The following is a 112,393-nucleotide window of genomic DNA, read 5'->3' as shown; positions in this document are numbered from 1 at the left end:
AGAGCACACCGTACACGAGCCCATTAAATTGCAATCCTGCAGGCATTTTTAAGGGGTTCCTGTCCTTTTTAAAATTCAGTTATGTATTTATTCTTTCTGTTTCTATTTTGTTTTCAAACCAGGGCAGGCAGGCCTCCAACTTATCCGGAACCGGCTGACATATTGTCACTGTTTAGAAAAGCGTATGAAATTATTTGCTCAAATGCCGGTTAAATGGTGATAATCTCTTGTTGCTCTCCTCTGCATATTCACATTCATTCTTGACCACCCCTGCCCCCCCCCGCCCCATAGTTAAATCTAGAAATCTTTGGCCTTTTCCATAATGTGAAGTGAACCAGTTGCTGTGCATGTTGATAGATTTGAGGTGACAGCAGGGATTGGTTTAGAGGTTTCTGATGTCACGGCGTTCCGTAAAGCAGGGACTGACAGCAGTTGTTTTTGGCTATTATCACATTTGATAACCCTTTTAGAATAGGTACAATCGCATCCATGGTGGCAGGGCCCCCCTCTGCTGATGCAACTCTGCAAGAAAACCGCCAAGTCCAGTCAGAGAACGTGTGGACACCAAATGTCACTCATCAGCAACTTGACACACTGAAACAACGTTGTCATGCCTCTTTCTCACAAATATCTACTTGCCGCTGAATCGTAAGACAAGAGGAGAAAGAGAGGGTGATAGGAAAAATCTGATCACAGGATTATTGTTATTATTATTTATTTGATATATTTGAATACCGCCCTCAGGGCAGTTCACAACATAAAATTCCAATATAAAAACCACAAAATACTTAGTAAAAATAACAACAAACCAATAATCCCCCCTCTCACAGTACATTTAGAAGGGCATTGGATGTCAATCATCTAGAGGCTGGGTTGTAGAGGAATGTTTACGCCTGGTGCCTAAAGGTCTATCATGAAGGCGTCAGCTGAACCTCCCTGGGGAGAGCATTCCACAAATGAGGAGCCACTGCAGAAAAGGCCCATTCTCGTGTTGCCACCCTCCGGACCTCTCATGGAGGCGGCTGCTTGGCAATTTGATGCTTTATACAATGGTGGCTGGTACCCACGGGCTGGGTACCAGCCACCATTGCATAAAGCAGGTGCTGGAGGAGACTCTTGAGAGTCCCATGGACTGCAAGAAGATCAAACCTATCTATTCTTAAGGAAATCAGCCCTGAGTGCTCAGTGGAAGGACAAATCGTGAAGCTTAGGCTCCAATACTTTGGCTACCTCATGAGAAGAGAAGACTCCCTGGAAAAGACCCTGATGTTGGGAAAGATGGAGGGCACAAGGAGAAGGGGACAACAGAGGATGAGATGGTTGGACAGTGTTCTCGAAGCTACAAACATGAGTTTGACCAAACTGTGGGAGGCAGTGGAAGACAGGAGTGCCTGGCATGCTCTGGTCCATGGGGTCACAAAGAGTTGGACACGACTAAACAACTGGTTGCTGGTAGGGCAGAAGGGAGACCAACAGTAGGGGGAGCCAGCGCCAATGAAAGACAGTTCTGTCCCCATCCTCTTCCCTGCTGAGTTCTAAGAGGGCAAAACAGACCAAGGAAAAGGAAGTGAATGGCCAAGAACACGCCCTGGACATGTAGTATATATGAAGGCAGGCAGATGGGGGCTGGCTGAGTCAGTGGGGCAGTGCCCCATTTGCCCTAATGTGCCAGCTTCCACTGCCTATTCCACTTGTTAAAGAGGTGCCACTGCAGCAATTCTCTGCAGAAAGCAGCAGGATTGGACCATGCCTATTTCTTTAGTGAGAAGAGCATACAGCTTCATGTAGAACATGGCTGGTAAGGAGCCTACAAAGCCATGCGTTCTGATGCTCTGTTCAGCTTCTCCTGTTACCAGACAGGCTAGAAATGTGACCTTTTACAGAGAAACTTTACAATTTCCTCGATTTTATCGAGGGCGACTTGTATCTGAATGGATCACAAGGGTCGAATGCCGGCACAATGCTCCGTTTCCTCCTCGATGCGATGTCTGTGTGGCACGGCGGCGGCAGAAGACAGGGAAGAGAAATCGACTTCGGCTGGGGAGGCTGGCCCGGCAGAGGAACAACTCAGCGCCGCAAAGATGCCTCTCGGTTTACCGCGCCAGCTTTGCCGGCATCCGAGGAGGCCTTTTGTTCTGGCGCTGGGCGGGAAAGGGGACGATGCCGGGCATGCCGCGCGGGGGGGAAATCGGAGAATACCGTCGCTGCGCAAGGAGGAGGTTCCCGCTTTCCCTCGCGCGCAGCTGAAGGGCGCCCCCCAACCCCCAGCTCTCCACGCGGCGCGCTCCCGACTCCTTCCCAGGCCCCGCGTCCGCTTGGCGCAGCGCACGGAACCGCAGCGGGGAAGAAGGGAAGGAAGGAGAGGCGGAGCCGGAGCGGGTGACATCACGACGCGCCCCCCTCTTTAGGAGCCCGCCTCCCCCCCCCCCAAGTTGTGAGGCGGGCGGACGGGGGGGTGTTAATGAAAACGTCTCCTCTACTCCGCCTCCTTCCCGGCGCGCTCTCGCTCGCCCGCCCTGCACTGCCCGGCCAAGGAGTTGGTTGCGCCGCGCGCGCGCGCCTTCCAAGCTGTGGCGCCACCTCTCCGCCCGCGCGTACATACAGACACGCTCGCTCGCGCGCGCGCGCGCAGGTGTTGCCCTCTCCAGTCTCCGAGCTCTTTTGCGCGCTCTCTTTCCTTCCCCTCGCTCGCTGGCCGCGCTCCCCTCTCTTCCCTCCCGCCCGGGAAGCCGGAGGACGGGCTCCTTCTCGGAGGAGGGGCCGGGGAGGAGGAGGAGGAGGGAGCAGCCAGGAGGAGAAGAGGAGGGAGGTTCCCCGTTAGCAACAGCGCCGCCGAAGCCTCCCCCCCTCAGCCAGCGCCGCCTTCCCACGTGAAGAGCCGGGAAAGGCCAAGCAGCGAACGGCAGCAGCGCCCCGCCAGCCGGCCAGCCTGCCTGCTCCCGCTCCCTCCGGCTTGTGGAAGAAGACGAGAGCCGCGGCCCAGCCGCCGCAGACCCGCTCGCCGCCTCATCGCCGCCACCGCCTCCTCCTCTGCCTGCTCCCCTCCTGGCATTACAGACCCTTCCTTGGCAACCCTTTTCGGCGCCCTGCTCTCGCCTTCCCTTTACGCGCAGCTCTCCCCCCCCCCATCCCTCATGTGACCTTTCGCTAGATTTCCCCCCCCCCTTTGCAATTGTGTGCACCCCCCTTTCTTCCCCACCCCAGTGCAAGACCTCCCTCTCTCCCCCCCCAGCCTTGCATCCCCCCCTCCCCGTTTCAGCGCAGGCTTTCGCCCCCCCCTCTCCATCTCTTGCAATTGCTCCTGCTCCATCCTCCCACGCCTTCCCGCTCCCACCCTCCCCCCGCATCTCCCGGCAACGGGATACTCCGATCCACTTTCCCCTCTCATTAAGAGGATCGCCTCTCCTTTCACTCCGTCCCCTCCGTTTCGGCTCTCTTTTCCCTTTTCTCCTCCTCCTCCTCTCGCTCCATAGTTCAGGCTCTCACTTTGATTCTCTCTCCTGCCTTCCCCCACTTGTTCTTCGGAGCCTCCCTCCATCTCTCCCCCCCTCCACCTGCTTCTCCCCTCTGCTCCGACCCCTCTTATTTCACAACAATATTTGGGGTGGTGGTGGTGGTTCTGCCTCGGCTTGGAGAGCCGGGGAGGGGGGCGCCTGGCTGTAACCCCCTCCCCATGCCTCTGACGCCCGCCCGCCTGCCTGCCGGTGTTGGATGCTCCAAGGAGGAAGCGGGGAGGCCTCCCGGCTCTTTCTTCTGGGGGGTGCGCGGGGGGGCCGAGATGATGACTTGATGCTTGGCTTTGCCATGGATGGGATGACATGCTTCATGGTTGCCTTGGTCACGCTGCTGCTCTCTTGCCCGGGTCCACCTTGGTGCGTTGCCCGCCGCCTGGTGCTTCCGACGGGTCTCCCGGTTCTGCTGCCTCTGCTGCTGTCTCTGCCGGCCTCTCTGGCCTCCCCGGTAGCAGGTAAGGGGATGTGGGGCGGCTGGCTTCAGTCCTGGGCGGATGCTACCTGGCATCTAGGTGCTACTCTCAGGCTTCTTTTGTTGGGACCCTGGAGGCCAAGATAAGCTTCCCTCTGGCAACCTCTTGCAAATTCTCCTGTTTTGCGTTGCCAGGATATGTTGCAGTTGGCCACTTTTTTAAGCATCAACCCTCTCTGTCTCTTCTTGTAGTTGTAATTGTGTTTTCCCCCCTTCAGTAAAAGTGTCCCCCCACTCCACTTTAGTGGTGTTTCGGGGAATAGCCAGTGTAATGTTAAAAGATGTGAAGACAATGAAACCTGAACAGCTTCTTTTCTTGTGCTGTGTGTGTGTGCTTTATGCACCACATAAAAAGGGAATGTGTCATTTTGGGCACAGTCTGTGCACAGAGATATTTTTCTGGATGTTTTTATCATTGAGCATATACAAGTAAGCCAGAGCAATCTTTTATTGTTATTTAATGAAAGACACTCCTAATAAGAAACTCTTTTTTTTTTTTTAGGGTTACATAACTGAACACCCCCCCCCAGCAATAAATAAATAAAAAGGTAGCAGATGGGTCTATTGGAATTGAATTAAAATATAAGAATTGTGCTCCACTGTAACTTGAAATGGGTTTGGAAATTGGGTATCCAGTCCTCTATGACGTCATCTGAAAGCTGATGTACAGCTGAAGCCCATTTGAGATTTGCTTATTTCTGGGGAATGGTGGAGTATTGTTTTTTTTTTAATGAATGCTTTGGCACTTTTGAAGGTTTTAGTATTAGCTTGTAGTAGCATTTCTAGAATTCCAGATATATTCACTGGGAGCTCAGTGTGGAACCGCAGAGTTTGGAAATGAGGAAGTTAATCCAGTATACAACTTTGTAAGACTAAACACTGCTCACTTCAGAAAAAATAAACACCACGTAATGGGTCTGGTTTTTCGATTGAAACAATAACTATTGTGCTTTGTTAGTATTTTTTCAGTACTTTAAAATTGCAGAGACCATTTTCATCTGATAATAGAAAAATATACAGAATTATAATGCAGTTGCTAAATTGCAGCAAATGGTTTCCGTATGCAGACATCCACTTGTAGAAGAACTCCCCCTTTCTCCTATTTGCTCTTTCTAAGAAAAGGCAAATGTTATCCTAAAGTTCACAAACCATAGTTGAGAGAGCAGTCACCACCTGCTAGTGTATGCTTTTGTTGAAATCAAGTTTATCTCTTTCTCATCAAAGATATTAATAAAATAGTACATCATAAATTTTTTTTCAGCAGCCATCCAGAGAAATAACTGGAAAGAGTAATTTTACCATTGACAAAAGCGTAATTTCTTATTAATAGCCAAGCAGTATTCAATATTTTTCATTTTGATCATCTTTTCCTGTCTTAGGCTGCAGCCCTAACTTCAGTTACTGGGGAGTAAGCCTCACTGAATTGAATATGATTTACTTCTGAATGGATGTAGTTAGAATTGTGCTGCTACTTCCTTAGCATTTGCATTTTATCCATGGAAGCTAACCAAAAGAATGACAGTAAGGGAAGGGACCATTCCATTAATCTTACTGGCCATTGAACTGGGTCAAACACAAGGTGAAAATCAGAGGTAATTTTGACAGATTTAGCATGTGCACTAAATAAAAGATACAACCGTGTATGGAGATATTGGAGTTAATGGTTTTCAAGCACACAAGTGAGATGTTCAACATCGAAGGTGTCATTGGAAATATACTGTTCATTAGGAGGACACAGCTGACTTTTCCTATTTCATTAACATCAACTGGAAAGTATGACAATGGGCATATTCATGATTGTGGCACGGCTCTTGTTGCTAACCTTGTCCAGGCAGATGATACGGTGAAAAGCTCAATGAATTTTTTTTAAAAATGAAGTAGCCTCTCCAAAGTCATAATGAGGTTTTTAAAATGTAATTTTGGTTTCTTGGTCTTTAAAACATAATGTCTGTGTTAAAAACTTCCCTCAGATACAAGCAAAGCATAAGAATTTCTCAGCAAAGGATACTCTGACCTCTGAATTGTAGATAATCTATCTGTACTCTTATTCTTGGAAAGTGTTGAGTCCCTTCAGCTTGCTATACTGTTTATCTCTGAGCGCAATTCAAAATGCAATTTTCGACCCTTAGGTTTTGACCTAAGCAGCTCGGGCTTAGGGTATCTGAAGGACCTCTTAATTGTATACTCTGCCATTTAATATTTTAAAAGGAAACTGTGCACTGTATGCTACCACTAATAGAACTTGGTAGATATATGGGTTCAGGCCTTCTCTACGGTTGACTGTAAGCCAGGGATGAGGAACCATTCGCACTCCCACATTTTGTTGGTTTCTGTCTCCCTCGACCAGTACAACCTGTGTCAGCGATGATGGAGGTTGCAGTCCAACAACATCTGAAGGGGCATAGGCCCCTTGCTTTAGGTTTTGCCTCTCTTCCCTAAGAGGTGCAGTTGTCCTCTTCACAGAGAACAATAATTTTAAACAATGAAACATCATAAATTTATGTAAGAAATACACACACCATACAGGCCAAGAGCAGATAACCAAAAGCAAGTGAGCTGGTGATGCAAGAGCCTGCCAATGCTTGAGCGAACAAGGATGTATTCCGTTGAATGCTTTGTATAAGGAGGAAAGCTGAGGATCACCCCTCTTCAGCAGGTTGTTTTCTGATATTTAATTCCTGAAGTTTGTATGCTGAAGACAATTGACCTCCTCACGTGTTCTTCCAGGCCAGGGATGAGTGAACATGCGGGGCTACCCTGTGGTTTGACCCCAGCTCTCATCACCATGACTGTTGGCCATGCTGGTTGCGTTTGATGGGCATTGTAGTCCAAAGCATCTGGAGGTCACCAGGTTGGGGATGGTAGCTCTAGGCACTAGGCTGGGGGAAATTGGGATGGGTTGGGGCTATTGGGGAGGGAAAAGGATTGGCAAGGATAATGGGTCTTGGGCTTCTCTTCTAGCTTTGAGGGTTGTAGGGATTTGGGCTGTACCATTTATAGAGAGAATGGAAATGTATCCAAACCTTTTTGAAAGACAGTGTCGAGGCCAAATGCAATTGGAGAGTATGGCAATATTTAAAAAAATATTTTTAATTTTAATGTGTGTTAACCATTGCATACATATTACTGTTTCATAAGGTGGAAATAGTTCTTATTTCTTGCATAGAAAAGATGGGTGGTGTTCCTTTTTTAAGGCTTGCTAGGTAATTTATGTTTTTCAGAGTTTGCCATGCATTGCTTTTGCAAGCCATCCCTCTTCTCCTATGCATCCAAGAAGTTCCAGCTTCCTTTGTCAGCTCCGTCTATTCTTCCTGATTCTCTTTTAGTCTCCTTTACCAGAACGCCTGTCTCCTTTCTTCTTGATATATCAAAATTTACTTCTCCACAGACAGTGTTCCTGCTGCTGTGCAAAGTCTGTTCCCTGTGCTTGTGCTGTCTCTCCTGTCTGCAGTGAAGACAGGTGTGGGAACAGTGGAGCTAGAGAGCTGGTGATTTGTGGGCAGCAAGGCTGGATGCACATGGGAAGCTGATATGATTACCCCTACCGCCACGAAAGCAGTGGGTTGTATCCCTCTAAGTTATCCTCTGAGTAGACCCATTAAAATTAAAGGAGCATAAGAACTGGTGGTGCATCTCTTAGTAGCTGCTTGAGCGTTGATATGAAGAAAACAAGAACTCCCAACTGTTGAAGACTGTGAAATAAAGGAGAATTGTATAGATGGTTAAACTAACTAGTATACTAATGAAAAAATTCCTTCCAGTAGCACCTTAGAGACCAACTAAGTTTGTTATTGGTATGAGCTTTCGTGTGCATATACACTGAAACAGAAGTCACCAGACCCTTATACGGTATATAGGTGAGAGGGTGGGGAGGGGTATTACTCAGAAGGGTGGTGGGAATGGGTGATTGGCTGATAGGTGTGGTAAACCTGTTGACAACTGTTACGACGGCAGTTGGTCTTACAGGAAAAAGCAAGGGGTGAGATGGCTAAAAATAGTTTTATCATGTATAATGAGATAAGAATTCAATGTCTCTATTCAGACCAGGTCTCTCCCTGGTTTTAAGTTTGGTAATAAGTTGCAATTTAGCAACTTCTCTTTCCAGTCTTATTTCTGAAATTCTTTTGTCATAAGACAGCTACTTTGAGATCTTGTATAGAATGTCCTGGGAGACTGAAGTGTTCTCCTACTGGCTTCTCTGTCTTGTGATTCCTTATGTCAGATTTATGTCCATTTATCCTTTGGCGTAGGGTTTGGCCTGTTTGTCCAATGTAGAGAGCTGAAGGGCACTGCTGGCATTTGATGGCATACACAATGTTAAAAGATGAGCAATTAAATAGTCCTGAGATGGTATGCTTGATGTTGTTGGGGCCAGTAATGGTGTTGTCTGGGTGTATGTGGCAGCAAAGTTGGCATCTGAGTTTATTGCAGGCTCTGGTACCAGTGTCCATGTTAACTCTGGTTGTTGTATTATTGTGGACGAGGAGTTGTTTAAGGTTGGGTGGCTGTCTGTAGGCAATGAAAGGTCTTCTTCCCAGAGCTTGAGAAAGAGAACTGTCATTGTCTAGGAGAGGTTGTAGATCTCTGATGATGTGTTGAACTGTTTTAACTTGGGAGCTGTATGTGATTAGTAGTGGTGTTCTGTTATTTTCTTTTTGGGGTCTGTCTTGCAGCAAATTCTCTCTGGGTATCAGTCTGGCTCTGTTGCTTAACTTCATCAGGCGGATATTTTAGTTCTGAAAAGGTTTGCTGTATATCTCTTAGGTGAGATTCTCTGTCTGTAGAGTTGGAACAGATGCGGCTGTAACGTAGGGCCTGGCTATATACAATGGATTGTTTGGGATGGTAGCTAGAAGCATGTGGATATGTTTGTCGGTCAGTTGGTTTACGGTATAAGGTGGTGTCTATACGCCCATCCTGTATTTTTATAGTAGTGTCCCCAAAAAATGTATTTCTTGCCTAGATTAACAATGAAACAATCTATGCAAGAAATACATTTTTTGGACACTACTATAAAAATACAGGATGGGTGTATAGACACCACCTTATACCGTAAACCAACTGACCGACAAACATATCTACATGGCATAAAAATGATTGATTTAGCTTCTCCCCTAGTTGCTTTTCTTTGTTATGTGGTATGCTTAGAGAGAGCTATATCCCAGTCCTTACCAAACCAATAACCAACTGAGGAAGGTGAGCAAGATTTCCATTGACTGGCTATTGATATTCTTGCCACAACTAGTCATAGAAAGACCAGGGTGTTCGGAGATACTCTGGTGTCTGTATTGCTTTCTGTCGAAAGCAAGGCCAAGAATGGATCTGGTGTTACTGATTGATCTATGATTTGAGAGATAATGGTAAGAGCCTTTATCCAAAAGCTCTATAAAACTTCTTTGATGTATTGGATGAATATTGATGATGATACAAAAGAAAAAAGGAGGAGGAAAAAAAGTAAGGAACATAAGATTGTCATAGCTATTAATTTTAATGGGTCCATACTGAGCAGCAGTGTTAGATACAGCCCAGTGTGTGCAGATGTTGTGGTGTAGTGGTTAAGAGCGATAGACTCGTAATCTGGTGAACCGGGTTCGCGTCTCCGCTCCTCCACCTGCAGCTGCTGGGTGACCTTGGGCCAGTCACACTTCTCTGAAGCCTCTCAGTTTCATTCACCTCACAGAGTGCTTGTTGTGGGGGAGGAAGGGAAAGGAGAATGTTAGCTGCTTTGAGACTCCTTCGGGTAGTGATAAAGTGAGATATCAAATCCAAACTCCTCCTCTTCTTCTACTGTAACTTTAGGATGGTAGTCTAACTCAAGAAGATAGCAGGCAGGAAGATTTGAGGCACCCATTGCGTTACGTACAATTGCAGCTCCTTCTGGGTAGTAATTCATCTTTAAGTACCCTGGCCAAGAGGCAATCCAAATGAACATGCAGCAAGAAATCTGAGATACTTGGGAGCCTGCTGTAGTCTCTCTGATGGGGTGCGTGAGTGTATGCTAATTTTCCAAATATTTTTATTTTCTGTTAACCTAAAGCGAAGAAAAGGTTAAATATTGGGACCCCAAATAATTACTCATTAGGTTGGTTTCACAACTAAAAATAACTAGATAGGTCATCTCTGCCTAGGCCCTTCCTCCTTATATTCCACCATGGTAACTTTTTCTGGCTTGCTTGCTCTTCCCAGTTAAGACTGAAATCTTGAAGCCAAGGATATACTGTCTTCTTTGTGGTCCTCTACTATTTCCACATTGCAAACGGACTCCTGTTTATCCACACTTGTGATTTATCTGTATATTTGGGATGTTTGCAAGGTTGTTCAGGAGAAAAAACACCAGTTCACAGAAATAAGTATTTTTAGTACATTAGCTGTGGCTGTGTTGTTGTTTTTGTCCACTGAGGACGATTCTTGACTTTCATGACTTTTATGTTTTTGCTTGGTCTTTTTCATTTTATTTTAACATGCTGGTGAGATTTGTTTCTTCTGCTGTGTAATTATAAATCTGGCAGTGAGGAAAAGCTCGTTGTCGTACTTTCCTGTTCAGTATGATGCCATTTAAAGAGCTGTCTTGTCTTGTATTCATTCCTGTTATGACATTGTTATATTTCATGCCTTGTTTCCAAAACATGTTTAAGGTATTTTGCCTGAGCTGCTTCACTGCTTATCACATTGATGAAACTGGCAATTTCTATATAAGCTACTTGCTTATTTCATTGCCTCATTTAACCAGTAACAAAGTCATAGTCTACTTTAAAATGCTGTACTGTGTTACGATTAGCAAAACTAACGGCTTTTATATTAGATTGAATCGTCCTTTCACCTATCTCAAGAGTTACCTCATATCTACCAATCCTAGAATAATTATTGTGTTATATAGAATAAAATTGTCAGCTTATACCAGTTAGTGATAAAGTTTCCAGATTTGTAAAACATTTTTGTTTTCTGAGTAGGCATGTAAACTAATTGATTGCCACTAGAATGAAAGTATACCTAGTAGGGCTTTTACTTGTATTTACGGTTTAGTGTCACTCCATGATACAGAAATAAAACACCTGTACTGTTGGGTTCACATTCTATATTCATAATAATCCCAATAACATTTGATTTAAAAATTGAGGTTTTTTTGTCTCTAGTTTGTTCACTTTACATATAAAAGCAAGCATTAACTCGCTGACCATGGGACCTTTAGCATAAGACCATGATTTTAATTCATATAATCCTGTTCTAAAACAGCTGCATTTCTGGGCTGAATTCAAGGTGCTCTTGCTAGTTTTTAAAGCCCTAAATGACTTAGGTCCCAAATATCTTCTTCCCTACAGTTCATCTTTGGTGTTGGGATCAGAATGGGCCTTCTTGGTAGTTCTGCTGCCCTCAGAAGTTCAGAGGTGGTCAAGAGTGGCAGCCCAGGAGACGACATTCTCTGTGTCAGCCCCTAAGTTATGGAATTCCTTTCCCACAAAGATGTATTCAATACCCTCACTATGTAGTTCTCAGCAGATGCTGAAGATGCAACTCTTTAGCCTGGTGTTTTACACCTGAGATGTGTGTTTCCAGGATTCAACCTATTCCCATGACTGTAAATTTGTTTTAACTGTTTTTAGTACCGAATCTGAAATGCTTGTAACACACCCTGAAACCTGCTAATGGGGTAATAATAATACTTAATGCTTAATAATGTATAATTTTATTTGTATGCCACCTTTCCATAGTTCAAACCATGCTCATGGTGGCTTACAACATGAAAAAATGCACAGTTCCAACATAACAAAAGTAGTCATAATAAATAAGACATTAAAAATATACAACCAAATTTCCACAAAAATCATAAGATGTAAAAGATACAAAAAACCTAAAATCAATAATAGCAAAAACAACTCCCAACAATGCTCCCCTCCACAAACAGTATCCCAGCGCAGTAGTCTGTTCACCTCTTGTAGCTGGAGTCAGTCAAGGCACCACTCTCCCAGGCTAGGTGGAAAAAGGTATGCAAGGCAGGGAGCAGGTCTTCCAGGACTCTCAGCCAAGATAGTAATATTAATAGTAATACTTACAGTATTCACACACATGTGCTTCCTTCCTACAGTCCCAATTTCTTAACTCTCTGGTTTGGTCTAACCACAGTTTGCTGTTACATCTGAACTGTGCATAGTTACTCTTCATCCTGGAACTGGAAATCCATTTCAATTGCAGGTTCCAGTTCCATTTCAGACAAGCCATTGTTTGCAGGATTTGGATGTAACAGCAAACAACGATTTGATCAAATGAGGGTTTTTAGGTGGGGAATTAGTGTTTCCCTCAAGCCTGAATGGCAGGCATGAATGGCAAAACTATTGTTGTTGTTGTTTAGTCGTTTAGTCGTGTCCGACTCTTCGTGACCCCATGGACCAGAGCACGCCAAGCACTTCTGTCTTCCACTGCCTCCCGCAGTTTGGTCAAACTCATGCTGGTAGCTTCAAGAACACTATCCAACCATCTTGTCCTCTGTCGTCCCTTTCTCCTTGTGCCCTCCATCTTTCCCAACGTCAGGGTCTTTTCCAGGGAGTCTTCTCTTCGCATGAGGTGGCCAAAGTATTGGAGCCTCAGCTTCAGGATCTGTCCTTCCATAATTTGGCTTGATTCACATGTAATGGCAATGGTTCAATTATCGGTATGTTTTACTCAGAATAAACCCATTGAACTCAATGAACCTAATTTAGTCACATATATTAATGCAAATGAGTCTACTCTGAGTAAAATCTAGTTGAACACTACTCTGTATGCGATAGTCTTAGATTCAGTTTAAATAGATTGTGAATATAGACTTGGATATTTAGTTTTTGCATTCAGATATCGTTTTAAACCAGATAATGTTTAATGATTCTTCAAAGAACCGAGATCTGTCTTTCTTTCTTTTATTTTTTAAAACTGGTTTAGTTCAGGTTTTTATATTTGGGGGGAAAAACCCAGTGATTTTTGTATACCTTCAGTTTACAAGTTATAACATATAACAAATTCACACTGGTCCTGAATCAAGGATCATTTGGTATGCATTTACTTAACTTGGAAAATTTATCATCTTTTTTTTTTCCAATTCACAAGAATTCTCAAAGTGGGGAACGATATTTTTTTTAAAAAAACACACACCTTAAAACACAATGTAAAAGCTACAGTAGCATGGGATCTACTAAATATATAAATTAACCCAAAGGAAGGTTATTAATCGTACAGGACAAATGATGAAATAACAGATTGCCAAGAGTGGTTGTTGTTTTTAATTGTTTTGTACAGGGCTAAATTTCCCATTAATCTCTAGTTACGAGTGAATTTATGTATCATTTTTTAGAAGTGGGATAATAACTGCTCTTTTCTGTTTCTTCAAAGATGGATTATTTTACTACTTTACGCCCACCAACCCCATCTATATGCAGCTCTGTGTAGCTTTAATTTTGCTAACAGCAATAATGGCTTAAAGTTCAGTCTTCACTTCATGTGTTCATTCATATAATTAGTGATGTCTATTCCATGCCATTTAAAGGAAAAAGGTTTAGGCTGTGCTATGAAGTGATATGGAAAATGGTGTCATCAGTAAAACTGTGTCCTCTGGAAGGAGGAAACCCATGTTGCCAGTCTGGGCTCCTTTGGGCGTATGGGTGGGAAACAGATTCAATAAAAAAGAAAGAAAAAGAAAATGTATACTTTGGAAGTGCAGTTTTGAGGCATATGTATTGATTTTAAAACAAACCTCCTTACCTCTCTCGCCCTGACCTAGCCACTGTGATCCATGCGACGGTCACCTCCAGACTGGATTATTGTAACTCGCTCTACGTGGGGCTGCCCTTGAGACTGACCCAGAAACTCCAGCGGGTGCAGAATGCTGCAGCGAGACTCCTTACGGGGTCTTCGCTGCGAGACCACATTCATCCGGTGCTATACCAGCTGCACTGGCTCCCGGTGGAGTACAGGATCAGGTTTAAGGTGCTGGTTTTAACCTTTAAAGCCCTATACGGCCTAGGACCCTCGTACCTACGGGACCGCCTCTCCTGGTATGCCCCACAGAGAAACTTACGGTCTTCGAATAAAAACATCTTGAAGGTCCCAGGCCACAGAGAAGTTAGGCTGGCCTCAACTAGAGCCAGGGCTTTTTCGGCTGTGGCTCCGATCTGGTGGAACACTCTGTCACAAGAGACCAGGGCCCTGCGGGACTTGACATCTTTCCGCAGGGCCTGCAAGACAGAGCTGTTCCACCAGGCCTTTTGCCAGGGCACAGCCTGACTCCCTCCCTCGGCAATCTTCGCGGAGCTCTGGCCCAATAGTTGCCAGTGGCTTGAATTAATTAATTTTATAACGAATGATTTTAGACTGTTGTTTATGCTGTACTTTTGTACTGTTTTATTGTTGTTAGCCGCCCTGAGCCCGGCTTCGGCTGGGGAGGGCGGGATATAAATAAAATTTATTATTATTATTATTATTATTCCTGCTGGGTAATCAGATTTTGCAAAATGAGTCTATAGTGAAGATTTCCCTTTCTCCTTTACCCTTTGCCCAAGTAAGAACTTCACTGAACATTGAATGGCTGAAATGCTCCTTTCAAACAGTGCTTTGAAAACACTTTACTAAGTAGAAAGCAGCAGTGCTCTCTACAAACTATTGTATAGTATTTGTAATTTTTGCCTGAAGAGAGACTAAATTCCTATAGTAGCTTTTCCAGTGACTGCTCCCAAATTGTGTAATTCTCTTCCATGGGAAGCTAGGTTCTTTCTGCTTTCCTTTTGCAGGTAGGCAAATACTTTTTTTTTATTCCAACAGGCCTTTGGCCACTGATTGACTATTGTGGCATTCTTCTTCTGGTCCACTGTCCCCCTGGTCCTTTAAAATGGTTTTAAGAATTTTTAGTGCTGTTAATTTTACTTACTTATTTAATCAGTTTTTAAATTATTGTGTTTTTTAAGCTGCATTTGTTTTTCTTTACACGTTGGGTCACCTGCACTGTGAGGAAGGTAGGCAATACAGGTGGGGACCATTTTGCACAGGGGTTCCAGTTCCTGCTGGAGCATGTATAAGCATTCTATGCCCCATTATTCCCCACCCCTGTTGCCCTCCATTCCGCCTCTGTTCTGCTGTCTTCTGGGTCCAAAAGGACCCGCACGTCAGCCATCACATCAGTTGGACATGCCTAACATGGTCGCCACCTGTATAGCTTTTTAAATATGGGGGAGGGGGCTATTAGTTTGTTTTTTTTGTTTTATTATGTATTTCGTATTCTCATTTTGTATTTTCCTACTGTGATCTTTGGATTAAGGGTTGTATGCAAATTTAATAAATAATAAGGAAAGGAAAACACAGTATGGCTGAGCAGTAGACAGGACCGTTCAGCACAAGATACCAGGGCAAAATTGCAGAATTTTGTTTGTCACCTTAAAGGATGACCAGGCCCTCTTGTGTGTTTCATCCTACCTTCTCCTCTTTTTAGGTTGTTGCTAGGCTTTACTTGGCTGTCAAGAGTGTCTGGAGTTGCTGACCTCAACAAGACATTATATTTATGGGCCACTTTCATTAGTGGAAAGAAATAGAGGGCTGATCAACAACAGCAGCGATCCTTCCCCATCACCCCCGGCATTGTCTTGCATTCTCCACAGAGCCTAAAGCAGAACACCCATAATTTTTCTCTTGACGCACATGGACACAAAAAGCACTGCTGCACCAGCCTACAAAACAAGATTTATAAGTGACAGTTGGCTGTTTGCTGATAAGGCGGCTCATGGGAGGTTTATATTTTAGCCTGGGTTTTCAAATTGTGGTGGTTCATGTTGCATGCAGGTCGATAACACACAGCAAGCTATATATATATATTTTAAAAGTCCCTGGAACCTCTTTTTCTTACACTGAAATTGCAGATGGACTGTAGTGCACCTTGCGTGTTAAAAATTCTAGTCCGTAATAATGTTTCATTCTTTGTGGGGTTCAGTAGGAATAGTAGGGGACCCCAGCATGTGACTGAAGCCCGATCCCCACATCACATTTTTTTATGGTATACAGATGTGGGGATTTACTTGCACATGTGCCAAAGCAGTCTAGCTTGTGGAACAGTAACCCATACACCTGAGAATTTAGGACATTAGCTTAGTACATGAATGCCTGACTTAGTGTTAGAAACTCAGATATGTAAGCTAGAGGGCAAATGGCTCCTTAAACCAAGCTTATCATCACCAAAATGGAATGTCTAGTTGCCATTTGGGGGCAATCCAGCTCTAAAGTTTTTCAAATGATGGACTGACTATGATTGATTCTCAGTTAAACTCCTGGCTAGTTCAGATGACAACCCTGAGCCTAGGTTAAGAAGAAAAGTCACTTGATCCAGGGACAGTACACATATACATTGGCCTATCCAACATATTTTTCTTAACGGTGATTGACTGACTGTTCCTGCTCAGGCTTCTCAGAAAAAGCATTTTGGTTCCAGAAATTCGTTCTGATTGTGCAGATAAAACATAACTGGTAGAATTCTGCAGGATATTTTTCCAAAACCAATGATTCCCAGGCATGCGCCTCCAGATGGTGGAGATATCAGGTGCCATTCTGGTGCCCAGATATCTTCACAGGTCGAAAGCTAGGTGCAAAATGCGCCTGGCGCATGGCTAATTTTGAACACTGGCTTGACTGCCTGCAAAATGTGTGTCCTTGCTATGCTACATGATATTTCCCTGCCCCTTCATAGGAGGCTATTTACAGGTGACTTCCTCACCTTCACACATAGCCAATTTGAGTTGCTTCTAAGAGGATCAGTCAGAGTTGCAAAATTCCTATGGGTGGAAAAGAAGGCAAATTCTCAAGGCCTGAAAACCATGTTGGGCTGCCCGAAGAACTAACACCCAGAGAGATGTACAGTACTTTCTTGAATGTGATTTCAGGAAAGCACTGTTTTGGCTTTTCTAAACAAGAGGGCATCATTCACAGACACAGCTGACTATGTTGGGAATGCTTTTTGCCTCAGAGCTTATATGCTGCTGCATAGAGACTTGGGACCAGCTGTGAAATATTTCTGAATAAAAGCAAACTATCCATCAAGGATTTCTTTAAGTCTTCTGTTGCAGCGGACTGTGTCTAAAATAAACTGTATACAACAAGATTCGGGTATCATATGCACACAGAGCCCCTCAGCTGTCAAGAAGACGGTTTGTATCTGTTACATTATGTATATAGCGTATCCCTAGAGTAAGATTGCTTCTTAATTTAGTGGCTGCTGTGTGCCACGGAAAAGCATTAAAGGACACAAGATATACACCATATTCTGGAATCTAGCATCTTTACAAATTCCAGACTCTGTTCGTACAGATTCATCGTGGAAGGCATCCTTTCCCTGTCCAGAAAATCCAGTTCATGAAATGTGCTGTATTAATACTGTATTATTCTGCCTATCATGTTGGGTAGGTTATTAATATTTTAATTTTGGCATCTTTTGGAGCATGGACACCACCTCTTTCCTCCCTCCCCTTCCAGTTATGCAACAAAGCAACAGCTGCCAAGTTTTGAGCCATGGGGAAATCTTAGAAATTTAGGACAGAGAGAAGAGAGACTTGCTTAAATGTGCTGCAGCAAAAATCACAGCTTTGCCTGGTCGGGGCAAAAAGATGCACATTCACAACTGCACCCTCAGTTGAAGTGAATTGAGTGCACCCAGTTATCCCATGGCTTCATTTCCATGGTGTGGCACATCCATGGTTTGGAACATGGAGTTTTGGTGAAGAGGATGCTCTCAGAAGCCTATTCCCGATTAGCAGAGTATTTCTCGACCCCTCATTGCTTGCCATACTTTTCCAAAGGTTTGCAAATTATTGTTGTGTTGCCCTTCACCAGCAGGTCCCAAGGCAGGTTGCAACAATGTAAAATTGAGAGTTAAAACCAGAGTGCAGTCACCGGAATAGGGTTTGCCCTGAAAACACACATCTCAAGGGCCAAAGGTCAGGGTAAAGAGATGTGTCTTCAGCATCCACCAAAAGTTTTACGGGTTAAGAAGCTGGACACAACTCTGTGGGGAAGGAATTCCACAGCTTAGGGGCTACCACAGATAAGGCCCTCTCTTGGGCCATGCCACACCCCAAACTTCTGAGGGAGGTGGAGCTACCAAGAAGGCCCCCCCCCCCCGCTGCTTTTAGCATCCAGGGGGATCTTTAGATGGTCTTTCAGCTATGTGGGGCCTAAGTCGTTTAAGGCTTTAAACACCAATGCGAGCGACTTGAATTGGGCCTAGAAATGAACTGGCAGCCAATTAACCGTGGTTAAGATTTGTATTGAGGTAGGCATAATGTTGCACCGTGGCTATTTCCCCCCCAAAAGAGAAAGGGGCATTCATGCAGAGAAGGAATGAGGTGCTGTTAGGAGACCCCTGTTTCTCTCACAGTTGTAGTTGTCCAAGCGGATTTACAATCAATCCCTCTTCCCAGGGATCTCTTGGGATTTGTAGCTGGGGGTGAGCAGGGAGAAGTAAGGGTTGCCTAACAACTCTTGACACCCCTTGACAAACCACAGCTCCCAGAATCCTTTTGGGGGAGCCATGACTGTTTATCGGTGGCATCCTAGAGCTTTCAGATCTACAGTGTGGCTGTAGCCAAAGCTAGTCTAATTTTGTATGTTGGATACTACCTTGCTGTATTTCTTATGAAGAGCATGGTCTGTAAATTAGATGATAGATAGATAGATAGATAGATAGATAGATAGATAGATAGATTCTTCCTCAGTCCCCTTGACTTTTAGAGAACTGTGCTCTTGCTCCCGTCTCTGCAACCACTGTGTATTTATACATAAAAAAGCAAGGTCTGACAAAAGAAGTTGCCATCCACCAGAGGATAGTTAATTTGTCTCTACAGCTTGTCATCCCTTTTGTTCGTCTCTTGCACTGCAGACTCCTGTGCTGAAAATCCTGTTGGCGTGTGAAGGCATGGTGCCTTGGGCTATTTTCCAACTATAGTTCTTACTGGTGACGTGGTATCTATATCTTTTTTTTTTTCTATCTGGCGATAGGGCACAGTACTTTATAGAGAATAAATACATAAATAAAAAATAAAAACCACTGAATTGATCTGGATTTTGGTGGTGGCTGGAGATCAGCCCTTAAATTGCGTTAATTGCTTTCCAGGCAATTAATGTCACCATTGATAGATGCTGAGAAGACCGAACAGATTGCAGACCGCAGAATACTCTGCAGCCTTCAAAAACCTGCCTTAATGTCATATGCTTGATCTCCAGCGTTTATTACACAGGAGGTACATGTGGCGCCGATTGAAGGGATCACAGTGTGAGAAAATCTGCATTCCTGTGGTGCCTGGTGACTCATATTATGCAAATTGTAACTGTAAATTTGCCCACCAATAACGATAAACATTTTGCACATCTTTGTATTCACTGAAAATTTAACTTCTGGATATTATTTTTTTCCAGAGATTCAAAACTCAGTATGTGTTAACAAAGTTATTAGAATGCCTTCTTTTGTGTTTTGCTGTCAGCGCTTTCAGCCGATTGCATCCTATTGTACTCGTGCCTAGTGTTTGTGCACATTCATTATACACCAGTTATTGGTATGTGAAGTAAGAAAATTGGTATTGTATCTGTTAAATAGGGACAATTTAATGCTGTGCATCCTAGAACTAAAATGCCTATGGAATATTTCACAGTTTTCTTTTCAGTACTGCAAAAACAATTTTCCATCTCTCATATATATGAAATGTGTGCTAAATAAGTTTTTGGATTACAGAAATTTTGGATGGCAAACATGGACCTTTTAATAAAAATTACTTGCCGGTCTCTTTGTAGCCAGAGCAGCAAGGAAAATTCCTCCTGGCTCAGGCGAAATTAATTCAAATAGGACCATACTGGCCTCCCATTTTTCCTTGGCTGATGAAAACGTCCCGACACCCTCCATGGAAATTACCTAGTAAAAGGAACTTATTGAAGGAGGTTCCCATTCATCATTTTGACACCCCACTGCCTGGGAATTACCAGCCAAGTTAACTGGCCCCATGGATATTCATAAGCTTTTGTTGATCTTAACACTAAATGAGTTGTCTAGCTTTGCAGCCCTACATGAAGCAGGCTTGTTATTGCTGAGAGGGACACTTTTTTCCACTTGGCAAAAGAGTGGAATTTTTATTAGTTAGACATATTCCGGATAATATTTTCTTTACTGTCAAATTAAGTCTTCAGAGTTGCAGTGACAGCACTAAGAAGTATCAGCGCTTCCTGTGAAGTATTTTTCTTGGCACCATTGTGTTGTGCTGTGGGCACTCTGAAGTCCTGCACTTCTGCACCCTGACACCCCCAACCGAACTTATTAATTGCTCATATCATGGTGCATTTTTCTGCCTTGAAGTGAAAAGCTTTGTGATGGAAGTATCGCAAGTGAGTATCTGTGCCACAGCTGACAAGAAAAGCAATGGGATTAGCTTCCCCCTTTTTAATAACAACTAAGAGTCCTGTGGCATCTTAAAAGACTAAGAAATTTATTATGCCCTAGGCAGAGTCATGGGTTCAAAAGATTCCTGCATTGCAGGGGGTTGGACTAGATAACCCTTGTGGTCCCTTCCAACTCTACAATTCTATGATTCTATGAACTTTTGTGGGCTGCAGTCCATATCAGCTTATGCAGGGATCAGCAAACTTTTTCAGCAGGGGGCCGGCCCACTGTCCCTCAGACCTTGGGGGGGGGGGCGAACTATAAATTTTTTTTGGGGGGGATGAACAAATTCCTATGCCCCACAAATAACCCAGAGGTGCATTTTAAATTAAAGGGCACATTCTACTCATGTAAAAACACGCTGATTCCCAGACCGTCCATGGGCCGGATTTAGAAGGTGATTGGGCCAGATCCAGCCCCCGGGCCTTAGTTTGCCTACCCATGAACTAATGCATGCTTCAGATAAAATGGACTGCATACAGGCCACACCATCTGATGTGCGCATTGAATGAGGCGGTCTGCAGTCCACAAAAGTTACAGACCACAATAAATTTCTTAAACATTAAGATGTTGCAAAACTTTTTGTTTTTTGCTGCAATAGACTAAGGTTAGTTCTACTGTTAGGCAGAGAGAGGCAACCACCTCAGATGGCAGTTTTGGCAGGGCCAGCATTCCCCTGAACTGGCCTCTTCCCTTTAGGTGCTGTGGAAGATGCTGCCCGTTGCCAGTGCTGGAAGAAACTGTCAGTTTCATCAGCTTCTGTTTGTGAAATGAGAGGCATCATCTTGTCCTTTCTGTTGGGCAGCAAATGTCTTGAACTGTCCCTCGCAGCTACCCATCTGGAAGTTAAATTTTTTATGCACCCAGAATAAACTCAATAAGACAGCACAGAAAAGAGAGGTGGTGAAAGATATTTGGGTCTGCAGCATTTTCTGTCACCTACAGTGTGGAAAACTATATTGTGGGCCACCTAAAAAATGGGTGTCTGGCACCTGGATTCATGCACAGGGCACGAGCTAGTTTCCTTTCCTCACTTGTGGGCTGCTACGGACTTGGCTATTTCTCCTCTGACTCCTACTTCCTCAGCCCAAATTGTATCCAATAGTATTTTCAAGAGGCATTACTCAGAGCTGTAAGGTGATGGTTCCATATAGGCTTGAGCACTGCCTGGAAGGTGATAAAAAGAGAGAAGAGAACAGGAACTGACCTCTCCCAAGGCAGACTCAGGTGCTCCTCCCTTCCAAGTGGAGCTTAGTAAATCTCTCTGGCTGCTAGGTTTGGCCAACATCTTTTTGGATGACAGCATGTGTGTGGAGAAACCAAGCTCCATGTCCTATTCCCCATATCTGGCCCAGTGTCTGGAGGAGCGCAAGTCCATGTAGCCCCTCCTCACTCATTCACACATGCAGCATCCCAGTACATATGCATGAAGATGAAATATGGCAAACGTCATTTGCATGCATGCACTGCTGTGCACAAGTTGAATATTTCCTCATAAATTCAGGAAACCAATCTGGTGCTTCTCACCTTTGTGTCTCAAACTGCACCTGCAGAGGTTGCATCCATAGTTTACAGCCAGTCTGTTGCCCCAGACAGCAGTTCAGGTCAGCCGCCTCTCCTGTTAGACATTGAGGAGAGAGGGAGAGTTAGGTGTGACCTTCTAAGGTGGTTCTCTGCAGGACACCATAGCGCAGTTCTCATTGCACCGAAGAGTGGCTCCCCATTCCCCACAATGGACAAGGCCCCATAGGTAGGAGTAGTGCCACTTCAACGCAGTACCCCCTACACCTAACCTTTGGAGCTGGTCCAGAAGGATGCCGTGGTCAGCAGGATAAAAAGTAGCATCAAGGTCAAGGAGAACCAGCAGAGTTGTACTGCCCCCTCTTTCTCTTCTTACAAAGTGCATCAACCAGTGTGACCAAGGCTGTTTCAGTTCCAAACCTGGCTTGAAGCTAGAATGGATAACCTGTTTCTTCCATGCCTGCCTGCTGTTGAACTTCTTCTTGAGCACCTTTACCTCAAGGGAATATTTGTGACTGGGTGGTAGTTATTCAACACTTCCAGGTCCAGGGAGTTCCTCTGAAGGGAAGGCAATGTCACCACCTCCTTTAGGGCTGGCAGGGCCTGCCTCTCCCACAACGAGGCAATATCCACTTCATGGACCCCTTCTAATGTAGATATCTTCACTAAGGTTTTTTTTTTTTGGGGGGGGGGGCAAAAAAGCTAGAACACACACACACACACACACACACACACACACACAGAGTTTTCCAGAAGTGCAGAATCAGTTTTGCTGATGTTAACATCTTTGAAAAATATGCCATCAGCCTTTTGGCTCCTGGACTTACCTGGCTTTCAGCATCTCTGCTTGTCTTTTTAGAAATTTCCCGGGGACTCTGAGCCCTTGTTTCAATATTCAAGCACAGCCATTCTCTGAGATCCTTTGTACCTAAAGATGATGAACCCTTCAGGGCACCTGTGATAGCAGCCTATCACATTGATCAGTGTGATTTGCTTTTCTCCTTTTCATATTAATCTGGTACATTTTAAAACACAAGCCTCTAAGGCTGGTGAAAAGCTTGAGATCATAGATAGGTTCCTGCATGTCAGGATATAGGGAGATTTCTTTTTCTTGCTTTGGTTTTTGCCTGAGGTAATCTCTTTGCTATTCCTCAACAGAATAAAATACATTTGATCTTGCAGCACTAAGATGGGATACTTCTGTAGGTGGTAAATCACTTAAAGATCAAGCATGGCTGTTTTGCTTAATTTAAATTTCTCGAGAAAGCTGTTAGCTGCTCATGGCACTAGTTGCTGGCCAAGTTCTTTTGGATTCAAAGTCGTTGGCAATATGTGAAACGCTTTTATTTCCTTGCAGCGTTTGCAGTTTGCTGATGCTGCTATCTAGACCCAGTTCAAAGGACTTTGCATTCCCCTGCAAAGGATTAACTGGCTTTGATTCTGGCATATATGTGACCCTCAGTTCCAATATTTTGCCAAACCATCATTCGATGCTGTATGAGTGAGCCTTGTTCTCCCATTCGCTTTCCTCCTTGCACACTGGTTTCCCCTGAGCAAACCACAGCTTGCTACTGAGGGCACCCTATGGGCTGGCAATAAATGGAAAGTGATGGGGCAGTCAGTGGAAGGGAGAGGAGGATGCAAAGCCCCATACCACAGCTTGGGATTGCATCTGAACTAACCCATTGCCCTCCATCCCATGTGCCCCATTGCTATATCTAAAAGTGACGTAGAAAATGGCCTTAAGTACACCATGACAAGTTAGACTCCGAGGAACACAGACATTCTTGGGTTCTTCCCTTGCAATTGCAGCATTTTCGTTTCTTGAAGAAAGTCACTAAAAACAGGGTTAAGCTTGGTTCACACAGTCATTCCCAGCTTTTAAACTATATGGTTTATAAAGCCAGTAATGAATGTTGGGGCCAAACATTCCTCAGATTCTGGCTTATCATCCTGATTTATTAACTGACTAAGCCAGAGTTCACTGATTTAGATATAATCGGGAACCTGGGCTTAATACAAGCTGAGAATGAAGCACGGTAGCTGCTGCATGAGAGCTTGCAGGATCAGAGTGGGATAAGAGAGGAGAGCACAGATGACTCACTGAGGTGGGAAAGAGAGTTTGAACAAGGTGGTTTCCCTCTGTTTTGTTTAATTATCTTGATGGCTGTTGTCAAGTAATTGAATTCATTGGGTATGTCTTTGCCTTCCATTTATGTACCAGCTAAGACAGTATTCAGTTGCTGACAAGAACCCATCCCACTTGGATCAAGAAGAGTAAACGAGAAACCAACAAACCCAGCATAGTGACAACCTTAGTCCTCTCATTTAGTCATTTAGTCTTCAGTTTCAGCAGCAAAAGGTTTCCAGATACTTGAAGAATAAGTCTGGATTACTTCATGGTGCTGGCTAACAGCCATTTGTTAAAACAGGCAGCATGAATTTGTATAATCTTTGCTGTGCTTTCCAAGGTGCCTCAGAGTAATTAATTCCCCTGGTTAATTCTGCAATATATGATGCCCCGTCATGAGTGGAGTCAATCTTGTGAGGTTTGCAGCTATACCTTCTTTTGCCTCCTGGTGCAAGAACACTCCCAATTCTTTCCTTTGAAGTTGGGTCACCAGATGCCATGGTGATATCCATAGCTGTCAACTTTTCTCTTTTCTTGCGAGGAATCCTATTCGGAATAAGGGAATTTCCCTTGAAAAAAGGGAAACGTTGACAGCTATGGTGATATCAGGTGATTGACAGGGGAATAACACCCCCCCACTTGTCAAAGTGGCTCACAGGGGGTGGGGGAGGTCAGGATTTGACTTGCTGGCTGGATCCTATTCCCTACCCCAAGTTAAATAAAGGTAAAGGGACCCCTGACCATTAGGTCCAGTCATGACTGACTCTGGGGTTGGGGCGCTCATCTCGCTTCATTGGCCGAGGGAGCCGGTGTACAGCTTCCGGGTCATGTGGCCAGCATGACTAAGCCGCTTCTGGCGAACCGGAGCAGCGTGCGGAAACGCCGTTTACCTTCCCGCCGGAGCAGTGCCTATTTATCTACTTGCACTTTGTTGTGCTTTCAAACTGCTAGGTTGGCAGGAGCAGGGACCGAGCAACGGGTTAAATAGTAACTTACTAATAAAATTACTGTGATGTACTGTATATGGGCTCACTATTGGTGATTTTTTTTTTTTTTTTTTGGAAGCTATAGCTTCCCTTTCCTCAACCTGGTGCCCTCCAATTGATCTGCCTGGATGGAAGAAAGACCATCTGGGAATCTGGTGTATGTCAGCTTGAGTTCTGTTGTGAAGGAAAGGCAGGATATAGATGAAATAAATATGGCACACGCCTGTGTTAATGTAAGCACGGCGGAAAGGAATCCTTGAAGACTCTGCCTTCCGTTGTTGGACAATAGCTGTCTTTCTGCGATTTTGATTCAGAAACAGTGATGAGAAATGGAAAAGGTTCTTGAGCTTTTTGAATGTGTCCTCCAGTCAACTTCAAGGAGTCCCTTCAGGAATTAATTTTGCATTGTAAAAATGCAGCTTGGGCCTGACGTTATGTCACTTTATAACTGAATCATCTGCCTAGATTTAACTTTCTTATTTTTAGTTCGCAGCTTGTGTGTTGATACTTTTTATTTTATGGACTCTTTTTATTTTATTTTATAAAGAAGTGATTCAGAAAAAGGACTTTTTGAGGCTCCTCTAAGAAAAGATGTCCGTTAAGCCAATTTCCTTTTGTATGGAGTAAAATCTCAAGCAGATGTTTTAGGATTTTATGGAAGTTTCATGAGGAAAGGCAGAATTTTCTCTGAGTGATTTAGAACAAAGCATTATTCTCCCCTTGATTAGTTGACTGAGCCAGCATGTTTTTTATCTAGTAACTCTGTAAAGGTATGAAATAGGCACCTGCTATTTTCTGGTCATCGGTGTCTTAAAGGCATAGCTAGGATGATATGCTAATTTAGAGATGCTCTTTAGAGAGCTATCCTAAGGATGTGTCTCAGTTTAGGTTGACAAGATTTTCTTGAGGTCTAGTACAGAGTTTTCTCACATCTGTGTATCCATCCGTCTATCAATCAATTATTGAGAGGTCTGTATGTGGAGAGTTCAGATTTTAGTATCCTGGCTGTAGTTTTTAAATACTTCAGGCAGTTGCACTAATTTATGCTAATAAAATTATCTTTCTGTTTGTATATAGTTGCTTACAAAACAAATGGGGAAAAAGAAACCTTGTCAGCTCACATTAACAAGAAAGATAACCACCAATTCCCCCCCTCCTGTCTCTTTCACACACTGTTGACTCAAGTTAAGCTTGTGGCTTACTAAGACCCCTAGATTCTTTTCACATTTACTGCTGGCAAGACAGTTATCCCCCATCTTATATTTGTGCAGCTGGTTCTTCCTGCCTAAGTGTAGAACCTTACATTTGTCCCTACTGAAATTCATTTTGTTAGTTTGGGCCCAGTTCTCCAATCTGTTATGGTCATCTTGAATCCCAATTCTGTCTTCAGCTGCATTGGCTACCGTCCTAGTTTGGTATCATCTTCAGATTAGATGAGCATCCCCTCAATACCTTCATCCAAGCTGTTTATAAAGATGTTGCAAAACAATGGGCCCAGGACAGAACCCCCACTGGCCAGTTTTCCCCAGGGTGACAAGGAACCTTTAGTGCTGCTCTTAACCATTAAGGGGTCTTTTATCTTTACCTTTTACATCACCAGCATCTATTTGAACTAGCCAGTTTCTTTCCATAAAGGCCCTGTGGAGTCCATTATACCTGGAACATCAATTTTTGTTGAACCTGTCTCAGTAATGCTTCTTTAGATTTAAAATTTAGCAGAATTGTTATTATTTCATTTTTCTTTCATCACAACCTTGTGATGAAGGTTAGGCAGTTTTGCTTTATGTGTAAATATGTATATTCCAGAGTTAGTGTGCTATAATGGCTTTAAGTGTTTGGAGAACATTTTTTCAAGACCTCTGGTAATATTTGGTTCTGTTATGCTGTTTTTCCAGTAGTCATGGCCTGATTTTGGTACATCAACAACAGAACGTCAGCTGGCATCTTCTGTCCATTTCAATGCTATTTTTGCCTGTCTTTTGCCATTTTCCAGGTCTTTAGGCGGTGCCAGTCACTGCGGTGCCTTGCATGGTTACGTAAACCCAGAGCTTCCTGTTTTGTTCTCTTTTAATATAAAGCAAAGCTTTGCACTCTGGCACCAAACTGCATTGTTCCTGCTTCCTTCCAGTTCATCTGTTTAAGGGGAGGAAGGCAAGATGTGATACAATGGCTCTGATTCCGTTGATCTGCCCTCTATATGCTGCAATCCACAAGCCACTTAAAGAGGGCACACTTGCATTTTAGCTAACTTCTCTCCCCCCCGCCCCCATTTCCATACTAGTTCGGTGCAGAGATAGAGAGCTAATATTTCGATATTATGGTGTTTTGTTTCAGCCAGTGCTTTTTTTCTGGGGGTACGCATACCCCTAAGCATTTTGTGGATCTACGTTTGGTCTCATTGAGGGGCAGTATTTCAGTATGAGTAGGAAAATGAGAGTACCCCTAAACTTTAATTTAGGAAAAAAACCACTGGCTTAAGTGATAGGTAGCCCATGCAGTGCCTTCCAGATGTGGTCAGACTCCAGCTCCCATCATCCCTGAACACTGACCATGCTGGGTGGGGCTGGTGGGGGTTGGGAGTCTGGCAACATCTGGAAGGCACCTCATTGACCAGCCATGGCTTATCCTTCTCCAGGCGTTTTGCTTTGTCTTCTTACGTTTAACAGTTTATTTCATAGAAGACACATCACTTTTAACAGGAAGGCTTTATATTCTTAGGGTTGGAATACAATGAAAGGTAACATACCTACATTTCAGCTTTCTCTTTTTTTTCAACCTAAGGGCCACATTCTGTCATGGGCAAACATCTGGGGGCCAGAAGGCAAAGGCTCTGGCTCCACGCAGAGGTTTTTGCATTCACAGACATTTGTCCATCTGCCATACAGATAAGTGAGATGAGTCATCTCTGCCCAAGGACAATCCAGCCAAACAAAAGCAATTGAGTTGGGATCAAAGCAGGGTCTGTAAGGGATGTGGACTCTAGGGAGACTTGTACGGGCCAGATTTTTTTAAAAAAATATAGTTTTATTGATTTCCAATACACAACAGTTGCAACAAAGGGAAAAGATACAGAAACAAAATCCCCTCCCCACTACAAGACAGATCAGTCTAGTTAAGTTTGCCCAAGTCCAATCTGTGATTTCTGTGGTTGCTGTTCTTCAGGGTTATCAGTAAATACTTTTTATAAAAGGACGCCATATTTCAACGAAATCATCTGCATCATTTGTATTATTCAATGCATGTAATCTCTTGGTTATTTTTTCTGATTCAGCCATTGACCCTGCATTGTGTTTCCAATGAGAAATACAGTGGTACCTCGGGTTACAGACGCTTCAGGTTACAGACTCCGCTAACCCAGAAATAGTACCTCGGGTTAAGAACTTTACCTCAGGATGAGAACAGAAATTGTGCGGCAGCAACGCAGCAGCAGCAGCAGGAGGCCCCATTAGCTAAAGTGGCGCCTCAGGTTAAGAACAGTTTCAGGTTAAGAACAGACCTCCAGAATGAATTAAGTTCTTAACCTGAGGTACCATTGTACAAGGGCCAGACTGAGAGAGCGGGGGGGGGGGGGGCTGCATTTGGTCTGTCCCAGCACCCACCTCGAGGTTCCCCACCCGTTGCTCTAGTGCAGGGCTTTCCCAACTTTTCATGTTGATGGCACACTTTTTAGACGTGCATCATTTCGTGATGCAGTAATTCAGTTTTCCTAGAAAACCGGAGGTTAAACTAACCCCTTTCCAGCCCTGGGAGGACCGCAAGGGAGCGTTCGCATGACACACCTACACACTGCAGCTGACACACTAACGTGTCACATGACACACAGTTTGGAAAGCTCTGCTCTAGTGCATAACTTTGCAGACATGGAAAGATGTGGCAGATGGTCTCAGCCACTCGCTTTTGTTATTTCTGGCGGCAAAAGGTTTGTTGTAGAGAGGTGTGACTTTATAGATCCTCAGATACCTTCAGTTTTAATTTACGTGAGGAAAGTTAATCATTGCAGGATGGTGTGCATAAGATTAAAATCTGCACCCAGACATTTCAGATTCTGTGCTAAGAAAAGAGAAATTTGCTAGCACATGCTCTGTCTTCTGAGATGTCAGCAGGCATTGCCCACACACTGTCAAACATAACTTCAAAATTATAAGGGCTAAATCCTCCCCACCCATTAAAGCAAAAGCTGAACTTGCTAGCTAAACTTTTTTGCACCCAGTAGCACCTTATGTACTTTTTTACTGGCTCCTGCATATTACAGCTTTAGTGATCAGTTTTGATTGCGTAGAGGATGGCTGGGAAGAACTTAATGCCATAATTCAAGTCTTACAGATAAAATTGTTTATACTTGCCAGCTTGCAGACCATTTCCCCCCAGCCTGCCCACTCATGTGTTTATAGGACAACTTCAGCAGCAGGACTGGACAGCTACTTATCCAGAAGTAATTGTTGTTTGCTCCAGACATGTGGCTGACTGCCAGGCTGCAATAATGGAATACAAAACCCTTGCGTTGCTCATTTGTGCCATCTGGAATATTCATGATGCCTGCCTCATTTCCATTGGAGAGATTCTGTGTTGACCCTGTTGGGAAACACTTGCCACAACTGTGTCTGACCAAAAAATGAAAATAAAAAGACTATTATATGTTTGGGGAACTTTATCCAAGTCTTGTGTTGCAGAGGACTTTGCCACCTTGCTTTACCTGTAAAGTATATCTGTCAGTTCAGCAATATGCTTATTGTTTTTCCAAGGCTGCCTTAACCATATTGCGTTTCTTGTCTTGGGGCTTGGAATTATTTTTTATTTATTTAAAAGAAGCAAATCAAAACCACAGCACGATTTAACCATGATCAAGCAGATTTTTTAAGCCCCATTAATTTTAAAAGTGTTAAAACTCTGTGCTGAAGCCTCTAACTTTGAAATCTGTGGGAGTCAGAAATATGTAACTTTGGCTTACCATTTACTTCAGACTTTCCCAGCCTTCTTTTACTAGCAAACCAGAGGTTGAACTAACCCCTTTCCAGCCCCAGGAGCTGTGCGGGGAGCATTTGCACGGCACACCTACACGCTATAGCCAACACCAATGTGTCGCAACACACAGTTTGGAAAGCTCTGGTTTACATCATCACATGGGGTTGATAGGAGCTGAAGTCCCAAGTTTCTGGAGCACACCAGGTTGGGGAAGACTAATATTCTTTCTCCCGACACCTGGCTTACTGTAGTTTTGACAGAAACCAACACTTCATGCTGTTATGTTGTGGTCACATATTATGTGTATTAATGGCCAGTGCCGTTTTTCTAAAAAAACACATTTTGGGGTACTCTCATTTTTCTATTCCTATTGAAATACTGCCCTCAATAAGGCCAAACTTAGATTCACAAAATGTTTAGGGGTATGTGTCCCCCCCAGAAAAGAAACACTGCTAATGGCTGTAAAATGTCAGGCAATTGGGCTTGTGGTAGGTGAAACCAGAGGAAGCCCCCTTATATAGATCCAGACCACAAAGTAATGTTGCTTAGTATTGTGTGCCTCAAGGGGTGATGAACCTTTTTCGCCCTGAGAGCTGCGCTTCCCTGTAAGGCACCTTCCGGGGTCACCTGCCAGAGGTGCTTGAGGCCTGAGGCAAAAGTGGGCGGAGCAAGATGCAACACCTCCCTTTGTACTGTAGGCTACATTCCAGCCACGTAAAGCTAGAGGTTCACCTATTCAAGTGCACGTCCCAGTCAGGGAAAAGAGCTCAGGAGGGAACAGAGCAGGTTCAATGAGGGGCGTGGCCTATGGAGAGGGGTGTGGCCTAGGAAGAGTACTGAGGGAGTGGTTAGAGAGGCATGGGCCTGAGGTTCCTCACAACCAGGCATACACTTGACAGGCACCAGCTCTCCAGGATCTCAAACAGAAGGTTTCTGATTGGTGCTACTGGGGATTAAATCTGGGTCCATTTACATGGCAATGCAGCTGCTCTGCCACTGAGCTTATGGCCCTTCCTGAACTGATAAATTATCAACACTTTTGGGTTTTGAGTTCTCAAAGCATTACACTGCTTGTAAGTGGGTTTTTTCCCCCAGAGGTCTCTGAACATGTACAATGCAGGACCCATAATTTCTTTTCTTTTTTAAAAAAGGGCTGCTTTTTCATTTAACAACAGTTTTCTTGTTGTAAATTTGGTTGCTGCCCTGTAGGGCAAGCTTTGGCTCCATGCTGAGACGTTTTGACATCCTCTCCACTATAAGCGTGAAGATTTTTTTCTACCTAGTGGTTCAGCTGGAAAGCGCTTTGTTAGTTCAGAAAGGTCCAGGTCATTGTGAAGGGTCATGTGTCTGCTTATTCTTGTAATACATAACAGCCCTACAAATTGCTTTGTGACCTGAAGTGCAAGCTAAAAATTTAAAACTGAACCATAATACTTCTTGCTCACATGTTGCTAGTGACACTTTAATACTGAAAAGGGAAGATTTTTATTGGCCTCATGGATAACCAGTAAAATCATTCCATGACTTCACTTCACATTTTTGTGGTCATTCTAGTTTATTTTTGGTTCAACCTGCCAGAAATTCCATCAACACACAAGTTGCATTAAAATAAAATAAAAAGTTGTAACTACAGAAATCTGTTAATCTGTTATCTTTAGATTTTAAAAGTTTAACCTTAGGTGATACATCACTTTTTCTTTCAAAGCCTCTGCATTTAGTATGATTTTTAACCTAGCTGTTTTCTTTTATTTCCAGTTATTTAAAACTATTTTTGAATCAGTGAGGTTTATACACTGCTTAAGATGCTGCAGTTTGGCTTGTAAAGCCCACAAAGGATTGCATAATCTTTGCTAAGATGATAATATGGTTTGAATTAGTGTTGTATAAATTAGCTTCCTTTGTAGTTCTAAAGGAAAAAAATAAAAAAAATGATGTTATGAATTTGCTTAAGTTGCTTTCTATTTATTATTGGGATTTTTTTTAAAAAAGATATTCCAGTGCCTTTAGACATAGAATCATAGAATTGTAGAGTTGGAAGGAACCACGAGGGTCATCTAGTCTGACTCCCTGCAAATGCAGGAATATTTTGCCCTGTGTGGGGCTTGAACCCACAACCTTGAGATTAAGTGTCTCATGCTCTACTGAGCTACTCTCACTCCCAGACACTGTACTCCTCTCAGTTATGTGACTTTGATAACTTTAGCAACTTTCCTGGCAGACGACATCAAACATCTACACCACAAAACTAACATTTGCCTTTCTCAAACTTGGACTGTGATTCATGGCTTCGTCTTCAGAAGAGAAGCTCACTTTGGCTTCATCTATTGGCCAAAAGACTAAGGATCACTGGTAAGCTGAACCCTCTTCCTCCCAGGAAGAACCTCATGGCAAGAGAAAACCAGCCTGGCTCCATCTGCTATCCAGAGAAGAAGCTTGATTCTGTGCTCCCACCTCCACACCAGAAATAACAGTCTGCCACAAAAGGTGTTCTGACTCCACCCGTAAGCCAAAGGACCAAGAATAGCTTGGGGTGTGTGAATTTCTGGCAGTGTAGGAGAAGCAAGTTCCCTGAAGCTGCTCCTTCTCTGGCTGCAATATAAAAGCTATTGAAGATTTGAAACAACAATAACATGGAAGATGGGACTGCCTCTTCCCACCCTTTAGAAGACCCCCCCCCCCAAAAAAAACACACACTTTAAAACAGCAATGGTGTTGGTATGGGTTATGTGTGTGTGATTTAATCAGAGGCAAAATACTGGAACGTTGTAATATGTCTTAGACCTGCTGCAATGGTTAGTTCCTAAGCTTTCTTCTTCCAAGGCTGTGATTTCACTTTTTGTCCTTCTTTAATAGCTGGTTGACTGTAATAAACATTTGCTTGAACAGAGCAGTGGTGCCGGGGAAAGGGGTTGTTCATCCTTCCCTCGCCCAGCGTTGTTCTCCCATTGTAAAAATCTCTGCTAGGAACCTGCTCTTGACTCCTACCTGGGTAAATACAGAGGCATCTATAATATGCCTGCATATCTTACCCCTGCAACCCACTCTTACTTGCTGGCCAGTAGCAGTTTTGGGAGGGCATTAATTGTTGCAGGAGGAAATTAAATAATCCTCCCTACTTCAATCAAAAGCCCATCCCCCTGACTTAGTGGCTGCTTTCAAGCTTTAAAAAGGTAAAGGGACCCCTGACCATTAGGTCCAGTCGTGACCGACTCTGGGGTTGCGGCGCTCATCTCGCTTTATTGGCTGAGGGAGCCGGCGTACAGCTTCCGGGTCATGTGGCCAGCATGACTAAGCCGCTTCTGGCGAACCAGAGCAGCACACGGAAACACTGTTTACCTTCCCTCTGCAGCGGCACCTATTTATCTACTTGCACTTTAATGTGCTTTCGAACTTCTAGGTTGGCAGGAGCAAGGACCAAGCAACGGGAGCTCACCCCGTCGTGGGGGATTCGAACCACCGACCTTCTGATTGGCAAGTCCTAGGCTCTATGGTTTAGCCCATAGCGCCACCCGCGTCCCTTCAAGCTTTAAAACACCCCAAAAAAACATTGGGGGAGCCATTCACAGATCTCCTGCGTTACATCTGTTAACAACCCTGAAACCCTAATTCAGGGATAGTCAGTATGGTGCTCTCTAGACGTTCTGGATTACAATTCCTGCAGTTAGTGATGCTGGCTGGGGTGAATGGAAGCTGTCGCCCAAAATGTCTGAAGGTACAACATTGGCTCTCCCTGCTGTAATAGTAGGTCGTGTGTACTTGGCAACAAATTCCACCGTATTCAAAGGGGCTTATAGCTTGTAAGGGGTCTAAGGCTGATGGACGGTACCAGTTTCTGGGGGATATGAGAGTGGAGAGTGTTGCTGCAATCACTTCCTGCCTGTAGGCTTGCAATCTAGTTGGCTACTCTGGGAACAAGACTAGATGGGGCTTTGTTCTGATCCAACAGGATCTTAACCTCCCTCTTTTTCTTTGCACTTCTAAAATGCTTCTGTTTCTCAGGGTTGCATCCTCTGGAGCTTTCCAGCCACATGTTCTTGGTCCTTCTCATAGCGTATTCGTTATATCTCTTCTGGCAAAACTAGGACACCCGCAGTTTTCAAGTTAGGGGTAGTTGTAAGCAATGCACTGTTAAGAATTTACCAAGGAAAATCCTCCTGTGTTTAAATGATAACACAACAACAGAAGGAATTCAGCGGAGACCAACAATTCTCTTTGGGAACCATGCAAGGTAGTTTTTACTGCTGTGGGAAGATGTTTGAGGGGAGATGGGTTAACATGATTAGAGCAACGGTTGGTGCTCACTGTTCATCTCTCGTTGCCCTCAAAAGACCACCCCTTTTTCTTTTCCCAGCGGCTACTGGTGCGATTTATTGATTGTCCAGAATTTGGCATGAAGACTGAATTCTTAGGAACTAGTATTTAAATTTCTTCAAAGAGTGCCATTATCTGCATGCATAAAGCATTAAAACTACTTCACAGAGTTTGTGGTGAGGATAAAATGGGGAAAGAGGCTTGTGGGATCAAAGGGGGCAGGGTGGAGAGCCACGTAGGCTGCCTTAGGGGTAAAGTAGGATATATATGTAACAGTCTCCAGCCCAGTTGTATAGTCACTTTAAGATGCTGTAGAGGTGGGTACCAGCCTATTCCCTAGCTTGGAAAACACCCACCACACCCACCCATCTAGAATTAATCCAGCGCTGAGCACCAAGAAGGAGTTTTTGAGAGATACTACAGACAGACCTTTGACCTTTGAGTTAAGGATGGGGAACCTGTAGCCTTCCAGATTTTGTTTGACTCCAACTCCCATCATCCCTTGGCCACTGGTTGTGCTGGCTTTGGCTCATGAGATTTGGAGTTCCAGCAACTTTTGAAGGACTACAGGTTCCCCACCCTTGGTTTAAGATACAGTCCTTTTCTCCATGCTGTGAGAAGGCAGTTTATTTTTAGGAAAGTTAAAAGCTACAGATCTGTTGACTGAAAAGGAAAGCTAATGAAAAAAGTAAACATGCTCTTCTAAATGCCAAGAAAGTTAGCAAAAGTGCACCTGACTGTTGAAACACCCCTGCCCTTTTAAAGAGGAGACTTCTTGACATGGCTGCTTCAGCTTTCTATGTAGTGGTCTAAATTTGCCTTTTCCTTTAACCCAGCTTAAGTTTGTCCATGCTGCCAGGTGTGTCTGCTCATACTGCTGCGCATTTTTGCTCACATGAGTTCCCTGCCACCACATGTGAGCTACTGTATACATGTATTTCCTGTGCTCATCCTTGAGCCCATTGCTACACATTCAGTGTGTCTGTCCAAGCTACGGTCTCCTGGAAATTAAAGAAGCGAAGTAATTGTGTATATCTGTTTCTTCAACCTTTTGGGCAATTTGGGTAAGGAGAACAGATCTCAGCGATTTGCAGATCATCAAGTTACCCGATTCCGTGGAACCATTTTAGCAGCAGTTACCCTATGGGGAAGTGGGGAAGCAAACACGTTGTATAAATGAGACAAAACGCTGTTGGTGCTTATACAACACATTCTGTGGCCATAGAAGAAACTGTTGCACCCTACGCAAAACTTTACCGACCTGGTTCCTTTCAGATACTTTGAGCAACAACTCAAGGGCTGAGGCTCTTGGGAGTTGTAGTTCAAACATCTGGAGGGCACCAGGTTGTCAAAGGCTGCCCTGCACAGTTCTTCATCCTCTCCTTTCATGAGTGATTAAACCAAGACCACCTGGAGCTGACTTTGGGGCAGCGGAAAAAGAAAATATTTCATCTTTCGTATTTTTATTCCGTTGTCCTCTAAGAATCTAAAAGTGGTCGTAAATAGTTATTTCATTTATTTGTCTAAAAATGACTATTAGTAGGGGGAAGGATTATACAGAAAAGCAAGGTTCCTAATTCAGTTTTGACCAGAAAATAGAATTATTTTGAATTCCAAAATCTGCTACCCAAGCTTCCGCTGCACAATCAAGTGATATAAAGCAAGTCAAGCCCCCACTTCCTTGGCTTTTTAAAGATTTCTTAACAGCTGGCTGGTTAAAAGTGTTATAAACCACTTCCTACTGGTGTGTTCATGACTTTTTATGAAAAAAAAGTTGGCACATATTTTTAGTTACGTTTGTTCTGCTTTGCTTATTTGTTTTGATGTTTATTGCCCTGAGCTCTTTTTGAGGAAGGGGGAATCTATAAATATTCTAAATAAAAATAAATTAAATATAGCCTGACAATTTTTTTAAAAAACTAGTAGCACTTTTTAAAAAAACAGTCTACACAAACTGGTCACTAGCAGTTAAAGATGGAGCGATCTAAACTGCGTGAGGCAAGGTGTTCCATAGCACTGGTGCAGCTATGGAAAAGATTCCTCTCTCCCAACCAGTCATGCTTCTGCTATACGTGGGACACAGAATCTAAATGAACGGGGGGCTGTATTGGGAAGAGGCAATAGAAACTGTATTGTGTGTATGTGCACGCCTACTCTTTGCTTCCATATGGCCTTGCACACTTGTTATGTGTTAGTCCTTAATTCAAGCTAACAGCATTTGTAGTGGCAGTAACCCATGATCCTAGCCCTCATAGCAGTGGCCCTCATAGCAGTGGCTCAGCAGACACTAAGAGCTACTGCTATTGTAGAGACAAGTGGGAGGTAGGAGACCAAGCACCATGGCCAGCACCCGAGGTGGCGGAAAGCCTTAAGCAACAAGGCAAGAACCCCACTACTCCAAGGTCACCAGGCACACACTATCACTGTCCTTTTCTATCCTCCCATGCAAAAACGGCACACGTGCAAAACAGTATAAGACCTGATTTTTTTACAACTAGATTTGCCTTTTTGCAGTCTCCTAGTAAGTATTGCTTGGTAAAAGATATTAAATAAGGGGTGGGAGGCTTTTTGTTTTCCCATAGGCAACTTTGGCTGCCAATAAGCACAGTCCATTCTAGCATTTTGTTCTTAATTATGAGAATTTGGTAGCTTGGCTGAGTGTGCATTCCAAAAATGTCATTGAATTTATTACGGGGTGGTTTTATGTTTTAGGCCCTTCAAAAAAAAAAAAAAAAGGACATTATTTTTGCGATAAAATAGCAGTTTGAGGCATAATATAGGGTTCATTGAAATTATCATTTCTGCAGTTGTAGATTGCAAATTTAAAACAAGGTTCTTCTCTGAAGTCTTACAAGGCATTTCTCTGCTGGTGACAGCCTTTGTGGCTCGGGATACAAAATGAAGCAATTTTGGTTGCATATAATATAGACCATTTAGTGGCCCTTTTCATTTGATATTCTAGCCTATTCACTTACTATCATCATCTCAAGTCCATTTTAAGGGATACTGTGTTGATAATATGGTGCATTCTTTTCTGTGAATTACATCATACTGTGTGTTCATTTCCATGAGTAATTCTGATCGGTGGATTTCCCCTATGTGTAAGAGGCAGAGTTAATTTCCTGGATGGTAATTTTCTTTACGGGTTCAGTGACCTCTTGCATAGGGGAATGAATTTTCCTTGTTCTCTAGTCACTGATGTGGATAGGCTGGAGCATGGGCAACATCCAGTGCTGTGTGAGTGTGCATCAACTTCTTTTACACCTAACTTTCTGTAGCCTTCTAATTTGCTCCAGAGGGTCTCCCGGCCCTCTGGAGCAGGTTTGGAGAGTCGCTGGGGAAGCCCAGCCAGATGGGCGGGGTATAAATAATAAATTATTATTATTATTATTATTATTATTATTATTATTATGTGGGGGCTGCAGAGAGAAAATCCATTCTTCTGCCAATGGTTCCTACTTGTGGACGGACGCAGGTAGATTTCACTCAAAACCTCCAAGGGCTTTGCTTTTCATTTTTGCGGTGGCCCTAAAACCTATGTTCGTATCTCGAAGCACTGCGCTAGGTCTGTGGTTACATCAGCTGCCTTTGCCAGAGATGTTCCTGTTACCGGCATCTGCCACATGGCCTGTGGCTTCCAAGATCTGATGTGAAATGAGCTTTGGAAGAGCTATCTTGCACGATCTCTTCATTTGATAGTCCTCTGTTTCCTCATTTGGGTAACTGAGCTCACTCGGCTCCCATGTGGAGGACTGCACAGAATCTGCAAAGAAGAAAACACAGTAGCTCACCAGTAACTTCTGCTCATTGAGTGAGCCTTCTGTGCAGCCCTCCCTCCTGTCTGCTGTTCCCTCATTAGGAGACTCCCCAGAGAGTCATGACCGCAATTTTAAGGGTATTTAGGTCATGCTCTCTATGACAGTCACTGGCTAGAACTGAGCAAATACGCACCAGGTCTGTCTTTGCTCCCCACGTAAGGAACACAACTGTGTGTGGTTAGATGAGGACAATGCCTCAGTTCTTCTGGAGCTGCCTCATAAGTCCTACCTGCAGTCTTCCCAGGTGCATTCCTTTCCATGGTACAGTAAAGAAGAGTAGATAAGAAATCATGTTTTTTTCCTGAATGCAAGGAGCAACAACTGGGTTATGCTAAACTCATTCGGTCAATCAATATTGCATATTGTCCTCAGAGGAATGTGCATATTGTTCATGCCTCATGGAAGAGTATGCTAAGTTTTCTGCCAAGAAAATACTCTTTCTGATTTGAGTCTCTCCTGTTCTGAATAATTTTTTGATTACATTGTATTTCAGACTCTCAGAAATGGGATGCTTTGGGGCATATAGGCAAATATACTACCTGTGCCATTATCATTTATACCCCTGGTGTAATCCTTGGACTTTGTGTGCTAATATAATGCCCTGAGCTTGGCACCTGAAACTTGAAGGCATGTTACACCAGCATTGTAGTGGGTACGTTTACTGAGTGGGCCATTTAGGTTGCTAGTGTTCCAAGGGTCGATCTTGCGCATGTGTAATGCTCTCAACGGCCTTTGACACCATTGACCATGACATCCTTCTGGACCGTCTAGAGGAGTTGGGAGCTGGGGGCACTGTTATGCAGTGGTTCTGCTCCTTTCTACTGGGCCTTGTCCAGAAAGTGGTGTTGGGGGATGAGTGTTCAGACCTTTGGGCTCTCACGTGTGGGGTGAGAACATCTATATGAAGCCGCTTGGAGAGATCATCAGAGAGTTTGGGCTGGGTGCTCACCAGTATGTGGATGAAACCCAGCTCTACCTCTCCTTCATATCAGAACCAGTGAAGGCAGTGAAGGTCCTGTGTGAGTGTCTGGAGGCGGTTGGAGGATGCATGGCGGCTAGCAGATTGAGGTTGAATCCTGACAAGACAGAAGTACTGTTTTGGAGGATGGGGGCAGGCAGGTGTTGAAGACTCCCAGGTCCTGAACGGGGTAACTGTGCCCCTGAAGAACCAGGTGCACAGCCTGGGAGTCATTTTGAACTCACAGCTGTGCATGGAAGCGCAGGTCAATTCTTTACCTCAGGTAACTGGTTACAGAATTGCATCCATGGTCTCGATTCGACCCAATGAACCAGGATGTGCTTTGGAGGGGAGGGGGAGTTATAAGCTGAAAATTATCTGGGGCGTAGACGATTTGCACTCTGTAGTGTTGGTGGTTCCCCCCCCTTAATTAAAGAAGACAGATGATAGCAGGGCAACATTGCAAATGAAAAAAGTTACCATTGCACTGAATGCACAAATGCCATCAAAACAAAATAATCTGGCACTCCAGGGGAAGCAGCCTTGTTGACAGGCAACATTCAGTAGTTTGGGTTCATTTACTTGGAAGAATACATGAGGTAGCTGTATTATAATTAATGAGATTGCTAGTAACAATTTATGATTCCAATTTATGTAACTGGCCTTTTAGGGAATGCTTGAATCCTGGCACTTGAGGCTCCATTTTTTTAAGTCTCTTGTTTAACTTTTTTTTAAGCTTGTTGAATTGGCAGGATGCATTGGAAACGGAAGCTTTTTTAGCTGTTAATCTTTCTAAAAACAACAACAACAAAAACGGTGAAGTTTTTAACCACCCATATGTAAGATTCTTAGTAAGTTTTCAAAAATGGATACAGCCATTCTGTATGTATAGATGATACTGATATATCAAATGTCCAATAAAAATTGAGTAAGAGGGTTTTCTCCTGCAAATGAAATTACCTCATGCAACACTTTCAAGTGTTTCACATACTAATCCTTGCAACAACCCTGCAAAGATGTCTTCAAATTTGGGGGCGGGGGGCTTTTGGCATGTGTCCCTCACTTTACTTTGTATTATAAATTGTGGTGAAGCAAATGGCAGTCTTTGTTGGTTGTCTCATCCCATAAGACAAAACCTTATTAATTTATTCTTGTGTTTTGTCTGGATTTCTTAATCCCCAGCTCACATTCCTGTTTAAGCAGATTGTGGTCTCGTTGGCCGCACCCCCCAGTATAATGTCTCTCCAGGACATTCTGTGGCTAAAAGCAGTGATTTAAATCAACACTGCGTGTCTGGGGGATGCTACTTAATTTCCCCACAATTCCACAGAGAGATGCAATGTCAGAGGCATTGTGTGGGAAACTTACACAGCAGCACCAAACCCCCTCAAAGCACTTCTGCCAGCAACACCAGACCCCTTTTTAAATTTCCTGCAAAATTTCCCGGGGTTAAGCTATGCCAGGGAGCATTGTGGGAAATGCAAATGTCAGCACCCAGACTCGGTAGGTCAGTTTTATTATTCCCATATTTCAGATAGGACTTAGACTGAATAGAGAATTAGCTTTAGGAACACCTACAGAACTCACAGGAGAGATTAAAATGAAGGGAATTCCTGGTTTGTAGCTTGGTCTCTAAACCATTATTAACTCTTCGAACCTGATTTGTTTTTGAAGAGCACGTAACTGGAAGGACAGCACTGTGAGTAAATAAAGAGGGGCAACAAAATCTACTGTATGAAGGGGGTGACATTTGGCAATTTCTAGGAACCTTTCATTTTTTGCTTGTGATTTATACTGAATTCTTATTGCCCACCTTCAGAAACTGGAAGATAAAACATATTTACCCCTTTTACCTGGAGACCACATTTGATTTAAGTGGAAATTCCAAGAAATTGTAGTTTAGGCTTTTAGCCTTATAATTGTCTGTTGTTGGGTGATAATTGGGTGATAATTGGTGATTTATTTATTTTTATGCCCCAACTTTTTTTTCTTTTAAGCTTTAAATCCCTCTTCCCCTTCCCTTGATAGTTCTTGGTTTGCACAAAGACATGCACAGTAAGAAAAGAAAATAATTAGTGAAGGGCTGGTGGGTTTGTAATCATTAATGTATTTTCTGTTCAAACCTGTCTAATTCCTTTGCGTTAAAGAATGCTTAACTGTGTATCTAAAACCAATATCTGCCCTGGACTGCATCTATATTCACATCCTGTAATTATTTCAGAAGTAGTTAGTATTCAACACATATATATTGAGAAGCCTTATATAATTTCAAAGTCCGCACTTTCAGCATTTTTTATTATTCATTGGCCCAGTTAAAGGAGCTGCCTTACTTATACTGTGTTTCTTCTTGGTGATCAGCACAACTGCTTGGAAACTCTGTCAGGTTTTTAGTTTTTGTTATCTCACTGGTTTTTAGAAACTGAGCTAGCTCTGACCAAATATTTTGAGAATGTTCCTGGGCTGCACTAGATAACAGTTATGTTAATCAGACAAGTTACAATGGTAGTTCTTTTTAAAAGGTGACCCAAAGGCTGAGGAATTTAATCAATATTCTCCCGGCTTGGTGGTGACTGACTTACAACACAGAAGTCAAAAATGAGAGATAACGGAGTTATTTGCCTCTGTCCTACTCGGCTTTTATTTATTTGTTATTAATATAAAGTTATACCCCACCTTTCTCTGCAAAGCAGGCTCAAGGTGAATTACATTTGACAATTTATATTTGACAATTTAATATATCATCATTCCTCGCTAATGAATTCACATGAAAGCAAATACACATTTATATCTTAGATGTGTGGGTTGTTGTTTTCTTCTTCACTGTTTCTGTTTCTAACTGGGATGTGGTTTGTTTGAGTTGCTAAAAAAACCACAACGGTTCTACAACACAACGGCAGAACTATTCAAAATCCAAAGCAGTACCAGCATAATACAATAAAAAGAGGAGGCAAGAGCAGGTTCCAGGGTCTTTAAACACTACAGTGCCCCCCACCCCTTAACTAAAGAATGTCTGCTGGGACAAAACAGCTTTTAATGCCCTCTTAAAAGCTGACAATGAAGGGATCAGAGGCGCTGGCCCAGGGAGGTCATTCCCATCCTTCCACATCCTGGATGCCATTATGGAAAATGACCTTTCTCTTGTCTCTATCAGCCATAACCACCACTGGTGAGAAAGCAAGTGCAGCCTCAAAAGAGAAGAGGACTTTAGGTTTAACATGTTTAGCTTTAAAATATTTTAAATCTTTCTGCTTGTTTTTTTGGCATCGCTATTTAACACCAAAATTGAAGACTGACCATCCAGCTTCCTTAAACACTGTGGCCTTATATGCACAAGCAGGCTATTACATGGTGTTTCTGCTGCTTGTAGATTTCAGTTTTCTCCACACAGGGAGAAATGTTAAAAGGTTTCCATGGTGTGTTCCCTTTGAGTTCGCCTGGCCTCAATATTCCAAGGTTTATGGTGGTTAATTCTGTTACATGCTTGATGAGCTAAATGGACAGCCAAAGACAGTCTTTCCCAATTGTATAATTCCAGCCAAAGCAAGTAGCTTAGGCTAGGCTTGCACTGACTTCAGGTGTTAAATAATAATGACTTAACAACCATCTTCACGTGAAATATTTAAAAGCAAACCTCTCTCAGCTGCTGTTGGAGGGTGTTCCCCATTATTTAGATGGGTCAAGAGCATGTTAATCTTATTGTACTGCCTAGCTTGACAAAGCCTTTTCCTTTCTTTTTGCTCATGTGTAATTCTTTAATGAGATGAACTGATTTTACAGATGGGGAAATGGAAAGTGCTCAAAGCACAAGACTTGCCTGTGTGTTGCTTATGACTAAGCAGCTTAGTCATAGCTTTTAAGTTGGAAGTAAAATAACTTTGCCAAATAATCCGTTGGTCAGAGGTCACCCTTTTTGTACTGTTTTGCTGGGATCAACTTACTGTTTCACATGTTTGGAGACGGCCGGCTGTTTTTCCTAGTCATAGCGCACACTGCTGGTTTAAGAATCAGGTTTGCTGCGTTTCCCCAAGGGTTCCTGCAGAGAATCACTTACACATTTGGCAACTCATGGCCAAGCTAGACAAGCTAGGACTAATGAGACTAGTAGTCAGAAACATAAGGAGAACACCACCCTACTAGTGACATAGCATGGGTTGCCAGTGTCCAGGGCTACGCAGAGGGGGTGGGGGGAAGGAGGGGAACAGACAGAGTATCCATGTACATTCAACTACCCAATGGCACATTCCACATCACCCAGAAAATTGCATCTGCAAAGATGAGTCGAGTCTGGAGAGGTCACTTCCTGATTCACATGGAGAAGCCGTTTTCAACGGAGCCCAGCGATGGAAGCACGCAGCTGTATTGAGGCAGCACCGAGGGTTGAAATTTTGCGCCCGTAACAATTTTGCACCCTGGGCAACCGCCCCTGTGACCCTCCCCATGCTACACCACTGCACCCTACCATAGGAAATCATGGCTAAAGCACTTCTAGAATAAAATGTTATGTAGCTGTTCAGCGCTGCAGCCTTTTTACACTGTCTTTGAAGCAATCACTCATTGGCTCTGTAGAGGGAAGAACCCTGTCACAACAATATTCTTGTTAAAAACTAGACGGCTTGCACTCTGGTAGTAAGTGCATTGCGTTGCACTTGACCCAGTGATATGTAATTGGAGCTTTCCCCAAAGCCGTCTATACGCTGGGAAATGGATACTTGGTTTGAATCAGATGAGTGGGGGCAGGGGGAGAATATTGTTTGTGTGTGTGTGAGAGAGAGAGAGAGAGAGAGACAGACAGACCCAGGCTGAGGAAGCAGTGCTAAGCATTTATTTCCTCCAGAATTAATCTGGGGAAGCCCTAATTATTCCTTCGCCTTGCTGCCTGCATTCTGAGCACTGGTGTGCAAGCTTGAGCGGCCACAGCATAAGATATTATGCATGAAAACCGTGACTACTTTCAGACATCTATGTCATAACGAATGCCAGTAACTGAAGTCTGTTGTCTGGATAAAGGCAGTTGAATCAGGACTTGAAACAAACTTCAAGCACTGGGAATTTATGGGGCAGTGCGGAGGGGAAGGGAGGCTTAAGGCAGAAATGCATTGTAAGTCATGAACCATTCTGAAAAACAGGGATTTGCCAGCCCTGTGATGTCATCACTTGGCTTCAGACTCGACTGAGCATGCTCAAATGTTGTGAACCCTGTGAGAGTGTGGCACTGTTGATTAGCCCTTGATGCCGTGGGTACAGATGGAGAGGCCAATTAAGACTGAAGGCAGGCAATTGATTTTTAAAGAGTTTAAAGTGTTTTGAGAGAGGCGCCATTTCCCATGGTGCATGCAGACATTCCTGTTGACCCACTGTCACCTCTTGTCAAATTTGAAGGCTTTTGAAATGGCACAAAAACTCTTTGAAACTTGCTTTACCAGAGTACAACTGTAGTATCTATGTACACATTGTGCTCTTGGTGAAAACCTCCTTTGGACCTGTGAAAAAACCATAATGTCTGTCTCTAGTGATGGGCAAATTCTCCAAGTCTCTCCTCAGTTTGGCGCTTCTTGTTTCTTGCTTACCACGGTTGGGGAAAAGCCTTGAAATTTCCTGAGGTAAACCAAGCACTCAGAAGGTTTTGCCCCATCACCCTTCCACCAACCCCAAAGCTCCTTCTGCTACCCCCCAGGGCTGAGAATACTCCCTTATCTTCCTTCCCCCCTTACCATTTTCGGCAATTAGATGAGAACAGCAGCAGGGCATTCCCTCCTTCCCTTCTGCTCTCTGATTGCTTACAATAACTTGGGTGTGGAGGTCTCTGGGTGGGGTAGCTTATTCTAGAGCAATTGTGAGTTCTTCAGAGAGGAAGTTTGAAAACCGGAAATCATAGAATTGTAGAGTTGGAAGGTACCGTACTTCAGGGGGTCATCTAGTCCAACTAAATCATACATGACAGATGGCCATCCAACCTGCTTAGAAGGAGTGTCTACCACCTCTTGTAGAAGTCTGTTCTACTGTCGAACAGCTCTTACAGTCAGAAAGTTCTTCCTGATGTTTAGTTGGAATCTCCTTTCCATTGGTTTGGGTCCTAGCCTCCGGAGTGGGAGAAAACAAGCTTGCTCCATTTAATGGCCCTTTAGATATGTGAAGATGGCCATCATATCTTCTCTCAGTCTCCTCTTTACAAGGCTAAACAACTTGCTCACCCGCCTCTGCACACATTCCAGCTTTTTAGTATCCTCCTTAAATTGTGGAGCCCAGAACTGGACACAGTACTGCAGGTGAGCAAGGCAGAATAGAGTGGGACTATTACTTCCCTTGATCAGGATACAGCCGTACCTTGGTTCTTGAACAGAATGCGTTCTGGGCGTCTCTGTTCAGCTCCCGGAACTGTTCGAAAACCAAGGCGTGGCTTCCAATTGGCTGCAGGAGCGTCCTGCAGCCAATCGGAAGCTGCGGAAGCTGTGATGGGTGTTCGGCTTCTGAAAATTGTTCAAAAACCGGAACACTCACTCCTGGGTTTCGATCATCCAGGAGCCGATTTGTTCGGGAGCCAAGGCATTTGAAATCCAAGGTATGACTGTATATTAAAGAATTAAGCCTTTATAAAGCATTCTTTAAAAAAACCCACATACTCATTTTACAGTTGTGAAACACTGCAACTGAGACCTCTTCTCTACATAGACCTCTTGGTTAGGAATATCTGTCATAATCAGTCTGTATCTACAGCATATTCACACGAAACACCAGTTGCTTCAGGCCATGGCAAGAGAAAGCCAAACAGATTAGAAAAGTACATCAGGGTAGTTTAAAAGCTTCTTTTTAATAAGCATCAAAATTTTGCCTGCTCTTTTTTTTTCAGTGGAGTGTGGCTTGGTTCGGTTGAATTGATTTAATGTTTCCAGACTCTCTTAATGTAGTCTAGTTAGTACACAACCAACTTAGCTGCAGAATAACTCCCAAGTATTTTTTTTTTTAAAAGGGGGGATTTCTGCCGCTGAAAAATAACTGTTCTCCTTCAACTTTACTTTTCCTACCCACGCTCTGCAAGTTGAAATCCGCTGCATTTCTACGTGTATCGGAGCACACAGTATGCCAGGCGGCTGAGGCTGTGTCCTCATGGTGAACAAAGCCATAAATTGAACCATCTGTGAAGTGAAAGCTCCACAGTCTTTACTAATACCGAAGCATTATTGTGAAATCATAAAACTAGTTGTGTGGGTAGAAAGAAAAAGGCAGGCCGCTCTTTCCTCTTGGTTTTCGGTTGCCAGGAAATGATGTGATGCTCTGAGCAAATTCTGTGAAGGGTCTCCCAGGAGTCAAAGCCACAAACAGTACTTGCTCTATTTATTAGAAATTGGATACTAGTAAATAAAAGCCTGCCACAGTCTTCAGTCTAAGAACGTAAAATTCATACCGCCTGCTGTGGGTGAGTGGGTGGGATTTTTCCCTCCACCCCCACTGTTTGGTTTATGCCTTCCAAAAGAGAGAGGATTTTAACGTATAATTCAATCCTGGTTTTGTAATGACAAGCCCCTGATGGCAATATTTTAAGGCTGACCTTCAGCTGTGGAGGGGAATATCCTGGTAGCAATTTTGCATTTTCTGGACTCTTTCCTCAGAAACATATACAGGCCACTTTCTCTTCAGCTGTTTCTTTCTGGGGTAGAAAATGAACACTAAGCTGTAGCTATTGCCAAATATGGCAAACGGCTTGTAACCTATTCTGAAACGGGTGTTTTTTTAATGTACAGGATATAGAGGAGAAACTCTTTTATCTAAATATCCTAGTGGTTGGATCAGTATCAAGAAAAGACATGGTTAAAAACCATTGGAGACTATCAACCCAGCAGAGGACCCATATGCTGGTAAAAATTCCTTTCTTGGACTTCAGGACAGTTGAGTCCACCGCTGTTGGACTCCCCTCAACATTACACAGACCTGAGGGGATCATCCATTTACCAGTTTGAGAAAGAAGCTAGTGAGATTTCCTGTTCCTTTCCTCCTTTCAGGGACCTTTCCCAGTAGGAAATGGGAACTTGCCTCTGGGTTTTATTGGCAAGTTCCAATCTCCCGTGGTGAGGGTGAGATGGAAGGAACAATTTGCTTATGCTCTAATCTCTCTTTTGGAGCCTCGGTTTGGTTGGTAGGAGGACAAGCAATTTGGGAGGATGGAGAAAGGGACCTGCAGTTGGGTGGTGGTGGCGGTCTATGGGCATCATGTGCAGAGAGCCCACAAAAACCAGAGCCCTGCTTAGGGGCCAGTTCACACATACACAAACACACAAATAGCTCCCAGCTCTATCTAGGAATGTAGTGTCTGGAAGAAGCGTACATTGTGATAATGTGATCACAGAAATTGTTGCCTGTTGTATCTCTCTGGTGACTTCATTTGCATGTTAAATGTTGGTCCGTGTTAATGAATACCCGATAATTTTGGGGAAAGTGCATAATTAATTAGAAATACTATTTACAAGGAGCTAAATAAATTCCAACTGAGTTACATGAGGGATGGTGGATCACAAGGCTAAAGGGAGATTGTGTGTTATGAGCCTACTTAGAGCTTTGTGATTTAATGTCAGAACTATTTGGGTTATTAAAAACTTCACCCGACAGATCTTTGTGCAGCTAAATATTAATGACCAATCAATGTTATGCCCTGTAAGTAAATTATGAATGACTTAAAAGCATACTGCAGAACTGGATGAATAGATAGACATTTTTATGAATGAGTTTTCAAAGGACTTTGGCAAAAAGGAAGAACTTGGCTGCTCTGGGGCAATGTTGCAATCAATCACAATGACTGCTTAATTGAACTACCCATTGAATCAGTATTGTCTCGAGATTATGTCTAAGTGTACATTATAATGCTCAACCGTGTATTGATAGATGTTCAGGTAACCATCCATGCAGACAGCATCAGGTTGTCTTTGTGAATGTATGGCCAGAAATTTAACTTACAATAAAATCTGTAGTGACAAAAGAATGCTGTGATCTGGAAACATTTTCTAAAGTATTTGGGTTGTTAGTCCTTTTTAGAGTAGAACCATTGAAATTAATTAATTGATTGAATGAATGAGTCATAGCCATTAATTTTAATGAATCTACTCTAAGTAGGACTAATATTGGATACAACCCTTTGATAATTAAATATATCTGTGCAAAAGGAAAATCATATTATTTTTGTTATACCCTTGTTGCCATTTCATTATGTTCCCTCAGTTTTACAGTATTGTTGTTCTTGCCACAATCACCATCACCTGTCATAAGTTTAGATTGTGAATTTTTGGAGGCAGGGACTGTTTTTCCATTTTTGTTTCTTTAAAGTGCCATGTGCACTGAGGGTGCTGTATAAATAATAACTTTATCTAAATACAGTACAATCACAGTCACAAAAGGAGGGATGAGGTGATACTGTATCCTATTGTTCTTCCCATCCACTTTTTAAATAAATTGAATAGTACAGACAGCTCAGTTCTCATAGAATCATAGAATCATAGAGTTGGAAGAGACCACAAGGGCCATCAAGTCCAACCCCCTGCCAAGCAGGAAACACCATCAGAGCACTCCTGACATATGGTTGTCAAGCCTCTAAGGAATTGATTGTGAATTTCAAAAATGTGGAGAGCTAAGGGAACTGAAATTAACAGATATTTCTATTCCTAATTATAGCACAAACTTTTCTGAACCAGACTCCCAATTCAGTGGACCTGTGGTTTTTTTTTTTAATGTTGAGCATTTATTACTTATTTTAAGGGGGCGGGGGCGGGTAGTTACCTTCGCCTATGATAGCTCTCAGTGCTACTAACAATGATAATTAGCTTGCAAAATACTTGCTTTTCGTATGACAACTTTTTAATAACTTACCTAAACTGAAATGTTTTAAAGTGCAATGAATTTGTAATAGCTTTTCCAGCTAAGTGACAATTACATGGATCTTCCTTAACCAACATGAAAATTCTTAGATTGATAAATGAAATTATTCTCTTGTTATAGCACTGACATTTTAAATTGAATACTCTTCTCTCTTCGCTCGTGTTAAGCATGCTTATGTATTACTGCAAATAACCACAGACAGTGCCATTCATTGAGTTAAAAAATTGGATTTGTTTTCCTCTGGCAACTTGGAGCAATTTGGTTCCTGTTAATAGTGAAACAGATAAAACATGGGATCGGGGAAGGGGAAGCTGACTTTTGATGAAGTGTTGCAACATCTGATTAGTCTTGAGACTATTAAGAAGTCCTCTTCAAATGATTGGGGACATAGCAGAGAATGGAATTAAGACACAAGGAATGGAAAACAAAACGTTCCTCAGGTTAGCTGGGTTTAATGTTGATGTTATTGTCTGTGGCTTTGTAATCTACTGATCACTTAGAATTGATCCTCTTTTACCCACCCAGTTCTTCTCAAAATTCCTACCACGAGGCAATCGTTTCTACAATGAATTATCTTCCGAGGTACCTCTGTACTTTGGCCCTCGACTAACCACATATCTTGGTTGGCTATCCTCTTGAACAAGAAGGAATGTCTGAGGCCTCCCAGTCCTAGTTAAGAATCACTGTAGGCATAATGTCTTCTTGAGCTCTGGCATAGTCCTGTGTCTTTGACACTGACTTCTGGCTTGCAGCTTGGTCTTGCCTCCTGGGTTCTGACTTGCTCTTTGGTCCTGACAACAGACTGGTCCCACAGCTTCTTGCTCACCTCAAATTACCAGCTCAGGGCCCACCCATGATAGCTGATTGGTTGTAGGGTCACCCAGTGAGCTGTATGGATGTGCATCATTTTTTGAACCCAAGCCTAGCAGCATGCAAGCCAGTCTGATGTAATGAATACCTAGTCCTGGGTTCAAAATTCGCACAGATTTATCAGAATTATTGATGTATTTGGGGGTTGGAAATTGAGAAAAAATACGGTACTGTGGGAAATCCAGTATAATTGTCTCTACAGTGTGGGTGGTTTTTTTGTTTTTAGAGTTGATGGGGTGGTGATTTGTGCATGCCTTTCTCCTTCTTTCTTCACGGTCAAGCTTGCAACAGAAATGGAATAAATAGCCGTGTCAGGAACATAACTCTACTGGATCCTGGTTTGTTTGTTTTTTTGGCAATCAATAGATGGACAGAGTTTCTAAGAATTTTCTTTCCATGCTGATGGAAACCTTTTAGCGCAGAATGTCCATTAAGGGTAACCGCAGAACTTGAATGTGTAAAAACGCAAAAAATTAATAGTCTGGGACACATTATGGCAGGAGTGCCAAATTACCCACTCTTCCACCATTCATCATCTTTTTTTAATGGATGTGTTTATCAGGGCATCATGGGAGATTCAGCCTCTGCGGAGCTGAAGCATTACTGCTAAATGGATGTGAGGCTCCAACCCCTTTAATGGCTTGAAAGCAACCTGCCTTAGGAAAACTGGCATGGGGTGGGGCGAGGTGGGGAGATATATGAGGTATCTACTATTTTTCTGGGAAGCATTTGGATCATCCCCACAGTGTGCAAAGCCGATTGTAAGTTAGCCGAAGAATGTATGGTTGAAATAATCACATCAGGTTGTACGCAACGTAGCTCTAGAGAGAGAAAGTTCTATCAGTGCAAGGACTTTTGTTTGTGTGGCTGAATGTTTTCCTCTTCCCCTTCCCCTATACCACCCCAAAATTTGTTCTGGTGGGTCTCCCCCTACTGGCCCTGGGACCCACCTTTGAATAAAAAAGTTGGCGACAACAAGAGTTAAAAACAAAACTATTACATTTTCTACAGAGAGAGTTTGAAAGCCAGGGTACCACCTCAGAAAAGGTCCTGTTTCCACTCACCTCCCTTCTGATGGCAGGTGCACCTGATGAAGAACCTGTGAGGGATATGTTACTATAAGACAGGTTCATGTGAAAGGAGGTGGTCTCTTAAGTAATCAAGTTCTAAGGCAGTATCAGCACTTTAAATTCTGGTAGGAAATAGAACAGGAGAGGGTCGAGGTAGAAGGCTTTAGGTTCAATCCTTGGCAACTCCAGTTAGAAGGATCTAACATCTGGTGATGTCAAAGACCTCTGCCTGAGACCTGAGAGAGCGGCTGCCTATCAGACAATTCAAGGCTAGGTGTAAAAATCACCTGAAGTATTACAGTGCCTATGCTGATTCTTTTATAACTGTATAATCAACCTTTTTCCTTGAAGAATGCCCCATATCTTCAGATTCGGCATTGGTTTAGTCCTTTAGCAAATCGGTGTATGGGAATGGGAAATGGATGCATTTAATTGCTTCCACAGCTCTCCCAGCCATTTATTTTACTCTAATTGGGAAAAGTCTTGGGAAGGAGGAAGGGTCACTGCTTTGCATTTGTCGAAGGAGAATAATTTTCCAATATAGCAGAGTTCTATTACATGCCAGGTAAATAATTGAAATGTTGCTGCAGGAAACCCTAAACCCCAAGGTCATATTGGAGATGGTAGAAGCAATGCAGTGTAAAGGATAGGCTGCAACCAGTAAAAGGGAGCATTTCTGAAAGCATCAAAGAGTGCATATAGTTGAAAGCATTCACATGATACCCTGCCCATCCCCTTTCTCATCACTGGGATGAATAAGAGGCTATTATATTTCACATGCCTAATAGCCATCTGTCATAACAAGAACATGTTCCCCAAGGCTAACAAGGAGAAGAGTGCAACCTCTTCACTGCTCCTGGCTCTAAAGCATCTCTCTGCTGAGGCCTCATTAGCATTCTTCTCCACAAAAAAATGAGGTTGCCTGATCTATTCCCAGCAATTTTCTCTTGTCACTCTTCTTTTCATGCAAAGCCAGGTTCAGGTGGGGCAGAAAGCTTCACTTTCTCTGCTTGTTAAACTCTTCAGCACTGGCAAGCACCCATTTTACAGCTTTGTCCATTATAAAATTTCAACCCACACCTATTGAAAAATTACCTGGAAAAGCTAGCTTCTCAAAATATATTCTTTCTTTTTTCCTTTTTACATAAAAAGAAAGCAGTGTTTTCTTTGGCAGCTACTGTATGAAAGAAAGGGGAATATGGAGTTCTGAGGACCGATTTCATTACCCAAGTACAGGGTGCAAACTCTGTTAAAGAGTCCGGAGTTCAGCCTTCTTATGCAAGTGATGCAACTAGCCCAGTGTGTTGAAGCATCAGATGAGAGATCAATGCGCGTGGGTTGTTTGCAAGTAGAACACTCTGACAGCAGTGATCAAGCCTGCTTTTTAATGCATTAGGCCAAATTTAGGCCAAATAAGAAGCTTCTGCTCCAGGCAAATGTCTTTTCCTGGAAAATGATAAGAAAAGAAAAACAGCATTTCCTTTTGCATGTCACTTTTAGCATAAAGGGAACAAGGGAAACTGACAGGTTGATTAAAATTAGATGTCATGACCTTTTTGAACAAACTCTATGCACTTTTTAACATTAAAACCTGTTTCATTCCTTACGAAGCTGTTTGTGACCTAAAGGTACACACTTAACTTCAGCATCTCATTCTCATCAGTTGCTTCCTCATTCTAGCAGCATCCCAAATAGCATTTAAGGGACAAACCAGATGTTATATTAGTCATGCCTTTGCCCTGGTTCACATGATTTTGTAAAAACAAAGATTCAGGATTGAGGATACTATGAGTCAAATTTAGACCAGTTTGTGTTTTTTTTTAATCCGTACATTGGTTGTGTGCATGCTTTTATGTTGTGAAGAAGGCAGGCATTTCCTTTGAAGTGGACATCCTTTAAACCCTCACTAATATCTGAATTAAATTTGTTTATATTCATATGCAGTGCTGTGCAGGTTGGGGTATAAATCTAATAATAAATAAATTGTTCACCTAGAAGTAGGCCACACTGCTTATTTTCAAACAAGTGCATAAAGGATTTCAGCTTGAACAATCCTTGAAGCTCTAGGATGCCGATTTTACTTTTCTTTTACAAGATCCTGACATTTAATGTCTAGGGAGACTGGATAATTGGTACCAAAAACTGTGTTGACTTGAACAATTTGAAGAGCAGTGAAAGGTGATGGTGGTGGTTGTTTCTTTTGCCTGTGTCACAATAGTTAAGGCTTTATGTCAGCAAAAAGCTTCCCTGTGGATAACTAGGTTACTAGGATATAAGGGGAAATTCTATTTTAATTAGCCCAGTAGGTTGTTCAGAAGAGAGTTTTGCTGCTCTCTTGCTTTCGTATATTGGAGTTCAGTCAGCTGCATCCATTCTCTACTCAAGTCTTATCAGGGCTGAGCGATGGTCAGCAGTTTGAAATGACCAGGAGACAGGAGTTGTTCCAAGAGATCGGAATCAGGGGGTTAAAGCTCCAAGTCAGGAGAGCAAGTGAGGGCTAAAGGACAAACCAGGACACTGACCAAGCCAAAGGTCAGGACCGAAGAACAACCAAAAGATACCAGAATAACATACAGTTTGGGAAGGTCTTGTTGCTTGGATAAGCCTGAAAAAGGAAGCCCATGTGCTCCTGCCTGTCTAGAAGAGTCCAGTGATCAGCCTGGATAAATGGGGTCTTGTACTCTAGGCCAGGGGCTAGGGGACCTGTGGCCCTTCTGAAGCTATTTGGCTCCAACTACCATCCCCAGCCAGCATGGCCTTCGGTCAGGGATAATGGGAGTTGTAGTCAAACAACATCTGAAGGACCACAGGTTCCCTACCTCTGGCCTATGTAGATGCTGCAACCTGAAATTCAGTGGCTCACCAATTCAGTGCTTTGTTCTAGGGAACCCAAGATACAGTCAGACCACGAACCTAAAATGGGCGTGCATCAACTTCATTTATAGTCAGAATACCTAACCAAAAAAAGAATGTTTATCTTGAAAGTTTAGTCCAAACGGGAAGACTAGCTTTATCCCAGAGAATTGCCTGAAAGCACTCTTGCTTGGGGTGAGTCCAGGGGTGTGGAACCTGTGGCTCTTTAGCCACATCATGGCCACTTCTCAGAAATGATGGGAGATGGAATCTGACAATAACTTGAGAGCTACAAGTTCCCCATCCTTGATATATAAGGGCCTACGTTGTTTTAAGTAATTAGCAAGGTGATCAAATCAATAGAGTTTTTGAAATGAATGTTTGTGAGTACTGTTGGCTTATTTCTGCTGCCACACATGGCTCCTGTGTTACCATATATAGCTAAATGCCAAAAAGCAAAAATGCCCCAAGTAAAAGCTACAATTTTGAAGTATGAAATGCAGTTCTTTACAACAGTTGAGTATGTACTACGCAGTTGCTTTCTGTTTTCCTAGCTTTATGAGTTGCCTTTTCATAAATGTGAAGTGTTCTTGCATTCATGTCCTCCAGCACTTGGAATACTTTGGCCTTTGAATAAATGATTGTTGACTAGTGTTCACATCTGGACTGTGGCAAAGTCTACTAAGGAGATATAAAATCTTATGGCAATCTGATCTACTTGCTGCTAGGCTGAGTCTTCAGTAAAATATATGGGTAAGGCTAAAAAGGGAAAGCATTCACAATACAGTTTACAGAAATAAAAAGTTTTAAAGCACTTTAAAACACAACCCACGGATAAGTGTATTACGGTCAAACACTCCACCCTTTCTTAATAAAAAAATAAATGTTATGTCTCTGGGAATGTCCTCTGCACTGATTTTTGCATTTTGACATTTCAGTGTATTACCGTAATAGTAATTTTGCTTAACATGAATAACTTACCTTTGCCTTTCAATTTTTTTTAATAGATGACATATATTTGGAACAGCAGAATATTTCTTCTCTTTTGCCGAGTCAAAGCACCATGGGCAGTATGACTCACGAAGCCTTAACAAAAAGCACAACGGATCCCAAGGCAAATAGTGTGTTTCCTGAGGGGTTGTTGTCACCTGTTACCTCTCCTGAGGTGACCTCATCGGACCAAGAAGGAACAAGCAGAGTCTCAGCTGGACAAAATGTACCACTGTTGGATACTTCGGTAACAAGCAACGAAGCCGTCTTAAGTAATGATAGATTGATCAGCTCCTTTCCAAATGCACAACAAACCCCTTCATTGAAATCTTTTACAGAGGACTATCATTCAGGTTCCTTCCCAGTGAAAGCAACAAAAGAATCCTTGCAAACTTTGCTGTTAGCGCCTTCATTGCCTGCCATCTCCTCGCTGGACTACCTGGAAACACTGCAAACAACATTGCAAAGGGCTGCCTCTGTCCCCCACCTTCCTCTGCCCTCTTCAAGGCCTTTTGACATGGCAGATGTAACTCTGACTCCTAGCAGAGACTTGCTGATGTCCTCTACGTACTTAAGTTCTGTTGCATCTGAGGCAGTGGATGCAACAGTTGGAAAAGGAGGAGAGAGTTTGCTGTTTTCTGCGCAATCCTCAGCATCTTTGCTTTCGGATACTACTGCGAAAGGGTCTTCCTTATTCCTGAGACAGCTCGGTGAGGTTGCCCAAATTATGCCAGACGTTTTGACAAGTACTGACACACACATGGAAGCTCGCTATAGTATTAATAGCAGTAGTGTCACAGGAACTCTAAGAAGCTCGTCTGTCCTGAATGTTTTGAATGAAATTCCTATTTTGTTAACTAACACAGGGACTGATACTTTTTCAGCTCTGCTTCCTTTCGTTTCTCCCCCTGCTTCCCCAGCTACACTTTTGACTGCCTCCAGTAGTTCTTTTAATGAGGAATTGTTTACACACGAGCTTTCCTTTCAATTATCCAGAAGTACAGCATCAGTTTTGCCTGACGGTTCAGAGAAACAAACTCAAGCTGAGTTCTTCAGTGACGTTGCAAGCCCAGTGCCTTCCACTAGACCATACGCTTCATGTTCTTACTGTGACTTCACCTCAGTTCTCTCAGAGCCAGTCTTTTCAGTGGCACCTTCAGAAAATGATGTGGGCTCAGGTGATTATGTTGAGACACCGTCATTCACGGCCTCTGAGGTAAACGGTGTTGCGCCACTTACATCTGTAGTTAGTGACTTTTATGACCTGCAAGAGCCTCCTCCTGAAGTCTTCGATACTACTTTCCCCTCAAGACCTGTTGTTTCATTCTCTTCAAGGTTTACAGAAATCTCCATGTCAAGTGCTGTGGACATTAGCCTTAAAAACATAATATTTACATCAGTTTTCCCTTCCTATGGCCGGTCTTCTGAAATAACATCACTGGAGAGTGTTCCTGTCAGCTTTCCCTACTCTGTAACTGAAATGGTTATGTCTAGTGCTGTAGAACTATCCTCTCTCCTTGCCACGGTTCCCCTTGAATCTGCCTTCACCGAAAATGTGAACACACCATCCATGACAATCAGGAACTCAAGTCTGGAAATATCCGAATTAATGCCATCAGAATCTACCGTTTTCCTTAGCAAAACACTCGTGGGTTTTCCCACAGAAGAGCCTGTTGTAAATAGATCAGACATTCCATCCAGCCTTCCATCAACACCTTTTCCCTCTGAGCCAAATGGCTTCTCACATTTGTCATCTGCTAGAGCCACATCATTCTTGATAATGCCAAGTGATTTGACAACATCTTTACCTCATGTTTCGCCGACATTCCTTCCGTCATCTGTGTTTCTCGACAGTTCTTCTAGCTGGGGTTCAGCTGAGCTCCCAGCTGTTGACATCACAAGCATAGAGGTATCCCAGACTTCTTCATGGCAAACTTCATTTTTTAATTTGAACTCATCTTCCGTTTCAGTCACACATAGTTCTACAACTGTGCCATCATCAAGTCTCTATATGAGCTCTAGGTTACTGGAACCAACATCAATCTTAGTGATGGAATCTGAATTTTATTTTACCTCACCTTCCACACAAGCTACCTCTCAGTTTGAGTCATCACCCATAGCTATTGATGCAACCGTCCCTACACTGGTGCTTCCCACCTCTGTCCCAGAGCCTGTTTTCACCAGCAATATATTGGAGGATGAAACGCATGCGACCTCGTGGTTCACCTCATTGCAGGCAACCCCCATCTTGACATCCTCATCCCTTTTATCTACTATTACCACAACTACTGTTGAGGATGCTGGTGCTACTGCTAACCTCTCCTCGGTTTCCTCATTTACTGAGGGAACTGAGACCACAATGTTTTTTAGATCTACCCCTTATATGCCACCATTGGCTACGGATGTGAGCAGTACCGCTTCTGCTACTGAATCAGTGGCCATGGTGTCTTCATCTGCATCTACAGTGACGCCTCCATCTGTGATGACCCCTGTTGAATCTGGACCTCCAACAAGAACTACTAGTGTAACTGAGTTTACCAGCATGACAATCTCTACTGCCACCACCTTTAGCAGCACAATAGGCCTTTTGACAACTACCAGCAGTACACCAAGCTCATCTACAGCACCTACCACTTCTGCACTGGTCACGACTCCAGAAGTTGCAGTGGCAACCATTCCAGCTACCATTCCAGCAACCAGACAGCCCTACGTTTGTGACATCACGGTCCCTGATAAATATATAGTGAAAGCCGGTAAGACTTCCCACCCCACCCAGATCTGTTGTTGTTCTTGTGTTATTAAAAGTTGCTCCTTAAAATCCACAAATTCATGCCATTTTGCTCAAGGAAAGTGAACTACTGGTGTCCTTCCAGGTTGCAAATGTCATATACTGTTTATTGTGCACAGCAGTACTAATATTATTCATTTAAAATATTTCATATGCTGCCTTTCAGTACAATTCTTTACTGAATACTAAAGTTTTCTGTCTCAGGCCAGGAGTGGTGCAAATAGGTAGACTGTAGTAGCCTTCCAGATGTTGCTGGACTATACAATGGTACCTTGGGTTAAGAACTTAATTCATTCCAGAGGTCCGTTCTTAACCTGAAATGGTTCTTAACCTGAGGCGCGCTTTCGCTAATGGGGTCTCCTGCTGCCACTGCACCGCTGGCGTGCGATTTCTGTTCTTATCCTGGGGCAAAGTTCTTAACCTAGAGCAACCACTTCCTGGTAAGCGGAGTTTGTAACCTAAAACGTCTGTAACCCGAGGTACCACTGTAACTCCCATCATCCTTAACCGCTGCCTCCAAGGATCTTGGGAACTTTGTTCAGGGTGCTGAGAGTTGTTGAGAGACTGCCTAATCCCCTCACAGAGCTGCAATTCCCAGAGTGGGTTAAAAATCAATTCCTCTTTTCAGGGGACAATGGGAATTGAAGCTCTACAAGGCAAAAGGGGTCTAACAACACTCAGCACCCTTAACAAACTACAGTTCCCAGGATTCTTGGTGGGAATCCATGATTGTTTGAAGTGGTACGATACTGCTTCAAATGTATAGTGCAGACAGAGCCTGTGACTGGGTAGCTGTCCTTCATTGTTCCCTATATTTCTGATGCTCAGGCACTGAGGAGCTTTGTTTATATAGCCAAAATGGCACCACCTGAACACAGCAGGGAATTACTGGCATGCTTGGGAGAATCCCCAGGTTTGCAGAAGTAAAAAAACCATTCAAGGAAAAAAATATTGAGGGTGGGTGGGCAGAACACCAAAAATGATTTAGTCAGGACTGGGCATGCTCAGTGGACATTTTGTTGCAGTACCGCTTGATAATCGCAAGGTTAGCTGCCCGGAAGGCCAAATAGTGAGGGATTCCCTTAAAAGCCTTCTTAGAGGCTGCAGCTGGTGTCTGCTTCCTGGGAAACCCAGAAGCATGTTATGTGAGCACATCAGGTAGATTGCTGAAGACAATGCAATGTTTTTGCCTAACAGTGCTGCATAGTTCTTGAAACTGCATCCTCATCTTGTGCCTAGGAATGTGTGAAAACCACAATTTTAAAAACTTTTTTTAAAATAAAAAAACAGGTCTTATTTACGCTTATTTATGCTTCTTATTTATGCAGGATTGGTGGGCTGCTATGTTTCAAAATACCTATTAGCGTTTTTGACTGAAAATGAAATATGGATAAGGGTGGAAACTCCAGCTCCTTGTAGTTCTCTGCAATCACTTTTTAAAGATCTGTATGAGCATGGTTTAAACAAATAATATATATATATTCATTGATTCAAATTTCTAGTTCTAGCTCGGAAACCTATAGTAGAAAACATCAGCGAATCCATCAAAGAAATCCTGAGAGCTGAATTTAGGAGGCTTGTTGAACTGGAGGTAAGCAATATCAAACGCACAGTGTGCTGCGTGGCTGCTATTAATAATTTGTTTAATTATTCAGATAATTTGTTTCATTGTACAGCATCACAGGAATACTTGAGAGATATGGGTGTAACTGGATATATCGTCCACTTAACTGGTATCTTGTTCCTCAGCGATAGTGCTGTTGCATTTTTCTGCGGTGCCAGTGTAATGCTGTGGTTGTGATGGATTGATATAATAATTGGCATGCACCATCCTCATTTGCCAGTCCACGAAGTCCCAGGACAAGGCCTTCAATCCATTTGTCTCACTGGGTCACGATATTATGAATATGCTGCTTTTTAAAGTATGAGCAATTTCCCATTCATTTACAATGTAAACTGTGGTTCTTTGGAGAATGATCCACAGAACCTTCCAAACTCTGGTTTATCTCTTGGCAATCCCTTATAATGCTAAAAAAGAGAGGACTTATTTCTGTGCACTTAGTCCTGTTTCTGTTGCGATTGGACGATGCCATTGCATGTTCGCCATCTTGGGAGGGCAGCTTTATTTCCGAACTGCAACATTAATGTCTGGGGTGTTCTCACTTCCCTCAAGAAAAAAGACCCGTGGTTTGTGATGGAATACTGCCAAGGTTGCTATCTTGAAATTGACTGCTGTGCAGCTTAATAACCTACACTAATGAATTGTTGTCAGAGATCTTGGAAATGCATTCCCTAGTGTGAAACTTGCTCCCTGCTAACAGATTTGACTTTACTGTAAGGCTCTGCACATAAACAGGTTTATGAACAGGGAAACCACAGGTAAATAATGTGCGTTCCAGGTTTTGCTTTCCTTACATCTTGCATTTACTGCTCACAGATGTTTCATTTTTATGATGTGTTGTGCAGGGGGTAGTTCTCTTAAATGCAACACCGTGGCAAAGTACACTTCAGAAAACTGAGGTGTGTGGTTGTAATTTAACATTCATGGCTCAACACCAGTATGAGAGATGATGATGATGATGATGATAATGTAAAGGGATAACGCTTTCATTGCAACATCTTCTGGCAGCGAAAGGGGGTTCACACCTTTTAGCCCTACAAAGGTCTTAATTATGACTATGACCAAGCTTGGATTGAGTTTGCACAAAGAGAGATGTCAACATTAATAATAATAATAATAATAATAATAATAATAATAATAATAATTTTTTTATACCCCGCCCATCTGACTGGGCTTCCCCAGCCACTCTGGGCGGCTTCCAACAAAATATTAAAATACCGTAATACATCAAACATTAAAAGCTTCCCTAAACAGGGCTGCCTTCAGATGTATTCTAAAAGTCTGGTAGTTGTTCTCTTTGACATCTGGTGGGAGGGCGTTCCACAGGGAGGGCGCCACTACTGAGAAGGCCCTCTGCCTGGTTCCCTGTAACTTGGCTTCTCGTAGTGAGGGAACCACCAGAAGGCCCTCAGCACTGGACCTCAGTGTCCGGACTGAACGATGGGGGTGGAGACGCTCCTTCAGGTATACTGGACCGAGATTATTCCTTTGCAAGTTGTGGGTTGTCACCTATTCTTAGACATGCTTTGCCGTAGCACCACCCCAGGAAATGCTATAGTCATGTTAGTTGGGTGGATTTCATGTAGTTGTGTGTTTAGGAACGTAATGGGCTGCCTTATACTGAATCAGACCATTGGTCAGCACTCAGTATTGTCTCTGCTGATGGGCCGCCCCTCTTTCCAGGTTTTTAGATCAGAGTCTTTTCCAACCCCACCTGGATCTACCAGAAATTGAACCAGGGACCTTTTGCATGTAAAGCATGTGCTCTATCATTAAATATTTTTGGGGGGTGGTAGATTGTCATAGAACTGTGGGGACTGGGTTAGATGCTGCCAAGGAGGGGGTAGAAATTAAAGAAATGGAATTACAAGGAGGCTTCAGCCCTTGAATCTGTAACTGATTCCGTTCCTTTATCACAGTGCCAAAATACTATGGTCCCATTGCACTCAGGTTCTGTTGAAATCAATATGAAAATTAGTTCTGACTTCAGTCCCATTTATTGCAGCAGGATTTAAGTGCAACTGACTTGATTTTGATTCAGCCCTGTACCCCTGCTGTGTAACCTCGTCAGTGCTGAACAGCACACCCACCCCTATACAATCCTTCTGTTTTGCAATAAATAATGCTCCTTCTGGGGTTTTTGGAATTCTCATTTCCCCCTCTTTCTTTTTAATAGGTTTATAGATTTTCTCCCAAATTCTCGTTTCTGGTGACCTCAGGTCCTTTTGTTTACACGGCAATTGCTGTCATCAATGCTCTTGTGGACAGCAGCCTTCTACGCGGGCAGGTACCTCTCATCTCATCGCTACAACCTTCTTTCCCTGTTCCAGACCGCAAGTTCCAGGTGCAGACTGGTAAGCCGAGCTGTATAACCCTTGTGTTTTTGCACTGTGCACAAGAAGCCAACCTTAAATCTAGTAACACAAATACTTGTTTTCTACTCCTAGTGCTTCAGTTTGTGCCTCAAAGTGTTGACGTTAGGTTCTGTAACTTCAGCCAGCACATTGAAAAAGGGCTGACGATTGCATTTGGGGAGGTGAGAAAACATCACCAGGGTATTTCCAACTTCAGTGTCCAGGTAAGATGATGACAGTGTTGTTGGTTGTTATTATTGCAGTTATTCCCAGCAGATGAATGGTTGTTCTAAGGCCATTCATGACAGAACCGAGACTTGAGTTGGTGCCTTTCTGATTTCACACATCAGGTTTTTAGCCATTGCACTAAACTAGCATACAGAATATTTAGACAAAGTAGATACTTTATAAATCTGCCTAGACAGTAAGAAAAGAAAATTCTGAATATCGCTTTTGGAACAATCACTATGCTAGAATCCAGAAGTATATCAAGCAGCTATAGGTATGATGTGTCAGAGTAACCCTGTCTCAGTCAGACAGAAAATTCCATTAACTTTTGTTTAACTTATGTCCTTTGTGACTGTTGTATTTTTAGAATGGTGGATCAGAGAAAGAGGAGCAGGGCTAATTTTTTTTTTGCTTTGCTCTTACCTGGTCTTTTCAGATACTGAATATAACCCTGGGTAAATCTAGAGCAGTGTTTCGGCAGGGCCCTGTGCAAATTGTGTTTGCCATCCAAGAGAAACACAGATTCTTGAACGGGTCCGAAGTCAGTGAGCAGCTAAGGAACCTCTCTGTGGTGGAGTTCAGTTTCTACATGGGCTTCCCCGTGCAACAGATTGCAGAACGTGAGTATTCACGTAAAACAGCAAAATCTTGTTTTCCTGTTGACCCTTATTGCTTATTTCTTTAACATGTCTATTATGATTATGATTAGTATTATGATTATTATTAGTATTATTATCATCATCATCCCATCTTTTTGCTAAAAAGTCTTCAGCATTAAAATGGTTTTTTCTTTAAAAAATTACAGTCCCTTACTCTCCAGCGTCATGGTTCCCATAAGGACCATGTCCAATAAGGAGGCATTATCTTCCAATCAGTCCCTCCCCCTTAGCTTACAGGATTAAACTGATGAAAATTCTGATTGCACAATTCTGATATGGCAGAATTGCACAAGATCTTTAATAGTTAAACTGGGGCTGCTTAGTGCTCTGAGTCTGTCCGTGTGTGTGTGCGTGTGTGCGTGTGTGCGTGTGCTGATCTTTCTAGTAAATTAAGCATCAGAAATATTGGGGGAGAAAAGAGGTGGCAAGGGGCTTCCTGCTGGAGGAGACTCTTGAGGAGGATTGGGAAGAAAACAGCAATAAGAGGCTCCTTTCCTTTGCTCTATTACCAACAAGATTTTGAGGTGTTTTCAGCTGAAGCTGAAGGTCACTTGAAGGAGGCTTGGTGAGAGGAATTGTCTTAATTTGCAGAAAGCCTGGCACACACGTACGCCCCCCCCCACTCTGACCTCCACTCAGCGCACTAAGCAATGCACATGACTTGTGCAAATCTGCTCATGTGAGAAGTAAATGGAAGTAGGAAGGACACTCCTTGAAAAGTCACCACACACGTCACATCAACTAAAACAACAACAACGCACTAAGGAGCTTCCAGTGCCAGTTGTGACTGCAGATGTATTAAAGGTTATTTTTTTCTTAGTGGATTTTCTCTCAGTAAGGGGAAATCAGGGTTGAACTAATTAAAAGTGTGAGCTGGTATTTTGTTTGACTTCAAACTTTGTGTGGATGTTGAGCAAAAAAAAAAAAGTCTGCAAATGAGTAGCCCTGAGCCCACAGTAAACTGCCGCTTGGAAGTGCTCAGGGATTCAGCCTTCTGGGTGCTATTAAACTCTTTAAAAAAAACAGCAGGAGAAAAAGCAGCCGTGGGGCTTCCACAATCGGGTCTAGTTTGCCTGTAAATTCACCGAGACTCCACAGTCTTAAAGTGTGCTGGGGCCCTGCTCTGGGGAATAGAACAGTGAGGTTTCATTTCGGAAGGAAAGGAATAAAGAGTAAATTATTCCACTGTAGAAATTTACGGTTAGAAGCAGAAGCAGCTTTCGTTTTATGCAAAGAAAAACATAAGATTTGTTGTTGCTGCTGCTTTTCTATTGCCTTGAGATACCTTATTCCCGAAGGTGGTGCTCTAGGGTTGCCACTGTGTATATCCAAGCAGGAGGCTTCACTACTTTGCAAATAAAATAACAAGCTTTCTAATTTTGTGCTTTAGCTTCCTTCCCCTCCTCCCATTATGCAAGCATATAATAGCTCTGTGGGAATTTAATTAATTTAGTTTAATGGTCAGAATGTAGAGCTGGCAGTGATTATTATCTTGGCCAATTGACTTTCCCCAGGACCTTGGCCAATTTATTTGACTGTCTCAGTATGAATTATAAAATAGCCCCTTGATTCCAGTCTGTTAGATTTCTGGGTCTTTTTAATACATGTTTCCTCACCCATTCCCCTTGTTTCCCCCCTCTTCCCCTCCAGCTGTTTATTACCCTCAGTTGAACACAACTCACTTAATGAAATCTTCCTGGGTAAGAACAGGTAAGTACAACTGTAAGACGAAATAGCTTCAACTGATAACCTCTGTTTGGCATCCATCTGTCTCGGGAGACAACGGAGGCGCATGCCATCTGGAGGTGAAGTCAAACTGTTGGAAGGTCTTAGCCAGATAAGATAAAGAACCCATCATTAAAGTTCCTTTAAATTTTAAAAATGGTGGCTGCGGTTTTGCATGGCAAGGAGCAGATTAACCCCCATCCTCACAAAGCGCCCTCAAAAGGGGCCCCCCCAAAGGCCTCGCCCCATGGGGAACTTAACCAGAGTGAGCAGAGTCAGCGCAGGTGGTTCCTGTGGCCCTGGGGGTGACCAGGAAGGGCATCTGAGAACCAGCCATTGATGAGAACTGAAGCCATTGATGTGAAGAACTCCAGTCTAAGGCAGAAAGGTTTGGGCTTAGAGACACTGACAGCGCAGAAAGGTGCTTAGAGACACTGACAGCGCAGAGATCTGCTGGGGGGTGGGGGTGGGGTCTTCTCCCTCTACTAGTCCTCTGAGGAGACCCTAGTTTCCAAGATACAAGAATATGACTTGCCATTCTTCTCTTTGTATATTTAGTTTGCCTGTAACTGTTTCTTTGGTTGCCTTGTCAGAGGCCAGGTTATTTTCAAAGGAACACAAAGACAGAGGGTATTCTTTCGGAGTGAGTAAAAAAGATCAAGTGTGACTAAAGAAGAAGAAATTTTGATAACCAGATTCCAGATTATATGTAAATGATACACATCACAGAACATCAGTTAGCAATGATGCCCTAAGGCTTCCCAACACCCCAAGGATATCAGATCCTTGCTTTACCACGGTGTTCCGTTAACTAGAAATTGCCTATGATGTGAAGCTTGATGTTCACTGCCATTATTCCTGTATATTTATTTTCTCTCTGAATGTTTATTTCAATGTAGTTGTCCTTGGTGTCGTCAACCAGAAAATTCAAGAGGAAGTTTTCCAGGCTGAGATGGAGCGGAAGTTAGCCCAGTTGTTAAGTGAGGCCTTGGGCAGAGGGCGGATATGGAAAAGGGCGACTTTTGCTGGGAACAACGTTGTGCAGGTATTAAAGTTAATTGAAATGGAAGCCTAACATGGGGGAGAAAGCATAAATCATACAGGAGTTGTTGATCTGAACACCACAAACAACCCTTGGAATTACATTTTATTGGCGCTTCTATCTTTTAATTCGTTGAGGCTTAAAGCGGAGTTTCGTTCCTCACTTTGTCTTGTGTAAGCAGAATTTTAATTAATTGGACTGAGTGGGGGTTTTGCTTACTCCCTTTCTTTCACTCTTGCTTCAAATAGATGACATTTTGCCACTTTTCTTCTCCTTCCTCTCCTGTTCTCCATCAGTCTCCAACTCCTCCTCATTCTCCAAACATAGAAAATATCAGGGGTTGTTTTCTTCCTAACACATGGCAAGCTGAAGCCAGAAAACATTGCCCTGTTAATGTTTCCTTGAATGGTGAAACAGATGGTCACGAATTGGTATGTAACTTAACAGAATACTTCAGAGAGATGCCAGATTCTTCAGAAGTTTAAACTTCTTTCTCCTCCTCCTCCCTTTTCGCAATAGTCTGTGTAATTTGGCTGCGAGGTATTTCATATATTAGTGGGAAATGTAAGAAGGCATCGCTTTCTGTTCTGCCCTCTGTTTGTCACATGGAGCCCTGTTTCTGTACTGCTGCATTTCATCTTCTGCCAATAGCTACATTATCTCAATTGCCTGCTGCGGTGAAATCAAGTAACTTGCATAGGTAGTTGCAGAAATTGTGTGAATGATGTTGTCATTGTGTTACTCCCTTCCAGTCATTTCAAAGGAAACACAAAGCCGATAGTGGGCCAGGGGAAACCTAATCAATTTCATATTGTTTGCGGATGGAAAGCTGCAATAACTGCAAATGCTGCTTATATTCATTGGATTGATTTCCATTCCTGACATTGGGCAGATAAGCAAACATTGGCAGTTTCTCCTCCCCTTTCCATTTTGGTTGACATTCTCCAGCATCCTTAGATATAAGTAGGACTAGCAAATTGGTGACCTTTTATTCAGTGGATGATGAAACAGAGGCACAGAGTTGTTCTGCTTAGGGCTGGAAAAAGTTCATAGGTTTCGGCTTCAGGTTATTAGGACCTCTGTTAAAATCAAATAAATAAGATTTCCCACCCAACCTCCACTAACTTGCTAGGCGTGCTGCCTACACTCTGGGCCTGTTACCTTCAGCCACATTTTCTAGCTGGTACGGGCAACTCCCCGTTTGCATGGGGGTTACATTCCAGGTCATGCGTGTGTCAGTGGTTGCAGATAATCCCGTTCCTCCTCCTGTTCCTCCTCCGCCCCCTTCTGGGCTTGAAAGTGGCGGACGTGTGGGAGAGGCTATACATCAATAGGACGTGTGCAAAATGGTCGCCGTCTGTATTTTAATTATTTTTGCTCTGGGGTATTTAATTTTTTTCCTTACACAGCTGTGGCATCAGCGTGCACAGTGCCTTACAGTGTTAAATCGACATCAGTAGACCTTTTCCTAAGGAATTTATAATCCAAAACAGACAATGGGTAGTGGAGGGAGAGAGATGGGAGAGGTAGGGATAAGTTTGTGCACAGGTGCAGTTAACGCTCTTAAAGCTTTTGTCACATGCTCCTCTGCACAGGAGCAATATCTGAATACAAACCACATTTAAAACATGGGAAAGTTTTTGTTTGGAGGAAGAGCAGCAGAGATAGGCAATTAAAATTCCTATCTGCAAATGCATGTCCATTAGGATGACCAGTAGTGGACTCTTTAGACTGCAGCTTTGGGCCCCAAATCATTCTTCATATGCCTAACCCTTTTTTGTAAGAGGCTGGAATTCTTAAATTATTGCTTTTGAAAGGTGTTTCCACACTGATGAGACTGGTGAGTTTTAAATCTATTCTGACTTTTAACCATTATTAATTTCTTGGTGTCTTTATTGGCTTGCTGTTCACAGTTTTGTTTTGAGATTTGGTGATATGTTCCCTCAAGTGCTGAAGTTACATTAGAAATTTGTGTGAGTCACCCTGAACATTTTATGGAAAGGTAGCAATAAATAAATGGCTGCTGTTCTAATCCCAGTTTTGAGATTTATCATTCTGCTGCTGTGTTATGTGCTATATATTAATTGAGTAATGTGTTCTGGTTTGGCTGTGATGCTAAACCATAGTTTAGTGTTACAGAACATGATGTAAGCGGACCATAAAACTGCTAGCTCATTTGCAAAGCTAAGCAGGATCTGGTATGGTTTCAAATTGGAGGGGAGACTGTATGTTGAGATTCCTGCATTACAGGGGTTTGGACTAGATGACCCTTGGGGTCCCTTCCAACTCTATAATTCTGTGTTTCTAAACCTGTTCATGCCTTGTGCTTGAGTGCTCACCCACACTGCCTCCAGAACAACTGTGAGGAAGAAACTGGAAGCATCCGTTTCTAGGTTGAAACAAACCAGTTTGTCATTGCACCTAAACCAGGAACTGCTTGTACTTTAAATTATAGTTTACTGAAACCAGGGTCAGAAAACACCATTTTATCTTGGCTTGTTTCATTAAAACATAGTTTAAACTTACCGGTTTGGCTCTGTTCAGATATAACAACAATTAGTTTAGCCTGTTTTGGTCATGTAGTGGGGTATAGATATGAAAATTAATAAATTGGAGGGTGGATCTGTTCTATACCCTATGCTAGCAACCTGGAGGGAATGTACTACTACTAGTAAAATGACAAGAGAATCTTTTATATCTATATACCTGTCTGAAGCACTCAAATATATTTTTCATGGCAATATTCATAGACCTAAATGTGCAGTGATGATAACCAGAAACGACAGAGCTGTCACAAACTATATATAATAGTACCCTAGCTATCTTCACTTAAATGTACAAATGTACTTTCCTTCATCCTCAATTACATTTTAGGGTTTGAGCTTCAGTTGGTACGGGGAAGAGAGTTTGGCACGGTGGAGAGGAAATCAGATAATAAATAGCTACCCCAAATGTATTTCCGAAGAAGCATAATTTCTAGAATTTAGAATCCTATTGCTTTTTATTGTTAGAGCCTGTTACACAAAGTTTGTGGAGCTGATATTTACAGCAAAGCCCAGAAGCACTGCTAGAACTAAAGGTTTGTCAGTGATCCCACTGTAAATTTGACATTTCGAGAAATGTTACCAGTGCCGTAAATAACATTGCTAACCGAAAATAATTTCATAGACAACATGCTTTCTTCTTGTGCTTAGATCTTGATAGCAGAATAGCTAGCTTTGTTGAAAAGGCATATCAAAAATAATTTTCTACTGAAATTAACATAGAACTGTCCTTGTGCTATGTAATGCCACACAGGTTCATACAGCTTTGAACCATTGATAACACTTTGCTCAGTTTCCTCCCTCCCTCCCCCCCCCCCCATTTATGAGATTACATGATGTGTCTGGTGAAATGGTCTCCGGCCCATGCAAGTTTATGGCACAATAAATTTGTCATTCTATAAGGTGCCTTTGGAACCTTCAGTGCTTTTGCAGTAATTGTTATATCTCATTCATAACCAGTCCACTAAAACTTATACCATACTGCATTTGTTAATATTATACAGTGGTACCTCAGGTTACACATGCTTCAGGTTACATACGCTTCAGGTTACAGACTCCGCTAACCCAGAAATAGTGCTTCAGGATGAGAACAGAAATCGTGGTCCGGCGGCGCGGCATCTGCAGGAGGCCCCATTAGCTAAAGTGGTGCTTCAGGTTAAGAACAGTTTCAGGTTAAGTACGGACCTCCGGAACAAATTAAGTACTTAACCTGAGGTACCACTGTATCCAGTTGTGATTTTTACTTAGTGGGAAGGGTTTTCCCAGCACAAAAGTACAAATATTGGCACCCAAATTTTGCTGCTTATCCCCTGTCCCCCATTGCAACCCTGTGTTATAATTCATTCTGTTTCAGAGGGTACCTCATACTAAGAAACAGCGTTTTTTTTGGAGGGGGGGAAGGGGACTTAAATAAATGGGGAGGGAGTCAGAGAGAAGTTGTGTCCCAACTTGTTCAAGTGGAAACACATACCACAAAGGCACCGTTGGATACAGCCTCTAGACTTTGTTGTTTTTCCCATACGGCAACATCTTTTGTCAGGTTTTTGATACAGAATTTTCCCCTATCTTGTCTGCTTCTGAACAAAACCCACCCATTTAAATGCCCAGTATCTTAATGTCTTTTTTAGATTTAATTTTACAAAAGCAGAAGCAATGGAAAGTCTTATCCGCAATTTTATATGGGCATTTCTTAAGAAATATATTGAAAGTTGATGTCGTTGCACACACAGGCTTTGGATTAATCATGACCCTAACTCTGCATCAAAGTTGTGTCTTATAACGCAGCCAGGTATAGAGCTTTAAAATGAGTAAATCTTGATATAGAATTTAAGCTATATATGCCATTTTATGATAAATACAGGACATTTCCAAGGCCCATTGGCATCAGAGGCGAATGTTGTGATCCAAAGAAACTGGTAGGCAGCTTCCAGAAAAGGCAAACAAAGATTGAAACGGCCAGAGGCAGACAATATGGTCTGGCTGTAAAGAGGAACTATAACACTCAAGGCAATTTACAGTTTAGAATGAGGCTTTGCAATTGGAAATACAGTCGTAACTCTAGTTGCGGACACGATCTGTTCTGGGGTGTCGTTTGCACCCCAAAAAGTCTGCAACTAGAGCAGCGCTTCTGTGCAAGCGCAGAGCACAATAGAGCGCTTCTGCGCATACGCAAAGCGGCAGAATGCTTCTGTGCACGCACGTGCAGCGAAACCCGCATTCGCAAGCCGAAAATACACAACATGAACCTAACACAACATGAGGTATGACTGTACCAAAATACAAAAGCAGTGGGTTGGGGAGAATAAGCAGATCAGGTACCGACACTTTCTTACTCTTATATCAGTACTCTGTGTAGTAATGTCAGTCATGTGATGTGTGTGTTGATGTGCCATTTCAGATCGTGAACGTGTCACGCATAGAGGAAGCCGACAGCCCAGTTATGCTGGTGTATTTTGTGGAGGACCAAGATGGAGAAAGGCTCGGTGCTGTGAAGACATCTGACCTGATTAACAGAGTCGATATTCAGAGGGCTGCCATCATTCTAGGATACCGCATTCAAGGCCCAGTGGCCCAGCGTGAGTCTTCCTAAGAAACACAGTGATAAGTGATCCGTTCAGCATTTTTCAAAGAAGCTGGGGTTGACACACACAACCATTTGTCACCCCTTGTCACCATGCCAGGGGTGGGAGGAGCCTGAGACTCTTTGTGGTCCGTTCTTGCCCCACTAAACTAAGTGCAATATCTGAACGGTTGCCTTCATTCCCCTCTTATGCTACTTAATTTGGGTTTGCTTATGGAGACTGGAAAGGATGCGGGTGGCGCTGTGGTCTAAACCACTGAGCCTCTTGGGCTTGCTGATCAGAAGATCGGCGGTTCAAATTGCCATGATGGGGTGAGCTCCCATTGCTCCATCCTAGCTCCTGCCAACCTAGCAGTTCAAAAGCACGCAAAATGTGCAAGTAGATAAATAGGTACCGCTCTGGCGTTTGTGTGCTCGGCTCTGGTTTTGGTGTCCTGGTTTTGCGCCAGAAGTGGCTTAGTCATGCTGGCCACATGACCCGGAAAAACTGTCTGCGGACAAACGTCGGCTCCCTTGGCCTGTAAAGCGAGATGAGCACCACAACCCCAGAGTAATCTGAGACTGGACTTAACATCCAGGAGTCCTTTACCTTTACCTTTTACGGAGACTGGAATTATGGTAACATAAAGCAAGGTATCTCATTGGTTGTATGTAAAATCTGCCATCACAACAAAAAAGAGGGAACTGCTTTAGGGGGACGCAGGAATAAGATATGAATGCCCCTTGAAGAAATTATAACAGACATGACTTCAGGCAAAATTAGTTGGGGAAACATATATTACAACTTATTTCCCTTGATTTTCAAACATTATTCATAGGACTGAAGCTTTTCTACATATCAGTCAGTCTATCTTACGTATATAAGCTGTGTGTCATGATTAATTAGTGATTCCAGTTAATATCAGAAAGAGGAGAGCGTATACAACAGTGTGAAGCTGAGCTGTCCTCACATTAAAAATAGCTTTAAACAGCAGGGATATGTAAACTACATTGGAGGATTCAGTACCCCTAAGGCTCACAAGGCTTAATTATGTGTGGGTTTGGTTATGTAACATCTTCACAGAAAATGCATTTCCCTTTTTTGGTTCGCTTATTTATTTTTTTCCTTATGCGTCCTGCTTTTCTTTCAAGAAAGTTCCATTGGGAACTGTGCTTTTTCCTGCAGGGCAAGCAGCATTGGGAGAAGGTTTATTTTTTATTTTATTTACTGATTACAGTTGTATTCTGCCCTTCCTCCAGGGACCTCCATGGTGGAATACGTGGTTTTCCCTCTCTCATCTTATCACAGCAACCCTGTAGATTAAGCTAAGAAATAGTGAGTGGCCTGTTATCATTAGTGAGCTTCATAGCTGAAGTTGAAGCCCTGCGAGGGAAGCCCCGCACAAGAGCACATCAGAGCAATCCATTCTTCAAGTAACCCAACGCACAAACTACTGTGGCAAGGCTTTCCCGGTCCAGGAATGGCCATAGCTTTCAAAGCAGCCACAGTTGGTAAAAAGCACTTCTAGCCATTGAGTTGTAGGCCTTATTCCCAGATATAGGAACCACTTACCCACAGCCTCAGAATTCATCCTCAGATTATTGGCCCCCATCACGCCTTCCAGAGAGGTTGGGATATTAGAGAGGCAGTATTATATTTGTATCTCTGACAAGTAATGCCTGCACAAATTATAAGGATTTGTGGATATTTACAAGTGGCTTTATTTCCCTTCACAGGCAGTAGAATATTTTTGTTTTGTTTGAATGAAAATAGATTATAGTTTAAATATGTATAAATACAACAATTTTATTATATAAAACTGTGAAGGATTTGTCTTGCTCCGCATCCTACATTTGTAAGAGTAGCTATAGGGAAGACGACTAAGCCTTTAAGCTTGTTATTAAGCTGTTTATTAATATATATTGATACCTTATTCAGAGTTCTAGAAGAGGTTGCGATTGCATTGACTTACAGAAGAAGCTTGATTTAATTTTATTGTATTCTTGTAATCATATTATTTGCTGTTCAAATAAATATCCCTTTCAGTAAATTCTTAAAGATGATAAGAGCTTAAATAATCAAGAAAGCATGTCAACATGCAGCCCAGAAGACAGTTTCTCTAGACTAGCTGCATTGAAATCCTCCAGCAGCGGCCATTGACGCCTGTGAAAATTCTCAACGCCCTAAAGGCATGGACCTCTCCAGTCACATACACACACCACATTGAACAACATCTGTCCATTGGGCCATCCAATCACATTGCTAAAACTCTTCTCTCTCCTCTGCTGCTGGTGTTTCCCTTCCCTCCTTGTCTTTTTCAATGTAGCACTCAGCCATCTCTGACCCATTAATAGCTGTGTGCCTGTTGTTTTCTCTTGCCCCATTACTTGTGAATAGAGAAGCAACATTTGTCAGATGTCTTGCAACAGTTCAGAGGTTCAGGATTCAAGGCTAGGAATGGTGGTCCTAGAAACCTATCACTGTAGCCTTTTCTCAAGTAATCTGCACACATTGGCTGGTGTCACACTGGATAGCTTCAGTCTCTGTGCATCAGCCCTCCCTATTTCTCGATCTCCATGTGATTTGCTCAAGGTGAACGTGAGCTCCATACATGTAAATGCATAAGATCTGTAATCAAGATCATACCTGATTTTCAATTCAGTTGCTTCTAGGACTAATGAGTGAGTGATACAGAGTGTACATCTGTCCCAGATCCAGAGCCAGTAGGTGGGGAGCAGACTCTAAGCTTTCTTTCATTTTTTTTTAAATGTCTAGCTCCTTTAAAATGAAAGTTACAAAGCAAAATGTGCAAGCACACACTTGTGAGATATGAGCTTGCCTTTCAGTGATTTTAGCCAATAAGTAAAGTGAGCGCTGTGGTTGATGACTGCTGGAGAGAAATTTAGACATGAAAGGGGAGACAGAAAAATAGCTCCAAAATAAGCCAGGAAGCCCTCTCTGCATTATCAAGAGAAGGAACTTCCTGGGTCATTTTGAAGCTGTGTAGGGGTTAGTCTTGGTGCATGTGTTTCTCTCTCTCAATTCAAGACAATGGAAGAGGTCTGCTTGGTTCATTCTGAAGCTTTTTTCATTTTACATGGCAGAAATGTGATTTGTTTCCCAGATACAATAAGTGAGAAAGCCAGTATTTTAATGTAGCTGTCACATGGCAATAGCATGCCTACCCAAAAGCAAAACACAGCAGCAAAGACATGCTCTGTCTCACTCAAGTATAAAGGTAAAGGGTAAAGGAACCCCTGACCATTATGTCCAGTCATGGCTGACTCTGGGGTTGCGGCGCTCATCTCGCTTTATTGGCCGAGGGAGCCGGCGTACAGCTTCCGGGTCATCTGGCCAGCATGACTAAACCGCTTCTGGCGAACCAGAGCAGCGCGCAGAAACGCCGTTTACCTTCCCGCTGGAGCGGTACTTATTTATCTACTTGCACTTTGACATGCTTTCGAACTGCTAGGTTGGCAGGTATAATTGCATGCAAAAAAGTGTCCTTTTTCTGAGTATGTAAAGTCTTTTCTCTCCCCACCAAACATTTAGTGACCACATGGAGATTATGTGAGAAGAACATCCAAGTCTCCATTACTTTTTTAAGAAAAATTAACATACATTAGAAGTTATGAGATCTTATGATCACACACCACTAGGATATTCTAACGCTTTCCCCCGTTTCTTCTGCAGCTGTGGACAGAGTCAAAGAGTCACCTCCAGAGTCGCAGAACAACCTCTGGATTATTGTTGGCGTTGCAGTCCCAGTAGCTGTGGTGCTTCTGATCATCATCATTTTATACTGGAAGCTCTGCCGCTCTGATAAGCTGGAATTTCAGCCAGACACCATGAGCAACATTCAGCAAAGACAGAAGGTAATGGCGCCAGACATGGGTGAGAACGTCCTGGGGAAACTAGAGTTACCAAGGCTGTTGGGCAACAGATTGGAGGGGAGATTCCTCTCATGTATTACCTCAGGACAAACTCTTCTTTGGGGAATTGAAGGATGCTCCCCATGACCAGGGAACCCCGTCAACATCATTTTGAAACTTTATGTCACTAAAATATTGAAATATATTTCCCCATATGATACTTTTGAGAGAGCGAGAGAACAACTGTTGTTCGACTTGGTTGTCATGGTTGATAAATAAGATAAGTTCGGCTTTATAGACTATATATCTCTTGTCGGCCTCCATGTCTGAGAGGAAAAACTGGATTAGGGTGATACCTTTTTATTGAGTATCCGTTTGTTAGTGTGTGAGTTACTGAGACCAGAAGCCACTTCTGAGGAAATATTTCTGACACAGCTGTTTAGACTGTTGGGCGAATTGGAAAAAATATGTGTACAAAACAGATATACACCTGGCTTACGGGTTATGTTTTAATGTCTCCATGTATGTTTATTCCGTTTTCCAACAATTTAAGAACAGGCGGAAATATCGACAAGGTGGTCAGCATGGCGTATATGTGGCAGGGGGTGGGTCCCAGCATTTTACACTATCCGTACTGCATGTATTCATGTCCCCCAATTTTTCAAATTATTTCTATCCATTGTGATAGAATTCTCTTGGTCTCCAAAGTAGGTAAAAATGGGTTTTGGCTTCGCGCCCTTAAATGCATTCTGACTAACAGATAAGAACTGCAGGATATTTTGTTGCAGAGATGTTTTAGCCGAAGGTCGGTGAGACTGTGAGCTACACCTCCTCCAGCAAAAATAACAACAACAATAAGGTTCCAGACAGGAATGAAACTAAAAAGTCTCACCCAACAGCCTATTAGTGAAATTATTATTTATTTTGTCATGACTGATAGAAAGCTTAAAAGGAAGAAAAAGAATACAGACACATAACAAACTCAGTACTACTAATGTGTATTAAGAAGGTTTTAAACTGTTTCCAGAAGGAAGAAAATTTGTCATAATTGCTGAATGGGGTTGTGAGTTTCTGCTCCTAGTCTTTCTCCTAGTATTGATTGATTGATTGATTGATTGATTGCATTGATTGCATTTATAACTTGCCTTTCTCGCCAAGGCACTCAAGATGGTTCTCCCCTTCCTTATTTCATCCCTATAACAACCATGTGAGGTAGGTTAGGCTGAGAGCCAGTGCGTGGCCCAAGATCACCCAGTGAGCTTCATGGCCAAGTGAGGATTCGAACCATGGTCGCCCAGGTCCTAGTCTAATACTCTAAGCACCACACCACAACACGCAACACTGTGGTTGGAGACGTTAACTGCATACAGCAGTGGCAGGACTGCATGGTATAGCGGCACAGTCCAATACCTACCACACGAGCCCTGGGCCACAATGATGTGAATGTGATTGCAACGTACAGCCGTGTGGCAGAAGCTACAGCTATTTAGGCTGTGTTAGGCAAACATTCTGGGCAGTTCCCCACCCTGGTTGCGGAGAATAGATCCAAGCACTGACCACAGTACTCATGATTGTCAGGTCTTTGTGTGAGTGGCAGTCATAACATCACAGTCTTCTTGTGCCCAGAGACTGGTAGGCAGCAGGAGTCCTGTGCTGTGTGCCGTACTCTCTGCTGGCCTTAATTAATCATGTGAAAGATGAGAGAGGTAGAAAGTGTTTACTGTTGTGAAGTCACCAGAACAAATGAACGACAGCCCGCACTTCTCTCTTCGTTGTTGAGTCTGAATGGTGGAATCGAGGTCAGTCACAGTTATAACCTTAGACGAACTTCTGAACCAGTGACTTCTGTGTTCTCTGCTTTCCTTTGTCTGTGTTGATAATTCAAGGCAGAATTCCGCCTGGGAGAGGCAGGTGTACGGTTTGAGTTCTAAATGCCATCACGTATTGAAACCACTTGCAGTGCTTTGGATAAGGGCTTTAAAAAATAAATAAAAAGAAGTAGCTCCTTTAAATGCAAACTACAGAATTCACCTAGGAATCTTTGAGTTGAATACATGTGTTACATGCATTAAGACCATAGTGCCAGTCCTGTAAACAAGTGGAAAGGGGACATCCTGATCAATTTGAAGGTGTTTGTGATACCTGCAAATTATAGCATAAATGAAATCGCACAAATAGATAAATTTCCGTCTTCATATATACCTGTCTGAAGCAGGGACTTGCACATCTTTTCCAGGAGATTTGTGTGTTGGAATCAGAACTGCAATGCAGGAACCTCAGCTAAAGCATCCATGACCGATAGCCATCCAATTTCTGCTTTAAACCTCCAAGAAAGGGAGTCCACAATCTCCCGAGGGAGACCATTCCACTGTTGAACAGCTCTTACTGTCAGAAAGTTCTTCCTGATTTTAGTCAGAATCTCCTTTCTTGTAACTTGAAGCCATTGGTTTGAGTCCTACCCTCCTAAGCAGGAGAAAACAAGCTGGCTCCATCTTCCTTGTGAGATATTTGAAGATGGCTATCATATCTCCTCTCAGTCTCCTCTTTTCCGAGCTAAACATGCCCAGCTCCTTCAACCGTTCCTCATAAGGCTTAGATTTAGGAAGGAGATCCCACTCTTCCTGTATTATCATCAGTGTCCAAAGCCACTTCCAGTCCGATCCCCAAAGTACTCTGTCAACTCAGGCTTCAAGAAAATTGGTTCCTCCTGGAACAATATACTATTTTAGGCTTAGGTTCACTAACTGCTAACGGCTTTTCATGCTTCAGAGCTCTTTCGCATTTACAAATGGACCAGAAACAGTTGAATCAGCTTGGTTCATTTTTCACTCTTTTATTCTTTCTTGCTGTGGAATGCTATATACTTTTTTCTCCTTTCCTTCAGTTCATCTGTAAAATTCTTCATTTGGATATTAGCATAAACTTGTGGCTTTTTCTATAAGTGTAGACTCTGTGAGCTGTAGAACGTGAGTATTAAACATGAAGAACCTTGAAGAGTCACAATATTCTCTCATAAATTAAAAAGGACCATAAAGGCCTAACTATTGTCCCCCTAACCCTTAACATTCATATTGAGTAAAATACAATAATTCATGTCATAGACTTTCTCTGGCATAGTGCAAAAGGAGCCAGTGTCTTCAACAGCTACCTTCATGTAGCCTATAACGAATCTATTTGTAGGTAGGTGGAACAGTATAATAAAACTAGCTGTGAGTTTCTGACATGGGTGCTTTGAAAGGTGGATAAATCTCAGCCCTTACTGCTCCAGTAGATTCTGAGACACAGCAGCCTTTTTAGCTCAAAGAGCTACGTAAAATATTAAAGATCCACTCTGTAAGTCACCATGCATTTTAAGAACTTCACCTTGATGTGATCTGTTTTGTCATGTTGGATAAGGATTTCATTTCCTTGAGAAATAAAATTAAATCAGTGGTGACATTTATAAATCACTTCAGTTTTTGCCTCTCCTATTTTCAGCGTGGAAATATGTCATTTCCTTAACTAGATGAATATTCTTAAATGGCAACGGTGCGTGTGCATGTGCACGCACTCGCACACACACAAAAGTTTTCAGATGAAATGATTTTTTCTTAGTTGATGAAGCTTCATCCCAAATCAGTCACATTTGAGAATTGCCAATATGATATGCTGATATGCAGACATGACTCTGTATCAGGGCTGAGCAACCCACCCCCTGGCTCCCATCCAACACAGAGACAGAGTCTCTTACTTGTAATTAAGAATGAGATCTTTAGTCAGGCAAGCAACGGCCCAGGCTTGGCAGGAGGCGCAGTGTTCAGGAGTGACGATTTAGGAGTCCGAGAGCAAGGCAAGAAGTTCAGAAATGGACAGAAGCAATGGAGATGTCTCAACAAGTTTCCCTGTCTCTCCTACCAAGCTTTTAAAGATTAGGTGTAGTGTGGTCACTCACAGTACTTGCCTTGCAGGAAAAACGAGATTGCAAGGGTGTAATCCATTGCGGCAGGTGGGTCTGTGAAGGTGGGATCTGGTTCTAGGCTGTTCTGGCTCTAGTTCAGTTGCTGTTCACTCACCCCTGATGGCTGATCAGACCCTCCCCAGCTTCCACTGAGGCTCTATGCTGTGGAAGAAGGTTGGCATCCCTGCTCCCACTTCCAAAGTGGTTGAAGTTGGGGTGGAAAGTGGAGATCCCCTCCTTCTAACCCAGGTTCTCACACTTCAGTCAGTCCTTCCCCCTCTGTTTCTTCTTCCTCAATGAAAGTTGACGCTGGTGGTGCTATAGCCCTCATGGCACCCACAGCCCACGGCCTGTCCTTCAGGGTACTTGTTGGAATCCTTCCTTTCCTTCCTAAGCCATTTTCCAACTTTCATGATTGATTGAATGAATGCATTTGAACTGTAGGGTTTATTTACAAGTGAAAATGCATAGGATTGTGGCACAAGTGAGATTTTTGTATCTTGACCAAAGACTCAACATTGTGCTTCATGGTAAAATATATTCCTTTGCAGATGCAGCTAGGAATGCAAAGACGTAGATATTTTGTTATTTATTTGTCCTTTATCCTTCTCTCTGTTGCCTTGACGAATAGCAGCATGCATCTATTATCACACTTTGAAGATCAGGCTGGGATATAAAGTCTGCGGCTGAGTTTCTGCTGACCCTAAACTGAAGTCATTTCCGCACAAGTGCTTTGCTTATTGGCTTTTAATTTCCTACAGATTTTTTAAAAGACAACTGGATTCAAAGCATTTCTTAAAGCTCCGTTTTGTGGGTGGGTGTGTTTCCTATTTCCCACCACCACCAGTTTTCCAGAACTGTGTACACTAGCATTTTTGCCAGGTCATAATTCACCAAGACGTTTTTACAGGGTCTCCAGAGCTGCTCACAGATTAGCTGCCAAAGCTGAAATATTATTATTCCTGGGATCAGATATGGGTCCTTACTCATTAAGCAGTGTGCTTTGGCAGTTTCCATATCAGTTTGTACATATCCTAAGCAGAACAAAAGGGCATTTTGCACGTGGGAGTGCGTATATAAATAATACTTGCGTTGATAGCACATGTTCATTTACCTATATCTACAGGAAAATAAGTAAATTATCTTACTCAGTTATTGCCTATGTATTGTACCAATACTTGAGTACAGGATTAATATATATTAATCCTGCTTTTCCTTTACACAAAGGTGTTGTTACTCAAAGCAGCGAACAAAAATAAGAACTTTATTATTATTATTATTATTATTATTATTATTATTTATTAGATTTATAACCCGCCCTTCATCAAAAGATCTCTGGGCGTCTCGCAAGATGAAAACACAAATAAATAGTTAAAACAAAAAGAACAAAACAGTAGCACAAACATATTTAAAAGGCTGTAGAATATTAATTAGCCAAAGGCCTGGTTGAAGGAACAAAAAGAACGGCAGTAGTCTTAACTGCTAAAACAGAGGTTATTGCCTGGGCTAAACTGATCAAGCTGAATGATCACAGCTGTTTTATCATCTAAAGCTGGTTAAAGATGCTCCCAAACCATGAGGCCATCTGGAAGTCCAATGACAAACCTGAATGCAGGAGAAACTCCAGACTATGTACCTGCTCCATGGTAGGCAATTGACCCAACTTCTCAGATACAAGAACCACAAACCTACAGAGCCTCTTGCCTTGCCAGGATTCAAGCTCAGTTTATTTTCCCTCTCCCCTCTTCCAGCCCACCATGGCACCCAGGCACCAGTCCAGTGTTTGCACAGCCGCTCCTGCGAGAAGCAAAACCAGTTAATAGGGAAGAGAAGATGAAGCTCAGTAGCCTGATCCAGTCTGAAGGGAAACCAGAAGTAGGCTGTAAGCTTTCAAAGCAGCAGATGAGTTTGAAAACAGTGATGGCATTCAGAAGTTCTCAGGGTGCTGTGGTCAGAGCCATATGTACCAATGGCACCCCCAGTTCTCCAGTTAAAATGCAACTTAAAATGCAGCCTCATTTTAAAAGTAGCCGATAAATCAAGACCATAAGGGGAGGAAAACATAAGGTTCAGACTGAGTCCAAAACAAAGGCCAGGTGGAACAGCTCTGTCTTGCAGGCCCTGCGGAAAGATGTCAAGTCCCGCAGGGCCCTAGTCTCTTGTGACAGAGCGTTCCACCAAGTCTGAAAAGGCCCTGGCCCTAGTTGAGACCAATCTAACCACCTTGTGACCTGGGACCTCCAAAATGTTATTTGTGGACCTTAAGGTCCTCCGCGGGGCATACCAGGAGAGGCGGTCCCATATGTACGTGGGTCCTAGGCTGCATAGGGCTTTAAAGGTCAAAATCAGAATCTTAAACCTGTGTGCTATTTGCACATAGACTCACAGAATGGCAGAGTTGGAAGGGGACCGCGAGGGTCATGTAGTCCAACTCCCTGCAATGCAGGAATCTTTTGCCCAACGTGGGGCTTGAACCCACGATCCTTAGATTAAGAGTCTCATGTGCTACCAACTGAGCTTGTTCCCTGCTTGTTCGCTTCCCGTAGGCATCTGCATGGCCACTGACCCTGCAGGCCATTCTTATGGGAGGAAGAAACGGATTGGAATCTGTGGGTTCCAAGCAGAAGAACTTGACAATGCAATGTTTTGCCACGGCCCTCACTTCTGTTATTTATCACATGTTTATCTTGCCCTCCAAAAAAGGTTAGGGTAGTGTATACGGGTTCCTGCCTCTTTACCCTCACGCCAAGCCTGTGAAATAGAATAGCATGATTCTCTCAAAGTTTCTTGGTGTTTAAGTGGCAATTCAAATTCAGGTCTCTCTGTCTTAGTTGAACACATTAACAATCACAAAGCATTGGTCTTTTCTTTCTTTCTTTCTTTTTTTAATAAAAGCAATGAAGGGATTGGGTATAACAGACAAGATGATTTTTATCATCAAAATTGCAAGTTTCCCAGAATCAAGTCAGGAAATTGTGGGTGTAAATTTGGAAACGCACACTTTGAATGTGACATAAATTAGTGTGAAAAGAGGAAGTGGAGGTAATGGCACATATTCATAGCAAACTGTGACCCACTGACAAGCATGACGGATGTATCAGCATGGTGGGGCGCATCTTAGGATATGCAGAAGTACATTTAAAAAAAACAAACATAAAAGGGCAACCTCCCACAAGGAAAACAAACCCAGTGAACAACAACAACAACAATTATTATTATTATTATTTATTATTTATACCGCGCCCATCTGGCTGGGTTTCCTCAGCCACTCTGGGCGGCTTCCAACAAAATATTAAAATACAGTAATCCATCAAACATTAAAAGCTTCCCTAAATAGGGCTGCCTTCAGATGTGTTCTAAAAGTCTGGTAGTTATTGTTCTCTTTGACATCTGGTGTGGGGGGGTGTTCCACAGAGCAGGTGCCACTACCGAGAAGGCCCTCTGCCTGGTTCCCTGTAGCTTTGCTTCTCGCAATGAGGGAACCTCCAGAAGGCCCTTGGAGCTGGACCTCAGTGTCCGGGCTGAACAATGGGGGTGGAGACGCTCCTTCAGATATACTGGGCCGAGGCCGTTTAGAGCTTTAAAGGTCAGCACCAACACTTTGAATTGTGCTTTGAAACGTACTGGGAGCCAATGTAGGTCTTTCAAGACCGGTCTTATGTGGTCTTGGCAGCCGCTCCCAGTCACCAGTCTAGCTGCCGCATTCTGGATTAGTTGTAGTTTCCGGGTCACGTTCAAAGGTGAACGCATTGCAGTAGTCCAAGCGAGAGATAACCAGAGCATGCACCACTCTGGCGAGACAGTCCGCGGGCAGATAGGGTCTCAGCCTGCGTACCTGATGGAGCTGGTAAACAGCTGCCCTGGACACAAAATTGACCTGCGCCTCCATGGACAGCTGCGAGTCCAAAATGACTCCCAGGCTGCGCACCTGGTCCTTCAGGGGCACAGTTACCCCATTTAGGACCAGGGAGTCCTCCACACCAGCCTGCCTCCTGTCCCCCCAAAACGGTACTTCTGTCTTGTCAGGAGTCAACCTCAATCTGTTAGCTGCCATCCATAACGACTGAGCATGCTTAGTGCTCCCACAGTGTCGGCTGGAAAAGAAGAATGGGAAATTGGGATGGGGAAGAGTAAATTGACTTTTTTAAGTCCCCAAGACAGGAGTGAGAAATCTGTGGCTCTCAAGATGCAGCTCCCATATAACTCCAATCATTCCTGGCCACTGGCTATGCTGGCTGGGGCTGATGGGAGTTAGAAATCCAACAACAGGCCACAGGTTCTCCACCATTTCCCTAAGAGCTTATAATATCCCACAGGAAAATATGCCTGGCTGGCTGGGATCCTGAAGTGGAGCACTCCTGTTAAGGGATGGAGAGCCACTGCAACATTTTGTTGCAGGGTCCTACTTGTGTCTGTACTATTGACCCGAAAGCCTGATTGCATTAGCTGTCTGCATAATATGCAAGGAAGTAGACAGAAAGCATATTTGCCTTTAATGCTTATTATCCCCATCTGCTGGCTCAGATTGAGAGTGCAGCTTTCTCCAACCTGTTATGCAATACAGACAAGGTAGGGGGAACACCATACTGTTCAGCACTAAGCAACTCGTTTTGTTTAATGTTGTGTGGCTGAAAAAAATAAAGATTCCATGCTATTTTTCATAAACATAACTAATAGAACACATGAATGACATTTCTGTTTATTTGATTTATGTGTACACGTTTGCATTTCTGGAAATCTCAGGTTTGCATTAAGAACGACACCCCACCCCCCCGTTAATTGAATAAATGAGAATGAACTGTTTTTGCACTCTTGCACTCTAAGGCACAGTTTGTTAATCATGAACATGCTTCCCACATTGTGTGCGGCTTCCCTCACCCGTCTGGGTGCTGCATGTGGCACAGCAACACCATAGTCTGGTTTGCTGTGACGGGTCAACCCGGATCGTGGTTTGTTTATGTGATGTTCCTGGGGTCCCCTACAATGTCCTGTCCTCAGGTGGTCACAAAGGTCAGTCCCACAGCTACTCTGCTGTGCCCAGACATCTCTTAAAATACCTAATAACACCACGTAAGTGACTTTATAGAGAGCTGTAGGGCTCTCCCTTTATATTCTTACTCAAATACATCTACATAAGACATTGTGGTGAAATAGGCTTATCTTACCATCTACCTTGACCAGAACACTATGTTATAATGTAAACATATATCTTACAAAAGAACGTAGTATATACAGAGTTTAAAGCTTTCTACGTAGATTTCCATTGCCTCTCACTTTGTCTCTCACAACCACTCCTCACCCCAACTGCCTTTTTTTTTTAAACTGGTAGTTTCTACCTGCCACTCACTTTAACTCTGCCCTTCTTTCCAGTCTATAGGATGCGGGTGGTGCTGTGGTCTAAACCACTGAGTCTTTTGGAGAGCCAGTGTGGTGTAGTGGTTAGGAGCGGTAGACTCATAATCTGGTGAACTGGGTTCGCGTCTCCGCTCCTCCACATGCAGCTGCTGGGTGACCTTGGGCCAGTCACACTTCTTTGAAGTCTCTCAGCCCCACTCACCTCACAGAGTGTTTGTTGTGGGGGAGGAAGGGGAAGGAGAATGTTAGCCGCTTTGAGACTCCTTAAAGGGAGTGAAAGGCGGGATATCAAATCCAAACTCTTCTTCTTCTTGCCGATCAGAAGGTCAGCAGTTTGAATCTGCACGACAGGGTGGGCTCCCATTGCTCTGTCCCAGCTCCTGCCAACCTAGCAGTCCGAAAGCACACCAGTGCAAGTAGATAAATTGGTACTGCTGTGGCGGGAAGGTAAACGATGTTTCTGTGTGCTCTGGTTTCCGTCATGGTTTTCCATTGCCAGAAATAAGCCAGCAGTAAACCATGGCTTATTTTGGATTTACCACTGGTGTTTCAAACAAACCACAATCCGGGTTCATACAAGGCAGCATGCTGTGCTGTAAGGTCGCTTGTACCATGAACAGCATCCGTGGAGGCTGGGGGCTTGTTTGGGTTTAAGCTGTGGTTCAGAAGAAAGTGTAACTTAGTGTGATATGCAAACTAGTTCATTATGAGCAAATGGAAGGTGAGCCCAAAGCAGAAATGCGAAATTGCGGGAGGAGGCAATGGTGCCCAATGGCCTCTCAAGCCTCTGGGCATCTCTATAGCACCTACTCATATCTTCCTCCTTTCCCCATAATTTGCCTTATAGGGAACATGTTCTGCAGCTGTTTTTTTTTTTTGTGTGTGTGAGAGGTGCCTCTGGACATTGTAGACACACACTTTGTATTTCATTGTGGGGTTTGTCCCTTTTTTAGGGCTTTGCTTCTGGACACTGTTCAAAGAGGCGGTTCAGGACCTCTTTCACAAGATAGTGATTTTGGACAGCAGAAGTGGTTTAACTTTGTGTAACAAAAATCCAGATCACATCCACACTTTCAGGGTGTCTCTCCCCCCCCCCCCCCGTAGTTCATGTATTTCTGTTCTGTTTTCGTGGTATTATGTCATCCTGCAGGACTTACCAGCCAGATTTTAGTTTGCATGTTTTACCATGTTGGCTCATTATTATTTTTTGTCTTCCCTTTTTAATTTTTTTAACACTCTAGCTGCAAGCCCCCAGTGTGAAGGGCTTTGATTTTGCAAAGCAGCATTTAGGGCAGCACAACAAAGATGACATCCTGATCATACATGAGCCAACTCCTCTACCGGGACCAATTAAGGACACCACACCCTCCGAAAACGGTGACCTGCCGAGCCCCAAAGCAAAGATCTCTTCAAAGCCATCCAAGAATGTCCGACACAGAGGGAGGTCAGTTCAGTTGATGAGAAACTGCTTGGCATGGATTAAAGTTAATTAGTTATGGGGGATTATTTTTGCTTCATAAGGGCTTTTATTTCTCAGTTTGAATAGCCTTTGCTCAGGAAGTTGCCTTTTACATTAATCCACTAGGATTTGTGTCTCGTTCTTTTTTTAGGTTCTTCTCCTGCGCTTCTTAATTGTAGTGATTTTTCACTTAGAAGTATGAGATGAGCCAGGATAGGCAGTGGGCATGTGGGCACTAAATGTGATTGCACAGCTAAACTGTCTGATCTTTCTAGCCTTTACAACCTGGTGGGTAAACTGACAGAAGTCAATTCATAGCTAAAGTCCAAGGTGATTATTTCAATCCCTGCCTTGTTCACCTCTTAAATGCTCATTTCAATTCCAAATTGGATTTCTCATGGAGACCATAAGACTAGCAAGCCACAAAAGCCCCCTTTGTGCCATTAAGAGAAAGTGCTTCCTGGCCCCACCCCTGACGCCACCCCTGTGTGCTGGCTCAGCTCTTCCCCCCAAATGCCTGTGCTCTCAGGGTGGGTATCTGCTAAGGGTCACATGCGCTCAGCACATGTGCATGTTTAGCCAGTGCATGTTTAGCATGTGGGAGGGAGCTACAGTGAGCCCAGTTCCTAGAGGTTGGCTGCCTCTGTATATGGAGGGTCTATTTTAGTTTATGGATGGATTGATACTATTTATAGGCTTGCATACAACCAAAGTATAGCAGTGGCTTATATTATAAACAAGAACATGTTTTTTTAAAATAAAATAAAAATCACCACCACAGTAAAAATGCAACAACATAAATTAATAAAACAGAACTATAGAGTCAGAAAACAGAAAGCACTTTGAAAGCAGGCTGCATAACATTAAATCAGTTAAAAACACAATGCAGAGGAATAGAAACTTACAGAAGCTAAACAAGTCTTGTGTCTGGTCTTGTGTCTGAATGAGAAGCCACCTGAGAACACTTTGTGTACCACCTTAGGTTCTGTCATGGAAGAAAGGTAAAACCTAAACATGCAAAATAATTTTTTGCTATTTTAATTTTTGTTTGTTTGATGCCTGCAGAGTTTCCCCATCAGATGCTGACTCCACAGCAAGTGAGCAGTCCAGTGGCCGAGAAACAGGAGAAGGGCCTGCAAGACCACAGATAGGTGCAAATGAAGTGAAGCCACACAGAGTCAACAAGTCTGGTATGTTGCCTTCTCATGCACCACACTCTTCTTCCTGTCTCCATTCACACAGGTGTGCTAGGAATAGGGAATCTGCTGAGTCATTTGTCTGGGCGCAGCTTGAAATGCATCTATTATTATTATTTATATATACCACACGGCTAGAAGGCAAATTGACATCACAGAACAGAGAAATACGTTTAAATGATGCAGTTGAATAAAGCCACACTCAACGGACAGCTTACAGAGTATTAAGCCATGATGTCTGTACAATTGTGTGGTATTCTATCCCAGTGCTATAGTCATTCATATCTGATTCAGTCCTTAAAAACAACAACAAAATGCAGTCCCATTTCTCCAGAATGCAGGTGGTGATGGTGATAGGTGGTTTAAAGCAGTCACACCTCAAAAAAAAACAACCCCTGTGTATCTCACAGTGAAGCATCATGGAAGCATGCATTCATTCTGCATTGCTAGTGCACACTCATAAAAAAACCTGTGCCATTTGCTTTTTTAAACATTTGAATCAACTCCCTTTTGTAGAAATTTGGAAATTGATATACCTATGTTCTGTTTGGGAGCATCTGTCTCTCCTTCTGTCACTACTTGCTGAATTATAATGACACTGTTTTTATCTTTCTCTTGATGCTCCAGGAGTAAACCGAGTGGGTAAGTTTCCCCTAAAAATGTGCAATAAGCCTAAGATGAGAGAGTCTTAATTGTAAATGTGTGTGGAGAGGGTTTGGCTTTCAGTGCCTAATAGCTAGGGCTGGCTTTTGGATGTTTCCTCATGTTCTAGCCAATGGGAACCATTAAAGGCATCCCATCTGCCAGTAAAGGATAAACTAATTATATGCACATAGGAAGTTGCTTCCGTTTTACCTATTCTTGGCTGAAAGCGGCTCTCTTGTCTGTCACATCACTTGCTACCCAGCTATTCAACTGGAGACGACAGGAACTGAAACTCGGCCTTCTGCATGCAAAACATGGGCTCCGTTGCTGAACTGTTCCTCTCCCTTCTATGTGATACATGTTAATGGGTGTAATAGTTCCCCACTGTTCATAAACAAGGCCTATTTGAGAAGGGGAAAATAGAATGGGGTAGCCAGAAGTGATTGAACTGTTTTCCCACCTGGTATTTCCAAATGCTTCTTTCACCCCCTACAGAATTTCATGTGTGTGGTTACCTATTTCTAAAAAAGGCTTTGCTGTGCTCCTTAAAATGACAACAACAATTCTGGGGCATTGTTATATGCACATATTTAGCCCTTAAGCCACATCAAAGCGGGAAAGAACACAAGGCTCATTCATGTAAAACGTTTAGCATTATATTGTCCATCTCAGTTTAGCCTTTTCCAGCCTTTTTGAATCTCATCATCGTCTCAATTTGTCGAAGATTAAATGGGCTGTTCATTGAGAACTATCATGTGGCTTCTATAAGGAAAACCTTTTAAGCCTTGGAAAGTGCAGTGAAACTATTTTTGGCATAAGGAGCGATTCTGGCTGTAGTGGATAAACCTTCTAGGAATTAATTAACTTGTACTGTGTGCAGCGTTTGAACTGCCCTCTATTTGTCTTTCTCTGTGTATTTATTGTAGGCCCTTTTCCATCCACAAAATAGAAGAGCTTCTTGCTCTCAGCTCTCCTCTACCCCACACCACACTTAAACCTGTAGCTGCAAGGGTGATACAAACACAGAGAAACAGACAGACAGACAGACAGAGACAGAGAGATGTTGAAAGCACTGCAGAACTAGCTTCAAAATATTCCAGTAACAGTGTGAGTCGCCCAGAGGAAAACAAAGCCGTTTATTTTTTATTTTTAAGGGCCTTTCTAGACTGCTGTTGAGCCCTAAACAAGGGCCCCCAAATTGGTGTACAGTACAGGAAAACAAGAGAATCGTTGAACAATTCAAAACATTACAAGCAACATCTAAGCAAAGAATGAGCACAGAGAACAGAACAGTTATCTAAAGGCCTTGCCTGTCTTCTTACAATCTCTCTCTCTTTCTGTGTGTGTTTGTCACAACCCTGTACACTCATGTTATTAGTGTTGTGGTAATTTGTTTTTGTTCAGAAGGTGTAATTCAGATGGTGGGCCAATCTCTTGATGCCGAATTTCTTTTTGCAAAACCTCCCATTCTGTGGGGCTTGAAACAATATTTACTACCTTTCATTCATACTTTTAAAAATTCAGGCCCTCCGCAGATCAGCAATGGAACAGAGCAACACTCTTCAGCCTCCATCTTTGAGCATGTGGACAGAATGTCACGTTCCTCGGAGGTCAGCCGAAGGGTTCCTAGCAAGATCCAGTTGATTGCCATGCAGCCAATCGCAGCACCTCCGATTCAGAACCAGCCACTTGCTGACCGAGTAGCAGAGACCAACAAGATTAACAAGGAGGTAATCAATCCCTTCGGTAAACTGCTTTACAGCCTGTGAAAACGCCTTGCACTAAGAGCATCAATACACCATGGATATATAGAAAATATTGTTTTTACACCATACAAGTAAAGCACTCTTATGCATCTTCTAACAGTCATGGCTTCCCTCAAAGAACCAGGAAGCAATAGTTTCTTAAGGATGGTGAGACATCCCACAGAGCTACAGTTCCCAGCAGCCTTAATATATTACAGTCCCCAGGCTTTTTTTGAGGAAGTCATGACTCTTAAAGCAGCACAAGAGCATTTTAAATGTATGGTGTGGGTGTGAAATAAGAAAAGTCATTTAATAAAGATCTCTAGTTCCTCCCCTCCCCAACCCACTTAGAACTACAGATCCCAAGATTCCCTGAGGAAAGAGAATGACTGAATAGGTTCACTGAACCACAGTTCCCAGAACTGTTTGCTGCAAGCCATGATATACCTTTTGAGTGTCACCTGGAGTGTCTAGAGCTCAGCTGGGGAATCTCAGGGCTCACAGACCCTCCTCTTTCAAACCTGGGCACCTGTGTTTTAGTAATCCTACTCTTGAATGTGACCACAGCCTTACCTTGCTGAACTAAGCCATGCAAGTGTGTGGGTTCTTAGGGAAACAGGAGTGTGAACAGCAGAGGGAAGTAAGCTTCTTCCATTCTAATAGCAGTTTCTTCCATGCAACAATTCCTTAGCATAAATCCCAGTTCTGCAAGTGATGGTTGAAAGGGAAGGGCAGGAAAAGGAGATATTTATTATTGTGTGTGCCCGTGTTCAGTCAGGAGAAAGAGAGAGGGAACATTTGCCAGTCCCTACTAACAGCAGACAGAGAAATGTGAAGCGCAATAAACCCTCAGCAAGCCTTTGTCCAGACACTGATGAAAGGAGGAGATTAAAAATGGGGGAAGAGGGGAAATGGATGAACCTGGCCTCTCTGTATGCTTTGATTTTGCCTCCTTCCATTCTGCTTCCACTGGAGCAGATAATTCTGAATCTCTGCAGTGAAGATCATGTGACAAGTCAGTCAGTCCCAAAACAGACACAGGAGAATTAATTGCACCCCGAGAAGTCAGGTCTAGTGCAAAGTAGAGGTGTTTTCCTCCGAGTTGGATAGTTCTTACTGATATGCACTAAGAAAGGAAGTATTTTGAGTTGTGTCTCTTAATTCCCACCCATCCACCCCCCATTTCCGCTGTCAGAGGCAGTATATTTTATTTAAACAATTAGGCTTTAGTACAATTAAAATATATACAGCACATATTTAAAAAATCACATACACATTGCTACATTAAAAACGTCACAGCACCAGCCCTTTCCTTAAAAGTAAACCACCCTAACGGAGAAGAAAGTTCCAAAGGGCTGATTGCAGCAAGCAACTGATTCTGTAGGTTCACCCCATCTATATTTAAAAACAGGAAGAATAAGATTATAAGATAATAAAATAATAATAGAAATCGTTAAAAAGAATGAATGGCTTTAAATATAGTGGAAGACAAGGTTCATATTTCTACCAAACATACCAAATATTCGTGAATGTTGTCAAATAAACTCCTATTTAGTGGGAATGTGCCAACCATGAGATTGTTTGATCTAATTTTAATCCGTAAGCATGCATTCACACATGCATGCATGCACACCCACACATTTTTCACTGTGTAAGCTTCACCTATAACTGTAGTCTAGATCTCTTCTAATTTCCTTGCTGCTGGGCTTTTATGGCAACCTGCAGGAAGTATAATTTGCAGCTTGTCAAACATTTTTATTAGCATTGTGTGTTCCTCCCCTCTGTTTCTTAATTACCCATGCTGTGTTAATCATTATGCGGTATGTAAAAATTCTTCTACCTGGAATGAGTGTGAATGAATTGCAAGCTGGAGAATGAGATATTGAGGTGTAAGCTGGAGGTCCATTCAGCATTTTGCTTCCAAACTCTACACAGTCACTTTCCATCAAAGCAGAGAGAAGTTGTGCGTTCCAAAACATTTATGCTCCTCTCTTCCTTTTTTCAAGATACAGACAGCTCTGAGGCATAAATCTGAAATTGAGCATCATCGCAACAAGATCAGACTTCGAGCCAAGCGCAAAGGACACTATGAGTTTCCGATCGTGGATGATATGGTTATCATCGACACCAAAGAGCAGCAGAGAATGTACCGCAAGGCGCAGATGCAGATAGACAAGATCTTGGACCCTGGAGGCAATATGCCTACTGTCTTCATAGAACACAGAAAGAGGTAACAGCAACACAGAGACAGCCGGGGATGGAATTCTTTCTCTGTTAAATGTGAAAGTGTGCAAATGCTTGTCATAAAAGATAACAAGGTAGGCATGGAGATTAGACAGAACAGGAAGTCAACCACAGAATGCACATTTAACAAAAAATACGGTACTTTTTTATTGTAAACATTTAAAGGAAGTCAAATATAAAATGCTCATTTAAAACAGCATAATTAGCAAGAGGATAAAAGTATCATCATAAGCATAGAACATAGCTGCTACTGTGGCTTCCAGCCCTGCCAATGGCAGTTCATGGTGGGCGGCTGCTGTGGAAGTTCAGGTTCGAGGACCTGGGTCTGCGCTAAGAGACAGCCAAGGTGGTCTCTGGCCTCTTCAGCTGCCTCAGCTTTTGTAGCTGGAGTCAGTCAGGGCCCTGCTCTCCCAGGCCAGGTGGGAAAAGACCTACAAGGCTGGGAGCGGGTCTTCCAGGACTCATAGCCAGGATGGCCTCACAGCAAGACGTGATTGCAAAGGAACAGTAGGAAACAACCTCTAAGCTCCTGAATGTTCCTTTGCAACTGTGGCCTTACCTGTCCCACACCTAATGTCATGTAAGTGGCAGGTAAGTGACAGGCAGGTGTGGCTGGCTGAAAATGGCCCGTGGGCTAGTGGTTCCCCACCAATGTGCTACATGAGCAAACCTTCATAATGTAAGGTTTGCACACTCCACATTCCCCTCGCATCCTGAATCGGCAGGAGAAGGACATCTGAGTTTAGTTTCAGAATTTCAGCTTGACGTTATGTACAACTTAGGAATTCTCTTTAAAACATACTGGTTAACGCCCCCTCAGCACGCGACAAGCAAACAGGAGCTTAAAGACTAAGTAGGAGAATTAAAGCATTGCCACCCCCCCACTCACCACCCCCCTCTTTCCCCCCAGCCTATTACTGCATGCAACACTAATTTAGTCTCACAACAAATGATACTGATCTATAGAAAGCACAACTTGAAAAAAGAGACAATGCACGTATTTTTGTAAACTAAGAAATATTTAATAAAAAATATTTATTAAAAAGAAAACATATTGGTTAACGTAATATCCCAACTGCAAAAGCCATTGTTTTAAGTTGACTTAACATTAAACTAACCAGTTTGGTTTAAAGTGGGATCCCTGGTGGGGACACACAAGCCCAAGGCTTTGATTGGTCCATGTAGTACTAAATCATGTTTTTCTGTTATGTGCAAATGATGCCTTTATGTCCAGATTACTGATTAGCTGACTAAGTTAAACTTACACCATTAATTCAGCTTTATAGTTTGACCGGTGACAGCTCCTTGTGATGTGGCTCTTTTATCTGTTTGCTTGCTATTTGTCTGTGATATTTATCTATTTATTTAGATTTGGCCAAATCTCTCAGAGCCAATTGCACCAATAAAAGCAATGCAACACAACAAATAAAAGCAATAAACAGCAACAATGGATTAAAAGTCCGCGCATAGAGCTTCCAGAGACAGATAGAAACTGAAAAGGCTATAAAGACTCAGAAAATCAAAAAGCTTTTATTTGGCTCAGGTTCTACAAAGACTCTTAAATTTATGAAAGATGCTATCTTGAAAAAAGGCTCAGAACTGCCCTGCCCCCAACTGGGATGCTCCTAGGAAGCCCTAAGATGTTTTGCTTTTTCCTTCTTTTTATTTTTACCTAGTTCTCGAGCCAAACGTTCTCCAAAGCAGCGCCGGAGGCATCAGATTAATGGAAGTCCTATGGATGCGGACAAGGACCGGCTAATTACAACTGACAGCGATGGGACTTACAAGAGACCTCCAGGAGTCAACAACTCTGCATATATTGTATGTTTAAAACCTTTGGGAAGGCAACATTTTCTTTCTACTTGTATGATAAGTTGCGGGTTGTGGGAAAGGCTTTCAGGAAGCACTAGCCTTGCTGGCTGGAGTCTGAATAATGCAAGAACCCACTGTGAATTACAGCCTTGTGAAACCATGAGCTTTCACAACAAACGTCTTGTGCATAGCCCTTTCTCAAATCCATTATCTAGTATACCTGCCCAGAGTGGCCGGGGCAACCCAGCCAGTTGGGCGGGGTATAAATAATAAAAGAAGTAGTAGTAGTAGTAGTAGGGCAGGTGTAACTGGCTACTCAAGAAGTCTTCATTCATTGTGGACCAATTCACTCTGCAAACCCAAAGTTGAGCAAGAGGTTTTCAGTTTCTTGTTGGCATCAGTGCTTCTGGATTATGCACAACTCACCACCAAAGAGATCCGCTATTAATGATTTGCATGCATACCTTGTAATGTCTGCAGGTAGATGTACAAAATACCACACACAGACGGCATCATTGCAACACGTAAAACCATTATTGAAACACTGGGAACTTTGACATTATAACAGCTGTTCAGGCCGTGCTTTCCTCCTTATGCTGCCATCTTCCTGTTACCTTTGCAGTCTGATCCTGACCTTCCTGCCGAACCCCAGACGCCTTCTTCAACTGATTTGGGGAAGTACTCAGGCCTCCCCCCGCATCCTGCCCAATATATCCCTCCTCAGCCATCCATTGAAGAGGCCCGGCAGACAATGCATTCTCTCCTGGATGATGCCTTCGCCCTGGTGGCCCCAAGTAGCCAAGCATCCAATTCTGCTGCCATCACGCACTCCGGAGGGTCAGCGGGGCAGCCCACAAACACTCCTGTTCGAGCAGCGAGGGACACTCCCAGCAGCCAGTGGGGGTCACCGTACGGTCAAACACACACAGTAAGCAACCCAGTTGGGGGTCATTTCAAGACTCCACTGTGCAGTTTTAGAGCCTATCCTTACTTCGGCCATTGTGCTTTCATGGTTTTTATCTCTTCAGATATCTAGTCCATTCCCTCCCCAAGATTCGGGGTGGTTTAGGTATAATTCTACTGTGTATTTCCAGCACTCTTGAATCTTGGTATTTTTCTTATTTCCTCCTGGCATGCATTCTGTATAAGGGCGCTACAACCAGGGGGAATCCACTGTTTGTAGACCTTACCACAGCTAACTTTGAGCTTTTTTTACAAGTGGCATATAAATTTTTATGAAATAAAACTAATTCTGTTGTTAGTGGTGACAAAGGTGAGGCAGGCAAGCAAGTGTAGCCATGCTCAGTTAGCAGAAAATTTGCAAGCAGGGCTGATGCAGTGAGGTGCAGTGCAGGCACAGCCGTGGGAGAGTCAGATTGGCTCCGCCATTGCGCCTGCACCATGCTGACTTCCCTGCTGCCTCACCCACCTCCGTCTCAGTGAGCGGCAGTGATCCTAACATTGGGAAGCCATGTAAACAGCACCCCCCACCTTGCCCCGCTTTGCTGAATGCTGCTGATTTGCTGTATGGCTGAAGAGACCTATAGCCTTGTAAATAATGTAATGGCTTATAAATCCAGAAAATTCAGATATATTACTATGAGTGAATGTTGTGCAAATAGAATTCAGAACGCATCTTTCTAAAAACAAGATTACTTGTTTATGGGCTGATTAATCCCCTCCAGTACTGCTGAGAGAGGGTGTTTAGAAATTCTCCCTGTCTGTTTTACTTAACTGTGAGTTCCCACGCCGTTCAAACAGCTTTTAGCTAACAGTAACTGGTTGGTTTCAGCAAGCCAGCTTCATTACCTAAGGTTTGAAGTTGCCTTGATTTAAAACTAACTCTAGTTAATGTTAAACTGCACTCCCCTGTTTGGATGACAGAAGAAGTAGGGGTTAAAGCAGGCATAGGCAAACTCCGGCCTTCCAGATGTTTGGGACTACAATTCCCATCATCCCTGACCGCTGGTTCTGTTAGCTAGGGATGATGGGAATTGTAGTCCCAAACACCTGGAGGGCCGGAGTTTGCCTATGCCTGGGTTAAAGGAAAGCGAATGCTTCTGACCAATCTCTTGGCAGATCCTGGGAGGGGGTTAGGCACACTGACATATCACTAAGCCATGTTTTAGTGTTATGTCTGAATTCAGCCACTGTGATGTATCAGTAAGTGGTTTTTAATCTTCATTTGTTCAGAAATGTTCAGAAACTAGAGCCATGGATCGTTTTAATTTTAATTCCCTCTTTAAAATGTTTTTTTTCTGATGCATGGTCTTTTTCCAGAGATACATGGAATTTGGGATGACTCCTCCAACAGCTCCAGGCCTGCTACAGAGGTAGTTCCCTGACAGTTTGTTTGATTCATGTGTTTCTGCTAGTTGATGTATTTATTCCAAGTAGACCAGAAATCGTCAGCAGCTGTCGGAGATGGTTACTATAGATGCTTCTTTCTTCCTGATCTTGTGCCAGATTTTGAGGTACTAACTAGACATCATGATGGGGGACACAGGTGCTGGCATGGTTCAGTCCCTTTTCCTGCTGATGTTTGGTTTCACACAGCGTCTCGTGTGATGTCGTTGGGCTGTTCCCTTCCCAACGGTGGCCAGTGATCTGTGGCAGAAATAAGGGAGTGCCCCGTGTGGCAGCTTAGGTTCGTGTATTGTGTAATGACTAATTCAGGGGTCCCCAAACTAAGGCCCGCGGGATGGATAAGGCCCAAGGGACTTGTTTATCCGGCCCATGGCAAGTCCCGTCGCCCACTGCTGCCGCCCGCTCTAACCGGCGCTGCGCTGCGTGGCTGCCCACTTCCGGGTCGGAGGAGCACAGGAAATAGCTTGTGCGCATGCACAAACGTTATTTGCGCGTGCACAAGCATTATTTCAGGTGCACATCCAGGTCGGAGGAGGCCCGTGCACATGCGCACCAGCTATTTCCGGTGCTCCTCCCACCCGGAAGTGCACCGGAAATAGCGTGTGTGCATGCGTATGGGCCCGCACTCCCCTGCCCTCCGGCCCGCTGCGCAATTGGCGCTGGAGACACCGGCCCAAGGCGCGGTAAGTTTGCTGACCCCTGGACTAATTGCATCCTGACCATCGTGTGAGATACTGCGTTGTTTGCTTTCGTGTTTGTGTCAAACTTTCACAAGCTGCTTTCTTTTTCACACATGACACTGAGACAGCAAGCAGGAGTAAAATCAAATTTTCTGCTGTGCTCATAACAAGGCAACGAAGCATCCTTTTGTCCTAAACTGCACCAGCCACAATTGCGATAAAACACTTAACTGCCCTCAGATTTTCTTCTTTCAGAGTAGGCAGCTACTTCTGGATTAGGCAATTTGGATGGTGATTTATTCTTCATTACTGAAAAGAGAAAGTGAGCAAGCCCTTTCAGTCATTGCCTAATGAATGCTGTCTGGTTATCTGAACCCCATTCATTTTTTGTGAGCAAGCCCCATTGAATTTAATGGAGTTGGTGAACTTTAGGGGTGGAGGAAGAAAAGTTGCTGTGATACCAAACTGTTAATCAATGTCACAGTCAAGTGGTTCAAATAACCAGTTCTTGGAACAGTGACTGGAAAAACAAATTGGTCCTTTTCTCTGCAGTAATGTAATTAAGATTATCAGTGGGCTGGAACCAAGCTGGGTTCTGCATGTATTGCTCATGTAACTCCTTTCCAGTACGGTAAGACAGAAAAGCTCCAGCACCTAGACAGCACTTAACTGAAATGCAATGCAAAATTGGGAGCGGGGTACCAGGGTGGGGGGAGTGTTGATATTCTGCATTTAAACTTTCTGATTGTGCAAGCAGAAATCAAAGTTCTGAAATTTGAAAAATGGTAAATACATGCTTATTGCATAGCTCTTAATTGTTGTGTTTCTCCAAGAACTTGGCATAGTCAAATTTCAAAGAGGCAAAATCAAAACAAGCAATAATGTTAGGAGGGAAGGAATCACCATCATCATTAATGAAAAATGGAATAGAAAAATCAGTGGAATGAATGAATGGAATTCTGCTTTGTCAGAAGCACAACAGACGAGTAAGATCTAAAATACCCAGTTTGCGGGGGGAAAATGATCCCACTTGCCCAAATACCAAATGCTATCATTTTCAGATCTTAAAATTTGATTGTAAGGGACTCTAAAAAGTTGAATTAGCCAGTTGTCAGGCAATAGCTGTAAATCTTATTTAATAGTTTACACATTTAGTACAGCAGCGGTGTCCATAACTGGGAATGTTAAAAACACTTGAATTAGGGACTATGTTTTGCAAGCATGTTTAAATCTGGAGTTTGATTTGAAAATTGAACACCTACTCGATCTAGCAGTGAACGGAAAGCCCTGCCTCCCACATAATCTCCATTGTTTTATTCAATAATATATTGGGATGCAGATTTCCTCAGCAGCTAGGCAAAATGTACAAATACGTACCATAGCATATATTTAAAGTTTGTGGATAATTATTAGAGACCATTGTTTGATTTTTTAAAATTTATATTCCACCCTTCCCCCTGAAGGAGCTTAGACACAGCAATCATAAAACATTTAAAAACCAACAGCTAAAAGCAGTTCTATATTTTTTATTTAAAAATTATTAAAAACAGTGATCTCAGGGTTGCCAGGAACAGTATCTGTCAGCTTCGTGTGTTGTTTTCATTATTTTCTATGCCTAAAGGACTTCTGGCTAGATCTTTCAGGCTAAAGCAGAGGATGTAATGCATGTGAAGCAGCCATAGCGCTGTGTTTACATGGGGCAGAGCTATAGAAGCTGCACACACATGTTTTACAGAGTCCTTAGTGGACAGAGAGCTTCACACAGTAAAGCAAGCAGTGGTACATTGCATGGTTGGAATACGGGATGCCACTGTCTCCGGAGGTCAGTCATTCTGGCATTGTTCTTTTGTTCTTGATCTACCAACAGGCAAAACCTGGGCCCAGGTTTCCTTCCCCCGGTCGAATTAATGCACCCAGACCAGCAGCCTTCTGATGTTCAGTATTCCACAAGGGGGATCTACCCGGAGGAAATGCCATCCGTGGCCCGGCCGCGACCAGTTGGAAGCACCGCAGGTACTTGAGGGTTCCTTAAGCTATTGTGCACTTGCAGTGACTCTCTCATAACCAGCTGGCCCCATTCCACAACTCAAGCATTTATTGGGAGCAGATGTGGCTGCATCTAGAATGCAAACAAGGAGCTTGCTAGAATAATAGAACCAAGAGAATTGTAGAGTTGGAAGTGACCCAAGAGTCATCTAGTGCAATGAAGTCCCCTTCAACTCTGAGCATGTGTATCCTGCATGCATGGACCTGGGGAGGAACAGGATGGCTGAAGCTACTTATAGAAGGTGCTCATTGGTCTCCTAATAAAAGGAATGGTAGGGTACCTAACATAATGCATTCTTAGCTGAGCACAGTTACAGTGCACATATATATGTGTGTTCTACTTCCACTGCCAGAGACATTATGCCTCTGAATACTAGCTGCGGGGAATCACAGGTGGGCAGAGTGCTCATGTCCATTTTGCAGGCTTCCCACAGGTGTCTGGTTGGCCACTGAGAACAGGATGCTCAGCTAGATGGGCTAATGTCCTGATCAACAGGCTTATCTTATGTTCTAAATACTAAGTTATACATCTGGGTAGCTTTCTGAGGGCATCTAAAATGATATAGTGAGGGCACCTGCCTAAATTCAATAGGCAGGGACTTCCAAAGCACCATTGCTGCCACACTCAAAGATCGGCTCCTTGCAAATGTGCAATGAACGTTATGTGGAACTTGTAAACACAACAGTTTCTATGTGTTCTAAAGGGAGGTTGTTTCGTTTAAAGAGGAAATGTACACGTTTCATAACTGATTCCAGTATTTGAAGCAGGCCTGAGGACATCTCCAGGATACTGGTCTCAACTTCACAACTAGCCAGGAGTTATAGGCAACTGCTACACACCTGTAAGAAACCGGTGTTACATCTGTAGAGCTGAGTGTCTTGCAGTAAGCAAATATTTCTGCTCTTCCACTAAGGGCAAATCACTAGCATGCAAACCTTAAAACACACACACATTCTTTTCAATTACAGATTAATAATACTTGCAGTATTTATAGGGCTGGTGGGCCAGAAGTATTACCTGGTCTGTTCCTTACCTGTTTACCTCCACCATGCCTAATAGAACCCTAATGTTATACCACACAGAAACACCTTCCCATTTGCAAAAAAAAAAAAAAAAAAAAAAAAAAAAGGACGTGCATGCAAATGGTCCTTTTGTTGCCCTTCCTTTGGGAGCTTTTTTTTTAAAAAAAAATGAAAAAAAGCTTTAGTTTGATTAAATGAAGTCAGACTTTCCTTTTCCTCACACGCCACTCCCCCCCCCCCGCCCATATACTTGTTTTGATCCCCTGCTGCTGCCAGTTTTCATTTTCCCTTCACCCTTCTGTTGCTGCATGGAAAGACCAAACAGAAAACAATCAAATATTTGCTTTTAAGGTTCTCAGATACAGCACCTCACTCAGGTGGGAATTGCTAGCAGGATCGGAGGTCAACAAGTGGAGATCCCCTCAGGCAGAGCAGGGCATGGCCAGCTGGGGGAACCCGGGTGGCCCCCGTATCGTGGAGAGGATGAATATGCTAGGAGAGAAGCAGTGAGTACTGTGCTTCATGTTTGAATAGTTTCCGAAGCAGTGTTCTGTTCAGCTGTTTCTTCCCCCCCTTTTTTTCCATCCTGTGCTGCTTGGGGAACTTCCTCTCAAGACATCTCTACCTGCTCCTCTGACCTCAGCCCGCTGCTTTTGTCACTTTCGCATTCCAGCCCCCAAACTCTGCTTCTGTGTCTTCTTCATTATCACCCTTGGCTTCTCTCCTCTGTGCCCAGAGGATGGAGAGCCTGTGGCCCTCCAGATGTTGCCCGGACTCCAGCTCCCATCAGCCCCAGTCAGCATGGCCAGTGGTGAGGGATGATGGGAGTTGCAGTCCAACACCAGGGATGTTTAACAAACCAGTTGCGTTCGAGTGAGATTTGAATGCTGGGAATCGCAGGTGGGGAGAGAGCGCTGTGGAGCCCGTGTCCAGCTTGCAGGCCTCCCGCAGGCATTGGCTTGGCCACTGTGAGAAAGGCCTGACCCAACAGGCTCTTCTTGCGTTCTTACGTACCATCTGGATGGCCGCAGGTCCCCCACCCCTGATCCATGCTCTCGGTGGGCTCTGCTCCCCTGAAATCGTCTCATGAGACCACTGTAGGTAGAGAGCACTAACAACAGCAACAAAGACACAGATCGTCTCGCTGATGTTAGTGGAGCCTTGTCAGTTCCTAACATCGGCTACGGAGTACAGAGTTGAAGTTGCCTTGAGCACAGCATAACAAAGTGCCATGTGTTTGCACAGGGATGTTTTAGTTTTAGAAACCAGTTGGGCAAGACACTACTTCTAGAACATGGGGTGGCCTTCAGTTTTTCTCAAGAGCAGACCCATTGAAATTAAGAAACCTAAAAAAAGTGGGTCACATGGGGTGGTTTGTTTTTTGTTTAAAGTTTTTAAGTATGATCAAAGCCCACTTGAACCTACTTGAGTAATAGTGGGATTAATCTGCACAACACGGTCAATGCTGTCTTTGTCATGCTACCTTCACCTTTTGGAGAAGACCCCAAAACATTGCTTGTTCCTTTTTGTAATCAGCCGTAGCTCACTAGTGGGTTCTCCCAACTCTCTGTTGTCTTGTCAGCTCCTTCCTTCGTTGAAGGAAGATGCAGTACCGCCTGAAGTGCATTATTGCAAGCAATAATGGTGTCCCCATTCCACCCACCCTATCTGAGCCCCAAAATGGAGAAATAACTTTTAAAGAGACTCAGAAAAAAATAAATCACAATGCATTCCTGGCTTCCCAAAGGAAAAGTTGGAACTCTCAACACTGCTGCTGATCAGACATGACGTTAGCTAGGGATGGGCAATTGGTCCCTATTATTGGGCCATGGAGGCAAACTTCTAGTAAGTGGTGTACCACAATAGCCATAGTGAAACTGGAGTCTTTGTGGAAGGGCCATAGCTCAGTGGCAGAGCACCTGCTTTGCATGCAGAGGGTCCCGGGTTCAATCCCTAGTATCGCCAGGTAGGGCTGGGAGAGGATTCTGCCTAGAACCCAGGGCAACTGCTGTCAGTCAGTGTAGGCAGTATTGAGCTAGATAGACCAGATGATCTGACTTGGTATAAGGCAGGTTCCTCTGCTCTTTGACGCTACAATCTTGCCATTTCGTGCAACATTACATGGTTGCCTTCATGCAAGGAAGGGGGAAGGGAAGAGATTTGGAACACCCCATACAAATTTGGCCATCTGTCCCACTGTCTCTCCCTTTAGTATGTTTTGTATTAACCCTGCAGGTGACACGACTCCTATTTTGGGAGAAGACACTTGTGAGAGACCTGTTATTTCAGCAGACACGATGGTGGCTTTAGGTGCACCGGGGCCATTCCACAAGGAAACGTGCAGCAGGCCTTGGGGAACACGCATTCTCCTGTGCCCTATATAGTTTCCTTATCACCATGTAAACCATAGCTGCCCAGCTGGTGCCGAAAGTTGGGCAAGTGCTCTGGGCGGATGAGGGCAGGAGGTAGGCGATGGGCAGGCCCAAGACTGGGTCAGTGCAAGAAGATAACCTGGTGGCTTCCCTCTGCAGCGGCATTGCTCCAGTTCAGGGAAATCTGTTTATCTGAAAGCTTTAGATCAGGTGACGGCACTGGATTGGCCTTGTGACACCACCTGACTTTGTGGCCCAGGAGGATTCTGGTTTCCTGTGTGACATCTGTGAACCTTCGCAGGGCAGCGCTATAGGCAGCCTGGTTTGAGACCCACAGCCTCTGATACCAGGCCCAAATCATCCATATATTTGTACTGTCCTCAGAAACACATAATTGAGTATCTCTCTCTCTCTCTCTCTCTCTCTCTTTCTCTACCACCTGCTGGTTCTAACTGGGTTAAACTCCTCTGTACTTGTTTGCCACAGCAATTAGCTGAATTTCTGCTGCTTTTGCATGCCCTGCCATTGCTAATATTGTTGGCTCAGTGTTGCTTTGCAGCCCTTTGTTGGCTCTTTCTTCCTTCAGCCTATTTTACCTGTACTGCCCAAGTTTTTGCAACTTCTTACAGTTTGGGTTTGTGTGTGCTCTCCTTTCAAGAGCACAGGGGAGTATTCTGACGCTGAAGCGGACGCGGTTGGTGTGCAAACATTGTTTAATTTTGATGATCAGTGCATGCATCGCCCATTCAAATGTATTTTGGTAAGGCTACTTATTACAACCCAACGACCGTCCTTTTGTTATGACTTCCCTTCATCTTACTCACCTTCATGCTTTTCAGAGCAAATTAATTCCCCTCTTCCCCAGTTCGAGTCCGTGGCTCTTTTTAGACAAGCCAGATGGCGTGTTATAAATTGACACTGTCAGCCCTGCTGCAAAAATACATAACAGGCATGCACCTTGACGTAGTCGCCTTTTTGTGGTCTCAAAGCAGATGTGAAAACAGTCTAGGTATTAAATTCCTGATACAAATAGATGGTGCTTTCTGACCCACTGCACGGCCATTAATCTCCAGGTCACTGCAAACAAGCCCCGCACCGAACCCCAATGCCTTTTGGCACACCTTGGAGGTTAGTGTTATTATGGGATAAGCAATTGTGGACTGGAATCCACTTCATCAGATTTATGAATGTTTTAATCCTAATTTGGGGTGTGTGTATAAAATCACACAAACACATAGTTGTTGGGGGGGGGTGAGCAATGAGGTCAGAGAGAAGTAAAGCACAAAAAATGTAGACGGTATGTAAAATAAGCCTACATACATGTAGTATAAGTACAACGATCACTTCTTAATGCCTCCCCTCTGCATCCACGCACATACATCACGAATCAGTACTGACTGTGGGAAACACAACACTCCTTGCTGTCTTGTCAGTCGGGCCACAGCAGATACATGTTTCAACCTGGAGGGTATAGAATTGCAGAATTGGAAAAGGACCATGAGGGTCAATAGTCCAGTCCCCGGCATTGCCTGAACCTTTTGCCCAGCCCAGTGGGGCTTGAACCCACGACCTTGAAATTAAGAGTCTCATACTGTACTGACTGAGCTTTGCTTCAGAGTCAGTCTTGATATGTACGAGACAAGTATTTGGCCTTAAATATATTATTGTAGCTGGGTGTTGTTACATCTGATTTATTTTAAATAATTTAGATTGGTTGTTGGAAATATTTTTGCATTTATTACTTGTGCATATGCCAGGTTGGCACACTTATGTACACACCCATACATAAGTGACCACTGAAGAAGGCCTTTTTTCAAAAAGTGTTTGTTTCTATCTATCTAGCTATACATATACCCCCCCTGGGCTTTGACATCAGGACCTCCTGTTAAAGAGCAGGTAATAATGGTAGTGGTGGTGGTGGTGATGATGATGATGATGATGATGATGATAGTGTTTATCATGGAGCTACAACAGTTCATTTTAATTTTGTTCTCTCAGTTTGCTTGCTGTCATTATACATACCTGCTGACTCTGTATATGCATCTGATGAAGCAGACTCTAGTCCATGAAAACTTACACCATCCTTCCTAACATGTTTTAGTCTTAAAAGTGCCACAAGACTCTGGTTGTTGTTTTTTACTGCGACAGGCTATTACGGCTCCTCTCTGGAAGCTGTGTTTTAATAGTTGCTTGTAGAGCAGCCCTGAGACTCCAGGAGCGCCAACATTTCTCCCAAATAATTGCATGCGTTCAGACTTTTCCAGTTTTGCGTTTCAGATCCAAGAGAAACTCACTTGCTTTCTTCTCTGCCTTGGTTTTTGTTTGTTTGGTCTTCTGCCTCCTCATCTTTTCACCTACACTTCCCAAACAGAAAACGCAGTAACCCTTTGTGCCTTTCCCCCAGACACATACGCCTGGACATCAAGAATATTCCTCCTCACCAGTATTCCAGATGCCGAGGACTTCGGCCCGACAGCCCTCAGCTCCTCCTGTGCAGCTTCCACACAGCAACCACCAGGGCCCGGGGCTCTGCTACAACACCAGCTCCACTGAGGACCTGCAGCCGGGTCACTCGTCGGCCTCTCTCATCAAAGCAATCCGAGAGGAGCTCCTCCGCCTCTCTCAGAAACAGACCGTTGTGCAGAACTTCCACAGCTGATTTGCCATGTCGCTGCAAATCTGCCAAGTGTATCTGCTTCCCGTGGAAGCTAGACTCACAGGAAATCAGCAGGAGCCCTGTTCTTCTGTCAGAGGAATGAGCATGTACAATACAAGAGAATTGGGGCACGGTGAGAAAGAACTCTGCAGAATTGGCGGCAGCACAAGAGAGAAATTCGTTCTTGAGGGTGAGGGAAACCTGGGAAGATGTAACAAGCATTGGGCTTGTGTGTCTTTGATTGGGATCTTTGGTTGGGACTGTTTCGATGACAGTTCTGGTCTAGAAGCCAAGCGCTGCAAGAGATGGCAAAGCCATCCCCTAACAGAGCAATGCACGAAACTCCATGTTTGAGGAAGGAAAGTTTGCAAGATGGAGTTATAGCTGTTTTCTCATGAGAGACTGCAAGAGTCTGATGGTTTCAAACACCCCCAAGAAGGTGGGCCGTGTGCGCTGCTGATAAGTGTCACTTTGAATACACAAGAAGCCGTGTTGATCCTGTGCAAGGAATTACTTTAAAGAAACCATTGTTAAGACTCCACAAATAAAAGACTTGGAGCCACCTGTTAACAAACCGGAACAATAATAGTTGTTGTTAAATATTGCTCTGTGCTTCCAAATGGAGCCGTTCTCTGCACTCTCCCTTGTTGTTCTTCTGGTGCTGAAGCTTCAAAATGTCCCTTCATCCTGATGTTTGCAAAGTTGAAATGATGGCCTTTTTAAAAACAAAAACAAAACCCTAACTAACTAACTAACTAACTAACAAAAAACCCAAGGATATAGTCATTTGTATTCATTCAGGCTGAGAGAGAAAAACAATTCTCCTTTTTTAAAAAAAGAAAGTAAGGACTTACTTGGTATTCATAATTGATAGGTGGAAATAGGAGGGGATGGAAATGTTTAAGGCAGTTTCACAAGTGACATGAAGACACTATTCTACATGGTGAGGACATCTCAACACCTGCATTAATGACACTGAAATTACACCTCAGGCAGTGGGGGAAAGGTGATGTACAAATGCTTTAAATAAACACAACTGGCTCCAGTTTTGTGATGAAAGAACATCAGAGAGCCCCTAGCTAGCCCATTGCCATTCCATTTTTCTGCCTCCTCCCCACCTTACAGTGGGAGCCGGTGTGGTGTATTGGTCAAGAGCAGTGGACTCGTAATCTGGTGAACCGGGTTTGCTTCCCCGCTCCTCCACATGCAGCTTCTGGGTGACCTTGGGCTAGTCACACTTCTCTGAAGTCTCTCAGCCCCACTCACCTCAGTGTTTGTTGCGGGGGAGGAAGGGAAAGGAGATTGTTAGCCGCTTTGAGACTCCTTAGGGAAGTGTTCAAGTGGGATATCAAATCCAAACTCCAACTCCTCCTTCTCTTCTTCTTCTGCTTCTAACCTGAAAGGTGTATGCCAACAAGGGGAGAACATGGAATGTGTACATTTAATGTGCCTCCATGCTATTTCAAGTAGGTCACCTTCCCTTTGCCCCCATCCTCTGCTGCAGAAAACCAAGAGCCTTTCATCTTGAAGCATTTCTCCACTCCTAATTCTCATCATTATTACCAGGGCATACTTGCATCCAGAACTCATTGGAGCTCAGTTCCGGCACCTCTCAGGTGGGCACAGTTGCCATTCTAAGAGGACAAGGGAGGTGTTCATAGTGTATTCCAGCTCCTCTTTTTCTAGAAAAATAGTACTGATCATTACCATTTAAAAAGAGAGAAGCAAATGCACCATCTTTCAGATGCTGCACATACTCCCAAGGGGTGAGCCTAGTTAATTGCTTCATCTTCAGAAAGGGTGGAGACAAGTCTGTTCAAGATTATATTTGTCCACGGCTGACCCAACAAGCTATGAAACACTGGATGGGAATGTCAATCCACTTCCTCATTGGTGCCTCAATTTCAAAATGAGCATCTTCTAGGACACGGTAAGCCAGTGGACAGCATTCACGTGGCAGGAAAGAGGCAGAGGGCTTTTCTGCAGTTTACACGAGAGCCAGCCCACGTGTGCAACCAGGTATACAATTGATGGGGAGCTAAAGCTGATCTTGGTTCTCAGTAAAAAAATCCTTCCAGTAGCACCTTTAAGACCAACTAAGTTAGTTCTTGGTATGAGCTTTCGTGTGCAAGCACACTTCTTCAGATATCTGAAGAAGTGTGCTTGCACACGAAAGCTCATACCAAGAACTAACTTAGTTGGTCTTAAAGGTGCTACTGGAAGGATTTTTTTATTTTGACTATGGCAGACCAACACGGCTACCTATCTGTAACTTGGTTCTCAGGTTAGTGAAATGTAAGGTATACATGGTACCAGACATGCTTCATTCACTTCATTCATTTCTTCCCTTAAAAAAGTCATTTCCCACACACTGTATTTTTAAAGTGTATTCTTTAGACATGTTAGGTATTCACTTGAAATGCAATGTTAGTGGAGGCTGATCTGTTAGGGCAAATGGGGCACTGCCCCACCAACCTCAGTCTGCTCTCAGCCAGCCCCTGCTTGCCTTCTTACTTGCAACCAGCCCAGAAGGTAGCACTGCCTGTTATCTTCATCCTCTATAGAGTCAGTGTTGCTCTTGCGGAACTCAGCAGGGAAGAGGATGGGGACAAAACTGGAATTAGTTTTGCTCCGCCTGTCGTTGGCTCTGGCTCCACCTACTGGTGGCCTCCCAGCCTTCCACCCTACCCACCAAAATGGGCACCAGCCCCGACTGATAGTAACATGCAAATTGGCCTTGAAAGGCAGTCTTAACATCACTTGTGAAAACTCCCTTTGTGTTTAAGCTGGGGAGGAGGGGGTGGTAGATTAAGCTTTTGTGTTAATTTGCCAAAAGGTCACGAATGCAGAAGTGCCGCGTTTCTTATGAGACTTAAAAGCGGCAAGTCTGTAGTTTGAAATGAGACGAGCAGGAGAGGCCAGCCAGGATGATATCACACCAGCACTAGTTTGTCATAAACCACCCTCTGCATTTGGGTTCTTGATAAAGCCTACAAATAAAGTGTTAACCTTGTGATGAAAAACAGGACCATTTTAGAATAACAAAAGCTTAGATTTCACCATTAGATGCAACCTCTGCATTTGTACGTGTTCCTACTGATAACGACGGTACATGCCATCCAGGCACTAGTTTTTACAGAATTTTAATTTTATTGCTAGTTGTGAGGTGTAATTTACTGTCCTACAGCCATTGCTTAATTGTAACCTGCGTAATAATAACGAGTGGAAATTCTAACTAAATTATTTTATTTGTTGGAGTGTATTTTTTCCCGTTTTTGTTTTTTAACTTAGACTAAATTAAAGCTAAAGCAGTGGCACAAAGACAGTCGAAAGCAGTTATTTGTGTGGAGGTGTGGCTTCAATGCATTTACTGTCTTAAGGTATTAATGAATGAACTTATGGTCTACCCCCTTGCTTGATTCACCAGTGTGTTTAACCTTGCTTTGTTGATTTTTGAAAACGCATGCCACATTGAATACCTTGACACACACACCCTCCACTAATGTGTTTGGAGCAAGAGTGCCAGTGCATCTTGGTTCAATCAAACAGAAGGAGCTGATTCACATATCTTTTGCTGGTAGATTTGGTTCCTTTGCCATGGATACCATTGGGGCCCTCTACACGAGCTATGAGATCCACGTGACAAATACCAATCTGTAGACTGGGGAAATTGAGATTGCTGAGCTCTTTGATGAAAATCCTATTCAGGGCTGTCTTAAGCATACGTGGCGCCGGGGTGCAAAGATCCGCCTGGCGCCCCCCCCCCAAGGTTGCTCAGTCCTAGGCACGCAGGAGGGTGGAGCCTGCCAACCACTTCAGTGTCTCGCTGGCTCGGTTGCCCCCGAACGTGCGGCACTCCAACCAACAGGCAGACTCTTCCCAGGACTCGACTCTCAGGCCCTGGACTCTCAGCCTGGCGCCCTCTGGTGCCTCGCACCCCTAGCGCCTATAGGTAAGACGGCCCTGATCCTGTTGCCTAAGAGGGGCTGATTCATCATAGGTTGAAAATAGATGTATAGAATGAAGAACAGGCAAAAGAAGCCAAGGCTGTAATCATATTAATATCCAATATTATCAAAAGCATGCAGAAAGTAATTTTAAGTCAATGGCAACACTCAGGCGCAACTTCATAACCCATGGTAATGAGAGCATAGATGAATGATGTAGCCATCTCTCCTTCCTTGACTCTCCTCTCTGCTGGTCATGTTCCAGTCTTGGCATGAAGATCCTTGCTGGTATTAAGCTTATTATCTTGGTTTGTTAACTAATCTTAGCCCTAAGTTCCTTGGTTCTTATGTAAAGGGAAATGCTGATGATGCAAACCAGGATCTCTGTGCTGAAGCTGGTATGCAATGGATGGAGGGAAGAGCCATAGGCACAGCCACAGACGAATATACAGATGTGGCCAAAGTCAGTTTGTGACGATATACTAAGGTGAATCCCATCAGTTAGCATGGAAGTGGCTAGCAAAGAGGTGTCATTATCCTATAGTGTATTTTAATATACATCACAAAGTCAGCTCAGGCTAGATACTCATGCACACTAAGTATATAACAAGGATGAAAGGACTTTGCTTTGACATCCACAAAGTGGGTGATCAGTTGGTCCTAAGTTGGTTTAGCTGTCTGGAATAGAGTTAATAAACCTTTCACCATACATTCCAGTTGGGTGGTATATAGCACTCTTAATGTACATTTACTTTAATTACGGGTTCTTTCTTCCTGTTGTGTGTTTGATAAAATACCTTGCGTGACACACTTAATTGCTGTTCAAGATAGTAACGTTGAAATCCTGCCTATGTGACTTTTTATGCACACACAAGACTGTGGTATAAATAAAATATATAAGTTTTGCTTCTCTGAAAGAAATTAAAATGGGTATAGAATCCTCAGTAGGATAGTTTTAAATTATTCAAAATATCTATTCCTGATATTTGTGGGAGGAGAGAAGGGGGGGAAAAGGTGTGGGAAATATTCTATAAAAATATATATATATATATATATATTTCTTGAGCTATCAAATTCCACCAGTGTTCCTTAATAGAAGCATTTGAATTGGGTGTTTTTTTAAATCAGGCCATTTGGTTTAGTAGTGTTGTGTATACTATCTGAATGCAACATTTATAGTATTTATCCAGAAAGAGCACTTGTTCTCACTTCTATTAATAAGCAGAGCATTCTGCATGTGCTAGAACTTTGCTAACTGTGTAGGCAGAGCTGTCCACGATGCTGTTCACATGTGAGTGAGTGTGCTCTGTGCACAAAAATTTTGGGGATCGAAATAATATTTGGAAGTCATATATAGCAGTAGAATGGGAATCCAAACAGCTAGTTGGGTTTCATCTTGAAGTCCATAGTTCTTTGCCACAACAAAGTGATGTACTTCGAACATGGAATTGGTGGGTGGGTTTCTCATCACTGACTTCAACATCAAGGATTGGTCCGGGGGGGGGGAGTATACCCCAAGGTTAAAATAGCCCCTACTCGCATAATGTTTTGTGCACACGAAAATCATTGAAGAACTTTCCTCAACATATCTCCAAGTTTAACTCCATTTGTTACCAACTCATTTGTTACACTGAGAGTAAGGGCCAAGTGAGGCATCACTCAGGAGGTTGGTGTAACGCAGGGGTAGGCAACCTAAGGCCCGGGGGCCAGATGCGGCCCAATCACCTTCTCAATCATGCCCACGATTGGTCCGGGAATCAGCATGTTTTTACATGAGTAGAATGTGTCCTTTTATTTAAAATGCATCTCTGGGTTATTTGTGGGGCATAGGAATTCGTTCACCCCCCCCCCCCCCAATATATAGTCTGGCCCACCACATGGTCTGAGGGACAGTGGACCAGCCCACGGTTGAAAAAGGTTGCTGACCCCTGGTGTAACGTATCTACATTATTAAAATTGAAATTTTCTAGACCACAGATCTCAGCTAAGGATCAATGAGAGGGGGCTACTTAACTCCTGCCTGTTTCCCACTTAAAATCTCTTAGGGAGTGGGAAAGCAGTTTAGGCCAGGGGGTGGGAAGAGTTAAGTAGCCCCTTTTCACTCATACTAAACTCTCATTGCCATTTCTTCACTGAATTTGTGGCCTCATTTTAAAAGAAGCATTGAAAGACTTGCCAGCATCTGTGCAACATCAAGACTGGCTCTAGCTATTCACAGTATTTCAATGGAATTGCAATGTTTCCGTGGCCTTTCTTTTTTTCCAGGCTCTCAGCACTTGCCGCCCTTTCTGAGGAAGTTAACCTTATGTACTGGTATTCTCTTTGCGTTTAGCCTGCGCACAAAATAAGTCCTTTTGTTTTCCAGTTTTCATCTCTGTGCTGAGCTTCCAAAGGGCAATCATTCTAAATTAAGTGGCTCAGACTGTTCAGTGGAAACCCCACGGAATCATCTTTCAGATCCAAATGTGGAGGTGAGGAGTTCACCCGCAACAGAGGTTAACAGGAAGGCTAAGAGAGATTCTTGTGACATGTACCTTTTGGGCACTTTTAGAAATAATTAATGATGACACGACAATACTTTTTTGTAATAAATTAGGGACTGAAGAACAATATAAAATTTTGTCTCTTCCCCCACCCCAACTTACTGATTATTGGTTTAGAGATACACAGTTCAAGAAAGAGATTTACAGAGTGGAAAAGATTCCAGGTGGAACGAATATGATGAAGGCTTTTGGCTGTGTATATCGTGAGAGGAGCAAGTGAAGGAAATGAGCATGATTGAACTTTGAGAAGATGGCAGCAGCAATCCTAACCACTTTCCACCTCACTTTTGTGAGGTGGGTGTAGGGGTCGGGGGGATTGTAACTAAAGACTTCGTGCAAAGCTTTCTTTGGAAGAAAAGAATGTATGTTTGCCTTATTGAAAAAGGAACAAGAGGTCATGTATTCTATATGTAGCAAAATCTTCTGTTTAGTGAGTCTACATTAGTTCTGTGCACACTCCCAACCCAGGGACGACCGACCCCAAATCTGTCCCCAAATTAATTCAGGTATATGGCTAATGTTTAACCCTAAAATATGGTTGAGATGGGTTGTGGGAAGATGACACCCCACAGGACTGAATTCCAGTGTCCCCTTTCCAGACAGGACTTCCCACAGCCCATTCTCAAGGTCCTGTTGCTACGGTAACCACCAAAATCTCCACTCAGAATGGGTTTTGTCCATATTATTGCATCATACACCTTAGGGCAGTACTTTAGGGCACTGCCAAATTGTGCTTCAGTTTGTCCACATTCAGTTTGTCACTGATCTGTGACGTTGAAGTAAACCTTCCATGGCCAACTGGACTGAGGTGAGTGTGGTCAGGATTGTGGCATCAATCTCCATCTTTCCATATGATTTCTCCTAGTTGTTTGGTGTTCAGGTTACAGCAGCATAGCAGACAGTCTACAGTGGTACCCCGGGTTAAGTACTTAATTCATTCCAGAGGTCCGTACTTAACCTGAAACTGTTCTTAACCTGAAGCACCACTTTAACTAACGGGGCCTCCCACTGCCGCCGGGCCGCCAGAGCACAATTTCTGTTCTCATCCTGAAGCAAAGTTCTTAATCTGAAGCACTATTTCAGGGTTAGCGGAGTCTGTAACCTGAAGCGTATGTAACCTGAGGTACCACTGTATAGGACTCTGAGGGACACCATAAGACAATAGCCATACAGTAGTATGAAGCAGAAGGCCCCTTCTGAAAATTTCCTCCAGGGTGTATCAGAGCCACAGCAAAACTGGTCCTCAAGCTTCACCCCTACCAAAAGGATATCAAAGTTATAAAAAGCCACAGAGAAGTCCAGCAGAACCAACAGGGACAAACTGCCCCAGTCCAGTTCCTGGTGTAGCTCGTCACACAGGACAGCCAAGGTTATTTCAGTCCCAAACATTGGCCGGAAACGTGATTTACATGGTTAGATAGAGTTCAAACCAACTTTACTGAGTGCAAAGCCTTGATATAGTTATTCCTGGACACACACATGAAACAATCACTCTTAGTTGAAATTTCAAACTTGGCTACATTCCAGCTGATCAGGTGCAACTGGGTCTTGATCTATAGCTCTTTGTACCTCAGTAATGAGATGTAAATTAACCCCACACCTGATTTCATTCCATTCAGGCCTGGGTGCTTAAGCTCTGCCCCCAGCTGTAAGGCAGACTCACATGCCCATTCACATGTTAATTACCGGTATTTCCTGTGTTCATGTGATGAAAAGAGTGTGCAAATATGTCCTTGCTGCAATGGTGAGTTTTTTGTGTTTGTTTTTAATTAGACTCTATCACTTCTCAGCTGTGTACTGGGCAAATCTGTGTCCCAACCTAACTTATGTGGTGGAGCACAACTAGAAAACAGTACTGTGCACTGAAAATTGAATATATATTTACTGCCAAGTCACTTGGCATATTCCCTGATTTATGCTGGGCTTTTGTTGCAGCAAAGTGTGTGCTTTTTACCTCCAGGAGAAAATAAAATGCAGCATGTCAAATAAGACCTAGTTGCTCCATTCAAAAAACCGCAAAAAGAAACATTTACACACAGAAACACTAGTTCTCAGATATTAGAGTTGTAGTTCAGCCTATTAGCAGCCTTTATGTAGGGTGGGTTAGATTTTGATTCAGAGAAACATTGAACACTCTAATGACTTTCTCCTCAGCGAGAACTAGGCTATAGTGACGGGCATTTCTCTATACATAATGATTTGTCTGTGACAGATAACACACAACAGGTTATA

At 43.2% G+C, this 112,393-nt stretch overlaps 1 protein-coding gene across 5 annotated transcripts; it reads left to right on the top strand.

Annotated features, from left to right (window-relative positions):
• Window positions 1-2,614: 2,614 nt before the first annotated feature.
• Window positions 2,615-103,847, top strand: KIAA1549. Of its 5 annotated transcripts, XM_081023929.1 has the most exons (22): window positions 2,616-3,967; window positions 54,759-57,494; window positions 59,032-59,120; window positions 61,327-61,504; window positions 61,598-61,728; window positions 62,169-62,352; window positions 64,042-64,101; window positions 65,016-65,161; window positions 70,100-70,277; window positions 73,956-74,137; window positions 82,596-82,640; window positions 84,668-84,870; window positions 85,951-86,075; window positions 86,709-86,723; window positions 88,251-88,456; window positions 90,478-90,701; window positions 92,392-92,536; window positions 93,150-93,455; window positions 94,808-94,860; window positions 97,442-97,587; window positions 98,995-99,149; window positions 103,420-103,847. In XM_081023929.1, exons 1-22 carry the CDS (start codon window positions 3,712-3,714, stop codon window positions 103,672-103,674), a joined length of 6,018 nt encoding a protein of 2,005 aa, XP_080880055.1. In that variant the 5' UTR covers window positions 2,616-3,711; the 3' UTR covers window positions 103,675-103,847. The 5 variants fall into 5 exon arrangements, with proteins under 5 accessions (XP_080880059.1, XP_080880055.1, XP_080880057.1 ...); XM_081023933.1 differs by lacking the exon at window positions 98,995-99,149 and having other exon boundaries at window positions 2,615-3,967; XM_081023931.1 differs by lacking the exon at window positions 82,596-82,640 and having other exon boundaries at window positions 2,617-3,967.
• Window positions 103,848-112,393: the final 8,546 nt, after the last annotated feature.

The sequence above is a fragment of the Podarcis pityusensis genome, assembly GCF_964106645.2.
Source record: "Podarcis pityusensis genome assembly, chromosome: 10".
Lineage (NCBI taxonomy): Eukaryota > Metazoa > Chordata > Lepidosauria > Squamata > Lacertidae > Podarcis > Podarcis pityusensis.
The sequence above is the reverse complement of the archived record's forward strand: the minus strand, read 5'-3'. Positions and strand labels throughout refer to the sequence as shown.

Coding starts and splice junctions, on each gene's coding strand:
- KIAA1549 (XM_081023929.1), top strand. CDS start 3,712: ATGCTCCAAGGAGGAAGCGGGGAGGCCTCCCGGCTCTTTCTTCTGGGG. Junction 88,457..90,477: donor CCAACAAGATTAACAAGGAG/GTAATCAATCCC, acceptor CCTTTTTTCAAG/ATACAGACAGCTCTGAGGCA. Junction 94,861..97,441: donor GCTCCAGGCCTGCTACAGAG/GTAGTTCCCTGA, acceptor ATCTACCAACAG/GCAAAACCTGGGCCCAGGTT.